The following is a 121,945-nucleotide window of genomic DNA, read 5'->3' as shown; positions in this document are numbered from 1 at the left end:
ATCTTTCCCCAGGTGTATACTCAGAACATGCAGTTATGCCCATATCATTATTTGCCAACACATTCGTTTTTAATATAATTTAAGTTTGTGGTGCACATACGTTAGCGTGCATGATATTTTTCTAATTCGTTCTTTTTCTGTCCTTCCTACCCATATACATACCTACATTATATGTATATGTTTCCACCGACCCATGGTAACATTTATTTTGTAGTTTTTGCAGGGTGCTTTTATTATGACACAGTGGACCCGGTAGTTGTTGTTTTCAGACAGTGGTCATGTGAGCTGTTGCTTTTGCTAACTCAAAGCTTCCTGAAATTTATTTGGATGTTAACCTAATTCTTCCTCAGAAACTTCAATGCAATTTATCTTGACATAACCAACCATGCGGAGACGGCCAGTGTCGGTCGGTCAGAAACTTGGTTCTGAAAATAGGTTTGAACAAAACATTTGCACGTAGTAGCCTTCTGTTTATGTGTCGTTAGGGATGACAGAAGTGGTGCCTTAAAGCGGGCTTAACAGACCATTTCTTCCGCAAGCCTGTTCTTTATAAGTAATAACATAGGGTCGGTTATTTCTTGCCTAACAGTTATTTAGACAAAAGTTACTTTGTAATTACTAACATAATTGCAATGTTTTGCTGCAAACCAGAATAAAGCATCCGTGTTAACGTTATTTTGTGTGTCTGTTGGTCTCCCAGGTCTGGTTTGGAGAGGACTGAATCAGACAGGGTGAAACCACAGTTCCACTGTGATCTATGGATATATTTCACCATTCAAAACTGGATACTTGACTTTGGCAGACCCATTGTAATGGTATGAGTGCAAAACGCAATTAAGCACATACTTTTCATAAATTGCCTATTGGATCCAAAGAAATAAAGCATTTGGTTAAAATACCTATTATCATTAACTTCCAAATATAGTAATGTTGTCTGTGAGTTCTAAATCAAATCACATTACAAAAATGCTTCACATTACGGTTTCATCAATCATATGATATATATAAAAAGATTACTTTATACGATTATATATATTTTCCCCTCTGAAATGTAAACACTGTCTTTATGTACCCTTAGATCATCCTTCCTCTGGAATGGTTCCCTCTGAACAAACCCAGCGCTGGGGACTACTTTCATATGGCTTACAACGTCATAACACCCTTTCTTCTTCTCAAGGTATAGCCTTTACTCTTGCAACTATCAATTTGTTTGTCAAAGTTTATCTCTACTGTGCACCATTATTTAATATATATCCGATAACTGTAAAAAATAAATAATAAAAATAACCAACTGTAAAAATGCAAGAAAACAGGACAGATATATAATGCAGTGATGCTGTTGAACTAGACCAAATGCATGAGGTCAGAGTAGATTTGAATGCGGGGAAAACAGGTAACCAAAAGCATGTTTGATTCTTTACAGTTACTAGAGAAAAAAGAATAAATAATATGTACTGCACACACGTATTTCTCACCAAGCTAAATTGTTAGCAAATGCACAAACAATAAAACAGTAGAGCTTTGTCTTCCTAATGTCAGGGTTTCAGATGTTAAAAGCTGTAACAGAACTTTAAACATATTTTATGAGGACTTTGTCACCAGGGCAGAAAGACATTTGCTTGAAATTGCTACCATTACACTTAAAGTTTTTGTGTTGAAGTACATCATTGCCTTTTTCCTAATAGGATCCATGTTTTACCACACTCTCCAATGTAATGTAAAACTTTTATGATAAAATAAATTATTGAAGAATAAACTTTGAGACAGTAGTCACATAAGCATTGTGAATATTGTAAGCATAGTGATTGGATAACATATGATTTATAGAGTGTAAATGTGTTTTGTTTTACAAGCTGATCGAGCGCAGTCCTACTGCTTTACCTCGTTCTGCGGTCTACATCAGCATCATCACATTCGTTATGGGTGCCAGCATTCATTTGGTGGGGGACTCTATCAACCATCGCCTCATCCTGAGTGGTTACCAGCTACACCTATCTGTCAGAGAAAACCCAATCATCAAAGATCTCAAGCCTGCATCACTGGTACATAGAATCAATTCAATTATAACTCTGGAAATGGAAGATTTGGAGTAGAAATACCATTTTGTTCTAAATCCAAAGGAGGTGATGATTATACTGACATTTTTATTTCACCATTTCCAGATTGACTCATTTGAACTGCTTTACTATTATGATGAACACCTGGGGCATTTGATGTGGTGAGTAAAATGCACATGACATTAATCATTCCTGTCTTATTTGTTAAATAAATACTGTTTAGGGGTTTAGGGGTTTTGTGGATTTGACATTTGACAACGATCCCTATTTTTTCAGGTATATCCCCTTCTTTATCATTCTTTTCCTTTATTTCACTGGTTGTTTCACCCATGTGAAAGAGCAGAAACAAATGCCTCTGGCTGGATGGATTCTCTTGGGTCCCAGTGCCCTCTACTACTGGTTAGTGTCCACCATTATTATTTATGTACACAATTAAACCAGTGAAACCCCTGCATTCATGTTTAATCAAGTTTGGAACTGTTGTCAAATGACAACACATTGGGGGTGTACTTCTCGTTCTGAGATTGTTGTTGAGTCACAGTTTACAAAAGTAATTTGTATTAATGTTTAATAACAAATCTCCCTCTCTTGTCTCTTTTCTTCATTTCATTAAAGGTATCTTGTTACCGAGGGCCAGATTTGTATCTTGTACGTCTTCACTTTCTTTGCCATGGCAGCTACTGTCATTCAGCAGAGACAGAAAGGATTTGTCCTGGACAGCAATGGCGTCTTCCTTTTCTACAACTTCATTTTAACGCTGGGCCTTGTGGTGGTGTGGGTTGCATATCTCTGGAACGATGAGGTGCTGCGGAAGAAGTATCCTGGTGTCATATATGTCCCCGAGCCCTGGTCATTTTATACATTATACATAAAAGACAGCCATTAGGTTCTACTGTATCTGTTAACCGAAGGTCAAGATCCCATCATGGCTGGTACCTAAAAGTGAATGCTGCATAAGCTCTCATGCAAGTGGAAGTTAAATCTCTGAATCTATTCATCTGATTTTCAAAGCTGTTACCTTCATTGTTTTACCCTACACTGATGGAGATTGTGTTACAGCTGAGCTCGGGTTGTTTCGTTGGAGATACACACAGAGATTCAACAGGTGCTTGGTGTGCCGTCCGTTCTAATGAGTGAAAGCATTTGTTTTTATTGAAAGCCAAATGTACATGTGATATACACTGTTAATGCATACAACCTGTTGTACACATTTCCCGAATATACTTTTTTTTAGACCCATTAAATATATTTGTTTTGCCTTTGGTGTGCATTTTGTTTAAGGTTTGTTGTTATTTCATTGAGAAAAGGAGATTATGTTTTACCTTTTGAACTGATTAAAATACGTAATTAAATCACTTTTATATTTTTGAGGAATAAATATAGGGTGTAAGTTATACTTACAGTTATACTGCGGAGGAAGTACATTGTATGCTACATCTAGGAAAACACTGGCCCTGTAGTGATTCTCTTATGGACTGCAATAATCACAGTCTATTCATGGGTTTATAGCTAGAATGTAACATCCAATGGGCTGTGTCTGCAGGAATAATATGAGACAACGTATCCAATATCTCTGTCGCCACAGCAACAGCCTATCAATTACGTCTATCCAGTGGTGGACTTTAGAATGGGCTGGTGTGGACAGCAGCAGTTAGGGAAGGGAGTGACATTACAGGAAGTTACACAGACACAAATACGTCCAACATGGTAAGTGTGAGGAATTTCAATAATTTCTTTTAAATTGTGTGGTCTTGTTAAAGCTAATTTTTTAATGCTGATGATGTGGTATTTTCCTCCAGGCAAAGTTCCTTTCACAAAGTCAAATAAATGGTAAGATATTTTTCTTACACAGATGAAGATAATAGTCATGTGCTGTGTAAATGCCACAGCAGGGAATTGCTGTTTAAACTTGAGGTCAAAGTGTAAGAAGTGTATTGTTTGTGGGTGTCAAATTGAACCATGACTACAGAATAAACTAAAGAGTTTTCATAATTTGTTATTTTCTACCTTAAAGAAGCACTGAAGATATAAATGTTTGTTCTACCATCAGTATATCACAGGGTTATTATTACAAACTTTGTCTATAGTTAACACATTTAAGTTAATGGTTCATTACTCTTACACCTTAACCCCATGTGGGAATACATTTCACATAAATCACATCAAATATTCAGTAACCACTTTAGCTACTGGAGTTTCTACAAATACAGGTTTACTGATAAAGCCAGTTGCTTATTAATTAAAAATCAGATTTTAACGTCAGTGAAACGACCAGTGAAATGTTCGTGGTAATACATTTTGTTTTTTAAATTCATCATATGGCATTTTCTCCCTTCAGAATTCAAGGAATGTTTTTCCCTATATGACAAGAAACGCAAAGGGAAGATCGAGGCAAAGGACTTGATCACTGTTATGCGAAGTTTGGGGACAAGTCCAACCTTCAGTGAGGTGGACCGACATCTACAGGTTCATAAAATAGGTACAGACGCAAATCATAAAAAAGTTTGTAGACACACATTACACGTTTTCATTAGTCGAATGGCACACAACCACACAGCTGAAAAAGTGTTCTATGTAGTGGAAAATGGATGTGGACACATTTGCAACTGAGGGAAGTAAGCGGAAATGATAAGAGCTGGATCACATCTTGACTTTAGGGCTATTAAAGCTAGACAAACAGAAGGATATTATCTTGGTGTTCTGTTAGATTTATAGCCTAGCTTCAACATAAAACCAACAATCAAATCAAAAAAATATATATTCAGTACTGGAGGCTTTCATATAGTCATACATGATTTTATCGAAAGATACTTGTGTTTCCCTGCTTTTATCTCCAGTAAGTACAGGACAGGCCATATAGTGTCTTAGGCAGATAACGTTGCGAAGCAACAGTAAGCTAGTGTGCCACCCAGAGCTGATATAAAATTCCATATCCAAGATCTGCCCACAATTAATTGACTTTTCTGTCTCATTTGAAAACTTTGTGATTCTATACATAGGACTTGGACAATGCCACACTTTCCCCTTGTTCTTTCATTGTGGTATGAAAGGTGCCTAAACTTCCATTGCTGCACATGCCACATATCATAGGCTGTGTCTCCCTTTACGTTTGCCCCATAGATAAGAAAGGAGAATTAGACTTCTCCACCTTTCTTACCATGATACACAGACAGATGCAGCAAGAGGACCCAAAGGCAGAAATCATGGAGGCCATGCGCATGACAGACAGACAAAAGAAAGGCTACATCCTAGCCTCTGAACTACGAGCCAAACTTACAGGCCTCGGAGAGAAATTAACAAACAAAGAAGGTACTGACATGATCTATTTCTCCCCTTTATATAAGCAATGTATGGCAGTCTCTGATGTACACCACCATTTATTCATGTGCAGTAAAGGTAATAAATAAAGATTAAAAAAATACTCTAGATATAATTCTGAAGGAACAGAGCCTTGCACATACCTTGCATCTTGACTTGTCGTTGTTTTACGCGTTCTATGCTGTTTACATGCAGACATTCACACATATTAAATAAAAGACATAGAACAGATCAGACACGCAACATGGATAATAACAATGTTGGGAACAATGGGCCTCATTCTCGACAGCAGTTGGGAAGACTTTCCGAAGGATTTCAGAAGGAACTCCACTTCGGAAACATTTATGAAAACATTTGCATTCTCGTTATTTTTTTCTTCTGTGCTTTCTTCTGAACTTCAGACAACTTTCAGAACTCGAAATAGCAGTCGTAACTCTACCGGAATCTTCTCAAATGGGATTCCACGGGCCATCTTGTGGTTATTTGAGGAATCGCGTTGAGGAATGACATTTGAAAAAACTCCGTATTACTGTAAAAGGGTTAACGGGCGAATTTGTGAGAACCCGTTGGAGATTGCGTTCACGTCAACTCTACAGACATCCTCGGATTAAAATAATTATGATAAAAATAAATACGAGAATATTTGTATCATTAACAATTACGTTTCACATTTATAGTCATAATTATACGAGGTAGTGTTTATTGTTACACTAGGTCTATATGGCTCGTAGCTTGACTGTTCTCTCTCTTGTAAGTCACTTTGGACAAAGGCCGCGTCTGCTAAGAGACTGATTGTGAATGACATGAACACTGCAAATGTGAGTGAATAAATAAATAAACACTAAGGTCAATCTCTAAGAACTAATGAATGAATTTATTGCAATTTATACTACTACTGGTGGCCAGTCTTCACCCCTATGGTGGCCATTTTAAACGACAGGACGGACTACAATTTATACTCGTACTTGGGACCGGTCTTCACACCTATGGTGCCTATTTTTCGATTTAAAAAAAAGAAAGTGACTACTTAAATGTGTTTTACGGACTTCGGACGTTCAACGTTATACAATATCTCCACCTTATTAATGAACACCTGTTACGAGGTGGATTCGGGAGATTGCGACAGCACACGTTTCTAAAATTGCGTCTCCTAATAAGGAGCTGGCAGGGCGTGTATGTATGCAAATCATCTTTCACGAGAACGCGCATCAATCTAAGAAGCTAATCGGAAGGAACCCAACTGAGAAGACTTCGGCTGCTTATGAACACATTTTCAAGCGTGCGGGAATGCAGCGGAAGCGTTTCTCTTACGTTGTTTTTGCGAAGTCGTGTAAGAAACATTTCTGAAGAATTACAGAAAAAGGTCGAGAATGAGGCCCAATGTGTTTACATTAGGCTATGCGTTCAGAATTAAATTGTACCTGCAATGTAGATGCATTTGTTTAATAACAGACACCATATAGGCCATTGCACTTTTATCTGCGTTTAACTGTTAATGATCTACTATTTTAAAATAAATAACATTGTTTATAGTCAAAAATTGTACAGGTTAATACATTTTTGAATAATAATCTCACGATGAATTTGCTAATTTATATCGCCCTCTGTATATTCATTGCAGTTGATGACCTGTTTAAAGAAGCCAACGTAGGTCGCGATGGACTCGTGCGCTATGAAGAGTTTACCAGGATGGTAACGCTTCCTCCCGTGGATTACTGAGAAATTATGCAAAATTCATAGAATGTACTGTGACAACGCATTTTAAACATCTTTATAGACAAACTAATGCATTACTCTAGCATGTGTAATATATTTGCCTACATGTACCAACCACCTCTTTAACGGCGTCAAACTGTTATGAGTGTTAAAAACCAGTTAAAATAGCAAACGCTGGGATATGAAATTATTTACGCACTACACCGCTAGATGGCAGTCCAGTATAGGCTCACTCAGGGATTTATGTTTGTCTGTTTCATCCTGTTAGCAGTTACTTCTACGGGTTTCATTATGTCCATCCGCAGTATAATTACACTGATTAAGCTTGTGTGCTATGTTGCTATCCTGCATATGACATTAATAATTTATAATCAAGGATAATAAACAATATCGAAACTATTGACCTGACACAACCATTTATTCATAACAAAGCAATGCCTTTAAAATATCCACAAATCAGAAATAATAAGATGTATAACACATGTACAATACATTTTTCAAAGCATGATTCATCCTTAGTAAAGTCTTTCAATAAGTATACTGGAGGCCTCCACCAAACATCCTCTCAGGTGATGTACATTATGACTTCCCCCAATCAAGAGCTTTCATGAACTCCTCTTCTGTGAAGGACAGCATTTTGGCAGCTTCAAAATGCATCTTCCATGGTGAAATTTGAAAAAAGAAAACAGAAAATGACAACATTACATGAAAGTTGAAAACAATAATGTCTTATTAACCACTGAGCATCGTATACATGATTTGACTTGGCTATACCTTTTGTCGTTTCAAAATATCAATTAGCTTCATTTGTTTTTTGAAGCCAACTATAAGTTCTGCCTTTTGCTTTTCCAACTTCTTGTTCTCAGCTTGCAATGTTTCCATTCTTTGATGCTCCTGGTGTGCACTGTCCTTAAAACCAGTCCAGAATGAAACATGTCATTGTAGTGAATTATATAAATGTATTAAGAAAAGGCATATTAAGGTTATACCAACAACAGTAAATGAAATATTAGGCTTTTCATCTCCTGCAGTTGTATGGGTTTAGCATTATTACTCACCTGAAAAAAAAACTCCCTTAAAGATATCATAGCTCTACTCTATACCAACTGAATAGGTAAAAGCCACTATTAGGAACAGATTAGAATAAATAATCTCCTTAAACTTTTAAAAATGTGTCCAAACCTCTGTGTTTCTTGCACTGTCTAATTATTTGTTAAGTCTAGTCCAGCTGTTTGAAATTCCTGCCCACCACATCTGCTAATGATACAATGTTGTATTACTTCATTTGTATACATTACTCTGTTACCCTAAATGTTAAAGCTCCCCACTTAAAGTGTATGTATTATATTTGACAAGTGTTATATTTGTATTAGAATTACCTTTGTGGTCTGTTTAATCTTGTTCAGTTGCATCTTGTACTTCTCAGCTTCCTCCAGAGCTCTGTTCAACCTCACCTCTGTGGCACTATGGCTGTTTGCTGCCTGTTTGTCTGCTCTTTTCAGTCCATCAATTTCCTGGAGTTAAACACACACGCAAGTAATAATAGATGGAAATTGATTATTACTGTCAAAAGTGATGAATCCAGATATCTTAAAAAAGTATTTCATTTTGTAAATGGGTGTTAAGTCATTAATTTCATGCTGTTAATCATGTAGAGAAAGATATACAGGAAAATGACTGACACTATTATAGGAATAACACTGTAAAATGTTGATTTGATCTTTGAAGATAAGAGACGAATGACACAAGAAATCACATTATTCTACAGTGCTTTGGGTATCCTGAAAAGTGCTTTATATTTGTAACCATATATTCACTCATTATATCTGATTTAGTTTAACCTTTTGTGACCCCAAACCCCTAAATTTGAAAAACACAGACCACAAATATCCCACCAACAGTTGATATGAAACTACAATGTCTCCGTAAAAACGGCAAGTCTGCAACCCGAGTCGGATAAAGGGAATTTATTACACAAGGAGGGTTTTACCCCAAGGCCCACTCAAGACAAGAGCAAAGGAGTCTGGGGAATTCTCTGAGAGCCCAAGATAACTGTCACACAAGCCTGGGTGCTGCGCTATCACCAGCTGCAGGACGGCTTCACTTTACACAGCCAAGCTAATCATGTAAATGAGGCCACGCTGCACATTCCTCCACACAGATATTCATTTCATCTGTCGCTGGCAGCTGGACAACACAAGAATACCTGTTTCCTTCCTGTTTTTTTTTTTTTTTATCTCATTATGATTGATTATAAATGACAATATCAGAAGTTAGATGGATTCACCTCTCATACTACAAGTTTATGATTTACTGCCTTCTTCCATGGCCTTGGATCCTAAAACATTATTGGTAAGTAAACAGCCTCATTCTACTAGGTATACTATTGAGAGACAAGTGCAAGATGATTGAAACAGCATACTTTCCACATCTTCTACCTACTTTCTGTAATGAAGTAACTTGTTGTTGTAACCCATGACCTCTTCGGTTTGCCTCCTCCGCCATGGCTCTGTGTTTCTCTATCTGACTCTGTTGAATAGTGGTGGTTCTCTGCAGCCTACTTCGATCTTCTTCAGTCTGTTTCAGTTTGCTGCTCAATGCACTCTTTTCATCATCCTTAAATACAAAGCATTCAACTAAGCATATTGAATTGCATATTGAACTTTATATAAATGACATCTATCACATACTGTCTTTCATGCGTTTTTCACTTATTATTTTCCTTGCCTTTTTGTTGCATTCAAATGACAGCCTTTCCAGTTCCTCTTGCATCACTCTCAGTTTTGCTTTCAAAAAACGAATCTGGGCCTCTGTGAACAAAACGTAATGTTTTTAAATGATGGGACTATTATTATCAACAAATACCCCTTACAGTTATGATGTGTGATGATGGACAAAAACCAGACCTGATCCCATTTCTTCCCCAACACTGGGCATAACATTGTCCTCAAGATCTTCTGGAAAATCTCCATCATTCAGTTTCCCCTCAATGTTGCTAATGGTTTTTGCCAGGGAGAAATCCCCAAAGTCTTCTATGACAGCAACGCTTTCAGCCGCAGTTTCATCTACTTTTGTCTTTCTATAAAAAGGAGGCCACAACAGAATCAGACACATAAAGATACACAATGCATTTCAGTTTTGTTGGAAAACTATGTGTCCTTTGGCTTTAACATTGTCAAAATAACAAGGCACAAATGCATAGACAAAATCAAAAAGTGATATAACAGAACTTACTGTGATCTATTTTTGTTGGCAACTAGTGGTTTGCTTGGCTTTAAAGCATTTGTCTTCCTTACAGACTGTATGGGCAGTGAACCATGTGGAATTCATTAGACAAATTTGACATACAATCAAAAATGAATACATCTATTTTCCACTTTGATTTTAAGGTGTCTTTACATGAACATGTATTTGTTTACTAGAGCAGAGTAAGAATACCTTTGCAGTTGTCTTCTGTGAAGGTGTTATTGATATCGCCTCTCTGTTAAACAAGTGACTGTTGTACATTGTGAAACATTCATTAAATGGTCTTCCCTCACTTTGATGATTAATTGGATTAATCATAATAGACCAACAGACATAGGCTACATTAAAGTTATTATTAAAGTTGTGTACATTACCTTAGATCTTCTTCATCCTCAATATCAATATCAAGGTGAGAGGATACTGGTTTTGACAAAACTTCATTTTGTTCCCTCTATGATAAGAAATACATGAATACATCGGTTATTGAAGAATGACACTGTGTATTCCTCAGTAGTAAAAATCTCAGGATGTGATTTAGTTGTGGTACTTTACAATGGTCTTACCATGACCTCCTCTGCTTGTCTTACAATTTCAGCTGTCTTTGCTTCCAACTCTGCATTCAGGCGTCTAGAGAAAGAAACAGACTGAATATATGTGGAGATGCATAGACCTACGTTCATTCAGTGGCATGGTCTGTCTTAGTGAGTTATCATGCTGTTATCATCATATAGTTCAGAACATTATCACATCCATAGGCCTACTTGTATTCCTCTTCCTTTGCAAAGATATCCATCTTCGGGTTTTCTTTTGGTGGAGCAGAGACAGGACGGTTCGCAGGTCTAGACAATGACTTTCCTATACCAGCAGAATGGGGCTTCTTCGGCTGAATTATGGGGGGAAATGATCAAACTCGAGTAAAAAGAAACGAATTTAGCTAGCTAACCAACTCACCAACATGTCCTAGTTTGTGATTCTAGTAAGGTAAAGTTAGCTAAGACAGCTAGCATACTTTAGATTAGCAATCTACTTTGTATACGCTATTGTTGGTGGGTTTTATGAAGTTCCATCAGTTCCATAAACTTTATCTCGTGGCAGGGGAAAATACTTAATTTTCTGCAAAAAGATGGTAATCTAAAATAACTATCATGCAAAAGAAACCCACCATATGAGCTGACGATGTACGTTCCGTCATGTTTGCAGGCAGACTTCCAGTCGCGTCCCTGTTGCATAGCAACGAAAACTCGTCCTAGGAGAGGAGTCTTTAGAAAGAGTGATGGTACCTGCATAGTATCGGTGTATTTTAAATGTGTGAGTTAAAGTCAAAAGCTATTGGTTGTTCTCAATTTGTATTAATTTAATAATTTACATATTATCTATACATTCCGCTTGCTTAAAATGACTATGACTCAATTCATTTCTTAATAAGCTAAATGATTTCTCTACTGTGTATGCCCATATAGTGCAAACCTCAGTAATGCATGTAAATGCACATGGTTCACGACGCTTTGCAGGTCCGTATACCGTTTTGTTTATCATTGTGCGTGGCGTCCACTGCGCATGCGTTCCATTTGCCTCGCAGCAGCAACAGCGGCAACAGCAGTATCCACCGTGATCGCAGGCGTGCAGAGAGCTAGAGTGGTGGCTGCAGCGGATCAGGTTGAAGCGTGTGTTTCGAGCCTCGTGTGTTCGGTTTAATGCAAGTGTATGGGAATGTGATAGACGTCAACTGCCTGCATTTGAATTGCCATCCATTTCACTGTTGGAACCGTCGCTATATGTACCATGATGTAACCGGGTGGGTCCGTAATGTACCAAAGCCGGGAAAAAGAAAGCTTCTCGAGGTCCAGGTTAAGGCCTACTTATTAAATCCCCCTCCTCCCTCAACACCATCGTGATGGCTGATGATCAACAACCTGGTCAGCACCAGAACACTGGTCCTGGAATGGGATCATTGCCACCTCTGGTTCCAGGATTGCAAGGGACTGACACGAGTGCATTGCAACTTAAAATAAAGAATTCCATCTGGTAAGATCATATAACATTAGTCAGAAGGTTTTAGCCAACATTATTGTGTAGTTTTGAAGCTAAGTGGTTGACTAGCGTATTGACTGTCCACTTAATTAGCTAGCTAGGTCTCTGACACTGGCTAGCTAGCGATACTAGCTTCCAAGTAAGCTGAGGGAAAGAGCTAACAGGCTAGCTACCTTGGACTCTGATTTTCTCAGTAGGATGATGCTCAAATGGTGTTGAATGGGTCGTGCTTAAGTGAGAGTTGTAAGCTAAAAAATATGCATTTTAACAATTTACATAGTCGATGTTTTGCATGCACATTTCCTTCATTATCCCCACCAGAGTTATATCAGTGTAACCTGTATAAGAACCTCCTCTCATACAGTGTCAGTGTACAGTTGCCAGCCAACAAGTGAATTGTAGGAACGTGCTGTCTGCTTAGCGTGAGCAGATTTATGGTCAGAAATTGGTTTACACATGTAGTAACTGGGTTATTAACTATGCAATTCTTAGATTTTGGAGCTAGGGTGGACGTGTTTGTATAAGAGAGCAGACATGCGCTCTTGTTTGTCTATGTTGGTTGGGATGGATAGTAAACAACTCGACTTGAACAGGGGGCGCCCCTCGTTTTCAAAGCTAACCCTGCACAGTACTCCTTGACTTATTAACCTTCGAAAGGTTGCTGTGGTATTCTCACTCCTTTTACTTCTTGTCTCGACGTTATCATTCGTGCTGCTATGAAACTAGATACCGATTGGTATTAACAGATTGGGTTGATTTGCAGGAACACTCATATTCAGTTTTCATTGGCCGTTCAGCTGGCATGGTGATGATCGAAAAGCTGTGACTAAGAAAATATGGCCACGTTTGTTTCTAATCGACAAAAGTGCAAGTCGTGTAGTTTAATATGAAGGCTGTGATAGTACACAGTGCGAAAGTACAGAATCTGGTGTGTTTACTTTGAATGATTCCGGGGCTAAGCGTGCACGTTTTTTCAGTGACATGAAAAAGGGATGAAAATGCTGACATGGTTATTTGGAGCCTCCACCCCCTCACCACCACCCTTGTTTTTGCATGTCTCGACATGTATTTCAGTTTATCCAAAACTAGTTTGACTGCTTTATTATTCTGTTTATATATTTACAGACATAGGGCGTGCATTTAACTTCCTAAATATGTATTAAGACGTGCCCATTAAGCTTGATGAGAAATGTACGATGAGTGCGAAGGGTTAAGGCAATTGATTCCGTTGACTACGGTTAGCATTTACGTAAGCCGTTCAAAAATATAACTAAGGTTAGTTACTTTTTATTTGATCGAAGCTTGTATTGTTCTTAGCACCAGTGTGTATCATATAAGCTAAGCGTGTAATTCATATATTTATATTAATATATATTAGTTGCGTGCTGCTTTGACGAATCAGTACTCAAGGAAAATTAACATCTCAATTGTAGACATCATTGGATCATATTTCGCCAGAAATAATTAGTAGCATCTTGATTAGTGGAGTTTTCTGTGCTTATGACTACAGCTATCTACAGGATAAGCCATGGTTTTTATTATGTAGAACTGTCACCAAAATCATTCTTTGCTAGAATCCCATGGTGTGAGTTATTTCTCATGGCATGTTAAATGTTAATTAAGATGATGAGTGAAATGTATCATTCATTCCATTACCCCTCATGATGCCAGTATGTAGGTCCTCTTTTGAACTGTTGTATATATTTTTTTCAAGGATGTTGTTAGCAGAAACATCAGTTGGACAAAACAACAGTAGGTAGGCTTCTGTCTATGTCTGTTGATTATATACTGTTATCCAAATGTTACATGTCAGAAGTGACCTAACTGCAGATAGTTAGTTCTTTGCAAGGTTTAAAAGCCATTTTAACATCACTTTAGGGTACACAATCCTCAAATCTCAATGACCATCGACTGTGTGGTTCTGTAATTTAAGACTCTAATTTAAGCTTTGCCTGCAATCACATACTACCACCTGAGAGATTTACAGTAGGCCAACATACCGGTACCTTAGCATACATTTCTAAGCATGGGAATGAAGATACGTTTAGGAAAACTGTTCCAGAAATGTATTATATTGCTTGTTTTTCAAACTATGAATCATACAGTATAGTTCAAACTATGAATCATACAGTATGAAGCATTAGTTTATTTTGTCACGGGTATTTTGGATGAAACACCATAGAAAGTCAAAAGTGACTCTCTTAAGAACAGCAGGTCTATATTTAAATTACAATATAGCCTAGAGAGACTACTGTGCCTTGCCCTTGGAGTGCTGCAAAGGTTACCCAGGCTAGAATGATAACTGATACTCATGATGATCTACATTTGGAGAGCTGGCACATTTGCTGCCCCATGGAAAAGAACAGACTTTGGCATGGGCACTAGTCTGGAGACCAGTGTGGAAAAATGAGTGCGCTGCCAGTTTTAGAGGAGAATGTTGAACTGAGCTTGGTAGGTGATTTGATTAGAAAATACATAGCAAATGTGTTGTCCAGGTGCATTGCATTGTATTTTAAAATGGATATGTTATAAAAGTTTATTTTTTTCCTTGGAAAACTTTGATTGAGAATTCAGCATAAATGTTCAGCCTGCTGAGACAGTACATTTATATTGAAATAAAACTGTTACCAATTTCTTGCTAAACCAGTAGAGGGGGTTGTGTATAAGTCGTTGTTTCAAAATACTTTAATTCTGAGAGTGGAGACTTCCAGAATTGTCTTTTTTTAGTTTTCTCCTTCCCATAAGCATATGGCTATGTTAACTGAAGGTGCACAATAGGGGTCATTACACACCTGTCACTGAAATGTAACTGAAAGGTGACAGTCGAGACTTTCTCTGTAATGTTATCTTCCATCTGGGTGTCTTCTGAGGTTACCTTTTAAGTTTTGTTTCAACCTCACATTTACCACCATCAAAGCATCGCTGTGAACCACAGCTTGGAAGCTCAAACAGCCTGAAGACCTAAAGGCGTCATACACAGTGTAGAGTCATAAGCCAGTATAAGAACCTCCTCTCAAATAGACACTCAATTTCAGATGAATATACTTGTTTGTTTTTTTGTCAACTGTACTTGGTGGTTTTCCCACCTGTTATGAAGAGCCTGAGCTCTGTCGTTTATTTAATATGCTTATTAAATGATATGTCATTCACTTTCAGTAGGCTGTCACCTTTAGGTTGTGTTATAATTTGGTGTTTATTAAAGGTGGAATTAAGTGTTTATGATATTTTCTCACCCTTTTGGTGTGCATGACGAGTATATTGAGATGGAGAGAATATTGAGAGCTTGTCTGTTTATCAAAATACAAGAGGAAACTGGATGGAATGAGAGGGCGGGTATGAAATCCCAGCACAATGGGGATGATCATCTTCAAAGAGAATTGAAAACGAGCTTCACCACCGGCAAACACAGAGCTCTGCTTGTCAAGCCAGAATCTGTATAAATGTGTACTACTGCCAGTATGTCTGGATAGAAATAGATGTCTTCTTTTATCTCGGCTATTACTCCCCCCCTTCCTTTAACACATATTTTCTCTATTTGAGTTCAATTTGATTATTTAATAATAGCAATGATAACATTCAATTGTATGTAAACATGGATGTTCTGAATAGCTTTGTTGTAGTTGAGCTAGAATGGGTAAATGTGGTTTAAAGTTCAGTGTGGTGTTAAATACTAGTATTTTGGCCATACTTTGCATTACCCACTCAAATTCCAAAGGTGCTATAGAATTGAACAAAAAGTTTTAAAACAGAATGTTCATTGTGGCGCAAACACGGTTTATAGTGACACAACCCCTGTTGTTTTATGCAAGCAAACACTCACTGCTGCCACAAAATCTCTTTGGTCTACCTCCTCTGCATTATTAAAAGAAAAAAGACATATCTTAGATAAAAATGACATTTCAGTTATATGGTCTCTGACCTTGAGCGTATTTGATACATTGGATTCACAACCACAGTATGTTATGTGCTGCCAACAAGCTACAGTAAAATAAAAGAAAAAAAGAAAAAGGGACTTGCTTAGCTTCAATTGATCAGTTGACTGTGAGATGAAAGACATCCTGAGTAAACTTCTCCTGAGTGAGCTTCTGCAATGGGACCTGTGCAACTTCTCTGTGAAAGCAGAACCTGTTTCAGTGTGTTCCTGAAAATAAATGTACACACTTGTTGGTGTCAGTATATTTAGTATCATTTTGAGTTCTGAACATTGCTGGTATTCCATTCCAAGAAGTGGGTTTTTAGATGGAGGAAACTGATGCATCTGCCACCCAAATGAGCGATCAGTCAGAAAGTCAAGCTCAAGGAAAAAAATAGGGTGTTACTGGAAGAAAAAGGAGTTCTGCTTGTCACCCGCACAGTTTAGATTTATCCTGAATGACAGATACAACCAAATCCACTTAAGCCCAGTTGGTGGACTTTTGACGGGTTTCCCCATCACCAATCAGTGTACTGAGAAAAACTCCCCCAGACCCACACACTCAGACTCAACTGTGGAAATCCACTGACTTCTGCTCAGTTGGTTGGTAATGTCCCTCTCTTCAGATACTTTTAAAAATAATTCGGAAAGCGAGAAGAGTGAGTTTAAGATCTAAAAAATAAAATAACACGTATGCACACAAACCAACTTATGGAAGCTTGCACATGCTTTCCAGAAGAGCAACCAGCAGAGCTAACTGTACTGCTACTACTACTACTACTGCTATGTGAGTGGTTAAATAGGAGATGTTATAGAAAGTAAACATGCCTTGCTGACATTCCACTGTATCAATGTAAAGACTTTAGCAAGTGTACTTCTTGTTTAACTCCCTGCGTTGCATTCTTAATGCGCTTCCATGTGCTCTCCTGAATGTGAAAGTGCTGCTTGCCGCTCACTCTATCAGCCTGTTGGAGGTTAAAAGGTTCAAGCACCACAGGGGTTGAGTGCATTGAGTTCAGTGTTCAGCTGACTCGTGGTGCTACAGAGGAGATAAATAGAGGCGCAGACGCAGAGAGAGAGAGATGGAGAGAAAGAGAGAGAGATGGAGAGAGGGTCGAGCAAGTGGGCGAGTGTCCAGCGTGTCTCGTCTTCCTGTCCCTATGCGCATGGGTCAAAGGGTAACTGGGCTTTTGTGTCCACAGCTCTTCTCATCCTTCAAGCTCGCAGCGGCACCGTCTGCCCTGATCCAACCAGAGTTCTGTGGCAGAGTGGCCGGCAGGCTATCCTCCCGTCACCCCCCTGGGCAGCCATATTATAAAGGCAGGCAGACTAGCAGACAGCGTGCTGCCAGGGCCTTCCCTTTCCTGCCTCCCTGCCAGTGCTGTGGTTGTTGTTTACATTCTGTTCTGAGCAGGGAAGGAGTGGCCAGCTGGAGGAGTGGGGGAGGGGTATGGTAGGGTGGGGTGCGGTGGGCTGGGTGCTAGGCTGGCCACGTGTTCTTTTTTGACAGACAGGATAAAAGTGCCGCTCATCTGCCTCCGGAAATCAGGCCACTTGTTTGGATTTTAATTAACATTTGATTTCGGCTCTGCCAGTGCATGCATTTTTTTGTTTTGCTTTGTTTTTTTGTTTGTATTGTCCTTTTGTCATTGGACATCAGTTATAACATGAGTCTAATTACGATTGTTTTTTACCCGGTTGTGAGTACTCTCAAAACATTATGTTAATCGAATTTTCATTTTATTGTTTTCATATTCCCTATTTACCATCACCGGCATGTGTTTAAGTGGCGGGGGGGCATTTTTAACACCTTTGAGGTTCTGGCTTCAAATTGTTGACAATGAAAATACCCAGTATTGGGTATTAGTTGATTTGGTTTTGCCTTTTGCTAGGTCAGATTTCTTGGTGAGGCTAAGGCCAATGAGTTTCCTCTTAGCACCCTTGTGATATGTATGTGGTAACCGCCTGGCAGTATAGTGATTAAGAGCTTAACTCATCAAGGAATTCCCAATCAGGTTGCGTGAATGTGGCCTGGAAAAGGTAGATCTAACCCTGGGACATTTAGGGTTCCACTGATGTGACATGAAAACCCTGTGTTGAGATTTCTGCTTGGCAACAATAGTTTAGTGCCGGCCCAGAGTCCTACTCACAACCTTGTCGCGTCTTGGCTAAAGACAGCTTAATGAATGGAACTTGTCCCAATCCCCAATCTTACACTCTCGCCTAGTAACAAGCCATTCATCCTCTCCTCTCCCAGTCTGTCATGGAGACAGTCAATTAAAGTGTTTGGCGTTTCCCAATGAATCCCATTTACGGGTCTGTTACCCTGCGTAACGGATTACTCTCAGGTAGTCATGTAACCAGTGAACTGAAGCCCTAGTAGATTTAGCCTCATCAGTCTCATCAGCCTCCATCTCCCATCAGGTGTCCTTGATAATTGAAGAGGATTTAATCTCGTTGTTGCCTCTGTTTATCCAGTATTCGATTACTTGCGTGCAAAAGTGTGCCATGTCCTATTTTTACGTTATTGTTGGATATTAATGGAATTCAAATTAACCAAACATAGTGGATTATTCAGCAGATTTGAAACTGTTGTGTGTAGAATAAATAAGAAAAATGTTAAATTATATAATATATCTTATATTAGTATATAACTTAAAATGTATACTGGGATAAATTCATTAGCTCAATACATAAGCTAATTAGCTGGTTGAAGCTGGTTCCATTGTGATGTTATATGTTCAGAAGGAGATACACACTGATGTATCTACTAGCCTCCGAGGCTTTGCACTAGGTAGTTTTGTGCTCTGTGTGAGAAATCCTGTAATCCATGTAACACTAGCTTTTTTTATAAATAACACCTTTGCTGTTGGTAGTGTTTGCTTGGCAAATCTGTTGTCCTTTTGCTAACTAATCTTATGCGAACACTATGAAAAGCCTCTATGTGTTTCCATTAACTCAGTTACTGAGCAGTAACAGTTACACTTTAAAAGCAGTCTCAGGGTGCATCTCAATACTCTTAAATGTAAGAGAGCTGTCTTAGAACCTTGGTGTCTCGTCCAGACAGCTGTCTTGCGCGAGGTTATTATGATTATTAAAAAAAAACGTTGTTTACGAACGTTCTTTTATGACGTTAGTATGCTGAAAGAACGTAGGTTACTTACGTAGCTAACTTACGTAGGCTAACATACTGATGATAGGAAGTTGGCCTGACTGATACCTCGCAAATCACATCAACCATTATTGCTGGTTACAATAATAGTGTTATCGGATAGTCCAGTGTCTATTTCTCTGTAACTTTTGAAAAATCTAAGCGCGAAAATGCTGAAAACATGTACATACGAAACGCAACCGTCAGCGGAGTTGGTCCGCTATCTTTGTTTACATTTTTCAGTTGCCGGAGGGTCGTGGCGCACAAGTTTCTGGGTAATAGAAAGCATCAAGGCTACATCGATCGTTCCTTGAAAAATGACCGTCATGTGACGTATTTTAAGGTATCGAAGACCCAGAAGAAAATAATTAAGCGAATTGAGACGGTCCTTCCTTCTCTTCTTCTAAGACACCAAGGTTGTAAGACAGCATTTTAAGACTATTGAGATGCACCCTCAATTTATAGAGTTGAAAACACATGTTACACATTGGTGGCAGGTCAGCATCTGACCTGAACTTAGATTACCTGTCCTCAGCCTTCGATTGACTTACAATCATATAGCCAGAGATGGAGACCGAGTGGACTTTGTTGTGTAAGATGGCATGAGATCATGTTCTCTATCCATACCACCCTGACTGGCCTTTTGGAGAGTTCCATTTTGGAGACTGTCTATATAAATACCTTTCAGACTTGGCCTGCCACAGAGGAGCCCGGATAACAGCCATACATTGCCCCCTAAAGCAGAGTTAAGCAATCTCCAGTGCTATACCTGTATATAGATTATATACCGGTTCATACCAGCTCGGCCCGGCCCAGCCAAACTTATGAATGATTGTCAAGGTCTGCCTGGTCTGGTATTAATAGTGGGACAGGACATTAATGCTGCTGCTCTTTTTTGCACATGACAACATGTGTTCCTCTGGTTATATTGGTCTTGAGGGGACAGAGGCAGGTGGGGGATAGGGTCGTGCTGGCGATAGAGGGGGGAATTCCTCACATGCTGCTGATGTATTAATAAATGAGCTTTATGTATGTTTCTCCTGTTACACTTGCTTAATAATGCCCTTATTTCTCTCTGTTTTTCTCTCTTACAGCAAATCTGTACAATCCAAAGTGGACTGCATTCTGGTGAGTATTGTCTTGATATATTCTGTGTATATGGAAGAATGTAGGTCAGTAAAAAATGTCGCAACCCTTTGTTAGATAAACTTTAATGAAGCTGGTTAGTTGCTCATAACTGATTTTTATTTGTTGCATTTCAAGGGAGAAAACAACCTTAAATGCTGTATAACAATATATCTCAAGTTTTACATTTCAGCACTTCCAGTACATTGTACTTGACTGCATGCTCTTCCAGGTCACAACAATCAGTGGAAAGGAAATTCCTGGAAGTTGAATAACTCTGTTTGTACAGTCCCCAAATGTCACATGATGTTGCAATACTCAGGGTAGACCTGTATGTGGTTTGGTGGCTTCTGCTGGTACTTCCCCGTGCCCATCATGTATGGCTCTGTTGGCTAGAGGGGGTAAATCTGGTACTCTCTACTTCCCTCATCCCCCTGTCTCCATCTTTACCAAGGGGACAAGGGCAGGTCTGCTGTGTACACAACAGTGTGATGGAAAAACACACCATTCATTGTAAGTGTGTATCACACACACTGTTTGCACTCTTAAAAGAGGCCAGTGTCCCTGATGGCTGCGATGACCAGCTCTTTCTGCTTCTCAGTAAAAGGAGGACAGAGCCTTGAGTGGATACACGACTGTCTGAAGTGCTTAAGGCAGTCCTTTCAGGATTTTGCGATCTTGCGATGTCACATTTTCTTTCCTGTTCTTACTGCAATAAGCAAAGGAATGCTTTTATTAGTTACATTTTTATTATCAAAATCACTGCAATTTTAGCTGCAATTTTCATAATTCAGTCACTTTGGCTGCAACTATCGCAACAAACTCTTGCAAGGTCCTGGTGGGATCACAATTTTTAGGAATTACCACTGGAAGTAGGGAAAAAATCCTGAATCACAGCACATTTCAACTGCATTTTAAGATAATTCCTGCTGCAAATTCAGTCACCTTTGGCCGCAACAGTCACAACGAGAGAGAGAGAGAGAGAGAGAGAGAGAGAGAGAGAGAGAGAGAGAGAGAGAGAGAGAGAGAGAGAGAGAGAGAGAGAGAGAGAGAGAGAGAGAGAGAGAGAGAGAGAGAGAGAGAGAGAGAGAGAGAGAGAGAGAGAGAGAGAGAGAGAGAGAGAGAGAGAGAGAGAGAGAGAGAGAGAGAGAGAGAGAGAGAGAGAGAGAGAGAGAGAGACCTTCTCCCTTCCGATGTACTGTGTATACAGTGTATGCACCCAACCTAAATGCTTTGTCAATACTGTAGAACGTTATGGTCAGGCCAATAAAGCTTCTTTTGAATGAGAGAGAGAGAAAGAGAAAGAACGAGAGAGAGAGCGAGAGCGACCGAGACAGACAGAATAGGAGAGCGAGAGAGAGCGATGAGCATGTCTAAGAAATCCCCAGAGCTTGGCAGGTGACAGAGAGGGTGAGGTACGCCTGACCTCCCCGCTGCGCTCCTGTCTGTCTCTCGGAGGCTGCTCAGCTCGGGATGTTGCAACCGCACACAGAACCTTGCATCAGCTGCCTGCATGAACATTTCACACCATGTCTCTTCCCCTCTTTTCAATTCCACCCAAGATCTATCTCTTGAATTCTTAGTTGATTTAGTTTGATCTTTGTTTTATTTTCAGTCGTCTTTTAGTTTTTTACCTGTATTGTCTTTTTTTCTAGGAGACATGAAAAAGCACTTGTGTCTAATATTAGCCCTCTCAAGCTTTAAGCGCTGCTGCATTAATCTGGTTATATCCACTACGTCCTGGCACAGGCAGTGGAATAAAGTGGGTATCAATAATAAAAGTTGTGTTGACAGACTGTTTGTTCCTCGACTGTCTGGCGGAGATGGCAAAATGTTCCAAAGAGACAGGGATCAAGAAAACTGCAGCCGTAGGTGTAGAAGTACATCTCTGTATCTTATGCAGCACCTGTGTGTTTTTGTTGAAGCACTTCAAACACTAGTAATGGTGACCAGTCAGATAGTAAAAAATCTATTGTGATGCATCAAGGCATTGATGAATGAGGATTGGTTAGGGTGCACGGCTTGAAGAATATTAAAACAGTATTAACAATGGTAATGGCTTCACGTCATCTGAATTGTAAAATAGGTAAATTGAGGTCAAATTTAAATGTCATGATGCATAGAATTATTTCCCCTAAGAATTGTAATCAGTTTCCATATTAATCAGACTTAATCTAAAAGCCAGCGGTCTCCCTCATCGGTAATTTTGATGTTATGAGTCAAGTCCAAGTGGGTGTCTAAGTCTGTGATGGTCAGTGTACACATTTCAGTGCCTCCCGAATGCCATCAAGCCGCGCAGCAATCCCCAGTATCTGGCAGCGCAAGTGCCGAGACAGGGAGGTATATTGACTTTCACACAGCTCGCTGCGGCACCGCAGCGTAGTACCGCGCGGCATCTACCGGCCACTCCGCCCATCGGGCGTGGGCCAGCCCTTCTTGCCTATCAGGAGCGCCAGATCCCAATCCTTCAGGATGATTGGTGCAGCACGCCGATGAATCCCTCACCTTATGAATGAACGCGTGAATGAATAGCTGAAAGAAAGGTATAAAAATATGAAATGGATTTTTTTCCACTGAATAATAACTTCCTGTTCTGAATGAAAGGTAGAAAGACCAGTTGGGAATAGTGTTTTTAATATGCTAAGGCTATGGTAATTCATTCCATTGTGTGGTTTTGTGCTCGCTAAAGCATGACCTTGTTTTCAATAACAGATAGATGTCCTTTGTGCCAGACTGAAATGTTTTTGTATCTGAGCAATGACTTCATGTTCTCAGTGACCAGTGACTTAAAGCCCTTTGTCTGAACTGAGTGGGTGTGCAAAGCAGTGTCTGTACTGAGAGCATGCTTTACGCGAAACTTGTGTGTGTGTGTGTGTGTGTGTGTGTGTGTGTGTGTGTGTGTGTGTGTGTGTGTGTGTGTGTGTTCGTGCTCTTGCAAGTCCGATTCACACTCGTGTGTGCACCCAGATTGCTCCCGAGCTTTCAGTCCCTTTCGGGGGGGGTTGGATCTCTTTTTGGACCTAAATTGGTCCCGTCCAGTCGGCTCCTAGGCGGCTGCGTTCCATTTTTATGTACCTTTTTTCTCCTCCTTTGCCAAAGCCGTCCTCACTGGCTGATAACTTGAGCCATTCATCAGCTCCACTTTCCCTAGCAACAAAGAAGCGAATAGAAAAGACAGTGTGGAGAACACAGGCTATTCTTAGAAACTGGCTGGGGGGGCGGGGGTGGGGGGTGGTTGTAGGAGGTGAAGGATTTGGGAGGTACACAGGGTGTAGACAGCGGCCCTAGCAGCAGTAGTGGCGGCAGCGGGCTCATGTGGGTGAAGCCGCCACGTGGTGGCTGGCTTGGCGGGGAGGACAGGGTTAAACTGTGGCCGGATTTCAGCTGAGCCGCTGCCGCCAGCGAGCACAAACAGACCCCCCCCAACCCCCACCCCCTCCACACACACAGAAACGCAGACGTACAGCCGCTGCTGCAGCCGTCTGGCCCACTGACGGATGAGGTTGTCCACGTGTTTCCCTGCCTGCCTGCTGCCTGCCTGTGGGTTGTTTCTGTGTTGTCTGTGGAGTTCGTGTGTGCACGCCTTTGTCCACAGTTGATCATAGCAGCCAATGTTTCTCTTCCTTTGACTCCTTTCTGCAGCGCATTGTCCCCATCTAACCATGGTTAACCCTGGGTCTTCTTAATGTTGTATTTGGGAAAAGAGTGTTCAGGGACCTGATGGTATTGTTTCCAAATATCACCATGCCATATCTGTTGCAGCTCGCGAGTGATGCTCTGTATGAGCAGAAATGCGCTGTGCTGCATCTCCCCCTTGCACAGACACCACAGAAACAAAAGCTTGTTTATGTGGGCTTAACTGCCTGCTTGGCTCGCCCCGCCACGGATTAGGTATGCCTCGGATTATTGCTACCTCAAATGACTTCCTCTGGGGGTGGGGGTTAGGATGGGGGTGGCTGGCTGACATCCCATAGGACAGTCTCCCCTCTTAAAACTTAGTTTTACAAGTGTGTGTGTGTGTGTGTGTGTGTGTGTGTGTGTGTGTGTGTGTGTGTGTGTGTGTGTGTGTGTGTGTGTGTGTGTGTGTGTGTGTGTGTGTGTGTGTGTGTGTGTGTGTGCGCGTGCGTGCCTGCTGGTAATATTGCTCTAGTGGAATCATTGGTGGCAGTGGCGAGTAGCTGAAATGGATGGAATTGGATAGTCACGCTTCCCCTTCACTTTGAGTTCCCAGATGAAAAAGAGAAGCAGGACAGGGGCATTTAGTCAAGGAGGTGACTGAACATTTTAAGAGGTCTTCGTAACTCACAAAATACAAACACAAAAGATTCTTCCATTAGTATTCAAAACATCGCTCTTGACAGAGACGTGTGTATAAGAGCGTGTGTGTTTGTGTGTGTGTGTGTGAACGTCGCCAGCATGGCATTGAAGAGCAGTGCCTGGAGCAAGAGTCTTGTCTGCTGCCTTCTACTCCCGCTGAATTTAAATGTGTCCTGCCCCGCCCCGTTCTCTTCTCTATTCCCTTTGAAGCGGAGTGGCGGACTAGCAAGGGGCTTCTTGCTGCTTTGGTCCTTTGGAGCCAGATTAGTGCCTCTCCATGTTTATCACACCAAGCTGGTTGACTATGCATGTGCGCACCACTGCTTGAATCTGGCTTGCGGCTAAGTGTGTAAGTGTGCTGGAGTCTGTGTTGCATTGGGTGTGCCGGGTTTGCAAATAGGTGTTGTTAGATTTAGATTAATGGGGTTTGGATCAGTCATTCAGATTGTTGAGGAGAGAGACTGTGTGTATGTTTGGGTGAAAATTGTCAGAGAGATCTGTGCGTTTGTATCTGTGTTGTGATGGATGGGGGTTGGATGGGTGAGTGGGTGCGTGCGTGCGTGCGTGCGTGCAGCATATATAACCTGTGTGTCTGTGTGTGACAGAGAGTGAGGGGATAGGAGACGTGTTCTGGTGTCATCAAAGAAACCAAAGCTGCTCAGCCGTTGCAGCTGTGTGCTGAGGTGTTGCCCCGCCCTGCCACAGACTCGCTCAACAACAACAGCCTCACTGCCCCCCCTGCCACCCCCCTCCTCTGAATGCCCCTTCTCCTGACACATCATGGAACATGAGCCACTCTTTATTATCAAATACAACTTTGAAGTTGTTACATTTAGGATGGAGTTTAATTGGATAATTTAGTCATTTATCACATCTGTGAATAAATGTTACTTCATTACTGAGAAGGCCACTGCATATCAGTCGACACCCTAGCCCAGCAGCCCATCCTGTTAATGCTACTGCATCTCTATAACCTCTCCGATAACCGTTCCCATTTGAATCTTATATCGTTCACTGGAAACATGCCAGTTCCTAACCAGAGGTCATTCAAGGTGTCCTCGTCTAAAGTGCAGACCACATCACTAAGGACAAGTCCCCCTCCTCGCTTTTATGTCCTTCTCTTATCTTATTAAGAGATTTCTCCTTCAGCTTTTGTTATTGATTTAGTGGAACGACCCCTCCATGAGGCTCACTGCCATGGCCTATGTAGCTGCCATCATGTCAAAGCATGTTATAGACAAAGCCAAAAGTGGCACAGGTCTGTGGTTGCATCTTTTAAGTCGTCCTTCATCCTTAGTTATCCTAAGTGGGTTCTTCTCTGTCTGCATTCTACATTATCTATGTTGGTTGTGTAATCTGACCATATAGGCCGACATCTATAATCTCTTGTGTGGCGGTGTCCGTGAGGCTCTTGTGATGTGATGTAAGTGGGTGGGTTTCAAGCCAAGGCACTCCAAGTTTTTTCACGGGTACACAGGCTCAAGCTCTCAACACCATGACAGCTGGTTGTTCAGACTCAGTCTGGCTGGTATTTACATGCCCAGGGCAGTCATTTTAGGAGTCTTTTCTTACTGACAGAGTTTATTATGTCGTAAGGAAACAAAAAGATTGGCAAAGGTGTTAGTGATTTAACCACTACTTAAGTTAGTGTCACAGCCCAGAGCAATATTTACCCTTTTTTATTGGATTTCACAATGTGATTGAGCCTTGTATTTTTGTTATTTTATTGTTATTTTACATTAAAAATGAACATTATCCACATCCAGTGCCCTGAAATGCACATGTTAATGGACTGTTACAGATTCATTTTTCATGGGCTACCCTATCTGATATTTTAGATTTGTTTCTGCATATCTAAGACTGTTTTGTCTATCTATCTCTCTTCTGCAGCAAGATGTGGACAAGTTTACAGACATTGAGAAACTCTACCTCTACCTTAAGTTGCCTTGTGGTCCCACCAATGGCACTGAAAAAAGGTGATTGACTATGGTCTTGCATTACCATGTGGGCTTTAAGGTCCTTTGACTAAAGCATTTTTCTTTTGCCTCAACATAATAGCTAACATAATAAATACATTCTAAACATATTTTACAAGTGCTAAATGTGTGAACACTCTCTCTGCCACCACAGTGAACAGAGCTCCATGTCGTCCAGCCGCACCCAGCAGATGCATGCATTCAACTGGATCCGCCATCATCTGGACGAGCACCCAGAGACCTCGCTCCCCAAGCAGGAGGTCTACGACGAGTATAAGTGAGTCGGGCAGCACCAGCAGGGGGTCCAGAGCACTGACACAGGAGAGGGTACTGCCTTCACACCTGCTAGCCAGCTCAGTCAGATCAGCTCATAGATTTTGGCTGTTGCCTTTCTTCATCAAGGTTGTTTTCATTAAGGTTTCATTAAGGTTATTACATTGCGAAATAGAATGTAGAAGTACAATAAAGCATTTATATTTGAATGTGTTGGGTTTTTTCCATAATTTGACACTTATGTTTCACATGGTGTGAATTTGCCGATGGCTTTGATGTGCAAGTTGTAAATGAATTGTAAGGACCTGATAATGAGAGCTGCCATGACCAAGGCAGGTGTCCTGTACCTTTTTGACACCAGAGGCACCCTTTACTGTGGCGGTCAGCAAAAGCTTGCACAAAAATAGCTGTTGGAAGCTTGGGAAAAGTCTCCAGCATATGTTTGTAATACTAGAGCGGAAAATTTGAGCGCGTCAACTGTGTCACCATTACGTAAGGGGCCAGGCTGACTTCCCATTCACTCCCATTCAATATCCATTAATTGCCCATCAAGATTATTTGAGTCTTTAATACTGTCTGCTCATGTGATCTCATTCCTAGACTGCTTTTATTGGACACTTTTTTTGTGCTGTCTGGAATCCTGACAAATGCCATCAGGAGTACTAATGTCTGAATGTGTGTGTGTACGTGTGTGTGTGTGTGTGCGTGTTTGTGTGTGTGTGTTATCTTTTCACAGGAGCTACTGTGACAATCTCAGCTATCACCCCCTCAGTGCCGCCGACTTCGGAAAGATCATGAAAAATGTCTTTCCCAACATGAAGGCACGTCGGCTGGGCATGAGAGGCAAATCAAAATATCCTTCTCTTCTCTGGAACTGTTAATAACAATCTGCCTTCCCTGGACTGTGTGGGGAGGGGGGAGGGTGGCGGCGTTACCGAACATCTGCTGTTGTAGTTCATACCACATCTAAATATAGAGACCAAATTAAATCAAATAAAGTGCCAAGGGCTTTGAGGGCAGAGCGGGGGCGAGGGACACGGCCACTTAGGGGACAATCAGAAGGGCTTTGCCCTTCAAGGACCCTTTCTGCCGGTGAACCTTCCAATGCCGGTAGGTCACAACAAGTGGTGTAATGTTCACCAAGAGGGACTGTTCTGCTGGCAAAGTTCTCACTGTGGTTTACGTGGTGACGGTTATATTTTGAGAGGGGAGATTTAAAACGACGCCGGGGGTTAAAAGTGCATGTGTACATGTACATTTTTATTTTTAAGGTACGTAGTGGTGCCCTTTTGAAATAGCCCAGACGTTTGTTTGTGACAGTTGCAGTGGCAACCGAAATTCTATATGAGCCCCCCGAAGTAAATAACACCAACTTAGAACGTCATGAGCTTGTGCTCACAGAAGAATTTCGAAGAGCTTGGGAATGCTATTCTTACTCCAACACCCCGATGAACGGAGTGTTTATTTTGTTACTTACTTAGGTGTTCCAGTTCCCGCCCTTTGTGTCTCTGTGCTCCCTCAAACGGTCTGTATTGATAATGATCGCTTGATGAGAAGTATTTGATGACTCTGGTGATCAGAGGAATTGAAATTGGAACTGGTCGATTGCAGCTGCCGAGGTCCTCAGACAGAGCAGAGCGCTTTGGCGTGTGTGCTGTTGCAAGCGCGTCCAAGAACATCATCTGAAATGTGAAGTGCAGTGTTGCACTCTCAGATGAAGTGACACTCTAAGGTCTCTTGGTCAAAGGGCAGCCAAGAGGCCTGTGATGGAACATGAGAGGAAAAGCCTGCATGAGTCATCTGCTATTGGCCTTGCTAGGGTTAGCAATTCATTTCTGAAGTGGCAGTCTTTTCATTACTATTCCATTTGTAAATTTCCATATTACCTCCATATTTGACATCTTATTTTGTGATTGGTTGAATTTGAATGTTTTTTTGTTTTGTTTTGTATGTGCTGAAGATGGTTTGAAAGATGAAAGGTCTTGAGCCTCTGTCTGTGTGTGTGTGTCTGTGTGTCTGTGTGTGTGTGTGTGTGTGTGTGTGTGTGTGTGTGTGTGTGTGTGTGTGTGTGTGTGTGTGAGTGAGAGAGAGAGATCAAGAGACGGGCTTTGGGGTACAGGGATTAGTGGAGTGAGAGGCCAGTGTAGTGAGAGCGTTTGCAGCTGAGAGTGTGAAGGCCCTGCCAGCAAGTTCAGAGGGAACGGCCGCTTGCGTGTTGATCCTCACAGAGATTGTAGTCCTGCGTTGCTTGTCAAAAGGTTGCCCCCTCTAAACTCTCACGAAATTGTTTCGTGCAGTGAAGCGTGAATGGAAAAATGTATGTAGGATGCAGAGCTGAACCAACAAATTGGGATTTATGATCCTAGCTCTAATGAACCTGATGCCTCCATATGTTAAATATACAGGCAAGCATACCTCGGAGGTGTTCAGGCATGTCAGCTGTTGGCGAGTACGGTTATATGTTTGAATGTCTCCACTGTTTGCCTTAACCCTTCTTTACATACTGCTACAGTGGACTGAGGAAGAAGTCCTTTGTTCATATGCCCTCTCTGCCCAGCCTAGATTTACACAAAACAGGTGATGGGGTAAGTGACCACATGTATACTTTTCCAAGTCCAATGAAAAGGCGTGCATGTGTGTGTGTGTGTGCGTGTGTGCGTGTGTGCGTCTGTGCGTGTGCGCGTGTGCGCGTGTGCGCGTGTGCGTGTGTGTGTGTGAGCGTGCTGGCAGTGCTAGCCTGTATGTATGCCAGCATGTGTTATTGGTTTGTTTCTTTAGCATATGCCACTCCATGGGAACTTTGTAAGAACAAATTCAGAAATAATTCTTTGAATTTGAAGCTGGTGGTTGCATATAATTCCTCTAAGGACAAACAAAACAATAATACAGTTGAAAGATAGATCGATACGTTCTCAGGTGAACTTGAAGCTAATGTATGCATCTGTATGCATCCCCATCTCGCCCTCTCCACTCTCCTCTATGTCAGTATGAAGTGCTGGAGGCGTCGGGACAGCTGGCCACCGCTGAGGAGGAGGTGCGCTCGGCCTCCTGTGGCCTGGTGTGTGAGTGGGCCCAGAAGGTCCTAAGCCGGCAGTTTGACACTTTGGAGGACCTGGCCCGCTTTCTACTCAACAGCCACTACATCGGCACCAAGTCAGTGGCGGCGCTGACTGTTATGACTGGATCACCCTCAGGTACGCCCCAGCCAGAAGGTTTGTAATGATCGACAGGGGGGGGCAAATAATGATTAATGGGCAACAGGCATTTTATAGACCTTGAGATAGATTTAAGTTCGATTAAGCCACTCTTTTTGTTCTCTGTGGGAGAAAAATAGATAAACAGGAGAAAGGTCAAACAAAATTACATGGGAAAGGTGTTGACTGGTGTTTAGGCCAGATCTGGACATCCTTTCAAGGGAGAAAGATCTCCCTCTAGTGGCCATTAGCACCACCTCACATAGTGAAACCCATTAGTAGGCAGACACAGGACCAGTAGGCATTGGACTCTCATTATAAGCCATACACTGATTGTGTGGTTCCCTGTACAGACAGTATTGGACTAATTGCTGAGTTTTAAATGACGGTGGTGGTTGTTACAGATGGACAGAATTTTACAGTGTAACTTTTTTTAAGGGATCAGCTTTCTTTTGAATTTTCTTAAGACATCCGCCTAAATAGGCTGCTGTAATTTTTAAGGAGTGCAGTTCTCATCAACCGCAAACTGTGAACCTTAAATTAAAAAACAAAGAGTTATGGGTTTGTTTGTTCACCTGACTATTCTGCGTCAGCTTTTATAGAGTATGGCTGATGTCACATTACAGTGGTGCTGGTCTTGGGTAACGTCCAAACTCTTGTCTTGTTTCCTTTTTTTTCCTGCAGGCGTTAGGACGCCCATGCAGACCTCAGCATTCGTGCCCATGGCAGACTCTCATGCCTTCCAGCCACAGGTCAACACTCTCCCCTCACCCTCCATCGATGCCAAACAGCAGCTCCAGCGCAAGATCCAGAAGAAGCAGCAGGAGCAGAAGCTGCAGTCCCCACTCCCAGGCGAAGCCCATGCCAGGAGGGCAGACAGTGTCACGCCCGGGATGGGCAGCGCCATCCACTGCAGCAGCCCGGCTCTCCTCTCCCCTCAGCCCACCATTGGCATTATGGTTGCTGCTGTGTCTAGCCCTGTCACGGTAAGTTGGTTTATCTCTTCCTTTATATAGGGAGTTGTTTCTTTGCATAGACAGAGATGATGTTGATGTTACATGTAACAGGAGGTGCTATATCTCACATTAGTTTGTAAGCCATGCATTTGTTTGCTTGGATAAATAGATCTAAATGTATGTATCCTGATTTAGGTTATGTTTTCATTTTTAAAAATCGTCTGTGGGTACTCTGCCTCTATGTGTGCAACACCTACGCGTATGCCTGAACTGTCTCTGTTGTTCTCAGACCCATAAGATGAGTTTGTGTTCTGGCCCCTGCAGGTACAGAGGAGTGGGCAGCTGATGTCTCCCAGCCCTGTGCCAATGGCAACCTCGGAAGGTAAAGTCCTGCCGGTCAACTTCCAGGTAGTGACGCCTGTGCAGCAGGTGAAACAGTCCCCCAAGACTCCCCAGAACATAAACGCCAGTCCAGTCGGGGACCGCTCAGCCCGCCACCGCTACGCACAGATCCTCCCTAAACCCTCGGCCACCGGCGCTCTCACCTTGCGGTCTCCCCCCACGTTGCTCATCACCAACAGCCCCATCAAGACTGTTATGCCAACGCCCCACGTCGGCTCGGTCAACATGGTCAGGATGACAGCCATATCCCTGGGGTCCAGCATCAGCGGAGGCAGCAACAACTGCACCTCCATCACCACCACCGCAGCCGGTGCTACCGCCGGCGTCTTCACCAGCACCTCTATAAGACCTGCCTCCGCTGGTCTGGCCGGCCCCAGCCCATCGGATGACCACAGGGCCAGTCCGCGGGTCCGGACTGGGTCCGCTCTGTCAATGCTGTCCTTGGTGGCCAGGTCAGGTGAGCTGCTCACTTCCGCCACTGATGTCAAGATGGATTCCGAAGCCATAACGGAGGGTGGCCAAGCCCTAAGCGGTGCTACCAGACCCAGTGTGACTCAGGAACCAGCCGGGCAGCACAGGGGGGAACGAGGTGCCATGCCGAGGGCTGCCAGCGTTCCCACCCCTCTCGTCAAGCCCTCCCCAGGATTAGAAATGTTAACTGGGACCAAATACAACGGAAAGCCCCCGTTAAGTGTGGGCAGCACTGTCGCGTCTGGCAGCAATAATTGTAACAACAATAATCGCAGCACTTTGTTTCTGAGCGTCGCCAATCAGAACACCAGCACTGCTTTGTCTTCGTCCAGTGGCAGCCTGACCACCAGCTTGCCCAAGGAGAGCTCTCTGGCTCCCCGGAGCCCCCGCAAGCGCCTGGGCCAAGAGTCCAGCCCAACACCCGTGAGGAAGGTCTTCATATCCCAGCACTCGTTTGGAGTGCCCGAAGGGCTTAAGCCGACGCTTGGCCTGGCCGTAAAGAGAAGACCCAGGCCAGGGGCTCCCACCAGGCCAGAGAGCGCCCCCGCCAGCGCAGTCGCCAGAGTTACCATGAGCTCAGCAACCCCCACACGAATCCTGGCTCTCTCGGACTCCCCCGCTGGTAACGGTGGCTTCCAGCCTGTGATGGAATGCCAGCAAAACCCCTTGCAGGGAAAATGTGAAAGCGCTACTGTTAGCATGGTTACCCCTACCAGGAGTGCCTCTGCTGGGCAGGTGTTGCTGCAGCAACATATGAATAATCCCCAAGCCATAATTGCTGATGCTGGCATGCTGGATCCCTCAACAGCTAATGAGCTAAAGAATGCCATGTGGGCAGAAGGGCATATGGAGGCTGTGCAGCAGCAGCAACAGCAGCAACAGCAGCAGCAGCAGCAGCAGCAGCAGCAGCAACAACACCAACAACAACATCATCATGCACCACAGCAACAGCCAGGCTGTGTTCAGCAGATAACTGACCACAAACAGATGTCGGCCCCGGTGAGGGATGCTCTTCCCCTGATGAGCCAGACCCCCACCTCTGCCCAGATGGCCCAGCTCCAGGCTGGCATGGTGGACTTCGGAGGTCCCCCACCCAACGTGGACTTCCCCTTCCCCTTCCATGACGACGACATGACCCAGGACAGCATAGTGGAGGAGCTGGTGCAGATGGAGGAGCAGATGAAGCAGATGAAGGCCATGCAGTCCCTCGGTGGCTGTGTGGACATGGGAGGCCTGCAGGGCCAACACACTCCCATGCAACACACTCCCATAACCCCCCACCACACAGGCACGCCGTTCTACAGCTCGGCCCACGGCAGCACCACTCCCATGCAGACACCTACCCCGACGCCCACACCTACCGAGATGGTGGGAGGGGGCCAGGGTTTGACTCGGGAGAGCCCCTGCTCCCGAGTGGCCCCGAACACGCCTGTGGATAGTGCTCTAGGGAGTAGCCGGCAAACACCAATCGGCACCCCGCACTCGAACTGCAGCGGCAGTGTTCCACCCAGCCCCGTGGAGTGCAGGAATCCCTTTGCTTTCACACCCATCAACTCCAGCATCACTGGCTATAACGACGGCAGCATCGTATCTAGCAGCCCTGTCAAGCCCATGCAGAGGCCCATGGCTACCCACCCGGACAAGGCCAAGCTCGAATGGATGAACAATGGCTACAACAGTGGCGGGGCGACGTCCAACAACAGCATTAGCATCCTCCCCAGTTACCAGGACTTGGTGGATGACCAGTTCCGAAAGCCCCATGCCTTTGCCATCCCCGGCCAGTCCTATCAGTCTCAGGTGAGGCATCATGACACGCATATCAACCGCTTGACACCGATCTCCCCAGTGCAGCAGCAGGTGTCCAGCATGTCTAACCTCAACAAACAGGAGGGATTCGCCGTGCCTGCTCCCCTGGATGGTAAAACCGGCACGTCCTCCTCTGGCGGGGGAACATTCCGGTGCCGCAGCGTGAGCCCTGCGGTGCGGCAGCGGAACCTCAGCGGTAACACGTCGGCCATGCCTAATGTCCCCCGGTCGGTCGTATCGCCATTCAACTCCCCCGTCACTCCGGAGGTGCTGAACATCTTTGCCAACAGCCATGGGGAGCTTGGCATGGGCGGCACAGGTCTTGGCAGCATGTCCCAAAGAAGCCAGTCCGTGCCACTGAACGTGATGATGCAGTCGGAGGTCCTGCCCTTGCAGGTAGCCCAGCAGGCCGGCGCCGGGAAGAACATCACCAGCGTGCTTTTGAACAAGATGGACGGTGACGGTGACGGGGCCATGCGAGGCCTGGGCATCAACAACCTGCCATCGAACTACACCGCCCGTATGAACCTCACCCAGATCTTAGAGACCACAGCCAGCTTCCCCGGGAGTGCCAACCACCAGGCTATGGTCTCACCCACGCTGGCGTATGAGTTCCAGAAGCCTGGCTACCTCATGAAGAACGCCAGGGGAGAGCAGGTCGGCTTCGCTGTTAGCGGTGGAGTCAGTCAAGCACTGTCTGTGTTGGGGGAGCAGCGACAGCATCAACAGCAGCAGCAGCATCAACAGCAACAGCAACAGCAACATCAGCAGCAGCAGCAGCAGCAGCAGCAACATCAGCAGCAGCAGCAGCAGCAGCAGCAGCATCAGCAGCAGCAGCAGCATCAGCAACAGCAGCAGCAGCAACATCAGCAGCAGCAGCAGCAACATCAGCAGCAGCAGCAACATCACCAGCAGCAACATCAGCAGCAGCAGCTTCATCATCAGCAACATCAGCAGCAGCAGCAGCAGTCCATCCAGGAGCCACAGGAGCAGACTCAGCCTTTGATGCTCCAGCAGAATCCTCAGCAGCAGCAGCATCAGCATCAGATAGACTTCAACAGCACGGTCAAGGACTTTTTACAGGAGGACTGCATCAACAGAGGCTCTCAAATAGCGGGCCAAGTGTCTGAGCTCAACACCGTGGGCTCGGACTTCTCCAACAACATGCGACTGACCTCTGAGCTGTCAAGCAGCATCAGTGATCTGAACACTCTTGATGCCAATCTCCTGTTTGACCCCAATCAGCAGCAGGGACAGTATGAGGACGCGACACTGGAGGAACTGAATAACGATCCACTCTTCCAACAGATTTGCAGCGAGACTGTGAATTCTGCTGGGTTTGACTGGTTAGAAAGTAAGGACCAGACCACAGTAGAAATGTTGGGCTGATGTTATATATACATACATACGTATATTTGTATAATTTGTCAATTTTGATGTGTTTTTTTTATGTTTCTGTTTTTTGAAACAGTTTTTTGTAACTTTACACGAGAGGGGAAAAAAAACATTGTATAGCCCACTGCTGCACGTATCTGGAATGCTGACATTTGTACAGACTAAGTGCCAGGCTGAACAGAAATTAACACCTTTTTTAAGTATGCTGGTTCTCTTTTCCTAAACTTTTGGTGCCACACTGAGGTCATAGGAAGAGGGTGATGATGACGATGAAGAGTTTCTTGTGGACATATTGTGTTGAGGGTATGTCATTGAATGGCCAAACGTCTGCACTACTGTAGTAATTTGTATTTCTATTTAATGCTTTGTTTACACCTAGAGGTTTTTCATAGCCGTGAACAGATCAAAATAACACAGAGGCTGTCATGAACAACAACCAGTAATTCTGACGGTTCATCTCTATCAATCAGTACACTCATGTACTCAAACTAAATTTTAGTTATGTCCTGTTGTAATGTACTTTGTGGGTACACATAATTGTGTTCCTAATGGCATTTCCCAAACTGAGATTGGCGTTTTACAGAGAATTTCATTAAAACCAGGTGTGGTTCAGCTGGCAAGAGAAGCCGGCCCTTTACAAATAGGCTAGCCCATTGCAAAAAGGATATTTTGCAGTCACTAGAAATGAATAAAAGGGGAACAATATAGGATATGCAACAATGAAAAAATCTGTGAAGCTCATCATGGGCAGCTGTCAAAATTATTAATAGCAAATGTTTGCCATGGTGTTGACTGCCTCTTTGTTGATGTGTGAAGATATCTTAAATGATATGCAATATGACTGCAAGAGACAAATTGGAAACAAATCAATCACTACCTAAATACATAGGTACTCTATTATGCAACAAGCTACTTTAATCTCTAGAATGAAATTAGTGGTCAGTATAGCCTTTATCTCCATTGTGATCTCCAGACAAAAAGCACTTTGATTTAGTTGACAATGCTGTATACAGTACAACTTATGTGCCAGTAACAGAAGAACAAGCAGTATTAAGGATAGATTAATCGTGTAGTACTGCATTTTGGCATCCATCATCCCAATGTTTCTTTTTTTCTCAGGATTTCTAGGGTATCATTTAAAAATAGACTGATATATATAGTAATTAGTGGGATTTGTCTCCTCAAACAGTTGTTAAAACAGCTTTGGTGACAATTATAATTTGTTTTGTTATAAAACTTTACCAAATTTACCTCAGTTTGATCATATTTAAGAACAACCACCCAGCTTTAAACATTCAAGTGAGGCAAAAGAGAGATTGATGAAGTTGATCATGTAGAGTTATGCAAAATGGCTGTTAAACCCTTACTGAAACATTTACAATCAGTCGTTACACAGGGAAAATAATCTATAAGGGAGGAGAGATATATGGAGTTGAAAATATGCCATCGGAGTACCAAAGTGGATTACATACATATTGCTCTAGTCACAACTGTACATGTTGAAAAAGATTTTATAATGAATAACATTTTTTATTATTCATTTTGAAACTATGCATTTTTTTTATTTTAGATGATACAGCTGATCGTCTAGTGATGTGGCTGCAGGAATTTGTAACTTATTGGTTTGTTTTATATTTTTCTCCAATCTGATATGTATTTTGTATTGTCGTTATTTCTAAAAGCTGATCAAATGTTTTGAATCCTCTAATGTAGTTTGCTTTTGTAAATTGGAGATTTGTGACTCTAAGTACAGGGGGAGACCAATAACTCTGGCAGAGGTGCAAGGCATTGGTGAAGGTATTAATTGAAAGGCTTTTTGCTCATTTGGGCTAAGTAATTGGAAATAAGGTTAACATCTGGTGTTTATGGTAAATCAGACAGTTGAGTTTGTGCCTGAGGATATCATGATCAAGACGCACAATATGTTAAGTCGTGGTTATTGTGGACTTTACGCCTTCATAGCCTTATGTCCGTACCAAAGAAACCAATCAATTGGAGAAAAAAAGATCAAATCATCATCAAGGAGGTTCACATGCTTTACCTATAGATTTTATGTTGGTCTGACACTTGCTAAAAAGGCCCTGGTGGTCATTATGATAATCCCTCTTTATTGTTGTTGAAGTTGACAGGTTAGGATCAGTATTTGTACTTTGCTATTCAAGCGACTTTCTCTTTAGCACTGGGGTATTTTATTTTATAAGCTGGAAACCACACTACTGTTATGGTTTAGAAAGAACCAGTGTAGCAAAATGAAATGTTTTACTTTGTAATTGGCTGACTGTTCTCTTCATATAGGAGCTTATATTGTGTAAATATCAAAAGTTGCACCTGAAGAGACTGCACTGTACACACTATAAACAGTACAGAACGTGACTCTAAGCACCTTCACTATACTAATAGAAATGGATCAGGAATCGGTTAAGAAGTGCTATATGCTTTCATCCCTGGTCCCCATTGATGTACAGAAAATGACGTGTGTGTGTGTGTGTGTGTGTGTGTGTGTGTGTGTGTGTGTGTGTGTGTTTTTTTTAATTTTTTTTATTATATGTGGTCATGTCTTTTTTTCCTGCTTATATTGAGATTGATTAGTGACCTGCCTTTGCAGAAGAGAGTACTTTGAGTGAGTATAGCATGGTTTATTAACAAAAGAAGTATTACCATATATTACCAGGTTGCATATCTTTCTGTGACAAAAAACCCTCCAACTCATTAGACACTGGAAATTAAGAATCCAGATTTCTGCAAATTTCTGAGGTTCATGTTTATTGCACTAAATCTTAGTTCCATTTATGAACCATCACTTGGGCAAATAATTAGGACTTGAGCTGCGATTGGAGCCCGACAACAAAAAACATATTTTTGAAAAACTTCAAAAAGAGCTTAAAAATGAAGTGTCATCAGAATGTGACAGTCAATTGTCTTATGTAGCAATGTACATTAATCTCAGTGAGATAAAGTGTAATTTAACTTCTCATACGTGAGAATGTGAAGAACTTTAAAGAAGGTAAAAAAAAAAAAAAAAAGAATAGGATTAAAGCTGTTCAGGAAAACCAACACCATGTTCATTTTATTTAGTGATTATAATGTGCATGTTTGTAGAATTATATTGTACAGAATATTCATATACTTGCAAGGCCAGGTTCTGTCAGTCAGAAAGGTACAGCTACTCACAGTTGCATTGTGTGATGTTTACTAATTCTGATTAATTATCGTTGTTCATTTTTAATTGGTTCTGTTGATGTTTGTTTATCTTTTATCTGTCAAAATTGTATGTGGGGAAAAGTTTTGATTGTTTTTTTCTTTTGTATTCCCTTGCTTGTTTTATCCAACGACATTAAATTAAGCACTGACTTTTTTGGATACACATGAAGAAAAATGTGTTCTCATCTAAATGAGCAGGAATCATTACTTCAGTGCTGTAACTCTCACTGACCTTTTGTAGGATCCCTGTAAACCCTTCTCTCTCTCTCTAGGACTTGTAGAAAATTATCCCATTTGTGTCTGGTGTACAGCAAAACGTACAGTAGTTTGACAATGTTGCTATAGCATTTCAGCAATGTCTTTTTATTATGATTATTATTATTAATATTATTATTATTGAAAGTGTTCACTGATGTTGAGATTTTTTAAAGTGGTTTTAAAAACCAATAAACTTTTGTAAGTACCTGAATATGTTGCCTGTTGCTTGGTTTTCTCTGGTATTGTGCCATTTCACCCTTACATGTAATTACTTTTACATACCAGCAGGCGGCGATATAATCTATATATTGTTCTGCGTCACATATAATGATTTATATTTACAAACAATCAGTATTGTTTAGAGATATATGATTGTTACCGGGATGGCATAAAATGAGTCCTCGATGCCATATGTAAAGCCTTGTGAAAATATAGTATCATTAATAGTCTGCAACTTCATTAGTTTATTTTTCATTCCACATTACGTTTCATAGTTAAGAGATTTACCTACAACACATGGGTGGGAAATGTTTTTAAAGGAATTTGCTGTGTGTCAGCTTCTGGTCTGCTATGTGGCCATTTCCATGACCATGAGTCACTAGCTTCATTTCCATAGTCCATGAGGATCCATCAGACTTCCCGGTGACGTCATTCAAGTGGAGGCGCTCTTTAAGCTGTCTCTCGCCGCTCGCGGCAGTTTCATTTGACTCTGGACAGACAGGGTCGGTTGTGTCAACTAGTTGTCACTCTTGTTTTTTTATGGATGTGTAGCCTACCTTGGGATTGATTTGGAGCAAAATCTTAAGACTTTCAAACTCTTAGCCTATTTGGGCACATAACGCCATGGCTACGATAACATGTCGAGTGCAGTACCTGGAGGATACGGACCCATTCGTTTGCACAAACTTTCCTGAGCCACGAAGACCTCCGCCATACAACTTCTATGAAAATAGCCCTCTTAGCGAACAAATTGCCGGAGTTCACAAGCTGTTGGAGGCACCATTGAAGGTAAGCCTGATTTCGCTGCTTTTGTTTTTCATGTCATCTTAAACCTAAGAGCTGTCTGCAAGGTGCCACATTTTTAAATCATACCCGGTAGTCGATAACATCATTCAGTGTCGACTTTGCCATCAACAGTTTGTATCAGGTCAACGTTGTACAATTTAGTCTCCTAAACACATTGCCTTGTGACTTATCACATCCCTGTCATTTGTGGTTTGATTTCCCTTGTCTGCATTGGATCAGTTGTAGTGCGAATTTTAAGTCAAAGTAAGTTATCGAAGTTTAACATGTTCTGTTTCTATTCATATTCATATTCATATTCATATTCATATTCAGCGTACTCTCACGCTGTCCTAGTACTCTCTATTTCGCTATTTACGAATCAGTAGCTGGGGAACCACGCATAGTTAGTTACCTATGCAAAACTCCGTACCTATCAAAACACCCAGGAGCCTTACGCGTTGTTTACAGTTTGGGAATCCAGTCTTTCTGGAGCAGGACGGGACAGGAGCAGACAAATTAAATTAAAGCATACTAAATGTAAATTCATAAAACGTGGGAATGCCTCTGCATTGGTGCACGGAATGCACAATTTGTTGATGGATGCCCCACAGTGATGTACACCAGGAATGCTAATCGCAGGGTAGAACTCTATGTAGCTCAAGGCTAAATTGAGTGAATACTCAAGGAAAGGGTGGGATCTGTAAACAAAAGATAAGCACTCGGAATGGGCTCCTCAATCACCTTCTTATTATGTGGGCATGTCCGACGTGGTTGTGTTGCTCATTGGATATGGACCTGTACTTTGTCTCTCGACTTTAGTTTGAAGGGAGTTAGGAATGAATGTGTTTATGCTCTTATTTTAACACGTGGCCCATTCAGTTCATCTTACTCAGGTGTTAATGCTGTTGTCCTGCCCTGTTTATTGTCTGTTAGACCAGACATTTAGGGGATTTTAGTTGTCCATTGTTTTTATCTCTGCGATGTCTGTAAAATTGCATGTGTCTGTTCCTTATCTGGTAGTTGGAGGAATGTGCCTTGCAGGTGGCTCCCAATGGAAACTACCTGGACCTGGAATTATCTCTGACAGAACAGAGGGACGACCTAGAGCATCTTTTCGAGGACCTGGAGTAAGAGTTTTTTTCCCCTCCCTTCTCTCATGGCATACATATCGGAGATATGAATGAACAGCGGATATATATATATATATATATATACAGCCGCGGAAAAAATTAAGAGACCACTTCAAAATTATCAGTTTCTCTGGTTTTACTATTTATTGGTATGTGTTAAAGTAAAATGTACATTTTAATTTTATTCTATAACCTACTGGCAACATTCCTACCAAATTTCAAATAAAAATATCGTCATTTAGATCATTTATTTGCAGAAAAATGACAATTGGTCAAAATAGCAAAAAAGATGCAGTGTCTTCAGATCTCGAATAATGCAAAGAAAACAAGCTCATATTCATTTTTAAACTACACAATACTAATGCTTTAACTTAGGAAGAGTTCAGAAATCAATATTTGGTGGAATAACCTTGATTTAAAATCACAACTTTCATGTGTCTTGGCATGCTCTCCACCAGTCTTTCACATTGCCGTTGGGTGACTTTATGCTACTCCTGGCGCAAGAATTCAAGCAGCTCGGCTTCTTTTCATGGCTTGTGACCATCCATCTTCCTCTTGATCACATTTCAGAGTTTTTTTTATGGGATTCAGGTCTCGAAATTGGGCTGGCCATGACAGGGTCCTGATCTGGTGATACTCCATCCACACCTTTACTGGCCTGGCTGTGTGGCATGGAGCATTGCCCTGCTGGAAAAAAACACTTCTCAGAGTTGGGGAACATTGTCAGAGCAAAAGGAAGCAAGTTTTTCTTCGGGGACAACGTTGTACTTTGCCTGGCTGAGGTTTGTAAAAGACCATAAGGATTGAACCAAAGCGGACTGGAGGGTCTCCTAGTTCGTCTTCTCTGATGAGTCCAATTTTCAGCTTTGCCCAACACATGGTCGTCTGATGGTTAGACGGAGACCTGGAAAGGCCTACAAGCCACAGAGTCTTGCACCTACTGTGAAAACTTAGATTGTCTTTAGATTGTTTATATAAAGTATAGAAAAGCCAGACTGAGTGTCCTGAACAAAGTAGTGTTGCCTGATGAGGCTTCCTTAGTTTCTTCGGTGTTGTCATAATCAGGTGAGTCAGTTGGCACGTCTCCGCGAAAAGGCCTCCCCCTCACCATTCTTTCAGTTCAGTGTGAGTGACAGAGACATGACACTGATATCACAACACTGCCTAAACTCCCATACTGCTCCCTTCAAAGTGCACTAATGTAGAACACTGTTGAGGTAAAACTCAATGTTCTCATTTAGTTCTGGGTAGGGAGCAACAGCCATTATCCCAAACAGAAACAGTCTGGAGTAAATAGAGGCAAGTTTAAAATTAACCTTGGATTATGGAATTCCCCTATCGGAGGAAGGCATTGGTTTCCTTTGGAGGTCCTACTCAGCTGGCCATTATCAGGAAAGAAACGGGTAGCTGTTAAAGGGCTCCTGTTGCGGTGCTGTTGAAACACACTGCCTGTTTATCATGGCGACATCTTTAACAGTTCATTGGACAAGAGGAGAAGCCCTGCTGACTGACTGGGCATCGGTTCATAGCGCTTGTCCAGCTGCAGTTATGAGCGGTGTCCATTACACTGAATCATTTAGAGGCCCTTGCTTCGCAACAGGAAGCCGCTTCACCAAACAGACATCACATCACTTCTCCCACTCACCAGCCTGCCCTTAGCAAGCCTGCCAGCAACTACTGAATCACACACCATCATCTGACAATTACGACACATAGCTGAAGCAATCTTTTTTTTACACCCCTGGAAGTGTATGTGTGTAAAATCAGGTTTGAACACACTCAAAAGTCACAGTATTGAACAATCATGTACTTCTATGTTACATGTTGAATGAGTGGGTGGATGCTGTCCTTGAGATCAATGGGGGATTGTGTAAATGTGTACTCTCGCAGGTCAGCAGGCTTTTATCAGACATGAATTACAATGAAATAATTTATGATTGAGGAATGCTTTGGCCTGATTTGAATCTTGATGTAAACGTCTTTGGGCCACTGTGAGTTCCCTGTGGTGACAAAGAGGCGTCCTGTTCTACTCTTGGGAACATTCAAATACCCTTCTCAAAGAGGACTTATCGTGTATTTATCACTCTTATAAACCATACAAATCACAGTCTACAGTCATGCTGCTGAGAAAGTGTAAAAGATGCAACCCAGCGGTCAAGCTGCAAAAGTAAACACGCAGACAGGAAAAAAAGAGATCTCAATGTTGTAGATGAACTTTTTGTTTTGGTGGGGTATATTCCACAAAAGGAAGAAAGATCCCAGCGTTCAAGCAAGCTTAAATTTGTTTTCTTTGGATCGATGTCGTTCTCGAAAATGTAACATGTTACCCAAGAGGACCCCTATTTATAACGCTTTCCTCCATGACCACAGTGATCACTGGGAAGAAAACACATATTTGAATAGTAGCCCTGTAGTATGAGGATTATTTCTGAGAGTATGGTCACAGCTGGAAGCTAGAGACCCTGACTGAAGAGAGTTCTGCAAGCAGGAAACACGTCACTTGATGTCAGACAGGGAAAATGGAGCAGAAGTGCTGATTGCACATCATCCATGCATGTATGTAGGAGTAACTCACTCCTCACTCTCTAAATACATACATACATACATACATACATACATACATACATACATGGACAAGAAGTGGTCCGGTTTCAGACCCTTTGCAGTCATAGTGCATAGTTTCCATACCACCACTGTCAAACTCCACCGTAACTTTCCGTAGTATAATCTCCATGAGTCTTGTCTAGCCCTCCACATAAGCTCTTCTTGGCCTCCCTGCCTTTTTTTGGCAATGAATATGTATGCCATTATGAGCCTCCAGTCTCACTACCACACTGTGAAGACGTTGTCTCTCGATGTGGGAACATAATACATTTAATTCAGTTTTTGCTGAGGTCCTCTCTTGTCACTCTCTTTTTTTCACAGGAAAGGAAAAAAGCCCATCTTGATTCTGCGCACTCAGCTGTCTGTGAGAGTCCACTCCATCCTTGGTAAGAGCAGCCTTTTCCCCCCTAAAACCATCTTCAAGGTACAGAATGGGTTTTATTTCATAAATGGTAATCTCCCATTTTTCTTGATTCATTGCATTGAGCATTAAAGGCGAAGTCCACGACTTGAGCCCAAGACACTTTTAGGCAAAATCAGCTAATTGCTCCATAGTCCTCTTGCTGTCCATTTCTGCTGTGCGCTCCAAAAAACTCAAGTGTTTATGCAAATGGGAAGCTAAGGTAATGGCACGGACTGAGCCATAAACAACTTTAGCCACATTGTTTTAGAAGCTCGGAAGGGAGGGGGTGCAATTTGAGTGGCTGTTGAGCTCAAACAACAACAGAATTTTGCCAGATTGACGGACTGCATCTTTTAAAGTCGCAGGATGTAACCCTCCAGTCTTCCTCTCTCTCTCTCTCTTTGCATCCAAGTTCTGTGTCTTTCCACTCAAGTCACACGTTTTGCCAAATGCTTTGTGGATAGAGGAAAGTGGCTCACTTTTCCAGAAAGGCTTAAATGATCCTTTATTCCTTCTGGATTTTCCTTCATTTTCTACCTCTTATTCAGAGCTATCCCCCCGATTACATCATTAATTCTATTTGTGGCAACATTGAACCTAAATGGTCTTTGTTTTATATGGGGATAGATGGATTTCTATCAAAGACGTTATACATGCGTGTAAATAACATTGATATAGTTTTGGTGGTGAAAACAGGGGCCCTAGTGGTGTGTTTGATTGACTTAACTCTGAACTTACTGCACGTGAAACTTGGGAAAGGAAGGGCAGGAAATGCATGATCTTATAAGCACGGACCACGTTGGTGACATTAAGATTGCTTACACAAGCTGACCGATAAACTGGACTGATAACCAGACCTGCAGGGCATTGTTTTTTCTTCGCTCTCGTGAAGCTTGTAAGTGTCTTTTTCTCCAGGGCGAAACAAGTCTAGGCATGACGTGCACCAGTGCTCTGGCGTACTATACTAAATGAGGAGACTTGGAGCTTTTGAGTTTATGGGCAAAACTATAATAAGCCCACAAAATGTTACTGATTATACTAAGCATTGCGTAACTCCGACCCCCCCACCCCCACCTCATGATTGAGTTCTTCATGGAGTTAGCCCAGATTGTGGTTCTGGGCCCAAATAAGGCCCGCAGCATCTCTCAAATGCCTGCAGGGCTGTAATCCTTTCCCGTTTTGGATATCAATAGTTGCCGTCTGTCATTTGTAACGTTCAATTTTGTTTGTTTTTGAATTGCAAATATGATGAGCAGGTAGACAAAGGACACGCACAAGCTCAGGACAGCCCTGTCCCCGTCCTTTACAAACACTAACACTGCTTCAGGTCATGATGATATAGTTGTGAACATGGTGAAGCTGACGCCAGCAATTGAAAGGATTGAAAGGCATCTTGAATAAATAGGTTTTTCTCTGAATTTAGACTCTCTTTGTTTTGTTGGGCGTTGATGGGAAGAGCCTGTATCGTGTTCGGTACTGTGGCTCTCCATTCTTGTCTACTGATCTGTAGCTAATGTCTGAGGCAGCAGGTGTTGGAAGATGTGAGATACTGATTGGCTGAGGCAACAGCAGGTGTACGAAGATGGGAGATACTGATTGGCTGGCATTCTAAGAAAGTCGTGTCAGGTAGGGAAATGGAATGATGGCACAACTGGATATTCCGGTCCCCTCCCTCATTGTCTTTTTTTAGTTCTCAGACATATTCTGGCCCAGTGACATTGTTTTCCTTTGGCTTAATGGTATCTTGTCAAGCTTTCCAGAAAGCAGCCTGTCCTGCATTTCCCCCTCGTAGTTGTTTGACTCGCTTCCTCATTCAGTCGGTGATCAGGCATATATTTTTATAGTGAAGGCTCTCATAGAGCATATAAGAATGATTCCTACACTTTACATAAACTGACCTTCATGACTCTCCATGTAGTGATGTGATATTTTTAGTTAGCCCTGGAAAGTGTTGTGCATGAACATGATACAAGCCACTCATCATGTCATAATAACCACTAATTACCTCTCTGTGTTTTATGTGGAACCTTCCAGAAATGAGTCACATATCTGCGTTTCCTATGCTGGCTTCTCTTGAAGTGTTTTCCTCCTGAGTTATGAAGCAAAGTGAAGTGAAGTGAGGTGTTTTCCAGTCACGCCCCTCTATTGTAGGCACCGCAGCAGAACAAGCTGCTCTCTGTCTTCTGGTCCTGCCTCTGCCTCCATCAGAAAACATAATTTCTTCGCTTTTGACCCCCATTTGTTTGTTGCTGAGAGATTTACTCTCTAAGCGTCCGAAAACAGTGGTTCCTTACTTAGTGCCTTGCATCCTTCCTGCAAAACACTGTGAATACACTGATAGACTCATGACCTCAGTGCAAGGAAATACTCATTTTAAACACTTGTGCCAGTTGGCTGGGCCTCAAAGAGGAATGGAGACTGCACCATTTGCTGAGTTTAGGGAGATTAAAGCATAGACTGCCGTTGATGATTGACATTCATTAGGCAACTTTGTAGCCTGGTGCAGGTGATATCACTTTGACTGCTGTATGGAGATTGCAGTTGTTTTTTGTAGTAGGCTACTGCTGATATGAACTGGTCTACAATCCTTTGATCCCATCATACAGCCATGCAGCCTCACAGAACAATGCTGTTGGTCAATAGGTATCTATTACTGCTACTACACAGATGAGGTTGGTCATAAAGGAAATTTTACAATTGAGGCCCTCATTGCTGTGTTTCACTGTGGCGTGTTTACTGACTCATAGTTAGTTTCTCTTGAGGAGTCTGCAAAATGGAGCTGAACAGACTGCTGTCTGATCTTCGGCACCAAACCCTTAGGCCCCTTCACCTGCATGTAGGATGTTGTCAGTTTTCCTGTGAACTTAGTCATTGTCAGGATGTTTTTCCACTTCTCTCTCTCTCTCTCTCTTTCTGACATCTAAAGATTGGAGTGTTTGCAGGATGCTGTCACTGGATGTGTGTTTCCAACCTGAGTTCCCAGCATGAGCAGTGAGATGGACTGTCTCTCTCTTTCCCCTCTCTCTTCTTCATCTCATCTCTCTTTGTTACTGTCCTCCTCTGCCCTAAGAGGCCATCCTGTTTTGACACAGGTTAGGAAACCTTAGGGGGAAAGGTTTTTAAGAATAGCCGTCAATTTCAGTGAGCCTATACAAAGTGATTCAGAGTAGAATCAGAGTTGATTCGCAGTCTGTTCAGACATGAGCCTGTTTCTCCTTTTTTCCTTGGTATTTTCCCCCTTTTTGTGGTGTAGAACCGTTTTGGATCTGGCAGTGAGCTGGCCACGGTGCCAGTTGTCAGTAAGCTGTTTGGACTTGTTCCCTTCCACTCGCAAGCACTAGCTGCCACATCATCTGTGTGCCTTCCAGTGAAAATTCACAGCTGTGAAACACTGAAAATTGTTTTAATGTCCTAATGACACTGTTATAGCAGAGAGTGTACAAACTGCTTTCAAGTACAGTCTAGGCTGTGTCTGTTATAATTGTGTGTGTGTTGGGGGGAGGGGGGGATGGGGTGTTGTGGGTATCAGCAGGTATTGTTATCAGCTCTTTTATGTTCTGTAGACCTGGGTGTTTCCTGGTGTATGAAGGAATGGTGTTCTGTAGCTCTCCTATCAAACTAAATTTTCATAGTAGACAGGCTTGTGGTTATGAAAATGACTTTTTCTATACTGTGAATGGCTCATACATTAATAATTATTTGATGTAGATAGCATTATATCAACCAAGTGCTCTTGATGTGCAGTCTCATAGGCTCACAGCCCAACTATGTAGCTCTGTGTAAATATTTGTTTCAAACATGCCTGTAGAAACTCCCATTAAAATGATGCATTGTCATGTATACACACCAATAGGAAATGCTTATCCCTATATCTGGGTCATCTGATCTGGGCAAGACAAAGCTGAATTTCCCTTCCCTCTCATTTCATGTTCATACTAGCATATTAGCTTAGCTGTGCTAGAAAACGGGTCATAAGTCAGCCAGTCATCCCCTGCTCCATATAAACACAGCCTTCCAGGTTTAAAGTAAACGGTGTCTCTGTGATTATTAACATAGCACACTGGCCTTGTTTTTCTCACCTACAGCTGTACCAGCCGTTCCAAAGTACAGCCAACATGCATACTTTTCACTCCAGTGCTATCCTCATCCATAAACTTCCATAAGCCTGGGAGCAACTGTCATTCTCTCTGTCTGTCTGCTTTCTCTCTCCTCTTCCAGTGTGGACCTAGCAGTCCTGGCACTGGTATCAGTTGTGTGCTTCCTGGCTGACTAAAACCCACTGTATTGCACTGAATTCTAATGCTGCTGTATATTTTTGAGCTCATTGCTTTAGCGGTGTGTTCTCTTGGGCAGTCTGTGCTAAAGGCAGCCAGGTTGAAAAGCCTCTGCTGGGCCCTGTGAGTCTGCCTACTCTGGGCCATACCGCAACGCTCTGTCCTGAGGGCGGCCGTTGGCAGCCACCGGTCCTTAGGGACAAGGGTGGTTAGCAGAGCCCCAGCTTCCTATTGGCGGATATTTATAATTTGTACTTCCCGTTGAGGAGCTCGGAGAGGGGTACATGCAGTGCTGTATGCAAACACAAGTGTTTTGGTGTTCTCTCTGTGGTGATTTTCATGTGCATCATCCTCTGAGTAAACTTCTCCTCATACTCTCCCCTGGGAATGGAAGAGGATCTCTGGAGACCCATTGCAGGTTGCATTCGGCTCTGCTGCCCTCTCTGTTCAGTGACTCATTCATTCATTATATATCCCTTGCCTCATATGGGCACTGAATAACCCCCTGTCCAGCCAGGGCAGCTTGGCCTTTAAAACATCTTTCCATGATGCCAGCTCAATGTCCCAAGCATCTATTTCCCTCTTGTATTCCCCCAAGGTTGCCCATGCTTTGGCATGTTGTTGTTGGCTTTCAGAATTAATCCTGCCCCTCTCACCCCTCTCAGAGGACTTAACTCGTATGTCTCTGGTGCTGGCCTCCGCATGTAACTCTATGTCTGGACCTGGACATGAGTTCCACAGCCACTTGGCAAAACCTATCTAAAGACACTTTGTCAGGGCTGAAGCATTTGGCATCTCCGTGCTGTCCCTGCTCTGCTGGTCTTTGATGGCACCTGCCACCACCCCTGCCCCTGCTGATGTGTCAGCTGCTGCGGTCACCCTCGGTGAACAGCCGTAAAACAAAACGCATAAACAAACGGCCACAGGAGGTTCCGCTCTTCACAACGTGAGTCATCCACCATGGATGTCCCTCTGCCCGCCAGGCCCACAGCGTTAAAGCGGCCACACAGGCGCGGCACGCAGCTCTTTTGGCTTGGATGACTCAGCACTGGGCAGCTATCATCAGGTGCAACACTGATGCAAAGTAGTGTTTACAGTGTTTTTAACCTGATTAAAACCTTGTCGAACTAAAACATTGCTTGCTCTTGTGATATGGAATAATCCTTATTCATTTGCCCATGAACAAATTGTTAATTAAAGAACAGTAGAAATAAGCAAATTGAGCATTTACAATTTAGGACATTTCTTCATAAATTGAGTACAACACTAGAGAATGTTTGTGTCTCCTTAAAAGTATCGCTATGATGTACGTTTAAGTTTGAGCACAAGATCTGATCTGCATCTTTTCACAGTGAGACCACACCGGGAGGTTGCCTGTGGGATTGTTGCCAAAAGCCTTGACACACTGCATTAACCTCTTGGCTTATTGACAGTCAGGTGAGACCTGCGTGCTGTGTGCTTTTCCCCCCACTCGCTCTCTCTCTCTCTCTCTCTCCTGTGGGGAGGAGGGTTGCCAGACTCCCTGCTCTGAAAGTTTAGTTATCAAGCTGGTCTGGAATAATAACCCAGGCCCAACTTCTTATCGCAAATTAAAGCGCTGGCTCTGTTGACAGCATACCTCTCCACTGTAGTGCTCTTTGGCTCAGAGGCCAAGAGGTGTAGGAACTCAAAAACAGATCTTTTCCTCACCACCCCGTTGCCCATTGTTGCCCATGTTCCAACTACACAAAAAAAAAGTCATATGCCATGAATAAATGTGTGTGTGTGTGTGTGTGTGTGTGTGTGTGTGTGTGTGTATGTAATGCTGTATGCAATATATGTGTGCTTGTGTGTGATAAAGACACACCTGGCTTGGGTTTGAAACCTTTTGAGAAGCGAGACGTGCAGGAGTATTACATGCTACTTTGGATCTGAGCGTGTGGGATTTTAAGTCCCAGAGGCCGGCCGCTGATGCCAATCTGCATGGTCTCCACCAAACGCAGGAGTTAAGTGCTGCCAGATGCCCAGCAGCGGGCACACACATCGCCCACGGGCACAATCTCTGGCCGGTTGGTTTCACATATCTCTTGTATCAGCTGTGGATTTTCATAAAAGCACCTTTGAGCAGTGGAACCATCTTGGTTAAATCTCGTGTCTGTTGACGATGATGCTTTTTTTTGGCCTGATTTAGAGGAAAGAAAAGACTTATTGTTCACATTTTAATATCCACTGCATTTGCTCCTTCACAGCTGATGAGCTTTGATCTGTGCTGCCTAGATTTTGGGCTCTGTGACTTCAGACGGTACAGTGGCACACTGTTGTGAAGACCAACTCATCTAATGCTGGAAGTAATTTAGAATGCTTGTGCCTTAGTCTCCTTCTCGAGAATGTGTTCTCTCTAATGATGCAGGTCTCCCTGAAGTTTACATGTGTCCATATATGGGTGTTTGTGGATGTGCTTGACTGTGTCTGGCCTCACTTTGAAAGACCACCTAGGGCATTTGACACATCACACATGTGAACTCTGACCTTTGACCCTAGGTCTGCTCAGGGTACCTGTTAACTAATCTTTATACGACCTTGAGAGGGACTTACTCGTCTGTTTAGCCAGTAAAATTGTCCATGTGGTGCTCAGTGGGCTTCTGTGGGTGAGGGCCAACTGATGAGTTTTTTTGCACCTTTTGTGTAGACAAGTGCTGTTTATTTTGGTTCGTTGCAGTGAGGAAACAGTCTTTTGGTGGTGTTGTGTTTGACGAGGAAGCCGAGGAGCCCTAAAAAAAGGACAGCTCCGGGTTTCACACTGACAGGAATGTTTATGTGGACCCATAGCCGACTCCCATTGAGGAGGGAGATATCAAAAACACAGAAACAGTTTTTTCACACAAAACGGGCTGTCAATCAATGGCTCAACCCCCACTTGGGGTTGCACCAAATGCAAAATCCTGTCTGGAGTCCTGTAGTTTACATTTTTTAACTTTCTTTTTCACAGGATCATAGCAAGAGGCACCTGTAACAATATGCTAATTAAGATACCAATTTCTGCTACCCTTAGGTTAGAAAAACTGAGCTGTTAATCACAAGTGTACAGTTCAAAGCATGAACTGGATTGGATTGGATATGGCACTTGACAATAACAAGAGGTGTGTGTTGATTGCTGTACTTTGGTGCTGTAAAATTATGTCATCGTGACAAAGAATCTGTACCTGCAGCTGTCTGAGAAAAACATCTTAGCTATGGCTGTGGTTTTGGGGTCAAGCCCTTAGGCAGTAGGAGTGTCCAGCGGGTTTCAGTCAGTATGGAATTTAATTGATTTGCTTTATAATGGTGCTCAAGAGCATTGCAAGTCACTGACCTGAAACCCGTCTCTCAAGTCTAGTTTCACATTCACTAGCCCCTTTCAATCTGTGTTTTTCCTGCTCCCCTGCTGGGGGGGTGGCATAGTTTTTGGGGAGCTGGCTTTTAGGCAGCATTGTCCATCCTTCTCACTCTGGATCCTGTGACCTAGAACAGCACTGGAGGAACATCTCATTCTGATAATCTCATCCTATCTGACTCAAGTACTGGAAGAATGTGCTGATATCTCATTACTGACACCACCTCCCCCTCATCGCTCAGACACACACACACACACACAGCCACACACACATACATTCACACAATCACCCTCATATCTTTATATGGTTGTTAGTGAAATGTCGTTTTAATAAACACTGGCACATATCTGGAGGATTTGCCCATGGTTAAAGTGCGATTTAATCTGATATAATCAATACTGTCGTGACTTTCTCCTTAGAGGATGTCAAATCATATCTTGGTTTCGATCATGGGAATACCAAATGATAACAGTTGCCACTCCCATCAAGCAGTATTTCCTTTTTGTTGTCATCTAAATGGGACATTCACCTACGTGATTACACATCTTTTATGACACAGAGGAATTTGGTCAGCTCCATTCAATCTGAATGTGTTGTGGTCTTGATAATGCCTTGCAGTGTTCTCCAGCTCAGCCTTTTCTCGTTTATTTCACGGAGATGGATATAACCATCCACCACTTAAAGACAGGGTTGTGTTTTTTTCTCCTTCTTTCTTTTTGAAAGATTCCTCCTTCACACAGCTCGGAACCATTCCCAGTGCACCATTTGGGCGTTCCTCCAAACAGCCATGGAGCGTGGATGCGTTGTAAACATTTGAGCTTTGTTGACTGCAGCCCTCTCACATCATACTTCGGCCATCATGTCATCAGTCGCTCCCGGAGATCACTCTGAAAAAGGTTGTGTCCACCGCTACGCGGTCAGCTCAGCCTTAAAGGGTTTTATTAGGCACATGAGATGCGCGTGATGGCAGGATTCATAAGAGTGGTGCATAGTTATCAGATAAGGGCACCAGGAGCAGCTGGGTTCAGTTCCATGTCTGCGAGTCATATTTATAAGACTCTGACTTGGGAACAGTGCACTTGTGGGCATGAGTGTCCCATGACCACACGGGCAGAGGAAAGACTGACTTCTAGCATAATTAATATAATGAGCTGATTTGAGAGACCAAAAAGAATTGGGGCTGTTTCCTGTGAGCATGAATTGCACAGAGATCCTAGTGGCATTTTAGCGACATGATCTCTGTCTGCAATTTTTGTTTGCCCATTTGATAAGCACACAAGCTTTTGTGGCTTATTGCTGTGTGTGTGAGTGAGTGTGAGTGTGAGTGTGAGTGTGAGTGTGAGTGTGAGTGTGAGTGTGAGTGTGAGTGTGAGTGTGAGTGTGAGTGTGAGTGTGAGTGTGAGTGTGAGTGTGAGTGTGAGTGTGAGTGTGAGTGTGAGTGTGAGAGAGAGAGAGAGCGAGAGAGAGAGCGAGAGAGAGAGAGACTGTTGTCTGATATATATATATATATATATGTTTTTTTAAGAGCTCTTCTGAGGGATAACGTTGTATGTGGTCTTATCTGGTTGAAACAGGCCATTGTGGTGTGGTGATGTTTTTGTTCCTTCTATAGCCTGGACATGTTCTCCTTCTTCCTGATGTGGCCACACGGCTCAGGCTGTGTCTTCTGGCGGGAGGGGTGAAAACAAAACCCACTCAGAGGCAGAGAACAGAGAAACGCCACCGAGACAAACCTCTGTCCATGACCATCATAGAGACAGACTGACGGTTGTCAAAGCAATAAGAAAAACCATAGTTGCCACAGTACTTCAATCCTTACCCATGTCATACTCCTGTTGATTTACTGACTGTCCATGAAGATTCACGATGGAATGTGTTCTACCAGGGATTTATGGCATATCCTCTGGAGATTTGCTTGACTAACCAGTGCATGGTGGAATTATTCTTGTGCCAAGCTGTGAAGGCTGCCATCTTCTCTCATGCAGTACACTACAGTATGTGTTCCCTTCAAATCGTCCTAAATTATTTCACATGCAGTATTCCTTGGCCTCAAGTGTAACGTTGAATGGCATTCAGGTTTTTTTTGGCTGATTTGTGTTTTATGCCACATTAAACGCATAGCTAGCTACGCGTTCCTTTGTAGGCAGTGGCAATAGCAGCAGGCAAAGTCATCAGGACCCAGGCTGTGTTTACGGGAGTGAATCTCAGTGTTTCTGAGTCTGCAGTTGGTGTGTGAGCATGGACTCACTTCCAGTGTCTGTCTCTAATCTGTACCACAGGATATCTGTCACACACATATGCACACACACACACATATGCACACACACACACACACAGACACACACACACACACACACACACACACACACACATCACAGAAACTATCAGGAATTCACCACAGGCTCCACATAGGGACTTGTGTTTGTTTTCACAAGCGGCCTAAAATAGGTGGTGGACACAAACCGACACAAGTGTCTACGGGGCCTGGACACACACACCATACGCTCCCGTACGGAATTGAGAATGCCTCTCTTTTTTGGCTCTGGTTATAATATGAATTCCCAGACAGGAACTCTCCTCCACTCCCAACACCCCCTGCCCCCTCTCTCTCTCTCTCATTGTCTCTATCTCTGTCTCTCTCCCTCTTTGTCTCTCTCTTTCTTTCTCCCTCTTTGTCTCTCTCTCTTTCTGTCTCTGTCTCTCTCCCTCTTTGTCTGTCTCTCTATCTCTCTCTCTCTCACACACACACATACACACACGCACACACACACACACACACACACACACACACACACACACACACACACACACACACACACACACACACACACACACACACACACACACACACACTCTCTCTCTCCTCTCTCCCTCTTTGTCTCTCTTTCTCACGTCCCTTTCCCCGCTTCTGTCCTTTCCTTCCTCCACAGATTCTTGAGTCTGCGATAGGTGGATTCTTTTTCCGTCTATTCAGATGTGCTGATGATTAACAGTCAACTTTGAGCTCACCCCACTGCAAAGTTGCGTCATCAGGTTACACATGCCATAAGTTTATTACACAACACAGCAATTTCAAAAGGAAATGTTTTAATATTTAATTAATCGGCACATCCACTTCACCAAATGGGGATATCTTTGGCCTGATCTTTGGCCTGATCTATGCTGGTAATCTCGATGTGTCATGATCTTGCTAACATAACAGGACATTGTTGGGACAACAAAGAAAAGGAGGGTACTGACCTCTCTATGGAGTAAACAGGAAGTCATTTTCTTCCATTATTCCTTTTGTTTTGAATCTCCATCTCTTGTTTCTAAGTAACAGCGAGGTTGTCTAAATAACGGTCGCTATAGCTTGGAGACATTAGGTTATGGCAAACTCAGTAGCCCAATATTGTCCTGCCACAAAAGCAAATACCACAATAATTTCAAAGTATTAGCTGGTCCGGTCATGGTTTCAAAAGCCTAAATCCCAAAACCCACAGTTTTGATTTAATGTTTAAATATGTGTGTCTAATGCAAATAATCTCACTGGTTTTCAGAAGCTACATCTCAGTCAGGTCTCAAGTTTCGTACTTGTCACAGTAGGTGAAAAAGTGGTTGGCTCTGCTGCTTGTGCTGGACGGCCTGTCTTAACTAATGACAGGCAGTGAACACTCTCGGCCACGTGGTGCGAAACCATAGCCACAGCTTAATCTTTATGACGGTAGTTTCATCGAGTGGCTGTCTTCAGTTTTCCCCTCGGCCGGCTCAGATGGAATTTCATTACATGGCAAATTTGCTCCAATTGCTTGAGTCCGTTTTTAACCTCAGTTCTTATACGTGCTCCAAATGAGACTAGTTCTGAGAATCTTACTTTCTTATTATGTCTGTTCTCTAATGATATTCCAAGTATCTGGATTTACTCAAACATCACTCTCTACAATACATGATGGGTACATGACAGCCTTGGGAATTATCTCGAGACAGAGTTGGAAGTCTTTGAAACTCTTTGAATTGGCAAAACAAGTAAATACATCTATAATTTACAGCTATAATTCACCATAAGTAACAGATTTTTGGTTGGCTTTGTGTCTCTTCCAGAGAAGCTGCTCAACTCCCATGGCCCTGAGCTCCGGCGGTCCCTGTTCTCCTTAAAGCAGCTGTTCCAGGTAAAGGAGGCAGGAGTCGCGTACTGTACTTTGCATCAGCACACCAAAGCACCTATGCAAAAATACTGACTTGGCCAAAAGCAAAGGGCTCTTTTTAACCCCAGCTTAAAACAACAGAGTTCAGAGAGCCAACCGAGGGAGGAAATGCATACCAGTCATGCCAAAGTCTTTAACTGTAATCATTTAGGAGATGAAGCCAAGATAAGTTTCGACCTCAGCGGGGAAAAATGCTGAATTCATGATCATGCCACTAAGAATAGGAGAGCCTCATCCAGACCTGCTATGTCCCTCTCTCTTTTTTTCACTGCATTCAGAGAGAATAGCTGGTGTTGAATTCATTAAGTTTTGCCCTAGAATGTCTGCTTCATAATGGGACTATTCTCCACTTTATGGGATGTTTTTTTTTTTCTTTCCTCCGGATGGGGAAGGAAGTGGATGTATAATGACTATGCTAGACACAAAGTCAGAGCTAGATGCACATATATACAGTAGCCACAGACAAACCCGTATGCACCAGCATAAAAGTTAATGACGTGTAACCATGTGACCAGTTAACCAGTGACAACTTGTCAACAACACTGTATAAATACAAACATTATATTCTTTTATCTGACGTGTCTGGGTTTCACGTAGGATGACAAAGACCTGGTGCCAGAGTTTGTGAATTCAGATGGGCTCACCTGCTTCATCAAAGTAGGGGCAGAGGCTGACCAGAACTACCAGAACTACATTCTCAGAGGTAAGGTTTATCTTACCGGAGATATGGATAAAAACTCTCCCTGTGCCTCAGTTTGAATTGCAGTGTGTATATTAGAGAGACCAGTTCTGCAGAACAGGTTAAAAGTTGTAATATCGACAGAATGCACTGCTGTAGAGAATACGTGTTCTTGGGCATGCTTTAGGGATCTCTGATTATCAGCTAGTGGCAGGGGAAGCCAAGGAAGACTATTTATGTTTCTAACAATACAGATTGCAAGTAAAGATACCCCTCTAGATCAGTTGATTGGACGTAATGCTTAAAACACAGAGAGCGGCGATTATTGTGCACATTCACTTAAGGGACTTTGCTGTAACGGCAAACCTGATACACTTGGCAGTGTAAGCATCCAGATAAACGCAGATAAGTACAGTTTGAGAGACATGGGATAGAGACATGCAGTCCTCTATAAATGCCTGTCTTTTGCTCTGCAGCCCTGAGTCAAATCATGCTGTTTGTGGACGGGATGAATGGCGTCATCAACCACAATGAGACTGTGCAGTGGCTCTACACCCTCAGCGGCAGCCTGGTGAGTTTCCTGTGACCACTTCGCCCTAAATTTCACATCCATCATTGCTCTGCTTAGTGACTTAATTATTGGCAGAAGTCTTATAGCACCTCCTTAGTAGTCATTGGACCATTTGGACAGAGGGTGGTGTTCAATTTTATTTCCAGGGAACTCTTTTCTTCTTCATTTCCAGCATGTCTTCAAACCATCAGGCAGCGCAGTGTCTGTCTGTTGCTTATTGGAGGTGAATTAATCCTCCAATGTATTGAGTAAGAACTTGAGTCAGAACCGCAGGTTAAGTCAAGAGTCAAGTCAGAAATCCTGATTCCATCTTATAAACTAAAGTGGTATAAATGAAATCATGAATGTCAATCATGAATGTCATAAAAAAAAATTACTATTACAATTTACATATCCTGTAATTAAGTACTGGACTAAAGTGATGTAATTTCCCTTTAGAAATGGTAGCTGTGGTTCTTATTAAAAATATTAACAAGTCAAAAAAGACATAGATGGCTATAGACTCCAGGGGTTCACGTCATTGTGCTAATTGTAAAAGGCCTAAAATACATAATCATTGTGAAATACCTAGCAACCACTAGATATGAAAAATGACTGTCTGCAACATCTGCAAGTATTTGTGATGATTTAATATGCTTTCCTCATTATTCACAAATGGTTTAAATTTAATTTCAGCTTTTAGAAGCGGTATCAGAAAGTTAGGGGCACTAGGAAAAAGAGCCCACCCCCATGTTGAAATGAAATCTAAACCACTGTTTAATTTGGTACATTTGTAGACAGCAGTTCTCAGTTACCACTCTTCACGGTTTCTGTTATAGTCTATGGACAGAACATGGATTGCCGAGCATGAGGATTTCTGTGCAAAATAATGACCAAGGGATAGGAGTTGCAACAAACTTGCAAGACAGTTGAACAGGAAGTTAAAGAGAAGTGAAAAATGCATATGCAAAAGGAGGAAATTCAAAATTCTCAGTTGATGTCATTGACCAATAGGTCAGTGGGGAAAGGGTTCCCAAGCCTGTCTAGAGAGACATAGCCGCAATGTGTAGAAGAACATGTCTAGACCAACCCTTGATGCCATTCTTGATGTTATTGAGAGTTGCTATTGCCATCTAGTGTTGGAAGGATGTAGTTTTTGTCATTGTCTCCTTTTTACTCTCATTCTTTCATGTTAATTTTTCACGTTCTCTCATGGTCTTTCTTTTTCTTTCTCGTACTTAATAATTATTTTGGTTCTCGCTCTCTCTTATGTGTGCTTTCTGTTCCTCTTGTCCCCAGTCTCGGCTGGTGGTGAAAACCTCTCTGAAGCTGCTTATCGTGTTTGTCGAGTACACAGAGGCCAACTGCCCACTGCTCATTCAGGCTGTCAACACTGTGGATGCCAAAAGAGGTACTCCCCCCCCCCCCCCCCCCCCCCCCCCCCCCAAACCCACCCCATACCTACAAGCACTCCGCAAACCCCCCCTCCTCTCTCTGGCTGATACAACCAGTCAGTCCTACATTACACTTGAGATAAATCTCATGTTTGCCATACTTTTCCCAGGGGTGAAGCCATGGACGTATCTGATAGAGATCCTGGATGAGAAGAATGGCTCAGACACGGAACTCCTTGTGTACACCATGTCTCTCATAAATAAGGTATGAGCACTAGACGTAACCATGGCATGACCCTGTGACTTGACTTAAACCCAGGACATGCTGAACTATTTTTTTGCATCATCACTGCAAGAGAGCATAACTTGGTGAATAACAGGCTCTTCAGCCAGATGGACTGTTTGTAGTGATGCTCACCAGTACAGCTCACATCCTTTGAAGAACTAGTTGAACATTGCTACATGAAGTCGTAAAAGTGAATGTGAATATGTCACTGCTAGCGTGGCATGTATACTGTAAATGACTGGAGAACTAATGCCTTGGCTCGTGCTCAGACTCTCGCAGCTCTGCCAGACCAGGATTCCTTCTATGACGTCGCAGACTGTCTAGAACAGCAGGGGATGGAGAAGATCATGCACAAGCACATGAATACCAAGGGAACCGAAGCAGACCTCAAGCAGCAGTTCACTATATACGAGGTACACCAATCCCCCCAGCCTAACCACCAATCCCCCCGCATCCTCATCTAGCCAAGCAGATGTTTTCCATGAGGCATGACAATCAAGTCTGTAGACAGAGTAGAGGCGATGCAATATCATCATGCCAGAGATGTTAAATAGTTTGGCGACTCTTTCTCTTGTTGCTCTCTTTTGAGTACAGAACAGTTTCCCCACTGCGCAATGCGCAAGTACATAACTTACATTTGCAAACTTTATTGTCTGTGTCCGAGAGAGAACACTTTTTTTTGTAGCTAAGGTGATGAAAAAACAAACAAACAAAAACCTTTATCCTTTTTAACACATGTTTGCATACGTGTCCCCCAGAATGCGCTGAAGTCTGAGGATGGGGAGCTCGAGGAGGCCTCCCCACACACCCGCAAGGAGCGGCGCAAGGGGGCAGCCAGCGAGCAGGAGGGCAGGAGAAGCCGGAGGTCCTCGGCCAACTTCCCTGAAGTGCCTCTCTCTTCCTCCCCGGCCTCCCCCACCTCCTCCACCAGCCCGTCCTCCTCCTCCTCCCAGAGTCGCACCACCTCCCCGCAGCCCTCCGAGCCCTGCAGCCCCCAGCCCCCTTCCACTCCCACCTCAAGCTGCAGCTCCCAGAGATCCTCCCCTGTGCCGCCCTCTGTGGCAGCCAATGGTACTGCATCCCCCCAACAGGAGCAGGAGCAGCGGGCCTCTCCCACTCCGTGAGTGTGCGCCTGGCTGCGCATTTATGTGTATCTGTATGTGTATGAGCATGCTTGTGTAGGTTTCACAGTGAATCTGACCCCTGTATATGCACTTGTCTGTTTAATCTGCCACGGCCACGTGTTGCCATGTATTTCCAAAGCCTCAGAAGCTTGCTTGGTCCATTAATACCTGCATGCATGGCCGCAATGCTAAGATTACACGCCGCAAGCTTAAGCACAATGTTTAAAGTGAAAATCTCTGCCCACTAATCGGTCATTTAATGTGCCTATCCCTCGCAACATGAACTTCTGCTTTGCATCCACTGAGTGGCAGTGCACCCTCTATGCATCCATCTCTCTGGGTGGTTGTCCTGTATAACTCTGTGCAGTCAAACCTCCATCTCCAGTAAGAAGTCTCTTCATTGTCTTAGTGTAGCTGTGTGTGTTTGTGTGTGTGTGTGTGAGTGTGTGTGTGTGTGTGTGTGTGTGTGTGTGTGTGCGTGTGCGCACTGGTAGAACCATCAGCATTCCACTCCAGCTTCCTGCCTGCCTGCCTCTCAGGAAAGGTCCAGTGCTCCGATAAACACCCCCCCTCTGCAGATTACACTGCTGATTGATGACTATGTTGCAGTCTTTCTTTGTGTATTTTTGTGTCTTTGTGTACTGTGCTGTGTTATGCTCTACTGTATGTGAGACAGTGCTAGTCTGTGTCTATGTATTTGAGTTGGTCTGAGTGTATGAGTAGGGGAGAGCTGGCAAAGTTGTCACAGTGGTAAAGTGTGTGTGTGTTAGTGTACTAAATGCATAGATGCAAATGTAGGGTGTGTGAGTGTGCGTGTGTTAGTGTACTAAATGCATAGACACAAATGCAGGGCGGTGTGTGTGTGTGTTAGTGTACCGTCGAACTGCTAAATTGTCACACTGGTAAATTGTTACACTGGTCAATTGTTACACTGGTCAATTGTCACACTGGTAAATCGTCATTGGTGATTTCTCCAAAACTAGGGGCACAATATCAAGACTGAAATGGCTACATTATGTGACACAACCCCCTTCATCATCTTGTCACATCTTGTTTACTTTTAGTCAAGGTCACCCATAACTTGACACAGTTGTCCCCTTCCAAAGTAAAACTATGGCATACCACTAGGGATGCAAATTATCGATAAATTCATTAATCATTAGTTGATAATCTTATCGATCGACTTTCGATTCATTGATAAGCGGCGTTTTTCACCTGAGTTTCAGTGCTTCAATAGGGCCTTTAAAAATAGGCCCTATTATTATTATATTACATTACATTATGATAATTCTATTATATTCTATTATACATTCCTCAAGTAATTATGCATTAGGAAAAGAAAGCAGAATTTTTTTTTACGGTATAACAAAATCCATTCATTAATTTAAAAAAAAAGAAATAAATTATGGACTGGCTCAGTTCTTGCATTTGAAACAGACATAAAACAAAAAAGAATAGAAGAAATTAAATAGAGCCAAACAGAATATTATTGAGCCTATAGATTATGAAGAAACTGCATCTAGGCTATTACAAGCTAAATAGCCAACACAACTCTCTGAAGTTTAACTCGCGCTCAAGGGAGTGAGGGATAGAGTAACTTTACATTCTTAATGACAAGCCATCAGGCAAAGGTAAGCTAGCCCGCTAACGAGCTAGGTATCTAATCATTAAGCCTGAGTGAGCTAGTCCGCTATCAAGCTAAATAGCCAACTCAACTCTTACTTACTTACTTACTCTCATGAGCCAAACTCGCGGGCACACGTTAGCGCGGGAGTAGACAGAGATATTCACATTCATAGCAAGGTGAGCTAGCCCGCTAACGAGCTATTAGCTAACCTGAGTTTTAAGACTATAAGCCACAACTCGCGGCAGTAAGCGAGAGAAGGTATAATACAGTGTAGCTGTGATTTTTAGGTTGACCAGGTGAACTGGTGGTGCCATGCAGGACAGAAGCATGCACGGTGTTCAAATGGTAACTGAGTGAGCTAGTGGAACTATTGTATTTCAATACCGCATTAGAGAACATTTGTTTTCAACCGGTCTCTCGCGCTAGCGCCCTCTAGCGATTAATCGTGATTAATACATTTTGATCGAGCAACCTCTTAATCGACAATTAATCTAAAGTCGATTAATCATTTGCATCCCTACATACCACGTGATAAAACCTTTGACAATGGGTATTTACATTTTGAGCTTTTCTATGATTTGAGGTGTTAGTAGTGTGTGACTTTATGGTTTTGCTTTAATGTTCACTCAGAGTGTAGAGTTCAGTTTCGTATAGAAAATATTCTTAATGCTTTATAATCCAATGTGACAATTTACCCACTCATTGCCCCACTCTCCCCTACACAGGGATGACGTCATCTGTGTGAGACTACATGTATGACACTGTATGTGTGATTGTATGTATAGATATGTGAGTCAGTTGTCTGTGACTGTGAGTTTGCGTGTTTGGTCATGACTATCAGTCCATGTGTAAGTCTATGTGTTAAAATATGTCTGTTTGTGCCAGTGTATATGTTGGCTTTCGATGTGCGTGTGCGCGTGTGAGTGTCTGTGTGTCAGACCCCTTATATATGCCTGGGAGAGAAGCGGGAGAAAAAGAGACAGGATTCCGGTGAGCAGCAGCATGACTGTGCTTCTGGGAGAGACAAATCACATGGCCACTGACAGCGCCGTGATTAATGCCGGCCTCTGCCTTTTCCCATATGCGGTAATGTGCTGTAGTAGCAGCCATACTGCCATACGCGCTGGTGGTGAGAACGCCCAATAGTGTTTAAAATGATTTAAGTGGTGGAACAACAGCACATTTCCCTGGCTCGTGGCCCTTCACAACAGACTAGAGTTGGTTTAGAAGCTATGGCTCATGCGGTTTTTAATCTCTTAATGCGTGTACGTTATGTACATGTTTGTACATGTTTGTACATATATTGAGTGCCCCGAGTTGTCGTTTGCAGATTGATGTTCTTGATGATTTCTCCATCTATTTACCCTGGAATCGCTTCAATTCGGAGCCCCCTGTCGTTCCAGCACATTCATTGACTGGCTTATAGGCCATGCATTTAACAGACTGCTGTGCTGTTGTGGTGGTATTAAACTTTCAGCAGGTTTGCTCCCACGTGGATACTGCTATGCACCTGGTTTACGTCCTGAATTAAAAACCAAGGCAGGACGATCACGTTGTAAGAGTCTCCGCTTCTGTATACAATTAGGTCAGAAAGTAAAGAATAAGTCGGTGACAGCACAGTGGAAGTATTGTGGGTCTCGGTTTCTTTTCTTTGGCCTCATGTAGAGTAATAGGATATTTTTTTCTGACATGTGTGATGATTTTAGGGCTTATTTGAGGTCATTGGGATTAAAATTGGTGCTTTGAAGTCATGATTTTAGACAGTGTTCCTAATTTTAACTTTAATCTGATTAGGTTGTTCGATTGATTGTCAGGTAGGTTTTGGGAGATCTCTTCATGAGCGCTGATCCTCCAAGCTCACCTAAATTGCTACATGCCTTTCCAAGTATAGACCCCTGGCCAAAGCAAAACATTTTATTCAGTTGACAAGCAGCATGTATAAGTGAAACACAAATGTTTTATCTGGAAACCGCTTTTCACTTAGTAAACCTCATGGAATGTATGAATACGCAAGGGCTCTGGGTTGTGTTTTCAGTCTGGACCTCCGCACAAACCAACCGGACCTCGCATAAAAGAGATGTAGTTTCTTATCGCCTGTTTTCATCGCTGTGTTTTATCTGACTGGCCTCGGCAGCTGTGTTTAAAAACAAACATGAATTTCAACGGCCAGTCGTGTGCAAGGAAGGCTTCCTCAGTTTCCAGCGTCCTAAACCATCGCCTCATTTACTCATCTTCTCTCACTTCCTTTTGTTTTGTGTGCATCCCCTGAAATGTAACTAACCTCACCACGTCACATTCCCTTATCCTACAAGTATTTGAAGAAGTTGTGTCAAACGAAAGTCTTGGTTCATAATTTCATTTCCCCCTTGTCTGTGTCTGCCTTTCTCTATTGGGCTTTGCATGCTACTCTGTGATTTCTCATGGATGGGTCTTTTGGTGGTTTTCTCTTGAATTGCTGCTGGTATTTTTGGGTCTCTCAATGTAGCTCACCCCTATCTAACCATGTAACCACGATTGTTTCCTCCTCCCTCACTTTCCTGGCCATTCCACCAGGGGGCGATCTTTCGTCAGTCAGTACATGTCGTCTATGGGGATTTCTAGGAGGTCAAGGTTGTTAAACAAGGCTGGGTCAATAACAGAGGAGCCCTCAGCAGCCTCTAACAGGTTTGTACAGCAATTTTTTGTACAGCTTTTATCTCTGCCTCAGCACCAGTTTTTCCAGACTAACTACAATGAGCTTACAAGACCTTAGTCTAAGGTACTCTCACCTTCACCTACCCTTTCCCACTTTGACTTGGAACTCTATTGAAAAAGGACTAAATACAAAGAACACAAAGATCATTAGGATGAGTCCAAGGCGGCACCTTATTCCACAGTGTTATCCATTCTGCACTGACACAATGTTGCATTTAATGCTACAGTGAAATGCCTTCCGAGATCCATGGACAGGATTTGAGAGAGAGAGAGAGGGAGTCTTTGAGAGAAGGGGATTAGTGCATTGTACACTGTTCTCTCTCTCTCTCTCTCTCTCTCTCCTGCACACTTGAGTGGCTCTGCTGAAAAACACCCAGTTCATCTTTTTTTTTTTGTGATGTCAGATCAGAAGAAGGGTCTGAAGTAAGAGCCACTGCCAGATCTGGTGCCATTGGGATTTAAGTGTGTGTGTGTGTGTGTGTGTGTGTGTGTGTGTGTGTGTGTGTGTGTGTGTGAAAAGAATAATTCCATGGTTAAATGCCACTAATTAATGGGTGCTTGGCCATTTAGGATCTAATGGTATTCATCTGTCAAAGCTGTGGTTCACCCAAACACCCCTGATCCTCATGGTTATCCAGTGATATAAGCCATTCAACTGCACACATGGTTTTCCAGTTCATATTCCATTCTCTTGGGGGTGCTGGCTAGCTGTCTGGTCAGTTTAGCATTCACTGGTTTGTCCTTCATGTGTTATAAATGAAAACTGGCTTACTCACTAGCTAAGCACTAAACTGCAAAATATATAGACCAGTGGTTTTCTTTTAGTTTTTTCTTTTAATAAAAATGTGAATAATTCAAAATAAAATAAAAATGGTTTGATTTTAGAACAGAAAGAAAAAGCAAATATTATGAGAGCCGATGCTTTTATATCATTTTTGACCAGGATTGTGACAAGCAATTTGGAAACGTATTAATTACGTTTATAACGTATTAATCAGTAATTTCCTCTAACCAAATTCAGCCCTGTTCTTGAAAGGTCATTTGAAAAATGCAGAGCATAATCTTTCCCTTCAAGAATGATTATTCCTTAAAGGTTTAACCTAACTCCAATACATTTAAAGGGAAGGGATATGGAATTGTTAAGGCTCAAACGTAGACTTCCATAAGAATCCAAATCAATGAATAAACATATATTTCTCAGCTATCCACTTGATGGCACTATAGAAAACATAAAATACACACTGAACATGTACGATACATTTTGTACGATTTCCACATTTGAAGTGGAAAGTTGAGACATGCTTTGATTATTTTCTTTCAAAACTTCCAGCACTCTTTCTATACATTCTTTTAGTATGTGCTGAATGTACAGATGGTTAAACATCCCACAAACACAAACACACACACACTCAAACCATATAATTTGTGAAGAGCAGTCCCCCCCCCCCCCCCCCCCCCTGTGTGTGTGTGTGTGTGTGTGTGTGTGTGTGAGGACGCAGCCTCCAAGGTCCACTCTGACAGGAAACTCTGTTGTTTGGAGACACAGTGCCTGAGCTGCTTGAGCTCACTGCGCTACTGCCTTGGCTGAGCACTCACTCTTATTTTCTCTGTGCGTGTGTGTCTCTGTATGTGTGTGTCTGTCTCTTTTTTTTTTTTGTTATTCTCCGGGTTGTCCACAGCGAGTCTCCCACAGACACTGCTCCACAGGAGAACCATTTCCAGACGACCACAGAGCAGCCGATCAAGACGGAGAGCAGGAACGTCTTTAAGTGAGTATCCGAGTCTTGGACAGGGGTTGGGGCTGGGGTACATGGACAACAGAGTTACAGGTTAAAGGCAACATGACTGAGGGCTGTGGAGACGTTTGTTTTTCTTAGTTGTTGTTGTTGGGGTTGTTGGCAGCGGTACTTATTAAAGTATGAACTAATTGTACTGAAGTGGAACTTCTAACTTGACATTTCAAGGGACAAAGCTTTTAAAAAGGGCGATGATGCTGATCATGATGATCTATGATGGAGTGGTTGCTGCCAGTGTTGTCTTTCATTCTTTCTGTGTACAAGTAGATGCCACTCTTAAAATCTTTTCATAGAGATGTGACGGTTTTAGGTGAAGTGATAGGCACATTCAATTTTCTCCATCTTGTATTCTGAGCACTACTTTCTTTTTCTTAATGGGTCCCTTTCTTTTCTTTGTTGTGAGAACTTTTTTTCCCTTCATTTTTAATCTTATCAAGCGTCTCTTTTCACTGTTTGTCTCATGGCTATTTCCATCTCTTCTCACCTTCTCTCCTCTCCTCTCCTCTCCTCCTCTCCTTCTCCTTCTCCTTCTCCTCCTTCATAATGTTTGGCTGGCTTCCTAATCTCTTTCCTCTCTGCTGCGACGTCCAACATTCCTCCTCTCCAAACCTCTCTCCTTTTACAGACTGCACCAAGCCGACAGTGTTTGGTGAGTAGCTAACAGCGTGGCCAAAGAATGTGGCTTTTTGGAGGTGCTATGATTTTATATCATTATGGTGCTAGCTGTTTTAGAGGGAAGGAAGAGGATAAAGCCTGTTAGGCGATGGAGGCCACTTGACAGGCAAATCTCATTATTTCCCCAGGATGCAGATTATGGCAACAGCGCCTATAGCGACAAGAAGTACATTTCCAAATGAATTGGAATGGGTTTTGTCACCTCTCTGAAGGGTGATTACAACTAATATACTGCAGCTGGAGGGATAGTCATTTAGGTTGTTAAATATTTTTTTTTTCATGGAAGCAGGTGTTCATGTGAAATGAACGACCTGAAAGTCCCGCTGTTCTAACCTGGCTCTGGCCTATTCTCTCTCTCTTTCTCTCTCCTTCTCTCTCTCTCTTTGCCTCTACCTTTATCTCTCTGTTAGCGCTCTTGCCCTGCATTCCCCTGTCATCTTCTCTCCATCGTTTTGCATTGTAAAGTAATACTTAGATGTCAGTATTCTGAGGGTCCGTGTTGTTCTGTGCTCATGTTTTGTTCAGTTCATTTGTATTATCATTCTGTATACCTGTTAAACTTCTTAGCATGTATTGCCTTGCATGTCATGCCTCGTAATGCCTGTGTTAAGCTATGCACAATGACATGTCTCTCCCTAGCTCGGAGGGTTGCGAAGTAACTAAGGACCGTCCGGTTCTTATGAACTATCAGTAAGTATGTGCGACGAGGGCCACGGTAACGTTCCTTCACTGCATGGTGAGAGGTGGCCTGGGCTCGCAGGGTTGCTGTGCTTGGAGCCTCGTGCTTTCTAGGGGCCGAGTTGTGATGATGATGATTTTAACCTGTCTTGGTAGTGTGATTCATGAATGCTGGGCGGATGGAATGAAGTGAAAAATCTAATCCATAATGATGTTTTCAATTGCCTTGCGATGGGATTGGTTTGATTTTAATTTTCAGTTCGTAAACAACTCGCAGAGCTGTTTACAATTTCTCAAAAAGACAATACTTTGGAGTACTGAAATCCTTATGGTTAAGTCATCTGTGAGGTATGAAGCACTAAGACCAAATTATATATTTCTCACCTATTTCAGGGCAATTTGGCATAAATAGCGGTGATTTTGTGGTTGAATCGTGTGAAGCACATCGACTTTTCTACTCATTTGGTCTGCTTTGGTGTGTTTTACTAACTCATATAGCACCAGAATGATGTTTAACCACAACATATGATAATGTGTGGACATATTTATGTGTGGCTATATTTATTCTTAGACTCAGATCAGTTATAATCAAATCTCTTCTAGACATCAGTCATTTCTCTAGTGAAACTAACATTTATCATGTTTCTTATAGTGTTCAGTCAAGACACCATAGCCATTTCTGTTTTTACCATTTTCTTTTCTATTACTTTTTTTTTTACAAGAGTAGATATCAGCCAAACATACTCTTTGTTGGTTCATTGATTTGTAGCTGTGTTTGGACTCATGTATGAGCTGACGTGATGGAGATGACTTCTTTTGCGAGTGATACGCGGTGGCGTTGGGGGCTGTGGCTCTGGTGGCTTGCTGGGGGACGGGGGGGTTGCTGGGGAGCTGCGGTGGTTTGGCCCGGCTTCTGTCGCTCGCCACAGTCTGACTTCACAAGTGTGGGCAGCATATCTGTGGCCGAGGGAGCTGAAGCGCTCCGCTTTTAGGGGTTGAGTGGACCGAATCACATCAGGGTGATATCAAATTCATTTTTGTTTTCTAAAACCAAGAACTGTTGATAAAACCCTCACTTTTATGTCACTGCTTGGAAGGTCCCTTTGGGCACAAAAGTCAGCTCTTTGTATCGTGCTTGGTGGAGGGAAAGAGAAGAAAAAAAAACAGATTGTTCCAGTTTGCTCACCATCCATGTTTGTCTGTCTCGGCGCTTCTGCAGAGACACCTTCCTGCGCAGCCTGGCCGCCACCCACAGGGACCGGGACAGGAAGAGGAGGTCTGCCCAGGCCAAGGAGCGCCGGGCGTCCAGGGACCAGAGCAGCCCTGGCCCCGCTGAGGGCGACGTGTGCTCCCCTACTGAGCCGAGCCCCAGCTCACCCACTGAAGGTACGGAGACGACCTTGTCTGTGTCTTTGTGTTAAGGACTCTATAAAGGTCTATCCTCAAAAGCTAAATAGCCTCTTTTAGCTTTGATAACTTGTTATTTTGTATGATCTCTTGTCTAGTCTAATTGGTTCTCGGCTTTAAACAAACAAACAAGAAAAAAAAACTTTAAAGATTGGAGACCGTCTGAACTCTAGACTACATGGCAGCAGATTGAAGTTGAAGTTATTTTGCTCATTGACTGGAATTAAACAGAGTTGACTTCAACCGGTACATTGGTACCCTTAAAAACCTGAGATTAGAGATCAGCTCCCTGCAGTTTTACCTCCATACCCACTCTCCACTTTCCATCTCCAAACCCTTAACCCTGTTCACCTTTGACCTCCCCCCCTCAAACCTTGCCTGCTTCCTTGCTCTCAGCTCCCTTTATTAAGCACAAAACTGATGTACCTGCTGCCCTGTGTGTTTGTGTGTCGTGTCACGAGCAATTAGGACCTCGGCGGTCATTTCTCCCGTCCTCTTCCATGGGGTCGCGCCCCTCCTAGTCCTCGCACCTGTCGGGGCGAGAGCCTAGAGCAGCAGGGGCTGGACTGTGATTGGGCCAGATGGAGTCAGGAGCGTTTATGTAACGCACCCCCAGCTGTGGAAGTCAGAAATTGGCGCTTGCCAAAGAACCTGACAGCGCAAAGTGCTCATTATAGCTGTAGGGCTGTTTGGTTACTGTACCGTTCCAGTTAGTGGCTCCGGGGTAAAGGTTAAGCCCCTTCTACAAGACATCCGTGCCATTAATCTTTAGGGAGACTTTACAGTTGTCCCCCTTATATGTTACTGCATTTCGCCACAGTTTTTAAATATTCGTATATGAAAACAGGTACAAGATGGTTGTGAAGCTCTAGCGCTGAAAAATACTGCACACTGAAAATAGTGTTTCTGTATGAACAGCAAACCTCAAGTGCATTTAGTCCTGCACAATTGGAACTGTTAACCATGAACCCAATGTAAACAGAACATAACCTACTGTATGTACCGTGACAATTTGGCAGTGCCGGTGACAGGCTGGTGGAGTCTTTAGTGAGGCTAGCCGTGCCACACCGAAATCTGGGTCTGCAGTTTCCCATGAGGCCCGCACGACCCCAGCGTGGTTTGAGGAAGGCTGGTGGGGCGACGGCTTTAGAGAAGCGGGCCTTTTTTTCTGTCCAGCCCAAAGAGATGTAAATGAGTGCCCAGCGCCCAGAAAGCGCTCTCCACACACACACCCACACACACACACACACACACACACACACACATACACTGTCTCTCTCTCACACACACACACACACACACACACACACACACACACACACACACACACCGAGGTGCATGAAAGAGGGCCTTGGCAGTGGAGGAGATGAGGGCACAGAGGACATTTCACATAGACGGGAATTCAAAGAGACTGAGTAGGGGGTTATGCTCCCTGTCACACTCCCAAAACACCCACATACTGTTCAAGCTGCAGGGGGGAAAAGGGAAATGTGACGTGAAATGTCAACAATGATGCCGCCGTTGAGACCAGAAATACTTTCTTGTCATGTATGTTGTTAAATTGCTTCTTCGTTTTCATATGTTGTTTGTTTCTGTCTATTGTGTGTCATAGTTTCTCTCGCCCTATTATTTTCTCTGTCTATTCACCTCTCTCTCTCTCTCTCTCTCTCTTTCTCTCTTTCTCTTCATTCTTTTACCCAGCTTCCACCTTTCCCCCCAGTGTGTTTGATTTACTTGGTATTTGGTACGTGTTGTGTTTATATCTGCACTGTGTGTGTTCTCATCTGCCTCTCTGTGTCTGCACCGTCCCTCCCCCCCCAGAGACGTCAGGGTCTGGTGGATCGGAGCCCCTTTCGGCGAACTCCACAGAAGCCCCGTCTACTCCCAGCACCCTGGAGCAGTCAGGAGACGCGCAGTCGACCCAAAATGAAGCAGGCAAGAGATTGCATCTTTCTCTCGTTCTTTCTCCCTCGTGTCTCTCTCTCTGTCCCTTTCCTCTTCCTCCGGATGCCTCCTCTCCAAACTCTTCCTAGATGTATGGTATTTTTTTGTTTATGCCTTTGATTCAGAGATCCACAGTGTATTCACAAAAAAATGTGCACTTAGTACATTTTTGGCACCAGCAGCTCCGCTATATTACCATATAGTAAACATATCAGTGCAGTGAGCTGCAGACATATACTCAGACATATTGTCTTCATTGCCGACAGCTCACTGTTCCATGACTTTAGTGTGAGATCAGTAGGCAACAGCATGCTACTGAACTACATTGTTATTTGATGAAATCCCAGTACGTTTTTTTCTTTCTTTCCTTTTTTTCTCTTTTTTCTTTCAAACAAAAACATTTTCATTGTGCCGACTTTGAGAATCACACAGAGATCAGATCTCACTTCCCACCCTCCGCCCCTCTGGTGGCCGAGGTCCAAACGACCCGGTCCCAAACGAGCCCTTCGCCCAGGGAGTGTAAATTAGGGGAGATTGGTGGGTAGTCCTCTAAACTGTTTAAAGTAGCAGATGAGGATCTGTCTTCCCAGCTTCCGTTTTGGGTTTTTGACAAATGTTCGGTCAGTCTGAAGCTTAGTCTGTGCAGGGTGAAGACGTGCTTTTTCTTCCCAAAGCCTTTTAGTATGGTTGTGTGTGGAAACAATGAACTCTGTTCTCATGTTGTTGTGTTTGAAGGTAAGATCTTTTTATTGCTAAAACGTGTTCCCATGCATTATTCTTATGGTAAAGTTTCTTTACAGTCAGAGAGTGCTGTGACTTATGTTTGGTATTCATAGTGTTTATTACTAGCGTGTTACCAGTACAATGTTTAATTGCATCCGTGGTTATTCTAAATAGCGCAATTTGTACCTCTTTTGCACGTTTTTCAGTGTGATTGAATTTCAGTGGAAATGCGAAAGCTGAAGGTTCTTTGTGTCCTCTAAAACAAAATAAAAAAGAAAGTACATCGAGCTCATGTGGAGCTAGACTGTTTTCCCGTCCGCTGGATGGTGAACATTCACTGCATGCCAGGGAACAGCTTGGTCCTGCAGGAATGCATCACCCCTGACAGCACACTGACTCATTCACCTCCTAACAACCCCCCCCTCCTTACTCTGCTCTCCTCCACTCCACTAGGGGGCACTGTTCAGCGACAGGGCAGTGTTGCTGAGCAGCACAACACCCTCTCCAACGACAGGAAGTTCATGCTGGACATGCTCTACAGCAAAAACAGCAGCGGCGGCGGGGGGACAGCGCTGAAGAGCCCGAGTCTAAGCGAGGGCTCGGTGGAGGGGGAAGCCGGCTTGGAGCACCTGGGCATCACCAGCCTAGCCGGCCGCCTCTCCAGCCTGCAGTCGCGCCAGGCCCAGCCTACCGAGGATCCGACCCGCAGGGCAGAGCTGGAGGGACTGGGGGGCAGCGCACAGGCGGCGCGCGCCCGGCTGGCGGAGGAGCAGCAGCACCGCAGGGTGCGCCCCCAGTACAGCATCGACGCAGAGACCCACGCGCGCAGCCTGGAGAAGACCCAGATGACACCGCTGCCCCGCGACAGCCAAGACGTCTGGGACCAGATCCAGAGCTCCCGGGCCCTGCGCATCAAGGACCTGGACTTCTCCGACCTCAAGGAAGAGGAGGACATTGACGTGCTGGACATGGACTCGTTTGACACGGGCTTGACCAATGGAATCCCCCCTCCACCACCTCCTATGCCGGGTCTGGGTGCTGCTCCACCGCCACCTCCTCCCCTGCCTGGCCCCCCTGGGATGGCCTCTCCTCCACCCCCACCCCCTCCTCCTCCAGGTGGGGGCCCACCTCCTCCACCTCCTCCACCAGGCATGCCCCCTCCAGCCCCCTTGCACGCGACAGACCCAGTCTTCGCCAAGAAGAGGAAAACGGTGAAGCTGTTCTGGAAGGAGCTGAAGCAGCCGGACAGTCCCAGGAAGTGCCTCTTTGGCTACGGCACGGTGTGGGCATCTCTGGACAAGGTCACCGTTGATACCGCCAAGCTGGAGCACCTGTTTGAGTCCAAAGCTCAAAAGGAGCTTCCCGTCACCAAGGTAAACATACTTTTGGCCCCAGTGGCCCTCATTATGTTGTTTAAAACCGCATTAGCAGAGCAACCTTTTGGGGTGGAAGTAAATATCATACTGCAATCGGTCTTTTTGTTCATGTTGGCGTGATTTCACTCTAGTGTAATTGCTGCCACTGTGAGTAGGAGAGGCCTAATTGACTTCCCGTCATTTGCCATCACAGAAAGGACCCGAGACAAAGAGGTCAGAAATCCTCGTCCTAGATTCTAAGAGGAGTAATGCCATCAACATAGGCATGACTGTCCTTCCTGCCGTCCATGTCATCAAAACTGCCATTCTCAACTTTGACGAGTTTGCCATCAACAAAGAGGGAATTGAGGTAGGACTTGTTCTGACCACTAGAGGGCAATAGTGCTCTATTCACCTAGGAATATGTGTACAGTCGTGGCCAAAAGTTTTGAGAATGACACAAATATACATTTTCACAAAGTTTGCTGCTTCAGTGTCTTTAGATATTTTTGTCAGATGTTACTATGGAAGACTGAAGTAAAATTACAAGCCTTTAATAAGTGTCAAAGGCTTTTATTGACAATTACATGAAGTGGATGCAAAATGTCAATATTTGCAGTGTTGACCCTTCTTTTTCAAGACCTTTGCAATCCGCCCTGGCATGCTTTCATTTACCTTCTGGGCCACATCCTGACTGATAGAAGCCCATTCTTACATAATCAATGCTTGGAGTTTGTCAGAATTTGTGGGTTTTTGTTTGTCCACCTGCCTCTTGAGGTTTGACCACAATTTCTCAATGGGATTAAGGTCTGGGGAGTTTCCTGGCCATGGACCCAAAATATTGATGTTTTGTTCCCCAGGCCACTTAGTTATCACTTTTGCCTTATGGCAAGGTGCTCCATCATGCTGGAAAAGGCATTGTTCATCACTAAACTGTTCCTGGATGGTTGGGATATCTAAAGACACTGAAGCAGCAAACTTTGTGAAAATGTATATTTGTGTCATTCTCAAAACTTTGTTTTCTAATTGAGTCAACTTTGATGTTTTCATGTATCTCTTCCATTATCTGTGACTTATCTTTAGTTTGATTGCCAACGTTACGCTCTCTGGTCACATGTGGTCAAATACTCCATGTCCCCCTCTGCCCACAACAGAAAATACTTACAATGACGCCGACCGAAGAGGAGAAGCAGAAGATCCAGGAGGCTCAGCTGGCCAATCCAGACGTGCCCTTGGGGACGGCCGAACAGTTCCTGCTAACGCTGTCCTCCATCAGTGGCCTCACGGCACGCCTTCAGCTCTGGGCCTTCAAGCTCAACTACGAGACACTGGAGAAGGTCAGCATGGCACACGGTCATCTCTCAAAAGTCAATACCGCTGTATTGTGCCAGTGTATTAATGTTGCAATGTTCGGTCTGTAATCCCATTCTTAAGAAATGTTGGTAGGTTTTGGTCACCTGGAAAAGTGTATTTGACCCTAGGTATCAGGCTAGGTGTAGAATTGTTTATAGTGTTTTCAGTTGCATCACAGGGGTGGTATAATATGTACATATGGATAAAGCAGAAATATTAAAGTAATCAGATGGTAAAGTATATCTAGCTCCATACAATATTATGAGCTGCCAACCACATATGGCTGTGTTCTGACTGAATTGTTGAGTTCAATATATGGATCTCAGTTCGCCTCAGTTTACTTTGTTGGTCTCTCATGCCCTTGTTGCAGGAGATTGCAGAGCCGCTGTTTGACCTGAAGCTAGGCATGGAGCAGCTTGCCAAGAACAAAACATTCAAACGCATCCTGGCAACCCTCCTGGCCGTCGGCAACTTCCTCAACAGCACCAGCGTAAATGCTCTTATTCTTACTTCAGCAACACTTCCAATTAGCTAATGAGCCGTGGCCTCAAGAACAGAAAAAGGAAAACCAGCTTGGCTGCCTGTAGATTTCAGTCAGTGGACACGTGCAGCAAGAGTAGATGTCAACCTGTAACCCTCCTGTGTTTGTGTTTGGTATGGTTTGCTTGTCCCGGAGGAGACTCTGCTAAGACGATTAGGAGCATGTTTGGGCTGGGAGATGCTAAGGCAGATGTAGTTCAATAGGCCAGCATTATGACACGACCTCTGCTGAGACAGAGGGCACAGATGCCAGCCTCTGATGTACCCTGTGATTGTAGCTGCTATGACAATGGTGTGCTCTCTCTATTACACACACACACACACACGCACGCACACAAACAAACATACATGCTACTTGCCTGTCTGGCTATCTGTATCCTCTCTTTTCCTGTGCATTGCTCTGCCTTTGTCCACCTATTATATTTGAATATCCTTCTCTCTCTCTCTCTCTCTCTCTCTCTCTCTCTCTCTCTCTCTCTCTCTCTCTCTCTCTCTCTCTCTGTCACACTCTTATTCTGGGTGTCTGCCATTAGGCTAAAGGGTTTGAGCTGAATTACCTGGAGAAGGTGACTGAGGTGAAGGACACGGTGCACAGGCAGACCCTCCTGCACCACACCTGCAACTTTGTGGTGGAGAATTTCCCCGACACGTCAGACGTGTACTCTGAGGTCCCCGCCATCACACGATCTGCCAAAGTCAGTTCCCCTCCCTTATCCTGCCTCATGTTTTTCATCAAGAATTCATACTGCTAAACTGGATAGAACTGTATAAAAATACATGAGCACAGTCTTTGATTTCATATTTTACTCATCCCAATATGTGTTTTTGTGTACTATGGTTTATATCTGATATTATGAAATTGGACCATAGAAAAACCTTGTAATCTAAAAAAACCTTGTAACCTTGTATCTGGGCCTAGATGGTCAAAAAAATAAATACAAATAAATAAATAAACTATAAATCACTACTGTGTTACTTACCCAGGTGGACTTTGAACAGCTGTCTGACAACCTGGTGCAGTTGGAGAGGAAGTGCAAGAACTCCTGGGATAATCTAAAGGTGGTGGCCAAACATGAGACCAAGCCGCTGCTCAAGAACAAGATGACCGAGTTTCTGAAGGACTGCACCGAGAGGATCATTATCCTTAAGGTGGTGCATCGGCGCATCATCAACAGGTTAGTATATCCCACCAAGAAAAAGAACAAATCCTGTGCAGAATAATAGAATAATAACTGTTAACTAATTACTATATAAAACTAATTGACTGAGAATGTCAACTCATAACTCTTCTATCCAAAAGTAGGAATAGGATGTCCTATATACTTATATACGGGTAGATGTCTAAGGATTTCTACTAAATTTTGCATGTCCAAACTGTGGCTAACCAACTGCCCCTTTTTCTACCTGACAGGTTCCACTCCTTCTTGCTCTACCTTGGCCAGCCATCTTACTCTGTGCGAGACACAAAGGTCACCCTGTTCTGCAAGATTATCAGTGAGTTCTCCCTTGAGTACCGCACCACGAGAGAGAGGGTTCTGACTCAGAAACGAAAGCGGGCTGCCCACAGGGAACGGACAAAGACCCGAGGCAAAATGATTACTGAGGTAAGATTCAGAGTGCCTTTGAATGATGATACGGTAATAGCTGATATTAGAACAAAAAGTTCAGAGTATATGCTCTCAGAGATGGAACACTCCTTGTCCTTGTCCAATTGTGAACTCTCCTTTTGTGAAATAATGTGCTGGTGTAATGCTGGGCATGTTTTCAATTCCAGACTGAGAAGTTCTCTGGAGCTGTTTCACCACAGACCCAAGATAGCCCTTCTCCCGTCTCTACTGTAACAGATTCTGAACCTGCTGAGGAGGATCATGAGAACATGAAGAACTTGCTCATTGCCAACGACAACAACAACAAACTCAGAAGATCACGTGGAATTAGAGGTAAGATGTGGCTCCATAAAAATTACCTTTCACATACAGCTAGGGACTTTTGTCCACGGTTTAATTAATCCAGTCATCAAGGTAAGGACCATTGAATTTCCAGGAATCATCCTGTGAAATCTTAAATGTATGACTTTTTATTTTTGTTTTTGATTCAGGCTTGGAAAGGGTCAGTCCATCAGCCAAAGAGGACAGTGCTAGCTCCCAGGACGATGCCACAGATGAGATCATGGATCGCTTGGTTAAGTCTGTTACACAGAATCCGTCTGAAAGAGCATCCAGTCCCAAAACACGCAAACGTTCCCGACTGAACCGGAAGTCATGTAAGTATTCCAAATGGTGTTTTAATCATCACAGTACACAAACATGGTCTGGAAAAGGCCCATAAAAAGATGCCATTTGCAAGGGTGTGTGAATTAATTTTCTGTTCAAACCATACAGACCTAATCTATTGGTTTCTTTGATATCAATAATAATCAAGGGTCAATAGAGGTGATTTATTAGAGCTGGCCTAATATTTGAAAGAGTCACGGGTTGCCTCCTAATAGACTGTTATAGGCATAGTCATGAACTGAGGGCAAGATCTGTGTTCACATGGTCTCTTCATGCCCATCCAGGGCAAGAAATGCCTCCTGAAGTATGCAGAATTATTTTGTAATAGTATAGTGAGTATAGTTATAAGGATTAGCATGCTCATACATTAAAATCATAGATTGCTAAAGATGAGTGAAACTATGCTTTCCCTGGCTGTGCCAGAAAGGTCATGGGTAGATATTTGACCAAATATGATGAGATTCAATATTAATTCCTGTGTTCGGAAACAGTGCTTTATCTGTGTCCAAAACAAGGCCTAATCTCAAAGACTCCACAAGCAGGGCTGCATAGTGTTTTTGGTCTCTCTGGAAGAGATAACGTTTTATCTTACTCTACACATCCTTTTGTTGGAAACCCAAGTTACCTCAATAGGCCAAACACTGGTGAAAAAATGCTGCTATGCTGTGATTGCATTCGCAATGCATTGAGTAAAATAAAACCAAGTCAAAGTTTATGTACAGTATGTGCAAGAAGACAAATTGAACTGAGCTGATTTTCCTCCTCTCTCTGATACAGTGCGGAGGACACTCAAGAGTGGCCTGAGTCTTGATGTGGTGCAGGCCCTGGGACTCAACAAAGCCAATGAGAAGGTCTGAAGAAAGACTTTTAAAAATAAAATGCAGAGAAAAGACGGATAAAGAGAGCGAGAGAGAGCAAGATCTGCTTCCTTAACTGACCGAAGACCCAGGTCTCGTCAGAATACAAAGGCCCGATCAGCATGGCCATTCAGAGGAGCCCAGTGAAGTAACCCCAGTGGATTGGATGTCACCAGTGATATGCTGCTGAGTCTGAGGTTGACACATATCAACCCTTTAGGATCGGCATCATGCCATACAAATACACACCAGCAGGGATAGTCGGACTGCCATGTTTTATCCAGTGAAGCAGAAGTATTATTTTTTAACATATTAAATATGTAGATGTTTGATGTAGCATATTATACAGCCATGGTGTACGTTTTAAGTGGGTATTTTGTACAGATTTTAGTAACTTGTTAATATAAATGACGAGCCTGTTGATATTGTATTTCCTAAATGACCAGAAAATATAGGGAGCCCCTATTTTATAATTTTTTTAGTTCTGGTCACAGTGTGAAAGGGATGTTTTTGTTTGTTTGTTTGTTTTTTAAGAAAAATGTAATGGCAAAGAGGAAAGACATTGTAAAGAGTACTGTGGATAATGTCATGAATACTCTTGGGCAAAGGTCATACAGGTTATCAAAACAACAGTATCTCAAGGAGGTTCGGTCAGGATGCATAATGGAGGTCATGTTTAGTTTTTTTTTTTTCATTTATCTCACCACTTGCAATGGAGCTGTAGTGCTACGACGTGTTCGTGGACTGTGGACTGAAACTTCAGACGCCATCACTCAAAATGTGTCCGTACTATGAGCAAATGATCAAACTGATTAGGGTGATCACAGGGAAAGTAGCACACACCTAAAAAGGCTGGCATGAATTGTTTCGACTTATTTTGTCACGCCAGTCACTTTTTACACGCACTCTGTTTTGTGGATCCACTGTTACTAATTCTAATCATGGTCACAGGGGTTTTAGAAATCTACATGAAAATATTGAAGTGATGCAATACTTCACAATTTAATATATACACTAGCTCAGCTATTATGAAGGGTTTCATAGTTTTTCTTTTGGAAATAACTGCTTTTTGCACAAATGGTTGTAGCCTGCTGTATGGTAAGGTTTTTGGTGGTATTGACATGATGTTATTCAACTACGCGTTGATTCAAGGTGCATTCGTAAGTCCTTGACCCTAAATATTTGACTGATGCATGTTTACATTGAATGTATAAGTAGATATGAATAAAACATTTTGGAGATGAAAAACTTTTCTTATTATTAGGCACATATTTTACCCGGAAAAACATTTGTCTGGTGTGCGATATTTGTCGTTATATTAACCATGATCCTTCTGTTGAAACTATGTGTTTGTACACAATAAATGGATATGTATTATTTTGACTTTGTTCCCAAATGATAATGAGTTTTATCAAAAATAAAGGATCCTAACCGAAAAATATTCCAAATGTCTCTCATTTAATTAATTTTGCAGTCAGCGTTTACTAAAATTAAATCCATAGGCTACTGTACTTATCCACGCGGGGGAGCGCGCAGTCATAATTGTTGGATTGGGTTATTTACAAATGGTTCATGTCGCCTTAGAGTGAGGTAGTGCATTCTTCTTCTTTTATTATACTTATTGTCATATTATTTTCAAATGGTTAAAACAAATTGGCCAGGTTATAACGCGTCATCACCGAACAGCCTGCAACGCGCCAGTCATGTCTCCACCAACAGACATACAGGCAGGGAGGTTCTATTCCCAGCACAGGGAGAAGGAATACATGAAGAAATCAAACCGAAACAGCCAAAAAGACATTATTTAGTTCTCATTCAATGAGAACGCCCCGTCAGCAGTATTCATGTTGTGGCTCTTTAATGAAAGTCTTTACGGTCCGTTGAGAGTTGGATCACGTGTCACAGACGGCAGCGGTACCTTTGCGAGTTACCGGAGACTGAAGGTGTTTATATTGTAAACTGGTGGCAGGGCGCCCTGCTGTACCTCTACTACACCTTTGGACGTATATAAGGGAAAGCAAGATGACAGACCGCTGATCGCACAGGGAAGATGCTAGCCGTGAGTTTTCTCTTGCTGGTAACGGTTGCCGGTGAGGCTGCGGCTGACCTTTACTTGACAGAATCGCTGCCTCCGGAGCTAGCCCTCAGTGCGCTGCCGGTGACTACCCCCACTGCTCACCATCAGTCAGAGTACAATCAGCCCGGGAGTGCAAGGTCTGTCAGGTCTGCCGAAGAACCAGCAACCACCACTGACAACGGGGAGTCGTCTCATCACGGAGGAGGTTATAAGATAGTACAGTGGGAATGGAGTTATGTGCAGACACCTTACACCATCGCCATGTGGCTTCTTGTGGCCAGTTTTGCAAAAATACGTAAGTGATCAAGCCTACTTGACAACAAATTCACACTGCTAATATGGATTAGTGTATGTGACCCGTTAAACTTACACAGATTTTCCAAGACCACTCCATATTCTTAAAGTAACCAAATACTTTAAGTAACTTTGCAGCCTATGAGAGCCCCTAGCCTAGTACCTTTCAAGACATGTATTTCCTCTGTCGCACACAATTTGGGCATGATGTATGTAACATTTTGAGTAGCTGTTGCCTCAATGTAGCGTCCCTCCTTCCTACTGGCAGTACAGACGGTTCCGCATCATCAACCATAGTCTTTTGAAGCACACTTTCTGCTCACATTCTTTTGATAAGGGCATAGGAGAGGTATGTCTAGAAACGGGTTTCTTTACTATGGTAGTACCTTAACAAAGTGAGAAACCACATGCATTTTCTTTTGTTTAAAATAATGTTTTGAGAGAGACTTCATACAGTGGATGGCATAACAGAGCTGAAGTTACCTAATGTTCAATGAAAAAGAATTCAGCCTATTTTTAATTATATTAAACGTTATTCCTATTCCTAACCATCTGTTACAGCACACTAATGTAATAATGGCAAAGCATGTTAAAATAGGTCAGTTTAAAGGAGCAAATTTGGTCATCTTCGATCAGTCTCCCCAGTTGGACATTGGCGTTGTTACTTGACTGGTCCACTCAGTAAGACATGCTGTCCTTTGGAGCCTTTTGATTGTGTGGGCGGTTGCTAGGCATCTCGTCAGCCCACTTCATTTTTATCCAAGCTGTAAAGATGCTGTTTGTGGTGAATACACCAACTGATTAACGTGGGACATGCAGTCTTGCATGAAAGATTGACTAAAAACTAAGTATTTACATTGCCATTGACATTTGTCCTGAATAAATCTCTGTGCAGAATATGGAGACGGGGCAGGAGATAAGAGAGTCAGAAGCAAGCAGATAAATTAATAAATGCATCTGGATAAAACCATTCTAGCATGCAGCCTATACACTCAAGGAAACATACAATATTGAGAGTGGATAGACATGGAAACAGCCAGCATTTTAAAGTATTGGTTGTAGAACGGCTTTGTGGGAATACTGCATGCTTATAAAGTTACTAATATAAGGGCAAGCAGAACTATGAAGCTGAAAACTATGTCAATGATGGCATACATTTATAAAACGGGTAAATAGGCTGGAACTGGATATCCAGTCACTCCACACAAAACACCAAAACCATCGTTGAGATGTTTTCACTTTACTTATATGCAACTCAGCTGTCCACACAAGAAAGTGTGCTTAAACATATTTCTACCATAGAGATGATAGGGTTATTGCATTTGAATAGTGAAAAATATGTTCATGTGTTGTTACCCTTCATGTCCATTACCTGAGATGGAGTCACCTTAAGTCTGAGATAGTTGACAGGGTTGGTATTAACATTACCTTTCTGTAGCAGGTATTCACATCCTTCTCCTCGCACTTCACCTTTACCAACGTTAGTCTCATCTGACGTTTATTCTTATCTTTGCACTCACACACACCCCCACACACACAACACACAAACATATATACTCTCTCTATGACACACACATTACTCTTTAGCACACTTTCAGCTGACACCGAAACCCTGAGGGGTCCCTAAAAGAGGGACAGAACGTGTGCTGTCTCACTTCATTAGCAGTGAAAACCATGACTGACACGCTCCCACTCATTAAGACAAATGGAGAGCACCTCACTTTGCATTAAGAGAAACCTGGGATGCTTTAGCCTTTTTCACTCCTAGGGTTTTCCCTAATAAGAACCGGTGGCCCACTAGCAGGTCTCAGTGTGGAGGAACAGGTGCGAGTACACAGAAGAGGTACTTCTGCTGCTGTTATGACCGTCTGGACCGTATATACTAGCTGAAATAAGAGGGTGGAAGTGTGCCTTGTGGTTTCATTGCTGTTTCCTGTTTGACTCATTTCCGTTTAAAAGGCTAAATGGTTTTGTAGGAGTGGCAGCGTGTGTTGTTTGCTGACAGATACACTGAGGAAGAGATCATGTCCTTAGTGTGGGGGCCTTTGTTGGCTGCACGGTTGGTAAGTGATGACTGTTATCAGCTGCAACTGTGGTAGTCTAAGTATCTTTTAAAAACAATTGTGTCACTCTCTCTCTCTCTCTCTCTCTCTCTCTCTCTCTCTCTCTCTCTCTCTCTCTGTCTTTCTCTTCCTGTCTCTCGCTTTCTCTCTCTCTCCCAGTCTCTGTGTGTGTGTGTGTTAGTTGTGTGTGAGCAGATGGCATGATTTTTTTCTTTGTCTTGTTTCATTTGCATGTAGCACATGCCCACATTCATGTTTTGTTAATGCGTGTCCGACCTCTTTGTGTGTGCATGTTTGTGCGTGTGTGTGTGTGTGTGTGTGTGTGCTTGTTTGAGTGTGTATGTAGATGTGTGTGTATATGTGAGTTTGACTGTTTATGAGTGTGTTATGTGTGTGTGTGTGTTATGTGTGTGTTTGTACAGTATGTGAGTGTACCTCTACGTGTGTGTGTGTGTGTGTGTGTGTGTGTGTGTGTGTGTGTGTGTTTTGCTCCTAGCCTTCTGTGCTCTCCCTGTGATGACTCATGGCAGGCTGATTGATGTGTTCCTGTGGCCAAAATGGACACCAAACACATGAATAATCTGCACCATTGAAGAGTCTGATTACCCACCCTCTTCTGCCTATTATATCAAATCCCCCCTTTCGTTCTTCATGCCCTAGGAGTACATCAACACACTTAACTCTTGATTCTAGGGGAGGTTTTCCACATTTGTCCGGTTTACCTAGGCACACTTATTTTCCCCACAACCGTAGCGGTAGACACACACTATCTACAGTTATCATTTTTATTTATTTCCATATGCTTAAGTATGTGTGTGTAGTGTGTACTAGTCATTTTATCTGCACACATAGGCCTTTTGTCCTTAAAATGAAATAAAATTAAAAAAATAAAATTGTAATTTATAAAAATAAAAAAAGGCTATAAAAGCTTGTTAATGTGTTTTTGGTGTTCTTGTTCACCAAGTCAGTCTCAGTCTAAGCCATCTAAGCCATTATGTGTGTTTAGACCCATAATGTCCACTGAAGTCTCAGGAGAGGTCTTTGTACTTTGGACAATGAACATCTGGACACTTCAATCCATTTGATGTTTTTGTGAACAGGCCCTCCTCTCTGTGTTGTCCGTCTGATGTTAGAATTAGTCCAACTTCATGTTCTGTGTATGCCCTAATTGTAGCAACGCATAAAGATTACCAGGGTCTTTTTCTCACCTCATCGGGAAGGGTGCCATGTTAACACTCTGTACATGAGCTGTGAGGTTGGCAGCTTGTGAAATTCCCTTGCCTGTGTGCAAAGTGTTTGCCACTGAAGAGTTGTGTGACATTTTATCATTAAGTGGATTACAGAAAGACTGCATAAGCACATTCCCAAGTCATACTCACAGTGATTTCCATCTGTCGTATGTAATCTGCAATTAGGAGGAGTCATAGTTTATGGCCGGCCTCAATTCACTGCCACGGTTGAATCCACTAAAATTATTCCATTTGTAGATGTTGATTGTGATTTTGTGATTATGGTTAAAAGCCTCATATCGTGTTTTACATAAAGTGATTAGATAGATCGATTTACAAGAGAGGAAGGAGCACAACATTAATGTGGGACGATAAGAGATGCTTACTTCTCAGAGATTTCTATCCATCCCTTTGAACTGCAATAGGTGAACATTGTCAGCTACCTTGCAGGTACAGTTTTCAATAATATTTCCCTTTCATTCTGTGTGCTGACAATAACTAATGTAGTGTCCAGCAAGCAAAAACAAATCAATTTGTTTTCAAATGTAATATCCCTTAAGTCTAGACTGCACATATTTAATCCCCTCTCAATCTACAGTCTAAACTCTAGGTGTTCAATGAGAACTGAATGTCATTCTGTACCACACAGTCAACTTTCAAACTCTGACGATCAAACATTGTTGTCTGGCAGATGTCCACGCTGGATTACTGTGGTCCCAAGGAGTCCACATTTGACCTTATTACTGTGGGATGTATACCACACATATGTATTATTGAGGGCATAAAGATGTGTAAAATACATTGCCAAAATATGAATGTATTAATGTGAGACTATCTGCTCTCCCTGACTGTAAGATTTGTTTCTTCTCTCTCCCTCCTCAGTGTTCCACTTCTCCCAGCGCTTCACCACTGTGGTACCCGAGAGCTGCATCCTCATCATTATCGGCCTGGTGCTGGGCGGCGTGGTCCTCATCACCAACAAGGTGCCGCTCTACCAGCTCGACCCGGGCCTCTTCTTCCTCTTCCTGCTGCCCACCATCGTGGGAGATGCCGGGTACTTCATGCCAGCCCGGCTCTTCTTCGACAACCTGGGCCCCATCTTGATGTACGCTGTGGTGGGCACCCTGTGGAATGCCTTCTGCACGGGGTTCTGCCTGTACGGGATGAAGATGGCTGGGGTTATTGGTGAGGCTTTGTCTGTGGCAGCATATGTGAAGGACTTATACCTGCTAGTTTCTCCCTACATAAGTGTAAAATATGCATTATGTGTATACAAAATGTAGTGTGCTGTCCGCCATTTTCTTTCTGTACTGTATGATTTCTTTGTCCATAAGGGAGTTGTAAACACAACTGGCAGTGATCATGTGAGTGTGTGTGTGTATCTTTGTCTGTGTCTGTGTGTGTATGTACTTTATGTGCATGTGTTCACGTATGCATGGATCTCATGTGCATAGACGAAAAGGTGGAGGGTGGCTTGATGGAGTTCCTGCTCTTCGGGGCACTGATCTCAGCAGTGGATCCCGTGGCTGTGCTGGCCGTATTTGAGGAGGTGCACGTGAACGAGACCCTATTCATCATCGTGTTCGGAGAGTCACTGCTCAATGATGCAGTCACCGTGGTGAGTCATCTACCCCCTGTCAACAAGACCCCTTACTGCCTCCATTAGTGGCAGAGAAGACCAGTTTCAGGAGCACTACTGGGAGATGCTGAAAGGTCATGTGACTCCAAAGATGGCAGGACACCATAGAGTATAGCGATAGTACCCCTCTCTTTGTTGCTAGCTTTCTCTGTCAAAGACCAAGGAAGAACAAAGAACAAATCCTCCTGATTCATCTGATGTCGAAGGCTGACTGACAGTATTTTAATGTACTTAGTGGCTGACACTGAGAATTGACTTTCTTGTTTACTCTTAGTCATGAATATTCACCAGTGCTCCATTTTAATGTCAGGTCATGTAGTATTTATTCTGGAGATGTAGTGCAGCGTAATAACTTATTGATAAAGCTCTAGCCTGTCTGTTGCCATAATAGATATTGAGTCTGTCTGATGATCTCATAGGATCTCCCTGTTAGTGAGGAAGCCTGAATTAAATCCACCTTTAAAAGCGTGTGAAGAGGTGTTTCTCTATATAAAAGCACTCAAATTACAAAACAGTTTTAGAGCTATCCATTCCACTATCCACTAGACCTATCCACTGCACTGATGCACTCAAACACACACACACACAGCTTCAATGTAAGTGCGGCCTTGTTGTTTGTGCTCACCCTCTTGTACGTTTTGTACACAACTCCTAGCCTGCCTCGCAAAAGGGACTAGATCCTGTGCATCAGGCCTTTCCATAAACAACATGGCAACGTGTTCATTCTTTAAGTCACTCAAAGAAAATGCTTTGCTGGGTTTAAATTGGGGAAAACATCTCTTACCAATAATTTGGTTAAGACAGAGGTGCAACACAAGGATGTTTTGTTTGAGTGACCCCTTATAGAGTAAAACGACTGTCAGTCTTTTGGTCTTAATGTTTCTTTGGTCTAATGCAAGCAACACCCATCTAACTATTCCTTCATTAGCAATACGGATTAGAGCACATTAAGAGTTTGAGCCAACCCCTGACATTCCTGGGCATTGCCTACTGTACCTACGTCTGTGCTAATCTGCTCAACGTAGCCTACCAGTGTTTCATTCCCAGTGCAACTGGCACAGCTCTAGTACCCAGGCTGGAATGTCACCCAGATATTCCCCCAAACTACCTCACACCAAAACAATCCTGAATCCATGTTCAGGTAGAGATGTTTCACACAGTAGGACCCTCTGTTACTGTGTTATAGCAACTATAAACTCTCATAGTCTTTCAGTGCTAAAGTCACAAGTTAAGGTGCTGTGAAGGTGAAGCAAAGTTCATGAATTCTGAGATTGCAGACTGCGTTGGATCAGTGGAGTTGGGGTTAGGGGCCTCTGAGTTCTCCGGCTCCATTTCTTACTCCCTTAAGCTCAAGGTCATTAGAAAGTAACAAAAGCTCCTTTCCTTGAAGGCCCAGAAAAGTTTATTTACATTGTTGCGTGTCAACAGAGAAAGCATACTTACCGCCCCCCCCCCCCCCCCCCATTTTTCTTTCTCTTGTATTTAAGTCTTATACAACCAACTTTAGCGTACCCATGTAGCTCGTAAGATTAGTTTAAGTTAACACAGTCACATTAAATGGATTTCTTCGTCTGAAACTGGTTCCCACCACACTTTCTCAGAATCTTGAGCACATGCTAGTGTTGGTTTATGTGAATATTAGTTTGTGCAGCCATGCATTTGAGAATTTGCACGGTGAATTTGTGTGCAAATTATGGACATGCTGCAACTTGGTGTCAGTAATATCAAATGAAATGAAGGAAAACCACATTGCTATTGTATGTTTGATGGGTTGTAAAAAAAAAAATACAGACTCTTTGTTTTGTGAATTCAAAGAAAAGAAGAAAGAAAAACAGGACTTGTTTGTTTGAATGCCCAGCACTGCCGTTTGAGTCTGGCTGCTCATGCTATTATTGTGTGACATGTGCAATACATAAAGATATGGGAATAGCATGGATCTCCAGCTGTTGTTGTCAGAGTATTTGAGTATAGGGACACAATTGTATTACACATAATAGGAACTTAACAGAGCAGCCATATGGTAAATGGGAAGCAGGGAATTAAGCAAGCTTTCAATTCACGTCAAAATGCAACCCCTCCCCCTTGCACCAAATGACCTCTTCTTTGTCTATCTGTATGAGGACACCTGCCTTAAGACTCATAATTAGACTTCCACTTCAGTACATTAAAGGACTACCTTTATGGGTTGTCTGTCTGTGCTGCCGGTGGGTGGATGAGTCAGTGTTTGGGGTTAAATCAAGGGATGCTTTTAAAGCCAGGGCGAGTGAGCTCTGTGGTAGAGTTCATTAGCGTGATCTTAGCATTTGGGCCTGATGCACAGTGGATAAACAGGAAATATAATTAGGATGTGAATGGCCCTGTGATGTTGGAGGGCTTCTTAGGGGCATGTTGATTTCCAATAATGCAATGATGAGTCAAGAGTTCCAAAGAGCAGAGAGTAGGAGTTGTGTCTGAAAGGATCTCAATGGCAGTGGCAAAGGTACACCAACTTGACAATCATTCATCTTTTTCAGGTGTTGTATAAAGTTTATATCTCATTTGTGGCTGTGGGCCCTGGCAATGTTCTCACTGCAGACTATTTCAAAGGAGTAGGTGAGTATTTTATACACCATGCCCAACACACGGGCATACAAAGCTTTAATGATACACATCATTCTTCCCATCTCCACATCATGTCCTTGAAAATAATGTGCTTTGTGGACTTAGTTAGCTCTGTACCTTAGTAGCCTCACGCATGTAGGCTATATGAACAGATAAATCGAGGCAGTATGTCATTTGGGTCAATTTGTATTAATTTTGCCTCATGCACAGTAAGAATAGAACACTGTCTAATACCCTGTACAGCCTGTCATAATGCATTTCTTTTGTATAACACTCTCCTATTCTCTGCTGTCTCTTGTCTGTGCCTCTCACCTCCAGCCTCTTTCCTCATCGTTAGCATCGGTGGAACGCTGGTGGGCCTGATCTTTGCCGTCATCCTCGCCTTCACCACACGATTCACTAAGAAAGTGCGCAGCATTGAGCCGCTGTTTGTCTTCCTGCTGGTGTATCTGGCCTACCTGACTGCCGAGCTCTTCTCCCTGTCGGCCATCCTGTCGTGAGTACTGCCTCCAGATCAATGCCTTTGCACAGTTCAGTAGTGCTTGTAAGACCTGGCTGGTAGACCTAGCTGTGGTCTATGGTGTTACTATGCGTGAAGGTAAGCCAGACAAAATTAGAGGCTTAGATTCTAGCATAAGCAACAGCATGGTTATTTCAACCTGGGCTGCTGCCAATACTGCATTGATACAGTGCAGTAAGCATTCACTGCTACAATTTATTGTATAATATAAGAGTAAAGAAGGCCTGCTGTTTCAGAGTATTCTTAACAGCATTTATGTACGCCTTCTCATTTCTGTTTCAGTTTTTAATGTTATTTAATGGCCCCCTCTTTGAAGTTTATGTCACAAAGAAGGAGGCCTTGTACTTTGGTAGAAGTGAGTCTTGTTATTGTGCACGGAGCTGGAAAACTCAGCTGTGTGCTGCAAGAGTGACTCATGTCTGAGTGAAAAGGAAAGTCAAGGTAGGAGTAGAGAGGGATGCAGAAGTGTGTGTGTGTGTGTGTGTGTGTGTGTGTGTGTGTGTGTGTGTGTGTGTGTGTGTGTGTGTGTGTGTGTGTGCAGGTGCGCTGGAACCTCTTTCATGCCTGGGGTGCTGTGGGCTCTACTGACATATGTGACATAGGCGGAGATCCCGGAGGGGATCTATAAAGTTGCCCCCCCCCCCCCACCAATTCTGGTCCGCCAGCGCTTTTTTGGGGTAAATGGAAGTTTCTTTTGTGGATGCAATCTGTGTTCGTAACAAAAAGGGAGTTTCTTTTGTGGTTGATGCAGCAATCTGTCTTTATTCCAGTAAAGTGCGCAATCTTTTTTCCAGTAAAGTGTGCAATATTTATTCCAGTAAAGTGCAGTAACGAAGCACGTGGAACATACCCCGGATTCAGCGTGCAGATCTGAAGAGAAAAAAAGACTTGTGGTTTCATCATCTTTGAAGCTTAGCTGTGTTAGCTAGCTGTCTAGTCCTGCAAGGTAGCAAACGCAGTTCGAAGAAAGCATACAGAGAGGGAGGGCAATAGGGCCAGACAGCAACTTTTTCATGCCCCCCCCAGGAATTACTCTTTGAAATGTTACCATACATTGTCCCCCCCTACAAAGAAATGGGATCTCCGCCTCTGGTCACGTCACAACAATATAATATTAGACAAGTATTTAGAGGCTATAGCACTGATTGCGACCACTAACTGACATTTTAAAAAACGTTTAAAATACACCAGAACCAAGTATGAAATATTTCTAATAAATGCAAACTTTATTTCATTTTTCCGTAGCCAGTACACATTCACTGCCGGAGTTCAATTTATGCAAATGTCCTCCATCATCTACGATTATATCCACATACATAGCCTAAATTAAGCCTAGAGGCCGAAGTTGAAATTGGCTGGGTATTGCCTTACAATTATTGCCAGCGAGAATCTAAACATGTAAACAGATCCAAAAAATAACAACAACAAAACATATAACACGATCGATTATGTGGCATGTTCCAGATCTCGGCATAAATTATAAACGTCATTAACATTCACAACTCCTGTGAATCCACAATAAAGATATATAAAGTATTTATTTTTCCCTGCCTGATGCAGCGCCCTCAGCACCCCCCTTGCCGCACCACTGTGTGTGTGTGTGTGGACATGTGTGTGCTCGTATCTATCTTTGGGTGAGTTGTGTATCTGTCTGTCTGTGTGTGTGTGTGTGGGTGGGTGCTTTTGCATGTGTGTGTATGTCTATCTGTGAGTAAGTTGTGTGTGTGTGTGTGTGTGTGTGTGTGTGTGTATGTGTGTGTGTGTGTGTGTGTGTGTTGAGTGTGTGTGCATGCACATGCACCTCTGTCTCTTGACGAATCCCACTCTTGTTCAATAAAATCTTTCCTGGATCAATATGGCAGCAGTGCCCATCTTAACCGTATTTGATGAATTGCTCCCCGGCGTCAGCATGGGGGAGGCTGCAGTCAATAATGTAGCTGTCATGACATGTAATCTAGCTATGTGGTTTAAATATCCACCCTTGTCTATGGTATTGCTAAAATGCTGCACTTACACTGTATTATACCTATTGCTTTGTTGCTTTGCATTTTTTAACCAAAGAAGAAGTATGGTGATAATATAATATCACTGAAATATCCAAGGCTATATTTCTCAAAGCAATCGACGATACCATTTGAAAAAGAAAATGTAGTACACAATGTCATTTTCAGTAACACAAGCATTAAGTCCTCCCTGTGATTTATTAAGCCATTAAACTACATGACGATGCAGACAAGAGACAATTGCAAAAGAAATTAAAAATAAATAATAATTAAAAACTAAATGTTTTTTCAAATTATTTTGACCAAGCGGTTTTAACAACTGATGTTTGGGTGACTTTTATAAACCCGTTACATACATTCAATTAACCATATCTTTATGGTAGGCTATGTTTTTGTTTAAACTTTATAATGCCAGCAGCCAATCAGATGATAGCCTACTCTTCGCAGCACGGGCTCGCTGTTAAAGCTGCGAGCTGTGGGACTGGTGCACGCACGAGCTGCAGACAAATTGACTGAAGAAAAGAGTGCGTGTGAGTTGAGAGGGAAAGCAAAGCAAGATTCATTGCAGTTCGCGGTTGAAGATATGAAGCACAAAGAATTTGATCAAAATAACCCTCTCAAATCCGAACTGCGAGCACAGAAAATACATGATCTTAAAGCCCAGTATGCCCGATCTACCATCATCCTGACTAATTCATTAACTGCCCAACATTGAGTGCATGAGTGCTGTAGCTGAAACTTTGCTAGGGAATATGCTGGACACATTATGTTTAATGTTAATATGGAAAAAGACAATAAACACTGTTGAAATATTATTGAAATGTAGACCTTCATTTGATCTGAATCATAATGCACACCTTGACTGTTGGTACATAAAACACATGCAGTCCTATATCAGTGAAATCAACGGTCATAAAAAATATACCAAGATTGAGAAAATGTTTTGAAACTGGACCCCTTAGATTTTTAATTGGATACCCCTGCCCTATAGGCTAGTCCAGGCCCAGTGGAACTAATTTGGTTCTTGTGCAAGTCAGAACACTTAATACGATTATTCATGCTTGAATTAGATAATTTATCCTGACCAAAACAGTTCTGTATTTAGAAAAGGTTTGCAGTGTGTTAGGTAACAGATGTGTAAAGGTCAGATTGTATGGGAAGATAATTAACATGGGGCTTAATCCTGTGAAGATGACTGTGAAGGAGAAGGGCATATTTGCCCTACGGCCAGATTTCCTCAGAAGAAAATTCAACAAGCGCCCTCCTTTGGTCACAAAATGTGTCCGAATTTAATGATCATCGTCTACTTTTTTGTATAAAAATAGAATTTGTATTAAGATAATGTGTCTCTCCAGATCCTGGCGACCATATTCTATTCTGCACAAAGACATAGATATGGAGAGGGTGTGTCTATTAGCTGTATTGTCAGCCTTTGCAAATACTGGATTATACTGTGTGATAAGCCAACCTCATTATCACCTGTGGAGCTGAATAGGGACATGGAATGAAAATCAACCCTGTGAACAAAGGTCACTAACTGAACCAGTCTGAAAAGGCAGTTTGGCTAAATGAAAAGAGCATGACATGAACACAAGGCACCAGATACATGATTAGTTCAGTGTATTTGCCACGAAAGAAAAGTCTACATTTTCTCACACAGACATTTAATGTGTTTTTAATCTTTATCACATACAGTATGTGTCATGTGCCATTGTGCCATAAGCCATTAATTTGAATTGAAACCAGTTCCTCAGTAAACCAGTAATTGAAACCAGAACCTCTCTTCTCTCACTCACCTTGACAGGCTGACATTCTGTGGCATTGGCTGCAACAAGTATGTGGAGGCAAACATCTCTCAGAAGTCCAGGACTACTGTGAAGTACACCATGAAGACTCTGGCCAGCATTGCAGAGACCATCATCTTCATCTTCCTGGGGATTTCTGCTGTTGATAAGTCAAAGTGGGCCTGGGACACTGGCCTGGTGTCCTGCACCCTGATCTTCATCTTTGTGTTCAGAGCCATGGGTAATCACACAATGGGCCCTCATTTCATTGACCGACAGCGACCAAAGTAATGAGCCGCCACACATGAACTAAAGCTAATTTAATAACTTGGCTGCAGGATGCGGATGCAGAATAATGAATAATGAAATGTCATACAATTATCAGTGAAGAAGCATCCCTTTGTTCTTTGTAAATAAATATATGCTATAGTTATGGTTATGGCATTTGGTAGACACTTTTGTCCAAAGCCAGATGATCTGATGTATTTTGTTTTTCTCACATGGAAGGGGTTGTGGGGCAAACATGGTTCCTGAACTGGTTCAGACTGGTTCCTCTTGACAAGATCGACCAGGTGGTGATGTCGTACGGTGGCCTGAGAGGTGCAGTTGCCTTCGCCTTGGTGGTGCTTCTGGATGAAGAACATGTGAAGGGCAAAGACTACTTTGTTGCAACAACTATAGTTGTGGTTTTCTTCACAGTAATGTTTCAGGTGAGCATATTTGGAAAATACAATCTGTTGAGGATGGAAATCATATCTTCTCAGCAGAGAAAATGTGACATTTGAACTATTAATGTTATACAACTCTAAAACAATACAACAATAATTTGATGTAATACAACACTGAATATATTTGCAATCACCACAACACATTACCACTGATGTGCAAAGGGGTTGGTTAGCATTCCAATATTCCTGCCTCTAGAAACGCCTGAGTCTGGGCATCTTCATCTGTCTATTCAGCCTTCTCTATTCCCCTTCGGCAAATGCATTCTCTCTCTCTCTCTCTCTCTCTCTCTCTCTTTCTCTCTTTCTCTCTCTCTCTCACTCACTCACTCACTCACTCACTCACTCTCTCTCTCTCTCTCTCTCTCTCTTTCTACATTTATCTGTCTGCCCCCCCCCCCCCCCCCTTTATACCTATGTGTCTGTGCAGACAGATAATTTATCTGTCTAGCCTGGCATTTACCTCTGCCCAGTGATAGGTTGTCGCGATTGCCATCACTTCTCTGAAAACGCAGAATGTAATTATGATGAATGAAGAGATTTATCGCAAATAATGGTGTGCAACTGTTTGCGTGTGTGTACTCAAGATTGTTTTTTAGTGTGTGTGTGTGTGTTTGTGTTAAGGAGAGAGAGAGAGAGTGTGTGTGTGTGTGTGTGTGTGTGTGTGTGTGAGAGAGAGAGAGAGAGAGAGAGAGAGAGAGAGAGAGAGAAAGAGAGAGAGAGAGTGTGTGTGTGTGTATGAGAGAGAGAGTGTGTGAGTGTATAAATAGATTGACTGTGTTTGTGTGTGTTTGTGTGTGTTGACTGAGTGTGTTTGTGTGTGTTTTTTGTGATGGCCCCTGTCCCTCCACATCTTCACCATCATTAGCTTCCAACTGGTGCCCGGCTGGGAGGTATCTGAGGACACAGTGCCAAAGGCAGAAGCTCTAAAACAGATTTCAATATAATGTGCCATTGTATTACTTCTCCAGAGTGGAGACTGGTATCAGATTTAGAAAGAAACACTATCTGTCATTAGCCAGCCATAGTTAGCAGTGTTAGTGTGAAGATTAGATAAAAGACTGTTGAAAACCAGTGTGCTGTATATAATGTTATGAGCATATATTGCTGTTTTACAGACTATAACAGCAGTCTTCTGTTCTTATTGTTATTACTCCCCTCTTATGACATTTTACAGTAGAGGTGGCGATTCTTGATTCATCTCATGTTTGTTTTCCCTGTGTCCTCCTGATAGGGACTGACCATCAAACCCCTGGTGGGGTGGCTGAAAGTACCACGGGGAACGAAGAGGAAGCCCACCATCAACGAGGAGATCCACGAGCGAGTGAGTACTGCCTGACATGTCAACCTTCAAGGCAAGGCCTATGGGATGGAGTTTTGTGGCTGCTAACTCTTTGGTCTAGGTCTGTATTTGTATTAAATAAATGCTTTTTTAATGTTGCTTTGTTTGGAGATCTAATATGATATGATAGAAGTGATCAAGTGCTTGATACTTTTGATTTTAGGTATTTTAGGTAGAATACATACTAGTAAACACTGAACAAACACGAGTAGATACTCTAGCTAGCTCCCATGGGTCAAGAACGGAACCATTACGTTTACAACAATGGTGTTATGACCTGGTTTCACATGAATGTTAGTTGTTGTCAGAGGTTATATCTTGTGAGGATGTGACAGTCCTCAAACAATATGTGTGCTACATTCATTCTTACTGAACTAATATGAATACTTCATAACTATATTGTGGGAAATTAAAATAATTTAGGGCTGTAACAGGATGAAATTTACAGTCTCCATTTCCAATAGCCAACATTTAAAATGAAATGCTTGAGTTCACTTTGCTTGAGTATCCCATCTGAGTTAGCATGTAGTCCCCAAAATGCCATAAATTCACCACTCGCCATTAATGGGCAGTAGTTTTACAGTGAATTGGCATCCAGTCAAGCATACTACTGTACTTTAGGAGTGATGGCCAGTGTTGACTCACTGCCTCATTGTGAGAGTGGATGTCTGCTAATAGGGCTGTACGTATCTGTGAAGATTTATGGCTACCTAATCAGTGCCACAGCACAGAGGAAGCCATTTGTCTCATACACCTGTTCTCAGGCTGTTAGGATGGAAGCATAGGGAGATTATGCTATTCGGTCCTTACTATGTGTCACTGCTCACTCACACACACACACACACACTAGCTCACTCACACACACACACACACACACACACACACACACACACACACACACACACACACACACACACATTTTGATATACATAGGCTAGTAGCCAACTCTTGCCTTTTCACCACAGCTCTTTTTGGCAGAATGAATCATTATGAGTCCAAATGTAATGCAATCTGAAACAAGTGCATGACAGGTTCTATGTGTGCTCAATATGGTCCATTTGTTCTTACAAATTAAAATCCATCCCAAACCTATTATGTTCAAAAGGCCTTTGTCTGGCAAATGTGACAAAAATGGGCAAATTCACCATAATCCTTTATTTACAGTATCTGAACCCCAGAAGTTTGTGTGTATGTGCATGTGTGTGTGTGTAGGATGCATGCGGATTCATTCTTGGAGATCTGTGTCATTGAGACGATGAGCTTGCCATGCGGCAGCTGTGTATTTATAAGCCCATGTAGTGGCAGCTGCGGGAGGTGCAGCAGAAAGAAAGAGAGAGAGAGGGAAACAGAGAGAGAGAGAGAGAGAGAGAGAGAGAGAGAGAGAGAGAGAGAGAGAGAGAGAGAGAGAGAGACTGATGCTCTAATATCAGTCAGATGAATAAATCATCAGAGCCTACCCCAGCCAGTGTCCACTCAACTCAGCCTGCCTGCTGGGACCTCCCAGGACAGGGGCGAGGTGTGGGAGGGAGGATAATCCTTGCCTCACTGAACATGGTGGTTTGAAAATAGGGATGTGACTCAGCCTCTCTGTGACACTGTACCACAACTTCACATTTGTCACTCCCATATAATTCCCCATGAATACTAACGATAAATCCATTTACCAGCTTGTGTACGGGTCACAGAGCTGATGGGCCTATATTGATGGGCAAATTCAGGTCTTGCAGAGCTATGATGTGTGGGAAGTGTGGCTTTACAAATGGGCAAGGAAGCTTTGAGAAATTTTGGAAGTTCAGTGAACTTGAACTCGACCTGCTTTCTCTCCTCAGGCATTTGACCACGTCCTGGCGGCAGTGGAGGACATCGCTGGCCTCAACGGATACCACCACTGGAGAGACAAGTTAGTGTCTTTTACCGGAGCTTCTGACTTTCTCAAAATAGAGCTCCCGAAAAAAGGGACACCTAAATTTAGTTATGAGTTTGAGAACAGTGGCTCGATTGTAATCAACACTCTTTTCAACAGCCTTGCGATCAATACTGTTTTTTCCCTCTGTGCAGGTGGGAGCAATTTGACAAGAACTACTTGAGCAAGCTCCTGATGCGCAAATCTGTGTACCGCAAGAGTGAGCTGTGGGAGGCCTATCAGAAGATCAACATCAGGGATGCCATCAGTGTTATTGACCAGGTGAACTTACTGACTTCACAGAAAAGTTACTGCTCTAATTGCTTTTTTTGATCAATTTAACTAGTGGTTTCAATTAAGTTTCCTCCTTTAAACATATCAAGAGCTTGATTCCGGTTTACATTTCATTTCCCACCTCGTGTTGTGAACAATGTGATGTGTTGCCACAAGATGGCGATGCACTTCAATATGTCGGTGGGCTCGGACTCATTCTAAGCTTTTGAGTTGTCCTGTCCCTGTTACAAGATACCTTTCCTCATAAATATTTCATACGCATAGTCCCCTTTTTGTCCCAAGCCTAAAGCGTTCTTTTGAGACTTATGACTGTGATTCCCCAGCCAACCAACAAAAGGCAGACTTTTCACCGAAAGCCTATTGTTAGTGTGTGTAGAGACGACGACACTAAACACAGGTAGGTGCAGAGGGAGAGAGATAAAGAAGGGAAAAGAGATAAAGAAAGAGTGTAAGATGAAGAGTGATTGTGTGTGTGTGAGAGAGAGATATATAGAGGGGCTCCTGAGAGTGTTCCTCAGACCAACAGTTGTCAAAAAACGGGAATAATTCTCCCCTTTGTTTCCCGGTCCGACGCCAAACTGCCGGCGCTGGCTCCCTGCAGGCATCTGATACCTGATTGTTGCCACATCAAAGATACTCATCTGTGGTGGTGACATCACAGCGATGCTGGAAGAAGGCCCCAGCAGGGCGGTGCCAGCAGGAGCAGTCAGACTCCTTACAAATCCTCACCAAGGGCTGAATTACATTAGAGCACTGTAGAGACATAGAGAATAGCAAACTGCTGGAAGACTCCTCCAAAGGGATAGATATCTCTATATATTCATATAAATATCTATATATCCATAGAGTTATATAAATAGACAATTTACAATTATATTCCTTTAAAAAGGGATCTTGCTATCTTGTTAGTTTGCTAATAGTGAGTTACACACTATTTCACCCAAAAGGTGTGTGTGTGTGTATGTATTTTATCAATGTCATATGAAATCATTAGTATATATGATATGAAGAGAACATGTGTATACTAAACCATTGCGCTGTTTCCTAGTGTTTTGATGTTTCCAGTTCAAAGTCTGGCTGTGATTTTAATTATGTTCAAAGTGAGGTGTCAGGAATGGGTGCCAAAGCCTTTTCTGTGTCAAAGAGAATGTGATTGTATTACATTTCAACTTGGGGATCTCCTAAGTTGCTATGTTGGGCTGTTGAGTGGAGCCTGCCTAATGAAAAACTGCCTGATTGACAGGGGGGAGTGCGTACTGACACGCAGACAGGGAGAGGGCGGATTCGTGGGTTGAGGCAGTGATGTCTCCGGCCCAGGATCACATGTGTGCTGAAAAGGGCTGATAGGAAAGTACAGGGAGGAGGCCGCCTCACTCCAGTTGGGAGGTGTGGTGTTGAGAACATGAAGCTTTGGTCTGTCTACAGTCCGAACTACTTGCCTCTGAAACATATTCTGTCAGTTGCACACAAGCCAGAGCGTCTCCTGTTCTCTTTTTTGGCTCCTCATAACCTCACCCGGCCTCCCCTCATCTTCATCATATTCCACTCAGTCATTTTATTATTGTTCAGTGATAACATCATTGCTTGTTTATTTGGGCCGTCCAGTCCTATATAATACAATAACATTTCTCATGGTAGAGTTCTTCTCAGCTGACTCAGAGTACACAATCTTATCTCCCTGTATTAATTTAATTTCTTCTGTGATGTATGTATGCAAACTCAGGCCACAGAAACACAAACATGCTGTGGGATCGGACAGGCATGTGCCCCTGCGCGGTGGGAATATCGTAGAGAGTTTGTTGCAAAGACTTTCATGCCACAACCTTTTTCTTTCTGTGTGTACAGAAGGCCGGTACCAAAAAAAGAGTCTTTTCCTGCATCCTTGAGTTTTAAACCTGTCAGCTTCCTGAGCTGAGTCAGATTGTTAATATTAGCACAAATGTAACAAGCTCAAAAGTACCTTTCACTCATTTTTAGGCCACCCAATGCACTAGCAAGGAAAAACATATAAAGGAAATTATGCTATAAATTAATTTTTGGGCTACTTTGTTTTCCAGAAAACCACTCAATCAAGATTAGCTGTCTGAAAAAGTACCAGCAATGAATACCTTACATGTAGAGCAGGAAAATGTCCAAGCCATACTCTGTCTGCGGCAATGCATGCTGTTTAGATTTAACTCCTTTTTTGTCTGTTGAACATTTATGCACGGCCCTGTCCTGAAATGTTTAATGGCCATTTTCATCTTTGCAACCACAGCATATAGAGGAAGTCTGAAGGAACAGGCAATGGTAGAAGTCATCATACTTACATTGTCAGGAGTCATTACTGAACCATATCCCAGAGCTTTGAGGTGAAGAAACCTCAGATGTATGGCTGGTACCCACTTAAATTACCAAAGGGAGAGCTGCTTTTCGTCTCTGCCATTTCTTCTACATGTACTACAAAGAGGCCAGTGGTACATGGTACAAGAGCATATACATGTGCTGTCATCCTGCCAAGATGCTAAGGAAGGCCCAGATGACACCCATTTAGTTTTCCTTCAGGAAACAACTCACATACATGACATACATCTACATTTCTCTTTTTCTCTCTCCCTCCCTCTCTCTTCTTCTTTCTTTCACTCTGTCGTCCAGGGTGGTAACGTGCTGACGTCTGCTAGGCTGTCTCTCCCGTCCATGGCCAGTAGGACATCCTTCCCCGAGGCCACCAACGTCACAAACTACCTGTGAGTACAGCATTCACGCTTTGTACAGTTCACCTAATGCACAACGGCAGGCAGCAAACTGTACATGCAGTACGCACACTTATATGTCTTAAGCTAAGGTTATAATTATAATTTTATTGATGTCCTCAGGCGTGAGAATGGCAGTGGCGTGTGTCTGGACCTCCAGGGGATAGACACGGTGCCCAGTGCCAAAGTGGAGGAGGAGACAGAGACACACCATGTTCTGGCCGGCAACCTTTACAAGCCTCGGAGACGAGTATGACTCATTGATCCGTTTCTTACCAGCTATTTGTTGGACATCCTGCACCATATAACCACTTCCTTCAGGGCATAGTATCACCCCTTTCAGTGTGTGCCATGACAAACCACCCGCTGTATTCAGACTCAGTTAAGTGCGCAGTTCTTTCAGTAGGACTACAAGGCCAAGCATATAAATCCCCTAGCTTCAAGGAGAGTGACACTTACTGAACATTACTGTTAAGTAAATAAAATGATTCCAGTTTGTTATATTGGTTGGTAAGGTTGTGAACAGAAACACTCTTCACCTGAGAGTCTAGTGGGGTGGCATTGAACTGTAAAAATATATATAGAGAGAGAGACACACACACACACACACACACACACACACACACACACAGACACACACACACACACACACACACACACACACACACACACACATGCAGACAGACATACATAATAAATACATAAACAACAAACTGTTTGACTTGAGAGCTAAGTCTGAAAATGGCTTACATGGAAGCATATAAGGTCTATAAATAAATCTCTGCTCTTCCTCCGTACCACCAGTACCACCAGGCCCATTACAGTCGACACTTCATGACAGTGGGTGACCAGGAGAGGCAGGACCGTGAGGTCTTCCAGAGAAACATGCGCAGCCGTCTTGAGTCCTTCAAGTCCACTCGCCACAAGCGCCACAAGAAAGACCGCAGCCAGAAAAAGGTTATTTCACACACCTGTATCTGGAGACATGGACAGAAAGAGAGAGGACAAAGCACACATATTCAAATGTATTCACACACATTGGTATTACGTTACAAAGACCACCAATTATTTTATGATCCGTTCATTACATTCTTCTGTGAATGAAATACAGTATTTATAAATCCTTACCAGCTATGAAGTCTGAACAGTGCACACCATATTACCAAAGGAGAGAGCGAGAGAGAGAGAGAGAAAGAGAGGGGATTGCGGTGCAGGGTCTCTCCTGAATGTAACTTAAGTTCACACTCACAAGGGCAGAGTGAGGACATCAGCCTTCAAGCTGACAAAGATGGAGGTTTATCATGACTGATGGGCCTTTTCACAGGATGTTCTCACTGGGTCCCAGTGGCGGAGATAAATGCACTCTCTCTTCAACCGCTCTTGCCCAAGAATACACATGTCTGTGCCTGCCTCGTGACTCAAGTTGGAGTATCACGTTATGTACTTTTCTTTTCAGCTCTCTCTCTCTCTCATCACTTGATTTGAGGTATTCTGTTATGTAAGAAAGCCAGCATTATAATTTACCTAGAAACACAAACAGCATCGACAACAGGAAGGTGAGAGTAGAAAACACTTTGGCATGTTTGTGCATCCTGATGTACCCTGGTCATAAACCTCCTCATGCTTTCCCCTTCACAGCGCAGAGGTTCAGATGTGAAAGAGAAAGACCAGGAGACTAATGACAAACCCAGACGCAATGTCAGCTGGCAAGACAAAGGTATGTTGTTTTATTGCTTGAGGGTGCTGTCTGGAAGTTCATTAACTCTGTTTCTCTCCAACTAAAACCTTCATAGACCGTGTGTGTGTTTGTGAAGATCATATTATAGAGAAGACATTAAATGCTGGAAACTTTTGGCATGAAATGTATAGTTTTGTGGAAATGAATTATAACCCATAGATAAACGTGTGTTCAATTATTTTTTATATATATTAATAACATATGGTAAATTCAGAAAAACCCCAACATCTCTATTATCAGCACTGGTGGTGTGTGCCAACACTATTCATTTCAAATGTATTTGTCCTCCAAGTTATTGAAATCAATTACATTTAATATATACATATACAGTATAATATACTCAATGAAAACAATATATTTTTTACTCAAACACTCCTACACCATTAGAATTGAGTGGACATTCCCTTTTTTCCTTCCAACCATCCTTTATTTCCATGTCCTGCACCTGCCCACCGCCCCCCCCCCCCAACACACACACACACACTTGTTGTTGTTGCATTTTCTCTAATGAAACCTTTACACAGACCCAGTGGCTGTGCCATTTGAACCAGAGGAGAGTAAGGGTGAGCACTCTGAACCTGAGAAGGAGGAGGACATGGGAATCACTTTTGTCGCTCGAAAGGCCCCCGAAACTCCAAAGGAGAGACCCAAATCAGGTGAGCAACTCAGAGACAGTGGCTGTACATATACCATTAAATACCACTGATAAATATTTGTGTTAGTGCACTGTATTGATGATTGAATGTTGTTCTAGTCCCTGCTGCACTGGAGGGGTGCCAGAGTCCTCCCGTTGTCCCTCCGTCTCCCACCTGTGCTGAGAGGACCCTGCCCTGGAAGAGTGGGTTGGGCACCTCACCTGTCTGTGTCTCCATGGAGGCCACCAAGATCATCCCCATAGACCTCCAGCAGGCCTGGAACCAGAGCATGTCCTCCCTTGAAAGTCTGTCATCCCCACCGGTCCTTTCTGAGCCCCAGCACCCGCGTGTCAGCGCCCTCTCCAGGATGGGAGGTCCCATACGCCCGCTGTCCAGTTTGATGCCCGTAACGGGGATCAGTGCTGGGGAAAGCTCCAATCCTGTTCCTAACCCGGCCACAGGCGAGTTCCGGTTCCCGGCAGGAGACGAGGAGGAGAGCGCCCTCTCCCACCAGCAGCAGGAGATGCAGCCCCTCATGTCGTCTGCACGGCCACCCCCTCCACCCCCGCCTCCTCTTGCACATGGCTCGGCCCGCAGGAGGAACCCCTGCGTGTATCTGAGGAATCTGGTGACAACGCCACCAGGCAATGAGCCTTACAGTAGAGGGCCAACACAGCTGTAAGGGCCTTTGTCAATACCCTATATGTTCTCTTACCAGCTGTCGACCACCTCATGTCGTATTATGTTGCTCATCTGAGGTCGTTCTTAACAGCCTTAGTTGGTGACTCAAAACAAAGGTTAACTTTCTTTTTTTATATATTAATGATATGCTTCATATATAAATTTAAATAGTGTTTTTAAACACAGGGCATTGCTAAATGTAAAGGAGCTTATTTTTGAGTATAGCTTTAAATATGTGTTAGTCTGACAGTACTTTACAAATACGCTGAGTGGTATCCAATGGAGTCCTAGAGTGGACAGGGCAATTCATTCATCATGGAAACATTAGTAACATTTCCATGATTTCAGACAGTGCCCTGTTTTATGTACTAAGATATCCTTGTCAGTCCATGTCAGCATGTAACACCACTGAAAAATGTCTAGACCCTATTAGGAATGCCTTACAGGGTGTTCATATTAAACAATAGCTTAATTTACACTCTCCTACCCCACAGAGAAATGGACAAAAAGCAATGCTGGCAGAAATAACTAAATGGCAACGCTTAACTGCTTAACTTTAGTCTTGATATTGGCATGCCCATCCAAAACAAAAGTGAAAGACTACAAGGATTCAGGCCAGCCAACCCTCACTGTGAAGCCCAAATTCTTGGGATGAAAGCACAGGCGAGTCTCTTTTCTTTGCCTGGAGATTGAGAGGGAGCAGTGGCACCACGTGACTTGTGCTGAAGGGTAGCCACAGCGGGCCCACGTCTTTCAGCTCTCATGAGGCACATTGCCAGCCAGCGCAGTGAAGCCGTACAAGCCACTCACTTCCTATTTGCGCCGATAAATCTTTAGGATATGAATTGAAAGGAGACAGTATTACCAAAGCTGCACAACCTCTCAAAGTCAGAATATCTACTACAGTAGTTATTTTGAGGGGTGTCTGTTTTCCTCATCACTCACAGTTATGACACACACTGGATTAATCAATTAGTTCCTCTCTTTCACTAGCTGTAAAGTTGCACTTTAAATCAATTCAGTTTGTGCTTTGCGTATCAGTTTTATTTCAAATGTGTTAAACAAGCACAGCCTCATTTCAACACGTAAAAGTACCTGTTTATTTTGCTTTGCTGTTTTCCTCTCTCGTGCCTGCTGGGGAAGATGTTTTTATTTTTTGCACAGCTGACACAAAAAATGTAAAATGGACAAAGAATTGTTTGAATGACCAAAGTGTGGGGGGAAAACAAAACAAATTGAATGTTTCTTGTGTGCCATTTCTAACTGTCTTTTTAAATTGTCTTTGTGTGTGTGTGTGTGTGTGTGTGTGTGTGTGTGTGTGTGTGTGTGTGTGTGTGTGTGTGTTTAGAAGGTTATATATCTTGTCATGACTTTTAGTTTATGTTAATTAGCTTTTGGGGACGGAACAATGTTTTGTGCCTATAATCGGTGTGCAATCAGTTTAAGATCAACCAATTAAATAGACAAATGTTCAGTTCTGTTGTGCCTGCTGTTATAGGTGCCCATAGCACATACTGTATATCAAAGATCCTCTAAATATACACCTGGCAATGCTGAGACCTCACAGTGTTTTGCAAAATTCAAGTAAAGTTATACCGAAAACCAGCTAAATTAAATTGTATTCAGTGCACAAAATGGTGTGAAACATATTGACGCTGAAATGAAAGAAATTAAATCGATTTTTTTTTTGGTGTTGTATGTAAAATCTTTGCGTTCACACAACTTCAGTTTGGGTTATCGGAATCACTTTCCCCCTCTGGTCCAGTGAATCAGAGCACATTAGACAAAATTCTGATTGTTTCAAATATCGTGCAATCTTTGGAACCCTTTAAACCACAGGTCCCAGTTCTTGTCTTTGTACTGCGAGTGAATATTCCTATGTAAGAGCCTTCAGGCTGGTAGCCATAATCAACATTGTTTAAGTATGCAAACAAAGATGCTTATTCTCCGCCAAGCATGTGAAATATATATGAACTGTAAGAGAATGTGTGGTGCTGGAGCCTTTTTAAAGGGAGGAAAGGGTTAATAGAGAAGAAGAGGTCTTTTTAATATTTGCTGGGGCTGACACTAAACACACAGCAGCTCAGCATTATGCTATTTGAGCTTGTTGCATAATGAGAATGGTGACTTTGTCAAGTGAACCCAGATAATGTTTTTATTAACTTCCAAATTGCTAAGGATTGGCCATATACCCTATCTGACTGTTTTGAGTTAGCTTTTGAATTGTTTTACCGAAATGAAATGAAATATTCATTGTAACACTGATGGATGTCCTGGAAGAAAATAAATAAAAAAAGTGTCTAAATTAATACAACTGTCCTGTCTTTATTATTCCATGTATCTTGTCAGATGGGGTCATTACTCACATAGTAAATTACAGCATCATATAAACAATAACAGCCATTTAGTGAACTGACTCCTATTTCATTATTAAAGTGAATGATATAGCGATGGCAGTTGGCCCATTTGTCCAAATATTTCAAAGGCGAGTTGAGGTCCAAAAAGAGAATCTGATGAATAATTGAACGCTGATCTCCCTCATTAATGCTTCTTTTTTCCCAATCCCAGTGCTGAGGTATGGCTCCCCTGGCTTCTTCTCAAAGGAGATCTGTGCTAATGTGCCATTTACTCTAAAAAAAACCTTGCAGCACCCAGGAGTGATGACATCATTAGTGGGAAAACAAAAGTACACTGGTCTGACTGGACTGAAATGTACCCGACGCTGCTCTAAATTATCAAAGTGACCTTGGTCATGATGGCTTTGCATGCTGAATTTGCTATAAAGTTGATACTTAATATGATACATTTTAACTCACTTCATATAAACTAACAAATACATATAATGTGTGCCTTTCTTCTGTTTGGGACAGATACAGTATCGGTCAACTCACTGAGAACTGCAGATCTGGCTTTGCATGTGTGTTTTTTTCTTCTTTTTTCTTTAAATAGCCCAATTTGGCGAGAAACGGAATAGAGCTAATCGAACCAATCGAAAAGTATAACTTAACAACAACCTGATTTTTTCTGTCTAGCAAGGAAGCAGGACAAAATGCGCTCAAGTAACGTAGTACGTTAGTACGTAACATAAAGTTATCCATCAAAGCAGTTAACAGTGACGTTATCATCAAATGATACATCCTTTTTGTAGTTAAACAATTTTATCCGGCTTCCCTCAAAATTTGTAACACTTCCCGAGATTCCTGTTTTTCCAAGAGGTAAGTGAAATATGCAAGTCGTCTTGACACTCTTTAACATAATACAATTATGACATTAACGTTAACCAGATACCCTAGCTAGCCAACATTACTGTTCGCTGACCAGCCATGTGAACAGGTGGCATCGAACTTTGATTGAGCTAGCCTGCTAACAATAGCTGTCAACCGCCAAATTAATTTAAGACTAGCGGTTAGCTATTAGTTTATGAAACACGACTTGAAACATAATGTGCAGTTAGCTAGAATATAAAGATATAAAGGAGAGCTATTATTAGTAATTTAGCTAACAACTTAACATTTCGGCTCGTCAAGAAGGAGCATGTCTCCCTTATTAACTTCAGTGCTTCAACATAACCTTGTAGCTAGCTCAATTTAAATCTTGATTTTTTTTCCTCCGTAGAGAAGTGTTGTTACTAGCTGCTAGTTTGCTGATGAGCGTAGGTTGTTGACACATCAGCCTGATACATTATAGGACATTATTTAACATTATAAGCCATTATTTAACGTTAGCCTGACTTTTGTTGGTTGCCAGTAAGACAGTAGTTATTTGTTTGTTGTCTTTTGCGATTCCAGCGCCATAGGTTGGCGGATAAAACACGTGTGTACACATTAAGTGTTTGGTAATTGAATACTGAATTGATAATGCAATGATGTTATAAACCTGTAATGTGTTGTACTGTCCCTCTCTGCGCTTGGACCTGTAAATGCTATCACACAGTGTGCAAATCCGACGTGTAGTCAGATACCCAGGTGACCATATCCTAAAGCCTACCTGCTTTACTCCATGCGTAGCCAAGCTGTTATAATAGTAGACAGGAAGCAGGTGGAAGCAAGAACTACAGGGAGTAGTGAAGCTTTGATTCAGTCCTTAACTATTGTCCCATATGTGATAAGAGTAGGCTATTCAGGCCTGCTACTCAAGTGTCTGGTTCAGTACATTCCTTTCCAGAGAGTATGGGATGCAGTGGATTTTAGCCCTGAGACACATGTCTGTGCACTTTCAATGGGGAATGTCAATGATTTTGTTCTTGTCATTTCACTGGAGGCTATGAGTGTTGTGCAACCAACCCCAAGGTTTCAGGAGATCATTCCACAGGTGGGAGTACTGTTTGTACTTCTCTTGAGGCTAGAAACCATGAATGAACCTACCTCTTGGCACCATATGTTAACATTATACCTCTAAATGAAGGTTATTTCATGATAACATTTCTGTTCCATATTCTCACCTGCGCTAGAACTAGGCTACATCTGTGTTGTGCCTTTAGTCATGCTAACCTTTGAGATAATTAGGCCAATTGGAGGTTGGAGTGCAGCAGTGTCACATAGCCTTTTAACTGGAAACACAAACACTGGTCTCAGTCTCTTCTCACATTTTCAGCTGTTACAGTTGCTAGTCCTTCTTTGGTCTACATAGCACACCTCTGCAATGACACCTGGGTCAGTTAGCCTTGCATCTTGTGGGAAAGTGTTGCAAAGCGCACACATACATATGGGAGCAATCTTTGCCAGTCTAGCCAAAGGTGGGCTAGCCAATCGTGTCAGATTGCATCCCTCTCTGGTAGTTGTAGAGAGACATCCTAGACCAAACCTTGACTGAAGTTTTTCAGCTATTGGTGATGATGTCTTTCTCTTGGCGGAAGAAGGGGTTTTGAATTTGGAGTAAGGTTGTGACCCTGCTCCTTATTTCAGACACATAGCCTACCTCTGTGTTTCTGGAAAAGCCTGGCGTACAAAGACCAGACCAAAAGAAAGGTCTTGGGGAAAAAATGGGATACTCTAAAGGGAAAAACTTTCATGTTCATGTTTTAAATTATGCATCAATCCAAATAATCTCACTGTGCTAGCAAATATTTTTTAATGCGTAGTAATGTATCTAACATATATTTTGGGTTAGAAAACTGCTGCTGTGAAGCTAAAATGCAGAGGAAGAGGAGGGTTCCCAGAGCCAGCACAGCAACTCCAGACAGCAACTTACAAATCCTCTGCTTCTATAACTAACATCACTACAACAGCATGTCTTGTCAAATTAAAAAGTAAGCTGAATGCTCGTAGGCAAGTAATTTGACATTACCTGACAAACAAATGTGACACGTACCTGCTTGCAAGCTAACCAGTTGGGATTAGCCATCACAAACATCAGCAAACGGGACAAAGCAATACTGACTCATTGGTTAGAACATGGCAACACTTATGATACCTACCTTTCAAGCAGAAACAGAGAAACCTCCACATCCGTCTTCATGCCTTTCAACTCTCAGAGGTCTCTCCACTGTTGGCAGATGCATACCTTAATTTTAACCATTCTCCATTTATTTGTTTTTCATAACAATAGGTTTTATTATTTAGACTAGACATACAGTACACTCTTCATTTTAATTTAACGCACATTGTACTCTCAATTTTGAAACACAAGAGAGCACACACACAAGATCTAAGAGCTTGTCCAGTAACTTTTTCAAAAAGAATTACCTTATCTCATCTTGTTTTCACTTAATCTATTCCCTGTATCAAATTCTGCAGATTGTTTTCGGTCACAAGATTATTATTAACCAAAGGTTGGCTGCTGTCTATCTATAGCCTTAATCAGAATGACATTTAGGCTACTACTTGAAATGGTATGAAGCGGGAGATCATTATAGCCTGAACTGTAGCCTAGCTCTATTATTGACTGAAGGAACACGAAGACCTGCTTTTTGTAATTACGCAGAACTCTGCATGTTAGTTTCCCTAATGCCAATTATCCCTGCAAAGTGTGTGGTGAAAGGATGTGCCACATTCTTCAGTAACCCACATTTCCCATGCCATGATTCAAAGAAAGACGTCATTTAGTTGTAATTGTATAGCAAACAGACAAACGGTTTTACTTTTCACTGTATGTCTTATAGAGTATAGAGTTACAAGCGGTGCCTTTGGGACCCTGGGTCCCCCCACACCAATGCAGACGTCCAAGAATGAACCTATTCTTTCAGGGCTTAATTGTGGCCCAAGCCTCTGTGTGGATTAGAGAGTGCTGTTCACCCATGCGTACTTGTCTCCCCTATTGGCTGGGGAGAAATTGTTCCCCCGGGTGGAAAGCCTACTCACATTCTCAGCGGATGATTTGTATTGTCACAGAGCAGTGGCGCTATCAGATAGTGTTATCTGCGTGCCAGCGAGAGCCCCTAACTTGAGAATGGTAATTTTCCATGCACATGGCCATCATGGACCTGCTTGCAGCTCCTTAAGTGATGCGACGTCTGCTAATTCTCCAATATGACGCTCCTGTTGTTGTCATCCCGTAGAATGTCTGAAATGACACGCTCGCAACAAAGAAACAAACCCATTATTTCCGTGTGTCAGGTTCTCTCTGGCTTTTTTAATAGGAGCCCATTGCCATGTTGGTCTACGTTAGACTTCAGATAATTACCACTTTTCATTATGTGCCTAGGAACAATGTTTGCTGGTTGCGTGTGACTGCATGCTGGCCTAAGATATTTTGGTGTGTGTTGCACAACAGTACCCCTTCACAAAACCCCACCTTCAACCTCCCACTTGCCTTAAGAGGTAATGGGGGTTGGGGATGGAAGACAGTCGCTGCCACACAAACAGACACACATGGACACACACACACACACACACACACACACACACACACACACACACACACACACACACACACACACAGAGAAACACACACACACACACACACACACACAGAAACACACACACACACATTCACTCACTGGATGGAGTCCTCTCACACTGATTTTTATTCTTTAGTATTTTGAAAGGGGAGAGGGAGGGGGTGGAAGTCAAAAGCAGAACTCAGACAGGGGTACCTCAGAGAGACTATTGATGTAAAGGGGGGGTCACAGACATTTGGACTTGAGGGGTCATTGGGTCTGTTCCAGGAATAAATAATAAGGCATCTTAAAGCTGCTAAATGTGACATTGGAAGCTTTCTACCTACAAAGCAAACCATATTTTAAAGTATAATGGTCTGTGCCCTGCCAACAAAAAGTCTTCTAAGGGCTTAGGGAACAGACCTGTAGACTGACCCCTCTCCTCACTTCAGTCTTTCTTTACTTTCATCAATGACTGTTTCTGTATAAATCCCAAAGGGTGGTTGTGAAGGCTATCCCTGCCAGTTTGCTTCATTAAGCCTGAGTTATATCACTTGCATAAACCTGGAATAGTTGCACTGCGGCTAAGCTTCATTTGCAGACTATACGAACACATTCTGCTCAGAGCTGGGCTGCTTGCACTAGAGGTTTTTATTGGACCCTTAAATTTGTGCATTGTTGAGTTTTGAATAACATTTGCTATTTATTTCACGTTGGAAAAAATTGGGAAACTGGTCCTAGAGCCAACCATCATTAATCATTTGGTCAGCTTTGGCTCCCTAACCATGAAAATGTGCTGAGCTGATGCCAGTAATGGCACAGGGGCCGAGGGGTGGTGCATTGTTCCTCACAGGTAGGGTGCAAGGAGGGCTTTTTACACTCTGCCAAGGGCTCACCACAGCTTGTACATGACCATTTTCCTGGCGAAAGCAGTGGCTTCATCCATTTTCTAGTAGCCTATTCTCCATATGTGCTTTTCCCCACAGATCCTGCTTAATTTTGCAGATATCAGCTCCTTTTTTCTGTCTTTCAGCTCAATTTATTCAGGAGTTGCTCAGGAGAAATAACAAAAACCTGGTTAAGGAGCGCCTTTCTATACCACACAAGAACTTCAGCCGACTTTCATTTACAGGTAGGGATTGAACAAACATAACACACCAAAGCTATACTTTTGTTTTGCAATGTGCATACCTGCGTTCCCAGTCAGGTCATAAAATGTGTGGCAAAAACAGGCTTGTTGGTGTTGAGGATTCTGTCAATTTTTGTAATAGCCCAAAAATTATATTTCCATGTTGTTTGCAAAGATAATTTATTTACAACCGACAGATAATTTATAAAGCCTATTTAATACAGTATTGTGTAATGCACCTCCCCCAACCCTCTGGAGCATTTAATGCATCTGCTTGTCTTAAAAGTTGTTAATATTTATAGATATTAATGTACACAAAAGCTTAGCCTCATAGCTATTGTGTGATTCCCCCCCAAGGGCAGTCCTTCATCAGAGCTGTCACTTAAGCAATAAGCCCCAAGAGGCCGTGCTTTGCGCTGATTTTAGAACAGGTAAGGGAGTTGTTAGGCACGACGCGAAGCGGAGTGCCGTTAAACCCCCTTACCTGTTCTAAAATCAGCGCAAAGCACGGACTCGCGGGGCTTATTGCTTTTCTAAACCTGTTACTACACATATTTTATATGGTTTCATAAATAAAGACAATTCAATTTAAGAAACAATAGTTTAATGATAAACCGTCATTCTTCCGCCACTAAAAATTATAGTTCCTAAATAAATCGTTGCCACGCAACCCTTGAAGCAACGCAACAGCCAGATGGAACACTGGGTATGAAATGCGCTATATGAATGCCTTGCCATTCGCTGCGCAGTAATATGGAATGTAATCAGGTCAAATTGTAAGGTAATGCTGGATTTTACAACGGCTTCTAGCCAATCACAATCAAGGATTTGAACAATCAGGTTTAGAATTCTATTTTCTAAGGGGTTAAAAGGCCTGATGTGGTAAAAGCTTGCTGGGTTTTCACACGATAACAGGCACACTTTAATTCTTGTTTCTCTGCTGTAATTGGTATCTCAAAGCACTTCCAGCTGGTGTGGGCTAGGTGTTTCTTTGTGCTCTTTCACTTCAAGGGTCAGTTTGTCTGTCTTGCTTGCTTGTGCTACAACCTGTCCTGTGAGCTGTTTTAATTACACTGAAGCCAGCCTAGCCCAGGGAGGCTTGCGTGTAGGCAGATATTATGCCGTAATCCACCAAATCATTGTTTGCCCGATGGATGGAAAAAAGGCGGACAACAGTGGCAGACACAGTGACACCGTAGCAGTTGTCTGACAGGCTTATCGAAACAATTACTTTTTGCTTAGGCTGTAATCAGAGACAGAGGGGAACTATAAGAATAATGTAAAGAAATGTCCATTTCTAACACTTTACTGCTGACTACATGGATATGTGCAAGACTACAGTCAAACATCTTCAGATAGACTTCTCAAATAAATGTATTGGAACATTTTATAATCTCTGCTTCCTATCTGCAGGTCTTTTTAGAACAGCCAAGAGGACTATTCCGCCTCTGAGATTTTTTTGGGCAGCCACAACATAAAATGGTTGGGAGGTCTGTGCACACACTGACAGAAGCGTTAGGTGTCTTTGTCTTCCTCTGTGAAAGCCCTTGGTGGCAATGGCAAAGATTTAATACTGTATGCCTGTTCCATTTTTTTTGCTACAAAAGCAGACTTAAAGCCACTAGACGACAGGAAAAGGAATTGTAGTAAATGTCCTGGGCATACGATTGCATCCCTGCGTGCTGTGTATTAAACCCTCCTGTCAGCTTTTTACACAGCCACGCGTCTTCTAGCGTTACCTGCCAGCCGGCCAGGGCCATGCAACAGCAGGTCTGGTGTATAGAAAACAACAGACAGGAAACACAGGGAGTGGTGACCCCCCCTCAATCCCCCATTGCAGGCCTCTGAGAAACCCCCGGCGCAGACATTAGACTTTCACCTTGGCCAAGCAGTCATGCTGACTTCCAGCTCAAGCCACATGTCTGGCTGTCTTCACCCTCTCTGGCTTCAACTGTATTGTTGAATTCCAGCAAAGCAGTGCATGTTGTTTTATCATAGCCTGCAGGTCTGATTGGGGTTGGTCTGAAGTCAGGTTCAGTCAGAGGATTGATATGAACTGAATGAGAGATAATTACTATGTATATGATGGTATGTGTTTTATAAAGTAAATCCTGAAAATATCTTGAAATATTGAATATTGAGTCTTTGAGTATATTGTGTATTTTTTGTCAGTCATAGTCAACACAACACTTTAATCAAAAGGTAGAAATACTGAATGAAATATGCTCAAATCATAGAGAGGTTAAGCAAAATTAGGATACTGATTTTACCTTTTATTTAGTAACTGAACATTTTCACCGTCCTCAAAAATCTTACAGTAAGCCGCACAAGCTGGTGTGTCTACTGAACATGTCCTTTGAAAATTTGAACAAATGAACCTGACGTCACCCGTGTTCCACTTGGTCATGCCCTGGTGATTTGCCCACACATGGGCAGCCTTTTGTTTATATTGCCATTAAGATGCCCTTCAGAAGAGAGTAAACTCGTTCAGCAGGATTTGGTGTTTCTACATTCTATGAGGTTTGTGTCGTTTCTGTAGAAAAATGTACCCTCCAGAGAGTCAAAAACAGCCCTGAAGTCTACTAATCTGTATGGTCTCTAAAGTTCTGTGAAATGTTTTTGTAAAATAACAAAAATATTATATTTAGATTGGATAATACAATCAGATGGGATAATAAACAGTATATAATGCCAAGAAGTGTTGGTGGGTGAAAACATGTTTTAAATGATAGATTAAAAACTTGCTGGTCAAAATGTCCAGGAATAATGGTCATACAAGACGTAGCTACAACATAGGCTATACCTAAAAAGGAAATGTGTGTTTTGATAGTGAAACAGCTTATAAACCCCCAAAGGGCTGCGACATCCTCTGAAGTGACAACTGAATCAGCAGGCACACCTCTCATTGATGGCGCACAACGAAACTTAGTGGCAGTGATGACGGCACTCCACTGTTATGGGGGTTTAACTTTTGCATGAACTTGCAAATGTGCTTAATAATGTCAAGGTTGCCAGCAGAGAGGGGCTTCTGTCTGCATAATCGAATTAAGAGGGCGCTGTGAAGAAGAGAGTAGCGCGGCTTATACAGATTTGCAAAGACACACTGGACAAGTTTGATTTTAAGTCAACAGGCAGCAGAGGAAAAAATAAATGTTACCTGGTAGCCTATAGGCAACATTTGATGCCATGTAGGCCTAGCCTTTAAAAAACATGCTACAGTTGTTAAAGGGTACAGATGTTTCATAATAGCCTACATTTGAGCTGTTAATGTTATCTAAATTGTTACTATTTGTTCGTTTGGCCTATTTGGTCCTGTTCATTAAATAGTCAATGATCGATGTCATTCTTTCATCAACCTACATGTACATTATATTTGCGTAACATAGACTCTTATTGACACTTGACTAATACGTTTTGAATTTGTCAAGAAAAGTGAACTAAATTCTTTCCGGTAATCAGACCAGTAAGAAAAGGTCCTAGCAGGAACCCTAGTGGAGCCTATGGAAACATCTGTTCCTGTCCATCCAATGTCCCTGACTAGATGTCTCAGATCTCTAGCACTGTAATGGTATGGGAAAAAAGGAAAGTCTCACTCTGCTTCTTTTTTGTTTTTCCTTTGGCACAGTGCTCCACACCCAGGCAGCTAGTTCCTCCACTGTGCTCTGTCAAAAGCAGTGGAGGTTATTATACTAAGGATAAAGTATCACCAGGTTGCTCCCCAAAATCTCAAAAAGATTTACTTCTCTAACTCATTCCAAAGACCACTAACCAAAAGACCAGAATAAAAAGCATAGAATGTTCCGTTGGCTGCACAGTCTCTTTCCTCTATACTTTTTCTCTTGTCTTGGGGGCTTGGGAGGGGGAGTTTTTTCTCTCCAGCTGTCTAGTGGTCTTGCACAGGATCAGATAGAAGGACTCACGTGCTGGGACAGGCAAGTGGTGCGATGAGTGGGAGTGGTGGTATAGGCGCCCTCGGAGAAGAAGAGAGGGAGGGGGAGGAGAGAGAGAGAGAGTCAGGGAGAGAGAGAGAGAGAGATAGAGGGAGGGAGGGGGGAGGAGCATGTTACGGATGAAGCACTTGCCTGACATTCAGAGTGCGTGGAGCTTGGTGAGTGCATGCATGTGTGTTTGTGTTGTGTGTTTGAAGAGTTGCTGTTAATACCACCCCTGTTATCCTTGGTTGGGGGAGAAATCAAATTTAAACCAGACTTTTTTGATTTCTCAACACTAGCTGTGGTTGATAGTAGCTGTCACCCGGGACGCTTGAGTTTGGATTAGATTGGCGTGCTGTGTGGACAGCCCTAAAGAGTGGCAGCCGTGGGCTCTCCTGCGTGGGTAAGTGTCCACGCTTCACCTATCTCAGGCTTTCAGCTTTCGAACCCGGCAACTCCATTGTCAGATAACTCCCCCTGTTCACAGTGCTGGATAATTCTTGTCTCTCATGTTGTCAAGAAAACAAGCCTTTTTTTACTATAAATTAAATGTTTTATCAGTACTTTTATGTGGTGTAGGGTAATATATCTGGGTAACTAATTTGTTGAATGAGTAGGCTGTATCATGAACTTTAATGGGTGTTTATGTGTAATCACTTAGATTGAAGAAACAAAAATCTTTTGAAGCTGATATTAGCACTCCACTTGTGGATACTTTAAAGATAATCCAGCATGTTCTGGTGCCTCTAGCGGCTTGCCCTATTTAGAGGGGGGTGTCTGTAAGTGCCATTGTTTTAAATAGAAGTGTTAAGAGTCAGTGTGCTGTTGAGGTTTACACACCATAAATTTCCAAGCGCACAGAGAGCTGCTTGCGCCTCATGTGGACGTTTGCAGATGGGTGAATCCGAGGGGCAGTAAGTCACCCCTCGTGAAGAGGTGTGGAAAGGGGGAAGGGGGTCCTGGAGCCGACCCATTAAAACCATAACGCTTTGAAACAGTGGGCCGTGGCCCTGTTGAAACCAGCCGGAGATAGATGGCACTGCCTCGTTTGGAGAACGAGTGCCTGCCTCACCATAGTAACCAGCTAAGGTACAACTCCCACACCCCGCTCGCTTACAGCCCACATTTGGCACTCAGCACCCCCACCCTCTTTCCTCCTCCCCTCTTTCCACCCCACTCCCTCTACCTCCCTCACCACACAGGAAGAAACCTTTCAGAAATGCAGGAGAGTCATTAGAGAGGACTGCATATTTCCTGCAGGTGTGTGGGTGTCCCTGGGGTGAGCTCTTGTGTGTGTGTGTGTGTGTGTGTGTGTGTGTGTGTGTGTATATGTGTCTCCCTTGGGTTATCCCTTCTGAGTGTGTGTATATCTGAGTTTGTGTGTGTGTGTGTTGAGGGTGATAGAAGAACTCCCTGTGAACTCCACTATGCAGAGCAGAGGGGTTAGAGGTCCCTTACACGGCTGGTTGATTAAGGGATAGTCCGCCGGCCATCTCAAAGACTCTTTGACCCACACTAGGCCGGAGTGCAGTCGACTGAAGCAGAGTGTGAAAACAGGCCTAGACAGTTACAGGAGTGGCCCCGGCTTTTTGTCCTGTGTACCTTCAAGTGGAAAAACAGGCCTGGCGATGATGGAAGGTTTTTGCAGCAAAATGTCAAAGCTCTTAAAAGAACATTAAGGTGTGAATATTTCAACAGGTTTCCATATTTGTAATAACCCTCGTGACGACGTTGTGTAATTGCTGTAACAGTGACAGTGGTGGTAAATCATGCGTCATGCATCATAGGGTTAGTGGAGAGGCTCACTCTCCACAAACACGTGGACTTGTGAATGTGACAGAGAAGAGGCACAGGATATTACAGCACACCCAGACAGAACAATACCCCCTGAAATCTCAGCCAATGCTCCCTTCAAAGTTTAATTTCCTCCCCAAGAAACCTGAACATCTGCTGCCTCCATTTCTTCACTCCATTTCAGACCGCTCTCTCTGTTGTCCTCTTCCAACTAAACCCTAGGAGTTGTTCTCTCTTTTGGGCCAGAATGTACCAGTTCCCCTGCACATGATGTTATCTCTCCCAGTCATGGCAGCTTGAGATCGGACAGAGCATCATAATGAGTTGTGTGATGCCCAATTGCAAGCTGTATTATTTGAGGAAGCTGTGTTGCTGAAATGACTGCTGTTGTGGATTCTCCCTTGAAAACATATCAAATGTGGAAGCAATTATCTTATGAATGGGCCACTGATTGAGGCGGAATGAGGAAGGCCCACTGGTACCATCAGAGCCCTAGAAGGCCTGGAGAGGAGGCTGGTATGCCGACCACACCACTCAAATATTCCACCATTGACTTTTATTTTTTATTTTTGTGTCCTCCTGACCTGGGCTTCACTGCATCGGATTTTCTGCCCATCCATCAATAACAGCAATGCGCTCCACTTAATATGGTGCCATTGTGCAGGTGAAGTGGTAAGAATTTATAGGGGATGTCATGACAGGAGGTCAAGGTTCGACCCGCCAATGTTCACCTTAGGGTGTAGCCTTCGAGCTACATGTTTCAGTGATGGTCCAAGTAATCAATAGAGACTTTATCTTTGAGTATCATGAACCATCATCCATCTGTCTCAGTTTAGTCCCTATCCCCTCTTGCCCTGTAATGCCTCAACTGCCTTATTCACTGGAGACTCACAGGGAACATGTTGTGATCCTCTGCTATCTACCCAGCTCACTTTGGCAGTTTGTCTTGGCCTTCAACAAAGACGTTAGCCAGATTACTCATTGCTTCAGTAATGTGTAAACACTGCCATAGACTCTTTGACATTCAATGGCGGTGAACTCTGTTGTTATGAGAACTGCACAGTTTGGATTTTGACCATCATAGCTGAACCCGCATCCTGACAGGGTTCGGTTTGCTGAATTCTGAAGCCAAATCCTTATTTACAAAGTAAGCTTGTGCATGATCCAGCATCTGTCAGTCTTTACACTGTTCTGGAAAGACTCTGATGGGTGGCATTTACTTAAGTAAAAACCAGTCACAGTAAACAGTGAGACAGTGAAATGGCTGACTGAAACGGGTTTGTTTTGGTTGTTTTGGTAGAAGTACTGGCTGATCAGACTGGTCTTAGTTTTTTTAAGTTTCAGTATTCCATTGGTAGAATCAATGTTGTTCCATGCAAACAGATTGAATGTTGCTATGAAGCTTTGATAAACTGATCTGTACCCCTGCTGGAAAACAAACGTGTTTAAAATCCCACCAGGGCTGGGTGGACTTAGTCTCTCACAGAGATGATGTCACTCTTAGTGTGTCCTTCGGAAGAAGCGGCCCCCAATGGCCCAACACACACACACACACACACACACACACACACACATACGCACACACTCTAAAACACATCAGGGAACAGAAACACAGAACAAAACAGCACACATGCATGACTGACCCCCTTAAGCAGCTGAAGCAGACTTGGAGTTATATTTCTCATTGTATTGATCTGACACAACAAGTTTTATGAGGGAGCTACAGCTCATTGAAGTCATGGCAACATGCTTTGTTTGGCTCCCCTCTTCCTCATTCCATCTGACAGACATAATGCATGGCGTGAGAATACCTAGCGTTATGTTTCTGTGGAATCCTTACATTTAGCTGTTGAAAGAACAAAAAGGCCCTGAGACCAGCTTTAGATGCTGCTCCATCATGTGCTACTCCCTGTCACGGCTCATCTCTAGTTTAACAAGCCTAGTGTGTCTTTAGAGAGTTAACCGAGTAGAGAGCATTTGTTATGCACCATGGCTAATTCTTGGGAACAGTATATTGTTCTTTCACAGAAATGTATCAGGACAATCAATAATACAAAAGCTCCTCCTCCTGAGATGGAGATAGAGTTCCAAATAGGGTGGTTGAGTGGCTATTTTAGGTACTCCATTCAAATATGCTTGCATGCAAATGCACACACACACACACACACACACACACACACACACACACACACACACACACACACACACACACACACACACACACACACACACACACACACACACACACACAACACACACACACACATCAAAGTGTCTCATTGGAGATGTGGACATATAGTTCTGATTTTAAACAAAAGTCATTATCTGTGGGTTGAGATTGTCTGCGCGATGTTGCCCTTTAGAGGAGTCCTATCTGGAAATCTTTACCTGCTCAGCAGCATCTTCAGAAATGGAAATTGAGTGAGAGATGTTCTATTATAACTGCAAACAGTAGAATACCAAGCGGAATAATAACGTGCTAAATCTCCAAAGCAATATGACAGAGGGCCAATCTGCACTCACAGTCTAGGCATGTTTATTTATACACACTGTCTGGAATGGCCAGCAAAATATTACAGCCCAATATCATTCATGAGTAATGTCAGCTGTGTCACCCCCAAGTTCATTTATCAGTGAGTGTCGTAATGAGCTGGTCGATGGAGAGTGTTCCATTAGATATTCATGAACAGGGCTAGGTTGTCTGCAATGAGTCTAGAGTCTGTATCATTTCTCTTCCTCCCTCCATCAAAGCTGGAAGGATGTGAGGTGAAAGGTTAATGGACTTCTGGGATCATATTTAATGGCTCGTACCTGCTCCATCAGGAGCCTGTGATGTGTACAAACATTATTACACACACACAGGCTGTCATGACATAAACACATGTTTTCATTATTCTGGCTTCTGAGTGTCATCTGTCAGCAGGGCTGTTTTTTTATGTGTGCGTTCTTTTCTAATGTCTGTTTTTTAGCAATACCATTGAAGGTCTGATAGGCGTGGGTATTTCCAATTTGATATGATTGTTGAGCGTATGAGGTCATTGTTAACCTGCTGTGAATATGTTCATTACCATTACCTCTAAAATACAAAGGGGAATTTAAAAAAAATCTCTTTCCTCAACACTCCATCCTAAAGACATTTTGTGTAAGTGTTGTTTTTTTTTTCTTCCCACATTCACTTTTATTTAGGTCAGTATTACCAGTGTGTTTATTTTCAGTGAGATGTTTGTTTGAAACCAAATCTGCCTGTTGTGGTTACAGGTGTGTTGGTGCTTTGATAAAACGTGACTTCATTCCCTAGTCTCTGTGTTTGCACAGCTTTCAATATGTATTCTTATTTGCCCTCTCTGATCACGTGGAACCTCTTGATACCTTATGGAATCATTACCTAGATTGCTTCATGTTAAAAGAAAAATGTTTTGTTGAATTAGTAGGCCTTTGCCCTAAGCTTCTGTATTGATCTCGATTTATTGTCAGGGAGTTCAAACAGAAGTCATATCAGGCCTTTCTTTCTTTTAGCAGCGAGTGGACCGTTGTTACTTCAACTCCGCAATTTTAATCCTTCTAGAAATGCCATAAAGAAAACCACCCGGGATATTGTTGACAAAGATGGAGGCTAGTTTCGGTTGATTTACCCTGAAAGCCACATGAGGCTTATTGTTGTATTTATTGCAGCATTGGTCCATGTGGTATTTAATGCACTTGTGACCGCAGTATGGTAATCCCCTCTTTGTTGAGCTTATGGTGGGCAGAGGAGAGCATACCCCTGAAGTTCACATTTCCACTGACTTAAGTTAGTAGAAAAGAAGCTGGGAACACTAACATGGTGGTGTCATGACTTTATCACACGGATATCCTCACTGCTCCCTGAACTAAAAGACCCCTCGCTCTCTCTCTGTCTCCCTCCCTCCCTCCCTCTCTTTCTCTCTCAGTCTCTTCCTCTGTCTATCTCCACCCCCCCTATCTCTGTCCTCATTCTCTCTTAGACTGTGTCAGGAGTCCATAAGCCACTGTCTGACTCTTTTTTTGGGGGGTATGTAAACCCCGGCCATGAGAAGGCCAAATATTTGATTAGTGTAACACCCACTCTCATAGGACTTAAACAGGGGGTTGGAGGAAGAATAGGAAGGGGGGTGGGAAGAGGGGGATGGATGGATGTATGGGGGTAGCAGCTCTTCTGACCTTGATCCTAGAACCCTCTGATATGGGGTGAAGACAGAACGAGAGAAAAAAATGCAGAGGAAGGATGTAGCCTAGAGAAATTAGGTATTTTTCAGCCGCCTTTTAACTTCTCTTACACAAAGCCTTCTCAACTATATTAAAAGCTTACACTAATCTGCATAGAGCATACAATTATTCTGATTTGGGCTGCAGTGATCACACAGAAGAACGTACTAAAAATGTTTTCAGTCATTTGGTGACATACTAAACATGAGATGGTTTTTATTATAGAATTTAAATAAATGGTAGTTCTTTTCTTTTTGTTTATGGTTACTTTAATGAATGCCTGTAAACAGCTTAAAAGGTTAAATTCTTGTTAATGAGGATTATGCTGGAGGGTGGGACTCATCTGTGGTTCTTAAACCTCCCTAAAAGCATATGCTGTCTCCAGTGATTCTATGGAGGCTCTTATTGCCACAGCATCTCTCTCTGAATCCATTTGCCTTGCTCTTTGAGGAGGATCTACACACCAACAGATAAATATATATGCTGTTCTCATCTGCAAAAGAAACCATTTAGTATTTTGGACAGAGAAGACAATGAGGAATAACTTTGTAAGCTATAAAACAGGGAAAGTCTCTGTCGTCTGTCTGCAGTTTGTGGCATGAAGTGAGTACAAGTAACAATTCCATTTTCTTGTTATGTCTATATGATTTCTGTTTGCTCAAAGTGTTTCTCACAGGAGTGTCCTGCAACAGATTTTTTTCTTTTCACATGAAAGGTGCAACAAGTGTGTCATTACTTGTGTGAGTGTGTGTGTGTGTGTGTGTTTTGAGTCCAAATGCCAGGAATTCTTCCTTTGCAGATAAAGGGCTCAGTGTCTCACAGCTGCTAAAGCCGTTCTCTTGCCCTCTTAGCTTCTTTGTGACCTAGGCTAATGGTCTACCTTTGCCTGTCTATCTCTCTTGCCTGAAGGGGTCAGGTACTGACACCATGCTGTTTTTGCTCTGGTCCCACAAGTAAGCTTGAGACCTTACAGGCCTGTGCTCTATGTCATGTCAGTACATATCCCAGCAGTCTTTGGACTGTCTGTCTTTTGTTATGGACTTAAAAATGGAGAGACCTCATAGTTGCCCTTTTCAATAGTTCAATGAGTTATGTGTTTGTTTTGTCTCAATCACCATCATTAGTCTTCCACTTATCTCTCTTCTATGTAATTCATATGCAAAAAGCAGCAAAGGCAGAAGTTGTGTAATTATTATGAAAAATGGCCGCCCCTTGTCTATTTTCTAATGCGTCAGCGATTGTGGTGGCTAATGGAGTGCCTGCCTAAGTGATGAAATGAATAACTGTTTGTAAAAGGAACATATGGTGTTGTTTATAGACGCATGCTTTTCAGTGCGCTACACCAGCGCTACCTTTTGTGTGCACACATATTTGAATGGAGGTCGGTTGCGTTTGTTTTGAGGCCTTTTTTCTTCATGATTGCGTTAGCAGACAGCATGTGTCTGTGTGTTCATGTGTGTGTGTGTGTGTGTGTTTCTGTCTGTGCCCTAGTTTAGATCACCCCTTTTGGCGAGGCAGTCAAATCTAATTTTGCCAGTGCCACCCCCCTATGCGCTGCAGTGCCCCTAAAATCCAATGTAACTTGTCAGCCCTGACACATCGAGAGTGCATTAGGCTTTCATTAAAGGCAAAAAGAGACAAATGCCTCTTTTAGTTTTGCCCCTAATGGCTAATTGGCTTTTTGTGAGGTAAAACTGGAGGCTTTGTTGTTGTAAAAGGGCTCTGAGGTCTTTGTCTGTGCAGTGTTTGGAAAAAATATTAAAATTCTACAGAATGTTGACTAATTTTAAGTAAGTAATAAAACCTTTAATTTTCTTTTTTTTGTTTTTATAACTTTTACTTTAACAAAATTGCTTTTCACCATTCTTCTGCTTGGTTTTCTACTGTTTGCAGTGATAATAGTGCATCTCTCACTCTGTCCATTGCCATTTCAGAAGATGATTCTGAGCAGAGTGCATTAGGCTTTCAATAATGGAAAAAGAGATAAATGCCTCTTTTAGTTTTGCCCCTAATGGCTAATTGGCTTTTTGTGAGGTAAAACTGGACACTTTGTTGTTGTAAAAGGGCTCTGAGGT

The 121,945-nt window shown here is 42.8% G+C and overlaps 6 protein-coding genes across 7 annotated transcripts; 5 read left to right on the top strand and 1 right to left on the bottom strand.

Annotated features, from left to right (window-relative positions):
* The first annotated feature begins 278 nt into the window (after positions 1-278).
* On the top strand, positions 279-3,325 carry cln6a (CLN6 transmembrane ER protein a). Its single transcript, XM_080843672.1, has 7 exons — positions 279-435; positions 701-815; positions 1,079-1,177; positions 1,854-2,042; positions 2,163-2,218; positions 2,334-2,456; positions 2,673-3,325. The coding sequence occupies exons 1-7, from the start codon at positions 386-388 to the stop codon at positions 2,941-2,943; spliced, it is 903 nt and encodes a 300-aa protein (XP_080699798.1). The 5' UTR covers positions 279-385; the 3' UTR covers positions 2,944-3,325.
* Positions 3,326-3,684: 359 nt separating this feature from the next.
* calml4a (calmodulin-like 4a) lies at positions 3,685-7,094 on the top strand (the record flags this gene model as incomplete). The annotated part of the gene is given in 6 exon segments (XM_080843464.1): positions 3,685-3,744; positions 3,747-3,764; positions 3,857-3,887; positions 4,396-4,536; positions 5,178-5,366; positions 6,997-7,094. Coding segments are annotated over 6 exon segments (537 nt in total).
* Positions 7,095-7,639: 545 nt separating this feature from the next.
* On the bottom strand, positions 7,640-11,918 carry tex9 (testis expressed 9). Of its 2 annotated transcripts, XM_080843695.1 has the most exons (13): positions 11,805-11,918; positions 11,500-11,617; positions 11,099-11,220; positions 10,901-10,964; positions 10,712-10,788; positions 10,530-10,587; positions 10,326-10,390; positions 9,998-10,170; positions 9,819-9,901; positions 9,534-9,707; positions 8,471-8,605; positions 7,866-8,000; positions 7,640-7,748 (listed from the first exon to the last, which is right to left on the bottom strand). In XM_080843695.1, exons 2-13 carry the CDS (start codon positions 11,527-11,529, stop codon positions 7,671-7,673), a joined length of 1,194 nt encoding a protein of 397 aa, XP_080699821.1. In that variant the 5' UTR covers positions 11,530-11,617; positions 11,805-11,918; the 3' UTR covers positions 7,640-7,670. The 2 variants fall into 2 exon arrangements, with proteins under 2 accessions (XP_080699821.1, XP_080699822.1); XM_080843696.1 differs by lacking the exons at positions 10,326-10,390; positions 10,530-10,587.
* Positions 11,919-11,930: 12 nt separating this feature from the next.
* Positions 11,931-39,017, top strand: rfx7a (regulatory factor X7a). Its single transcript, XM_080843694.1, has 9 exons — positions 11,931-12,362; positions 20,527-20,560; positions 26,765-26,850; positions 27,005-27,127; positions 27,860-27,979; positions 29,627-29,708; positions 30,110-30,317; positions 31,002-31,303; positions 31,598-39,017. Exons 1-9 carry the CDS (start codon positions 12,232-12,234, stop codon positions 35,339-35,341), a joined length of 4,830 nt encoding a protein of 1,609 aa, XP_080699820.1. The 5' UTR covers positions 11,931-12,231; the 3' UTR covers positions 35,342-39,017.
* Positions 39,018-39,537: 520 nt separating this feature from the next.
* Positions 39,538-79,103, top strand: fhod1 (formin homology 2 domain containing 1). The gene is made up of 26 exons (XM_080843142.1): positions 39,538-39,814; positions 40,832-40,938; positions 43,867-43,931; positions 55,656-55,723; positions 56,357-56,462; positions 56,915-57,009; positions 58,288-58,399; positions 58,553-58,647; positions 58,938-59,081; positions 59,427-59,788; positions 63,973-64,083; positions 65,793-65,882; positions 66,535-66,558; positions 67,224-67,274; positions 68,482-68,648; positions 70,491-70,604; positions 71,790-72,709; positions 72,906-73,061; positions 73,846-74,028; positions 74,415-74,534; positions 75,118-75,279; positions 75,569-75,759; positions 75,996-76,188; positions 76,359-76,524; positions 76,683-76,847; positions 77,635-79,103. Exons 1-26 carry the CDS (start codon positions 39,650-39,652, stop codon positions 77,712-77,714), a joined length of 4,212 nt encoding a protein of 1,403 aa, XP_080699268.1. The 5' UTR covers positions 39,538-39,649; the 3' UTR covers positions 77,715-79,103.
* A 661-nt stretch (positions 79,104-79,764) lies between these two features.
* On the top strand, positions 79,765-101,975 carry slc9a5 (solute carrier family 9 member A5; the record flags this gene model as incomplete). Its single annotated transcript, XM_080844110.1, has 16 exons — positions 79,765-80,086; positions 84,260-84,562; positions 84,832-84,995; positions 87,530-87,608; positions 87,936-88,113; positions 91,945-92,165; positions 92,432-92,634; positions 93,884-93,973; positions 95,821-95,891; positions 96,050-96,176; positions 98,823-98,914; positions 99,044-99,170; positions 99,725-99,877; positions 100,559-100,637; positions 101,183-101,314; positions 101,413-101,975. 16 exons carry the CDS (start codon positions 79,765-79,767, stop codon positions 101,973-101,975), a joined length of 2,904 nt encoding a protein of 967 aa, XP_080700236.1.
* Between the last annotated feature and the right edge of the window lie 19,970 nt (positions 101,976-121,945).

This window comes from Sprattus sprattus (genome assembly GCF_963457725.1).
Source record: "Sprattus sprattus genome assembly, chromosome: 8".
Lineage (NCBI taxonomy): Eukaryota > Metazoa > Chordata > Actinopteri > Clupeiformes > Clupeidae > Sprattus > Sprattus sprattus.
The sequence above is the reverse complement of the archived record's forward strand: the minus strand, read 5'-3'. Positions and strand labels throughout refer to the sequence as shown.

Coding starts and splice junctions, on each gene's coding strand:
- cln6a (XM_080843672.1), top strand. CDS start 386: ATGCGGAGACGGCCAGTGTCGGTCGGTCAGAAACTTGGTTCTGAAAAT. Junction 1,178..1,853: donor CACCCTTTCTTCTTCTCAAG/GTATAGCCTTTA, acceptor TTGTTTTACAAG/CTGATCGAGCGCAGTCCTAC. Junction 2,457..2,672: donor CCCAGTGCCCTCTACTACTG/GTTAGTGTCCAC, acceptor ATTTCATTAAAG/GTATCTTGTTACCGAGGGCC.
- tex9 (XM_080843695.1), bottom strand. CDS start 11,529: ATGACGGAACGTACATCGTCAGCTCATATG. Junction 10,789..10,900: donor GACAAGCAGAGGAGGTCATG/GTAAGACCATTG, acceptor TTCTTATCATAG/AGGGAACAAAATGAAGTTTT. Junction 9,902..9,997: donor TGGGGAAGAAATGGGATCAG/GTCTGGTTTTTG, acceptor TTTTGTTCACAG/AGGCCCAGATTCGTTTTTTG.
- rfx7a (XM_080843694.1), top strand. CDS start 12,232: ATGGCTGATGATCAACAACCTGGTCAGCACCAGAACACTGGTCCTGGA. Junction 26,851..27,004: donor ACCAATGGCACTGAAAAAAG/GTGATTGACTAT, acceptor CTGCCACCACAG/TGAACAGAGCTCCATGTCGT. Junction 27,128..27,859: donor GAGGTCTACGACGAGTATAA/GTGAGTCGGGCA, acceptor ATCTTTTCACAG/GAGCTACTGTGACAATCTCA.
- fhod1 (XM_080843142.1), top strand. CDS start 39,650: ATGGCTACGATAACATGTCGAGTGCAGTACCTGGAGGATACGGACCCA. Junction 59,082..59,426: donor AGCAGTTCACTATATACGAG/GTACACCAATCC, acceptor CGTGTCCCCCAG/AATGCGCTGAAGTCTGAGGA. Junction 75,760..75,995: donor CATCGGCGCATCATCAACAG/GTTAGTATATCC, acceptor TCTACCTGACAG/GTTCCACTCCTTCTTGCTCT.